The sequence below is a fragment of the Zonotrichia leucophrys genome, chromosome 5, assembly GCF_028769735.1.
Source record: "Zonotrichia leucophrys gambelii isolate GWCS_2022_RI chromosome 5, RI_Zleu_2.0, whole genome shotgun sequence".
In the NCBI taxonomy this organism is placed as follows: Eukaryota; Metazoa; Chordata; class Aves; order Passeriformes; family Passerellidae; genus Zonotrichia; species Zonotrichia leucophrys.
In genome coordinates, this window is record NC_088175.1 from 53,152,750 (window position 1) to 53,272,189 (window position 119,440).

At 38.4% G+C, this 119,440-nt stretch overlaps 3 protein-coding genes across 4 annotated transcripts; 2 read left to right on the forward strand and 1 right to left on the reverse strand.

The window, feature by feature from the left end:
* Positions 1-7,747: 7,747 nt before the first annotated feature.
* On the forward strand, positions 7,748-21,628 carry EIF3M (eukaryotic translation initiation factor 3 subunit M). Its single transcript, XM_064715644.1, has 11 exons — positions 7,748-7,902; positions 9,188-9,320; positions 10,273-10,411; positions 10,765-10,888; positions 11,309-11,403; positions 15,277-15,360; positions 16,565-16,664; positions 17,075-17,156; positions 20,146-20,289; positions 20,841-20,901; positions 21,329-21,628. Exons 1-11 carry the CDS (start codon positions 7,861-7,863, stop codon positions 21,447-21,449), a joined length of 1,125 nt encoding a protein of 374 aa, XP_064571714.1. The 5' UTR covers positions 7,748-7,860; the 3' UTR covers positions 21,450-21,628.
* Positions 21,629-21,723: 95 nt separating this feature from the next.
* Positions 21,724-71,916, reverse strand: CCDC73 (coiled-coil domain containing 73). The gene is made up of 18 exons (XM_064715643.1): positions 71,782-71,916; positions 64,394-64,465; positions 61,002-61,073; positions 60,199-60,234; positions 58,383-58,457; positions 56,582-56,620; positions 51,268-51,403; positions 49,747-49,826; positions 44,224-44,352; positions 43,811-43,870; positions 41,209-41,313; positions 36,594-36,704; positions 34,948-35,079; positions 32,155-32,190; positions 30,499-30,667; positions 28,616-30,145; positions 25,227-25,351; positions 21,724-22,600 (listed from the first exon to the last, which is right to left on the reverse strand). Exons 1-18 carry the CDS (start codon positions 71,911-71,913, stop codon positions 22,421-22,423), a joined length of 3,219 nt encoding a protein of 1,072 aa, XP_064571713.1. The 5' UTR covers positions 71,914-71,916; the 3' UTR covers positions 21,724-22,420.
* A 27,203-nt stretch (positions 71,917-99,119) lies between these two features.
* PRRG4 (proline rich and Gla domain 4) lies at positions 99,120-107,900 on the forward strand. Of its 2 annotated transcripts, none has more exons than XM_064714356.1 (6): positions 99,120-99,838; positions 100,366-100,480; positions 103,623-103,786; positions 105,144-105,192; positions 105,899-106,034; positions 107,230-107,900. In XM_064714356.1, exons 2-6 carry the CDS (start codon positions 100,375-100,377, stop codon positions 107,447-107,449), a joined length of 675 nt encoding a protein of 224 aa, XP_064570426.1. In that variant the 5' UTR covers positions 99,120-99,838; positions 100,366-100,374; the 3' UTR covers positions 107,450-107,900. The 2 variants fall into 2 exon arrangements, with proteins under 2 accessions (XP_064570426.1, XP_064570427.1); XM_064714357.1 differs by having other exon boundaries at positions 100,366-100,477.
* The last annotated feature ends 11,540 nt before the right edge of the window (positions 107,901-119,440 follow it).

Consider the following 119,440-nt stretch of genomic DNA (forward strand, 5'->3'; position numbering starts at 1 on the left):
TAAACAGAATGGCTGACATTAGAAGAGCTATTACTGAAAAGCCATATTATCTTCATTTCAGTATCCCTTTTAGGAACAATATTTATGGTTAGAGAAGATGCATAATTTATAAAAACAAGCTGGCAGGCTGCTGCAGAGCAATGGAGGAGCTGGCATCCTTAGCCCCACATCAGGGTGTCACCAGGACTGCATCAAAGCTAGAGACTCTGGAAACCTGGCATGTGGAAAGGGATAAAATCACAAAACTGGCCTGATGTCTAGAAGAACATCTTGAGGGAGCTGAATACACCCCACCCTTGTGAAACATTTGGATATCAAAGAGTTAGCAAATTCCAAGGCAATAATACTCTGGAATTTTTCTGCCAGGCTTTAATACAACAGTGTGTTTATCATTGACTTAAGTGAATTCAGTTCCTTTTTTGCCCTCCTTTCACTGCTTTTGGTTTTCATTTGCTTAATGTGCACTAAGCATCCTAAGCATACCTCCTGCTCCTCGGTGTGGATGTCACCATGGAAGTTCAGCAGATCAGTCCTCTTCCATCTGTAGGGAGAAACCACCTCAAACCCAAAACTTTTACCCTATGGAGCCCAGCTTTGTTTTGCTGCTGATCTCAGGTGGCTTCCCCAGCAGCACACCACAGCACTGCTGCAATAATCTTCATCAGCTGACAAACCTACAAAACCTTAGCAGGTTCTCATGTGTATCTCTGCATTATCACCTAGTGCCTAAGGCTCCTTCTTATAAAATTAAATGGATTTGATCAGAGAAATGAACAAAGCTTTTTTAAAACTCTGGTTTGAAGTTGCTCATTCATGAAACAGGCTTCTGTTAAGTGAATTCCGTGTTTGTGGAACATCTCATGAATATATGGTTCTTTAATAAAAACAATAAAAGTTTAAAGCTCCCCTACTTTTCTCTGCTCTTCATTATTAGAAATAAATCTTATGAAGCAGATAAAAGTATTACAATTAATCCCTCCTGAATGGAGACAGTATGTAGCATTATTTTCAATACGAGAGAAAATGGCTTTGACTGGAGTGGCAACAACTGGCAAGCTGATTTTATGGTTTTGATTTATTGAATATTAGGAAATAGACTTTTTTAATAACAATCCCATTTAAGTATTCATTAAAATGGAATTAGTACAAGCAGGGCCAGATTCTGATATCCATATTCTTGTCAGACAGCATTTTATTACAGTCAAGTCTCTCTGACATCAGTGGGATTACTTGGAAAAGGCCATTCAGCATGAGTGAGAACACAGAGCTAGACCCTACAAGGGTACAGAGGTTTTAGGGGCTCCCCCCTGACCCCCACATGCCCCACACACCCTTTGGCAATGGCTGGAGCAGTATGGAATTGTGTGCTCCAGGCATCTCCTGATCCCCCAAACAGCTGTCCCTGCCCCAGGTATGTGGGATATGGAATAGATTTCTTCACCCTCACAAAGAAAATCAGTCCCAAGTGCTGATTATTTTGATTTCTATTTATCTTGATAGTTCTTTCAATCTAAGTTTGACCCAAAGGATGCATAGCACATGAAAAAAGCATTATGTAAATGAATTTTGATTTATAAGAAAAATCAATTAGAAGGAAAAAAGTAGGGGGCCACAGTAATGAATCTCACTACTACAGGATCAAGGCTGTGTACTCCACTTCTCTTTGCACAACAGAAGAAAAGGCCATCTTGCATTTCTGTTTTGTACACTCCTGATTTAAATACACAAATAAACAAATTCCAGTAAACCCTTGAGATGCCACTGGGTAAGGAGAACTGGCTTAGTTATCAATGTTATTGCTAATTAGAATAAGCACATTGATTTTTCCCTTATGTAACCTAAAATGTCTCCAATTCTGAGTTCTAGCACCTGTCCTGTATTTCTTTATTCAGTAATCTCTATAACGAGCAGGGGAGGAGGCTGAGAAATTTGACCTTTATCCATAAAACAATGATGGATGAGCAAATTGTGAATATCCTAATATATCTTTTGTTCAAATTTACTTGGCAAAATATTTGGACAAATAATTTTTAGTATACATGCTGTAATTTCATATTTTCATTACTTTCACAGGTCATACCTGGAATATGCTTCTACTCCTCGACTGGGTGAACACAGAATTCAGTCCTGACAGCAAATACTTCACAGCCTGCTCCCTGTAGGTTCCTGCAGAATCTCACAGCAAAAAATTCATTTGTAATAGAAAAACAAATATGGTCAAATCTGATTTTTTGATGTTTTCTTAAGTACAAAAAAGGTCTATTTATTCGTTTTATTGTAATGTAATGCAATGTATTACAGTTACAGCATAATATAATATAATACAATTAATAAACAGATGACTTCCTATTGCTTAACTTTGGTTCAAAAACTGCCCAACACTAAAGGTTTCTGCTGTAGAGCTCTCAAAGGTCAGACTTGAAAGCCTAAACTTCAGGTTCTACTGAGATAAAGGCACAGTGCTTTGCAAAGTTATGCTATTATCCCTGGTTATAATCTTCACTGACTTCAGAAATAATTGCTTTCCTCAAACAAAAAGGAAGTCTGATTCTAATTTGCTATCTAGATCTACATTCTTATATTCTTTTTATAGATTTTGAACAAGTTATCACTGGAATCTTCCTTCACTCAAACATAAGTGAAAGTTTTATCTTACTTGAGATATCACAAAAATAATTTATGGCTAAGGAAACAAAACCTTTTGTCTCACAATATATTTCTTTGCGACAGCTGTGGTATTTCACTGAAAGCACAAAAGCTGTGATGGTCTGGACTGCAATCAACCATTTTTAATAGGAAATTTTTAAAGACTTTTAATAAGATCCCCTAACATAATTTATGGGGAGAGGTTTTGAAGTGAAGAGGCATTGTTTGGCAAAGTGTTCTTCCTCTAATCTCAGGAAATTTAAATAATTGAGTGTTCATTTCCTCTAAACTTAAGATTTCTCCTTAAAAATGGTTAAGAAAAACACCTGCTACACTAGCAGCAAAATAAGTGTATCAAGAGTCAAAAAAACCTCCATTTCTAAATGCTTTTCAGAGGCAAAACTCCACGTCAGAACCCAATATTATTAATAATAATAATGCAATACCAAATTTTGCTTCTTCAAGTCCAAATTTTTCATACAAATCTTGAATCAAGACAGCATGCTGGTCAGGGCAACTGCAGCTATTTATTTTAACTGATACACTTAGGGGAAGAAGTGGACAAAAGTGGAGAATTTACAGATTGCAAGAAAACCAGATGAGCACCCAAAAGTTACTATAGTTACTGAAGTTATCCAGAGTTCCTCTGGCTACAGAACTTGGCTGGGAGAATAAGGATAACAGGCTTCCCCTGAGATCTCTGATATATCTTGCAAGAAGAGGCTCCAGGGCTATTTTAGCATTATTTTTCCCTTTAGCCCCAACGAGAACTAGGGAGAAAACAGAAACATAAGTAGGAAACACACTTGGATACCTTGATAAAGCTAATCAAAGCTTCTAAATATGAAACAGATTTCGTTTGGCTGTCTGGCAATTCAGATGAAGTTTTGAATTATTTTTTTGCCTTTTCTGAGTAACTCATCTGCCGTAATTCTGACTCAAACGAAAAGCTGATTTAACTGTGTTTAGGTCGGCTAAAATATCTCTCCCGAAGGAGGAAAACAAAGAAAGGAGGAGAACCTTTGATGCAAGGAGTCCTGAAGAGCTCAGGCTCCGGTCACTGCGTGTGCAAGACCTCCAGAGGGCACTGAGCACAAAACCGGCAACTCTCATCTCTCCTGCAGAGAGAACTGGAACAATAAATTAAAAAAAAAAAAAAAAAAAAAAAAATATATATATATATATATATACACACAACAAACAACACATAAATAATGCCTAAATAAAATATAAATGCATAACAAATAAATATAAAACATATAAATAGATACATAAAAATAAATATATATAAATAATAAAATAAATAAGCAACAAACAACACATAAATAGTGCCTAAATAAAATATAAATGCATAATAAATAAATACAAAACATATAAATAGATACATAAAAATAAATAATTAAATAAATAAGCAACAAATAAACAGCACGTAAATAAAGCCTAAGTAAACTATCAATGCATAATAAATAAATAAATATATTATTTATATTATGAATAATATAAATAAATATATATAAATATATTAAAATATATAATTAAATAAATAAGCAACAAACAAACAACACAAAAATAATGCCTAAATAAAATATAAATGCATAATAAATAAATATAAAACATATAAAGGTATTAATAAATATATATAATGAAATAAATAAGCAACAAATAAACAACACATAAATAATGCCTAAGTAAACTATGAAGGCATAATAAATAAATATAAAATTAAATAAATAAGCAACAAACAACACGTAAATAATGCCTAAGTAAAACTATGAATGCATAATAAATATAAAGCATCGAAATATATATATAAATAATTACATAAAATAAACAACAAACAACACATAATTACTAAATAAACTATAAATGCATAATAAATAAATATAAAAATCTAAATATACATAAAAATATAAATAGATAAACAACAAACAACACACAAATAATTCCTAAATAAACTATAAATTAATCATGAATAAATAAATAAATAATAAGTGGGTTTCTGAGGATGAATAATTCTGCCATCCCAGGGTCAGCGCTTCCTTTCTGTATTGGAGAAGATTTTTTTCATCAATGCCTTTACGAAAGGGGATCAGCTTCTAGAGTCTAATGCTAAACCCTTATTTTCAAAAGCTGACTGCTGGTTTCTAAGAGCCTGCATTAAAAAAAATGTATTTTAAGATGTGACACCTGAAAGACTTTGTTTTCTTCAGGCACCACGTTCAAAGCACACAAGACAGAACGTCACTTCTTCAGACTCCACCTCTCCCTCTGCTTTGCCTCCAGAAACAAAACAAAACAAAACAAAACAAAACAAAACAAAACAAAACAAAACAAAACAAAACAAAACAAAACAAAACAAAACAAAACAAAACAATTTACAGTCGGTACCGGCCAAAATTCCTTTTTCCTCCAGCAGTTAAGTCTCGCTCGGGTGATAAGACCTTGCCCATGTTGTACAGACACACACAGAGCCTCGCACAGCCAGGCAGCCACGGTGACAATATAATATAATATAATATAATATAATATAATATAATATAATATAATATAATATAATATAATATAATATAATATAATATAATATAATATAATATAATATAATATAATATAATATAATATAATATAATATAATATAATATAATATAATATAAGTAGATTCTATATAACTATATAAATATATAAATATATATGTTTATATATTTACATATATATAAATATAGATACATATATAGGCACCTCTGGCTGCCCTGCCTTAACCCCATCAGGGGTCATATATAAAATTATATATATATATTATATATATATATAATTATATATATTATATACTATATAATATATATACATATATAATGCTTTATATATTAAATAGAATAGATATATATTATATATTAATATATAATAAATATAATAGATATATTATATAATATATACAGTATGTAATATATATATAATATATAATATATAATATATAATAAATATAATAGATATATTATATAATATATACAGTATGTAATATATATATAATATATAATATATTATATGCATTATGTTATATATATTATTTCTATTTATATTTACGCTTATGGTTATGTATAAATATATAAATATACATCTTTATATATTTATATATAAATGTATATAAATATATGTATATATAATAAAATTATATATATATATTTATATATATACACATATATATATATATATACACCTCTGGCTGCCGTGCCTAAAACCCATTAGGGTTATATATAATATAATAATAAAAATATTATATAATATTATATTAATATATTGATATATTGATATATTAATAGATTAATAGATTAATAGATTATTATATTAATATATTAATATATATAAACCCTATTTCTGAACTGGCTTCATGAGCTGCAGACAGGGCTATAAACAACGGCCTCGTTTCCACAGCAATGCCATCATTGCAATGGCACTGAAAGCCGTTCCTCCACTCCAGCCTCTTTGCATGGGTACTTTCACAAAACACAGACTGCCTGCCCCCTCTGTATTCCAAGGGGCCTTCCTGATGCACAAGTTCAAACCCCAGCCATCATCTATCATCTCAATTCTTCTGGGACAAATAAAGTATCATGCAACAGACCATATGTGGATATTTCAGCAGAGTTCTTTGGAGTCGTGTCGTGTCTCCTCAATGTGATGCACAGTTATTTTATTTTATTTTCATATATTCAGAATAATACATGACAAAACTTCTCTGCCTAAATAAATATAGGCACTGGGGTTGGGAGTTCCCTGTGTGACTTGGGCCATTTACACACTCAGGTAGCTCAGGCATCTGCAAAGGAATTTATTTCAAACACAGCACGGGATCTGTAGGGCACTCATTGCAGCTTGCAGGCATGCAGAATATTCCAGAATGGAAACTGGCACCAGGCAGGTGCTTTGGCACCTGAAATGTGTCCTAAACATGTGTGAAAATCTAATGCATGATGTAGCCCTATCCCCCAGGGTGATGGATCCCAGTCACCTTTAGCATCATAGGACTATGTTAAGTGGTACTAGAAGAAAGTCACCTACACTTTAAAAATGTTCCAACACTCATTCTCTGAAAATCAGATCCCCTTCGAGATCAGACACACAAAGGAGAGCCCTATCTCTGTATCTTTCCATAACTTCCAGGATGCTGACGTCTGAAATACAAACACTGGTAAGACTATCAATCAGTCAGTATCAAAATATCCTGGTTAAAAGGTAATTAATCAGCTACAGTAGGGATAATATTTTAAAAATACTGCCCAAAGTAGAATAAGCTAATTAGGCAGGATTCATATGATGGAAAAATTGAAAGTTGGAGCATTATTTAAAAGTTATACAAGCATGTGGATTGATTAAAATTAAGCAGAGTCATATCATTTAATAAAGGCAGTGTGGGCCTTTATCAGTTACATTGTGCTCAGTGCTGTGGAGACTCAGCACCCGGTGTTAAAATCCTTGCTCTAGTTATTAGACTCAATAAATGAGTTCAGTGGTGACTTGGTCAGGTTTATAAAACAAGGTTTGCGTACAGCAGCCTTTACTAACTGTGTTACTGGCTGGACAGGGTGATTTTAGAGGTGTTTTTAACCTTAACTATTATATTATTTTCTTGGCTTTCCTTGTAGGTTTTCATCACTCGGGAAGTCACCCTGTGTTCCTGGCAGAGCTGATCAGGAAACTTCTCGAGGAGAAAACACGCGGAACACACCGGGGACACCGAGGGATGGCTCCTCGGTCGCTCAATTCGAGCAAAGAAAAGGCGCCAGGCCCGCTGGGGAACTGCTGCCCTTACTGCTACCGCGTTCCACTCCCGACACCTCCACAAGGCTGTGATCGAACGGGAAAAGCAGTAACAAACAGCACTTGGGCTTTTAAACGGGGAGACAGGAAGGCGTCAGTGTGAGGGGAGTGGTGGGGGGCGGGTGTCGGTGCCGCGGCCCAGCCCGGGCAGTCCCAGGGTCCCGCCCGGTGCGGGGAAAGGCAGGCGGAGCGGGCAGGGCCGTGCCGGGCAGGGCCGAGGCGGGCAGGGAGGAGCCGTCCGGGCAGGGCCGTGCCGGGCAGGGCGGAGCGAGCAGTGCCGAGCCGGGCCCAGGGCGGTCGGAGCGCGGGGCCCGCCCGCCCGGCGCGGGAAGCGGAAGCGGCGCGGCCTGGCGCCGTGGCGGAAGCCGCTCCGCCTTTCCGGAGCGCGGCGTGCTCGGAGCCATGAGCGTCCCGGCCTTCATCGACATCACCGAGGAGGATCAGGTCAGCGTCCCCGCCGAGCGATGGGCCCCGGGCCGCGGGGCTGGGCCGAGCCGTGCCGGGGGAGCCAGCCCGGGCCGGGCCTGCCCCGCCGGGCGCTCCGAGAACTCTTCCGGGCTGTTCCCTACAGAGACCGAGCAGACGATTAGAGAAACTTGAATATAGTGGCTGAGAGATAACGCGGTGCTTGCAGTTCCCTCTTAATGTTCGGCCTCTCTGGCACTTCGTTTTCATGGCTCCTAAGCCCTTCTTTTTATTTAGGAGAAGAAAGCGGGTTCACATATGGGCATTACTTGGGTTGTGTGGAATTCTCGGTACTGCAGGCACGGGAAGGGGGAATTCTGTGTTTGAGCTGCTGCTTTGTTATGCCTTTGGCTTTGTTGCCAGTGTCGTTGAGGTACGTATGCGTACATACATGTTTATGTACACACAATGTGTGCGTGTACACATTGGAAATGTGCAAGAAATAGACACATGGCTACCAGCCTTCAGCGCAGTTTTCAGTTGCCATAATGCCTAGTACAGCTCCATCAAGTAGCTGGTGTGAAACATCCTCAGTACAGCAGTTTGTCCCGGGGCATTTAGCTTTTTCTTCTGGTTCCAAAATGATTCGACACTGTACGAGATGTAAATGTCACAGCAGCCTCCTGGTCACAAGTGCCAAAAGTTGTATGGCCTCAGATTGTTTCTGAAGGGTTATGGTTCTGCTGGTGAAGCCCTGAGTTATAATGAACAGGCGTGTTGCTGAGGGAAGGGTATTTTCTTGGTGTTGTTTAGGTCCTAACAGTGTAAGGCAGCTCATGACATTATAAGGCTGGGCTGACTGGGGCTTTCCACCTCGTAGTGGGATGTTCCTTGCCCATGGCATAGGTGTGGAACAAGATGATCTTTAAGGTTTCTTCCAACCCAAACTGTTGTATAATTAGATTAGAAACTGTTGTGAAGTTGTGAAGACAAAGTTCTGCCCTCTCTATAGTCCCTTTGTTTATACTTTTTTTCTTTTCTGGTGAACAAGCAACTAAATGGTTTTGATGTTTGCAGAGGGAGTAAAATAGTAAAACTTTATTAGAAAGTGTCTTATAAAAACTTATTAGGTCTGCAGTGCAGTACCCAGTTAAGTGACACATTGACATTGTGAGAAACAGCTCTGTGACCTGTTCAGTCACTGGCAAAACAGCAGGTTCAGTATCTGGCAGAACAAAAATCTGCAAGAAGTTTAATTGCTTTGACTTTGTTATTCACAATACAACTGTTTTGTTTTCTGTGTGTTGTCTTTCTCTTTTTTAAGGCTGCAGAACTGCGAGCTTACCTGAAATCCAAAGGAGCAGAAATCTCTGAGGAAAACGCTGAAGGTGGCCTTCATGTGGACTTGGCACAGATTATTGAAGTGTGTGATGTGTGCCTGAAGGAGGATGACAAAGGTTTGCATTTTAAGTCTCGTTGGTTTTGCTGTTTATTGCCATCAGTGCTTTCAAGCAGCAACAGTTGGCAGAGTTTAGAGATGTGTAGCACTAAAACACAAGCTGTGCATCCTCATAAAACTGGAGGTGCACATTTCCATCTTTGCCCTGGAATATTTGCATGTACTCTGCCCCTCCTTTCTCCAAACATCCAGCACTCTTTGAAGAAGTCAGAAGCTGAGCTAGACTCTGCTTGTAATGAGGGCGTAGAGACTTGTATGTAAAACAGAGCTTTTGATGCTCAGGTGTCTTTTTGGGGAAGAGATAATGTTTTCCATATGTAATGAATTTTCTTCTTTTTCTTTGCTTGACTGATAATTGGGCAGACTGAAAAGAAAACACAAAACTGATGTGGTTGTGTTTGGAAAGGATGGAACACCATGCATAAAACAGGAGCTGGGGAGGGTTTGTAATACATTTCAGTGTTCTTGAGCACATTTTCCCTGTGGTCTGGGTATCCCTGGTGAAATGTTTTACTGTGCTTGAGCACTAGGTGTTACTGTCCTCCCTGTAGAACTGTGGGCAGTTTCCTGGATGTGCAGGAGGAAGCCACTGTGTGGAACGTAGAGTTCCTCTGATTTCTCCTGTGTGTAAACAGAATTCAGAGCAAGGGTGATATCAAACACCACCTTCTGTGTTGGCCTTAGAGTGGTAACTCTTGTCTTGCATGGAGGTTTGTTGGTGTAAGCCCACCTGAGCCAAGTGCCTGGTACATTCTGATGAATATCCAGGTTGGCATCTTGGCACTTTCTTTCTTTTACAATTCTTGCTCATGCAACGTGGTAATTCTATCAAAAGCATGAATTACTATTATCAAAAGTATGAATTGCTATTATCAAAAGTATATCCAGCCCAAGGTAGCTACTGCTTGCTGCTTGCAGTTTCCACCAGCTGTATGTTTTGGTTGATGCAGATGTGGAGAGTGTGATGAACAGCGTTGTCTCTCTGCTTCTCATCCTGGAGCCTGACAAACAGGAAGCACTGATTGAAAACCTGTGTGAGAAGTTGGTGAAGTTTCGGGAAGGAGAGCGCCCGTCTCTCAGACTGCAGCTGTAAGTGTTGGGCAGGGCAAAGTGAGACAAAGAAATTCTGCCTCTGAAGAGGAAGGATTTTCTTGTATGTCCTTCAATCAAAGTGTGGGGTGTTGCAGGAAGCACTCTTTTACCTTCTGTTCACTGTTATAAAATAGAAGTACCAATTTTTTTTTTCCATGGGTGTTCCAAAGTGAAATTAATATGCATAGTTTTCAGCTTTGCTGAAAATGATTACAAAACTGGAAGCTGTTCCAGCTCATGGATGTAAGGTGCTGCCAGATGCTTTGTACCAGCCTGTGTGTTAAGAGAACACTGACATGCACTCAGGAATGTTTTTTGGAAGCTCTGTAACTCCGTTGTTTGTGCTTTAGCCTGAGCAATCTCTTCCATGGCATGGACAAGAACACTCCTGTGAGGTACACAGTGTACTGCAGCCTCCTCAAAGTGGCCTCGTCCTGTGGTGCCATCCAGTACATTCCAACTGAACTAGATCAGGTAACTGAGTGACCCTTCAAGCTGTGGCCTTTGTATGAACCATGCTGCACCTGAATATTAGTCAGAGCTGATCCAGACCATCTCTTACAAATTGCCAGAGCCTAGGGAAGTTGCCATGAAGCTGATTAGAGAGATGCAACCTCTCCTGTGAGGGAAGGCTGAGAGCATTGGGATTGTTCAGCCTGGACAAGAGAAGGCTCCAGGATGCATTTTAACTTTAAAGGGGGCTCATTAAAGAGGGAGAGCAACTTTTGACATGGGCAAATAGTGATAGGACAAGGAGCAATGGGAGCATGAGAATCAGAAAACCTTTGTGCAAGATACTTTTACTCCTTTTCTGCTTGGGAGAACATGGGGAGAATTTGTAGTGCTATTTTAATCTTTTCCTGAATGCTTCTTTTTCACTTGTATTCTGCCTAGGTCCGAAAATGGATTTCTGACTGGAATCTGGCCACAGAGAAAAAACACACTCTCCTGAGACTGCTCTATGATGTCCTGGTGGACTGCAAGAAAAGGTATGAGACAAGTCACACATACTAGACAACTCTGTTGATGTACTATAGGTGAGCTGTAGGGAAAGTATTTCTCACAGGACTTGTAAAAATTAATCTGTACTGATAATTCAATCCAGATACACTTCTGGGTTTTTAAAAAATACTTTTAAGCACTCATGCATTAAACCAGTGTTCCCAATAACATTAAAGTTAGTAGTGAATTAGCTGCAAACCAAAGACTCCCAAAATAACATTATTCCTTTCTATAAATAATCATCTTAGTGCATTGTAGCATTATGCCAACTTTATTATTTAATTGCACTTTTGACATTTTAGTGCATGGCAGTGCTATCTCTTACTTAATGATGTGGGAAGGCTTATCAATCATGGCTAACAGAATCAGTCTTTTTATGTAAACATTACCTTCAGGACAGCTTTCCACTAGTCATGGAAATTAATGTCCACAGAATACCTGCTTGGCCATTTTGAATTATTATCCTGGATCATAAGGAGCATCTTTGATCTAACAAACTTGGCAGACCACTGTCTTCTGGCATGTAGAGTAATGCAGTGTGTATGGTGCCTGCAAACTAATGCAGGTCTGAGCTGAGAGCTGTCAGCAGTTTATCTTACAGAAGTGATGCAGTGGATTGACTGCCCTGGCCAGGGCTGCAGTGCTGGGCTGCTGTCCAGTGCTTTGGGTGTAGTTCCACAGCAGCTCAAACCTACTTAACCTGTCCCTGCACTTTGGGATGGGGATGTGGGAGGTGTGTGTTGCTTCCCCCTGCCCTTCCACTCTGTTTTCTGAGATATTTTTTCAAGGTTTTTTTGATTTTCATAGGGAAGCAGCATCAAGCCCCTTCCACTGCTGACCCACAGTGTACTTGTGCATTTTCAGCATTTGCATAACCTTGCAGTGCTGCAAAAGGAAATTCTGTCCTGTAGCCTCTGTTCCTGTCCCCTCCAGCTGCCAGTACCTGTGTGTGTTGGTGCTGCTGTGGCATTTGTGTCACTGCACAGGGGCTTGGCCTGGGGACATGACCTTGCTGGGGGTTTAAAAAGGCAAGTGTGAAGTTGTCACAGGTGGAGAAGAGTTCCACCTGTCAGGACAGTTGGCTTATTGTGGCCTGGAAATGCTGCATCAGCATAGCAGGATCATAACCTCAGTTTAGGGATGACTAATCCTCATGGAGTAGTTACTCTGTGAGCTACATTACTGGGAATTCCTGTTTGTAACACTCAAATGCTTTTGCCTCAATAGTTCTGTATGGCAGATTTCAGATGGTCAGAATTAGTTCAGAAATGTTAGTCACAGATCTTTTCCATGGCTTAGTGCTTACCTTGTTTCAGAAATATTACACTGATGACATTCCTGCTCTTCCTCACTTCCCATCCTGTTGATTTATTGTGATATTTGAACTGCTTTCATTCCCAAACTTAATAGCCAACTATTTTTAGCTAGTCTTGCTATCAAATCAGGGGATTGAACTTCTAGTTTTTATTTCCACTGCTACCAGTAACCTTGCTACTAAATGGTTTTTTGCTTGCTAACCATAGGGGACTTTTTAAGACAGCAAATAAAACCTTCCACAAACCCTGTGAGACTCCTGCCCTCGGTGTCCAGGCAGTGTTTCAGGGCACTTGCACTTCTCTCCAGAAAAGAAAACAAGAAGTGACCCTGGCACCTTTGACCTGGTTCAATCTCCTGGATCAGTGGGCAGTGTTTGCAATAGTATGGGAAACTCACAGCAGCATTCCAGCTGTAGCACTCAGGAATGCTGCTCTATCCAGCAGTATGGGAAGATAAGTGGGAACTGAAAAGTACTTGATAAAAATCATACCTCAGTTATTGTTGATTTATAATCAAGGGAAAAGAACTAGATTGTTAAAGACAATTGAATTCTTTTGTTTGCTTGATTTCTGTTTTAACTTTGGTCAGTGTGGCAGAAGAGATGGTTTTCTGTAGCTAATTAGACTTACTCCCAGTGGATCTCCAGTATTGGTAATTAATAGATTGGTAGCTCCTAAAAAGAAAATGTGCAGAGGTTGTGTGGTGTCCCTTTTCCTGCAGTGACAAGTGAAAGTTTCTTGTATCAAACCTTTTCCAGCCACCTTGGTGCAGTTTAAAGCTGGGCTCTGCTGGCAGGACTCAGCAGCTTTGGCCCTGCCCAAAGTTAAATTCAAACAGGTCTGGCAAGTCTGGCCATTAATCCTTGTAGCAAAAAGCTGAGCATGTCAGGCACCTGCAGAGTAATTGTTTCATTTCATTTTGGTTCAGTTTAATATCATGTAATGTAGAGGGACTCAATTCCAGCATCTCACTAAGTCTCTGAATGCTCTGCTGTGGTTTTTTTGTTCCTTTTATCTGCCATCACTCTTAAGCTCTCACTGGCTTTTTGTCAAGTTATGCATCTAAAGTGGCAAGTGGAGCCAAGAGCACTTATTCAGGCTGTTTTACTCGAAAAAATGTTCACATTTGCACCTAAGGTGAGACACAAGCAATAGTGATCAGTATTAGTGCCTAAACAGCCTCATTTGCAGTAGGAATCTGACACTGAATACAATACAAGACTGCCATAGAATATAAAGGCTGCCATATTTGAATAAAATAGAATGTAAAGGCTGCCATATTTGAATAAAATAGAATGTAAAGGCTGCCATATTTGCTGAGGTTCACAAGAATTTAGCACACAAAGTTTGGGAGTAATTGTCTTGTAGCATTCTGTTGGTTCCTAGAAAGAGAAGTGAAAAATTCCACTCTTTCCCCACTTAAAAAAAAAAAAGGCAGGGAATTGAAAATACTGTTTGAATTTAGTTAAATGATAGTTTTCAATTTTTGCTGCTAAGGGAAAGATTAAGAGAGGAAAAAAGGTGCCAGAAAACTGTAAGACAGCTCTGAAGTGCACAAGAACAACTGCTGAAAAGCTTTCATTAAATAAGGAGTTGTGTATTAGGTTGAATAGCACATGAGCTGAGCCTCTCTGATTAAATATCTGTATGTTGCCATTCTTTTATTAAAGTGGTCCTTTGTCTCCCAGAACATTTCATTTTGGTAAGATTTCACCAGTGCTAAAATTGGAAAATTTTGTGTGCTCAGGAAAATTGTGTGTGCTTTTAGAGCACGTGGGATAATTTGGTGTAAATTTTGCATCAGCGGTTGCTGGCCTTGGTAGTGGTAAAACTGTGAAATGAAAATAAATCAAAATCTGTTAAAATGACCCAGTAACAATCTCAGAGCTGGTTTGCAATAGTTTTGCTGCTGTTTACAAGATAATCTGGGTGGACAAGGCTGTAGGTTTGCTCTGAGAAGGAGCTGTTTGTCCAGGAGCTGTCTGTCTGTCAGAGCAGTGCTGGAAGCTTCACAGCAGCCTCAGCCACTCTCACTGCTGGCTGCATAATTTCATCAATAAAATGAGCAGCTCTCACTCAGAATACTTGAAGAGAGAATCTGTGAAAGAAGAGAGCAGCTTTTATACAGTCATTTTCCTGACCATAAATATTCTTTAAGAGATGCCATTTTACATTTGAAATAAACTTTGCAGCGCTACTTATTGCGCAATGATTAAATCCAGATGTGCACTAGAGGAGCATTCTAGTGAACCATATAAAGCTGTTCCTAGCTCAGAAAGCTTTTTCCATAACCAGCAGGTAATTAATCAGTTTAAGAGAATGAAATGAAGGGTGAAGATAAACATTTTGTAGAACAAGAATTGAAAGAATACATCCAGCTAATTTGTTCTCTCCACTAGAATTAAAAGGGATCATCTACATCTTTTTCAAATGTGATTTAATTTGACCTATAACATCATAATGGAATTATTTAAATATTTGAGTGCCTTGTTTGAACTATTTTTTCAGCAATCCTGAGGTAACTTAATTTTTTTTTTTCCATAGTGACACTGCAGCAAAAGTGATGGTGGAGCTATTGGGAAGTTACACAGAGGACAATGCTTCCCAGGCTAGAGTTGATGCTCACAGGTAAGACTGACTTCCCAGTTTCCTTAAAATAACTTTTCCTCAATTGCCAAATGATTTTGATCCCCATACTATTGAGAGGTTCAAATGGCCAAGCTTTGCTGACTCAGTCAGGAGTTTGTCTCTGCAGTCTGCTGTAGGTCTGGCTGTTTGTAGGCACAGCTTTATTCCAGTGTGCAAGGGCACAGGAGAGTTCCTGGTCACTGCTGAGAGAGATCAGCTTGGGTAAGGACTTGACATCAGCTGTGCACTCAAAATCTGTACTGGAATCCTTTATTTCAGATGGTTTTACTTTTTGCCTGTTTTATTATCTGACTGTGAGCATTCTTTTCAAAGAAAGAACATTGTTGCTGTGTTCTCTATGAGCAAGTCCAAAGGATGTGAACTGCACAGAAATAAGCTTAACTGTTGAACAAGCTGGGACTAAACTGATCCATAACAGTGCATTTTCCCCACTGGCCAAAATGAGTAAATGCCTTTTGAAGTTCTAACCATCGTGGTTTTTCTTAGGAATGAGTTCTTTAGGTTGTGCCAGATGTGCACTACCATTAGTTCTGAAGGGAGTTGTTTACACTTAACCATGGAGGAAAAGCAGGATGGCTCCTTTGGAAAATGAGTGTCTGTGCCTCAGGGGGACCTTCCCTGTGAGAACTGGTGTGCCCAGGGCTGTGTCTGTGCAGAGTTAGGTTCTCTGCTGTGGCAGAGCCAGCCCAGGCTCCCGATGTGCTGCTGAGAAAAGCTTTCTTTGAGTTCCTGCTTCTAGGCTGCAGCTGCAGCTGAGAAATCCTGGGCTTTACACTGTTAGATGTTGGGGTTTTTTCTGTGTTGTGTCATGTATTCAAGTAGAATTAAATCTTCCAAAACAACTTAATTCTGTGAAATTTTAGGAGCACAGTAGAAGTACCTTTGTTCCTCCTAGGAACAAAGGCTATGCTGGAAATAAATGCATAGATGAAAACTGTAGGGTGATCTGTGGTTTGACCACCTGGCACATTTCATTTGGAATACTGGACAAACTACTTTAATGCTTCCTGTTCCTTGGTTTTCCCATCTGTAAAACGAAGTTTAAAACTGGAATGTGACATTTGTTACTTCTAATAATAATTGAAAACCCTTGTTTCCTAGAAAGCAAGGAAGGACAAATTGAGTTCTCTTATCATAAAGATGTGAACTGCTTTGAAAGCAAGCATTTTCCTTTTCTCCTCAGATGTATTGTACGAGCATTGAAGGATCCAAATACCTTTCTCTTTGATCATCTTCTTGCCTTAAAACCAGTCAAATTTTTGGAAGGAGAACTTATTCATGATGTAAGTAACTTTGTTTTTAGTGAGATGGTTTGATAACAGTAGACTGCTTTGTTTTAATGTGTCCTTGAAATCCATTAGAACAATTATCTGTGTCAGTAATCCTGAGCTGCAATGTGCTATTTCTTTTACAGTCTTTAAAATTAAAATTGCATGTGAAATGTTTCCCTTTCAAAGTTTCAGAACCTCAGTTACAAGTCCTGCCCTCGAGTTCTGTAGCAAATCTTAAGTCTGGGGAAAGGAAGTAAGCTCAGCACAGACTGCCCACATCTATTGCCAGAAGGCAGAATTTCAGCTCTTAACAGCTTCTTTTTCTGTTCAATACCCAGTTTCTGTCAGTATCTGTCCAGCCTGCAAAGAGGGAAACCAAGATAATATTTAAACTGTTCTCATGTTTGTTTTCCATCTTTTAGCTTTTGACAATTTTTGTAAGTGCTAAACTAGCGTCCTATGTCAAGTTTTATCAGAACAACAAAGACTTCATTGACTCCCTGGGTAAGTTTTCAGATAATTTCTGACTGTTTACATGGTTAAAGGTGTGGAAGCCACAGAGTAATTCAATTTGAATCCATGTATTGAAGCAAGGAAATTTCAAAACAGATCAGTTTGTAGATGATAACCTCTTGTAGACTGTGAGCTGGCCATCTAACCATGGTTTGTTCTCTGAAAACAAGCTGGTTTATGTGTTTGGAAGAGAACTGTGGTTTTACCCACTGCTTTTTTCTCTTAGAACTCCCCTCCTGAAAGGTTTAACACATTCATACACCAGGCTAGGCCAGAGATCACAACTACATTGAGGAAATCACCAGCTTGTATAAATCTCTTTTTTTTTTAATGGTGAATAACTTTGTAACAGCAAATACCTCTGAGCAGTGAGATAAAGCATGCAAATGGTGTGTGTGTGTGTGGCTGCCTGTGCTGATGCATTAGAGCCAGCAAGCCACAGTCTGTCCCAGTTAATTTGTTTCATCACATGAAGCAATGTGATGGAATGTTAATGTCAGCACCCTCTTTATTTACACACTGTGGAAAAAAGGAGTAGTAATTAACACTTTGACACTCCCCCGTTGATGTGTAATTGACTGTTTCAAAGGAGCACTGGTTCATAAGCTATTGCATGCATTAAAATTACGTTTTTTATATTCCAGCTTTTTAGGACAGGGGTCAGTGACAATGCAGAAATTGCTCAATGATGCAGATTTTTTTATTACTGCATTAAGGTTTTGACATATTGGTAATGAATAAATGTTTCCATAAAAATACGATATTTTTTTTATAACTTTGATTTTCAAATGACACTTAAACACTGCCTTGGATGTATGTGAGGAAAGCCATAGTTTTGCTAAAACAGAGTTTAGTGCAGCTTTTTAACACGTGCATTATTTTGTTTAATGGAGTGTGATGCAATTCTTAGAATAATTGCTCTCAGAGCTTTAAAATGGTGGTACTTTGGGTATTAAAATGATGGAAATACCAGTGGGATTTTTTGGTGAATATAGCAGCAAGTTTTTGGTAGCCTGTAAATGTGTCTGTATAGAAGTGTATCTTTAGTCACATGTATCTGAACATTACTTATGTTCAGAGATACATCTTATGCTTTTCTTTCTCAGGGGAAAGTGGGTTTGGGGTTTATCTTTTAGGTTCTTGTTCACAGAAGTATTTGCTGAAATTGCTGTTACACCAACATTTGAATACATTTATGGAAGATCAATTGCACATCTATGTAGCATTAATTGTATTATGTTCAGTTGTTGTGGCTTCTTGTGCCTCTCAGTGTCTGTGCTTCTCTCCATGAATTAATTCAGTGTGAACTTTCAATATATCTAAGATTGATAAAATCTCAGTAAAATCCTTAGATACCTGTGCAACTGTTTGGAAAGACAGTCTTACCTTCCACTTATGCTGATTTCTCTGTGGTGTGCCCAGAACCTCTCTGTGTCTTTGAGCAATGGACAAGCAGAGATTTGGAAATGCTGGGAACCAAGTGGCTCAGCCGTGGTTTGGATAAACAAGGGCAGTTTGGTCTAGACAACAATGCAGTTTTAAGATGAGGCATTCAAAAATTATCTATTCATAAATGAGATTTAGAGATTTAAATCGGATTTAAACCGTACTTTAGACATTTTTTAAAAAATAACTTGCCAAATTTTAAAGGCTGTTCAGAAGAGGATTGCAGTGGCAGTAGAGCATGGGCTGTAGTTGTAACCCTTCCTGGAGCAGGACCAGTCAGAAGTGGCCCAGGAAAGCTGTGCAGAGCAGGCTCCCACAGGCAGCATCAGTTTGTTACAATTTGTTGTTTTATTAATGCTGACAACTTAGGCCAGCAGTAGCATTATCTGTGTCAACTGCATCGCCCTAACATGGCCACAGTTAATCTGGCATTATCAGCAGTCTTCTTCGCAAAGTTAATCAGCATCTCATTTGCATTTGTTAATTAGGGTTAATGTGTGCTAATTGATTTTTTGATGCTTGTAGGGTTCCATTAAACCCAGTTAGGTATAGTTGCTGGTGCTCCTCATTGGTATGAATTATGGTGATCTCGTTTTTGTTGAATCAGTGCCAAATAGGGAACCTGCATCATAATTACAGCTAATTAACACAACATGATGTCCTGCACTAATGTGCTTCCCTGCTAGTGTATGGGTGTTATAAATTCCAAACTTACATATTTACTGAAGCTGTGGGGATGTTTATAATGTCATTCTAGAACATGAAGACTGACACTCATTTTTAAGAAACTTCCACTGGATCTTAGTTGGTACCTCATGGACCTTGGCACTAAGAAATGCCTTGTTTCATTTCAGTGCCTTAACTTGCTTGACCTAGATGTTTTTCCAGGAAAATGGTCTCTGATTTAGGCATGCAAGGCCTTGGCTCTGTTCCTTGTGTTGGCATTTATGCAGCCATGTAAAAGCTGTAGCCTGACCTCCGTATCCATTCAGCTGGATTTAAACAGCAAGTTTCTGAGCCACACTGGGTGCTTACATGAGCCTCATGATGCCTTTTCTGCTGTGGACAGACAGATTCAGTAGCAAAATGCTTTCTTCTGGAACCATCACTGTGAGATTCATTTTCCAGAAACCACAGGAGGATGAGTGGTGAGGCTCTAAGAAGATTTCTGGCATAACCAGCTGTGGATTCTCCATTTTGTTGCATTGCTGTTCTTCCAGGTGATGCAACTGAAAATTTCACTTGCACTCTTACCACTTCAAATTCTGTTTAGGTGATGTTTTTCTTGCTCTAAACCCCAAAATTTTGTAGATAATACATTTTTGCTAAAAACAACTGAATCTTGATGAATTCACAATGGAACTTGCCATTTTAGCAAAAGACAAAGCAGATGCAGGATTTGGTATTTCACCTCAAAAACACCGTTGACAATGCAAAGTAGAATATATTTCAATGTGAAAAAAATTTAAATTATTGGATGCATATATATTAAAAATATTAAATCATTAATTAACCTATCACCACTTTTCCTCAGGCTTGTTGCACGAACACAATATGGCCAAGATGAGGCTCCTTACTTTCATGGGAATGGCTGTAGAGAATAAAGAAATCTCATTTGACACAATGCAGCAGGAACTCCAGATCGGGGCTGATGATGTAGAAGCTTTTGTCATTGATGGTAAGAACTGTGGTTCTGCACACAGTGCTCATCAACAAGACCTTTATAATCTTCTCAGCTAATGTTAAATTTTAAGAACAATATTAATTTTGATTCCTGTGCTTTTTACAAGTTAAAGCTGCACAACTTCATGTTTAAAGCCAGGCCCAACTGTTGTGTTTTAACCAGTGTTTTTCTTCTCAGTGACAGGAACTGTATCTCCTGTAATTCTTCACAGGACTAATAAATTGTTTGCAGGTTTAATTTGTCATCTGGTTTTGTTTGCTGTCATTAAAACAGGATGTGTTTGTAGGGGAGAGAAGTTCATAAAATCTGTACAGGATATTGCTTTAATAGATTGGCACCAAACAATAGGATTTGTGCATGACCTTCGTATTGTTACAACATTTTGCTTTTCTGCCTACTAGACCATTAAAACCAACAGCAAAACAGATTGGGTGAACTGCTGAGTTCTTATGTTTGTATTGATCTCATTTTGAAGCATTTTTGTGCAGTTTAATTCCTTTGCACTATCATGAAAACGTTGCTCAAAACAGCATTGTTTTTTGCAGCTGTAAAGACAAAGATGGTGTACTGCAAAATAGATCAGACACAGAGGAAAGTCATTGTCAGGTAAGACAATTCTTCGTGGCATTTTGCAGAACTTCATGTGTTCTAATTATTTCACTTACATTTGTAGAATATTCTAACTAGAAGCAAGGTATTGTTCCTAGCAGTTGCTGCTAGTTAAATAGTTGCTATTTATCATAATTTTATTAAAGCTCACACTGAATGTGATTAGCTTATTTAATGAAAGAGTCCTACTTTCCAGGACATTTCATTTAATGACCTACTAGTGACAGGAATACTAATGACTGTTGTTGCTTTAAATATTTGGGAAGGCTACAGAATTCTCTTAACTGGTGAGGTGAAGCCCTTTCTAGAGAGAAAATTGGAATTTTCCTATTTGCTCATGAGAGTAAAGTAATGCTGTAGAAGAATGATTAGGTGAGTGTGACATCTCTAGTAACCTTCTCCCAATTTTGTTTTACTTCTCCAGCCACAGCACACATCGGACTTTTGGAAAGCAGCAGTGGCAGCAGTTGTATGACACTCTAAACACCTGGAAACAAAATTTGAATCAAGTGAAAAACAGTCTCCTCAGTCTCTCAGACACCTAAGATTTTTTTTTTTTGACCTAGTAATATTGCTATAGATGAACTTTATTCAAAACTTTGATAATTTGTGAATGTTTCCAAAAAAATGTATGCAATTGGCCTAAAGAAGCTAAATATTCTAAACTGCCACACCAAGAAAGAAAAAAAAAAAAAGAGGCAATAAAACTAACATGGGAAAATGTCTTCTGTTGATTTTCTTACATAATCAGCAACAAGAAACTGGCAATATTGGTTATGTTTCTTTTGTTCATTTTACAGCATGGGGACCTTTCTCTGCAAGAGGTGTGGGGAGGAAGGGAGGGAGGTCAGAAAAATAATCGTGCAAGTGTTTTTAAAGTAAGAGAAAATTTCCCTTAGACATAAGGGAGAAGAAATGTGACCCAACAGAAGTGAAGCTTCATGAAACCAGAGCCTGCTGCCTTATTTCTGTAGTCATACCTGATCCTTCAGTGTTGGAAGAGACCTCACTGATACAGAAACTACAACAGATAGACTTAAATCATTTGGCAGTAAAGGTGAGCAGAAGATTTTTCTGTTCTTCTGCCACTTAGAACTGCTGGAAGTATTTGTAAATGTTTGTAGAACCCATTGCATCCTGAAACAGTTGGAGGTGATTTTGCCTGAAAACTGAGTGAGTCTGTCAGAGAAAATGAATTGAACTATTTCAGCCAAAACTTCTGAGGAGCAGGAGAAGGGTACAGTTAATTATTTAATTTTACAAAACGTACATAAAAACATTAACTGATGAACTTTTTAACTTTGAGCAAAGCCAATAATAACTTGAATTTGATTGCAGAACCAGAACTAACATTAGGAGTAGGAATTGTATACATTTTGGAACATAAGAACTGTTAACATGTTCTGTAAACATGAAACTACACATATATACCATATTCTAGGAATACCTCTACAATCTGGGCTAGGGAGGTGATCTGTCTGTGCCTAAAAGCATGCTTATCTCCTGGTGCTCATCTTCACTGGCCTTCTTCATATTTTCTCTTTCTTGCTGAATGAAGTCTCTCCAAATTCAGTAATTTCCCAATTCCTCCTATTGGGTTTTGTATACTGGAGTTCCTAAGAGAGCAGCTGTCCTCATCTTTGAGTGCTTTGTCACTTCTTGCTGGAGTGACAAAAGCAGCAAATCCTTCTTTAACCTGACAGAAAACAAATGTTAGCAGTTGATAACCCAGTGAAATTCACGTACAAAGGTTCAGATTGTTGGATTCTGCTGAGCATTAAGAGAGGAAATGTTAACAGGAAAATAAATCAATTGGAGAAAACACATTTAGTTTGAAGTGTTTGCCTTGTATTTGACTTAGAAAATTTGATAATGACAATTACACTTTTATAAACCAAACCTTAACATAAGACTTGGATCAAGAGTGTGATTTAAATAAGACAAGCTTTTATTAGAATGCAGATTAGCAAAATAAATAGCTTAATTAAAGAGTTTAATGTTGCAATTGACATTTCTATTGCTAGGCAAGCATTTGATTAACAAAACCCAAAATCATGAGGTTTATAGTGTTAACTCCCTCTCCACTTCACTGTATGGATTAGAAAGCAAACATCAGTAATGCACAGTCTGTAATAGATTGGGGTTTTTTTATGTTAAAGATCTTTTTGTTCTTTTGATAGTTTTAATTACTCTTTGATATATTACTGTTAGCTACTTCACATCTATCCCAATCAAAGACAGATGGCAACACAGTAGGGAAACAGGTTTTTTGCCTGATGAGCAAAACCCTTGCATTTGAATGAGTTCTCCACCTGTAATGTGGGATTGTGTGGCTCTTGGGGGAGCAGCTCCCCTGCAGCCCTGGCTCTGTGAGCTGCAAGGTCACCTCTCAGACTCTGCTCCTGTGCAAGGATTACAAGAGGAGACCTTCCCCTCTGCTCAGTCATTTCTTAAATATTGGCCAACTGTGCCCCAGCCAGTTCTATGTCTTTATCAGACCTACCTTTATTTTAGCACATTCATTTGGTGCCAAAGCTTACCTTCGCTAGTGTATAAGCATTTCTTAAAGTTTAAAATATGAACAATGAAATGAATGCAAATTGTTCACTATTGCATTTGTAACAATGCAGGCTGAAGGTACTGGTACTTCAGGTCAGTAATGACTGGCATCTCCCTTGTGGTGAGGAAGTAACTTCTCCATTTCAGCAGTGAAAGTTTCAGCCTGTTAATTCTCTGATGTTTTTCCCCAAGGCCTCAGCAACAAACAGGTCATACTGCACTGCAGGCCACTAGTGAAAATCCCTATGGAATAAAGAGCATGTGGGGCTGAGCCTGTCCTGTGCTGAAAACTGCATCTTTAAACTGACCTGGGAGTCCTTACTCATCCTCACTGTGGTACTTAAGCATGGACAGACTGATGTTTAAAACAGTGCTTAATATTTTTACTAGAATTTTGAGTGCACTTGTACACTTTCTATAATTTTTACCCCTTTTTAGAGTATTGTACTGTGACTGAATGAGATTACCCAAATTGTAGAAGGCTTAAGTCTGCTCCAGTTGCAACCATACATGTTAGTCAAAGCAAAGGAAGCAGCTCCCAACAGCTTGTTTATCTTGGTCATTAAAATGACAAAAAGTTGAGAACAGAAGGCATTAGAATGACACCAAGACAGAAAGGAAGGAGTGCATTATTGCAGGCTGAGATTTCGTAGATTAAGGATTTGGAAAATTTAAGGTGAAACCAGCAAGGCACTGTTCTTGTCCATCTCTGCTTTTTCTTAGCTAGCAGAGCAGGAGCTTTAGTTTGGAGGTGACAAAGCAGACACAGCCACAACCAGGTAATGAAACACAGCTTTGCTTCAGCTGGAGTTACATGGTGGAGTTCACTCAGCTCCTGGTTCCACCTCTGAGAAAAAGCAAGAGACACACAGTAAATACCAGCAGTGTGTTTGGTGAAAAATGCACCTCAGTGTCATTCACAAGTAGAGCCAGGCCAGGAAAGTTGTGTAATTTCAAACATCAGTCTTGTGAATGTCAGGGATTGTGGATGGCATCAAAACCTGATTATCTGCTGGTCAGCCAACTCTGTCACCTGAGAACATTGTACACCTCATCCAGAGACAGCCCTAAATACCTGAGAGACAAAAATACCTCCAGAACCTCTTCTAAAAAGGAAAGGTCAGCTGCAGCTGTAAATTGTTGTATCACTTTTGAACCATACATTCAACATTGGGTCAAATTCTAATAGAGCTGTTCAAGCTCCAGAGTCTAACACAGATCTGAAAATGCAGTGATGAGGCATTGGGAAACAACAGGTTTTTACATGTTTGTGTAATGTTACCCTATAAAATAACACTACTCTAAATAGGGCATCACATAACTACAGTGTGTGATAAATGGATAGGCTCTAATTCACAGATGTGCTGAATTTTTATTCTTCCATGGATTCTTTTAAATGACATGGTCTTATCAAGTAATAGAGGAAACAATGTTTTATACTTTTACATTCCACTATTTTCCTTTTTGTTTTTTTCTTTAACTTCTACTTTTACTGTAAGTGATGATTTTTATTAGGGTGCACAATAGACTAGCCTCTTCCTCCCCTCCCAAACAGACTGGTTAGCATCTGTTTGATTCATATGCTGTGACTTTTTCCTGCTGCTTTCTATCAACCTTAATTGTGAAAAATGGTGTCTTGTTGCCCTTTTGATATTATTTCGGAGATTGACTCAGCCTTAAAGTATCCAGATGGGTACAGTTGTACAAATATCTGTGGAATTAGCTCACTGAGGTCTGGTCTGCAATATTTTTAATTGACTTACATGTTCTGTGGGAAAAGAAGAATCATAAAAAGCCTTTGCTGCAGCATTCCATTCTTCACTAGGCTCTCCCTGGTGGATACTGGAGGCATTCAGAGTGTTGGCAGCTCTGTTCAAACTGCTGGAACCTGATTGACAAAAAGGAAATGGTAACAACTGCAATTTAGTCTCCAGGCACTAATTGTGAATGACTAAACTGGTTTACCTCTGATCTTAAAAAATCAAATATTTTTGTTTTAAATCCCTGGATCTTTGTTGTAGGCTTTTGCCCTTCATTTTTTTTCTTTCACATGCTTCATTTATTTTTTTCTCTAAAGATGAGGTATATTTCTACTTTGATAAAAAATGTTTTCTGTCATTTTCACATATTAAGTTAATGACAGAAAAGTGATTTATAGTAAGTATATGTATTCTAAATATTCTAACTGAATATGTTTTTTCAAACACTATTACTTTAAACTGACTGTCTGACAACAATAATAAAATGCATAATTAATGCCATTATAACATGATATTCCAGGGTGACTTGTAATAAAAGAAGACATGAATTGCAAAGCTTTTCAGATGATCAGAAACCATTTTTAATGAGGAGTCTTTGTGTTAATGGCTCTGATGTTTCAGGTGGTCAGGCAATAGCCACCTACTAAAGGTAGGAAAGGCAGGTGAGCAGATGAATTACAGACAAGTCTAAGCCTCCAGTCCTTCAGAGGCTCCATGCAGCAGCAGCACATCCTGCTGCAACCAATATCAAATTCCTTGCAAGGTGAAAGCACAAGGATTCTTTCACAGTTCCTCACAATGCAAACAGGAGCTGTTCTGCCACTGCACAGATGCCTGTGGATCACTGCATTGACAGTAAAACCTTGTTTTGCTGTGAAAATGCAGCTACCTCATGGTCATGTACCAATTATTTCAGAATCCTGACATTTTCTCTTGGGAGGAACAGGAAAATGGTTATGTGTTTTTCTTTTTTAAGCATCTGCCAGGAAGATCTTTCCCATTCTCAGTTCATTCCTTCATTTACTGATGTGGAGTGTTGTGGGATCTCAGCACCTCAGGACTGAGGTGCCGAGTCACCGAGACCACCCTTGGGGGGCTCGGGAGTCCTGGAATGTTGCCAGAAGTGTCTGGTGGCTGGACTTTGATCCTACACAGGAGACGACACCTGTATGAGGACAGGAGGGTTTCACCGGGGTGAATGGTGAAGGGATTAGTTAATTAGAGAGTGAAACACAGGGTTTAGGATTTCTGTACAGGGGGGTTTAGAGAAGTAAGATGGAGGAATTTGGGCGTGTCCTGTCCTTCTTCTTCTCCTCCATCTTCTGTGGTGATGGTGGCACTTTGAGATTGGTCATTACTGAAAGTGCACTGGTTAATAAGGGTGAAAGGTATTGGGGAAAAATGATAAATATTGTACACGTAACTTTGGGTATAAAGATAGGTGACCGCCCGGGAGGGAGGGGAGTGTGCTCATGGCTGGCTGCTGAGCAGAGCTCTGTCGGGCCGAGAGAAAATCTTTTAGATAAACAATTAATAAACACTGAGACCGAGAAAAGAACTGAAGCCTCTTCTCGTCCTTTGAAACGCGGGCTGCCCCAAGGCCACCCCGGGCCTTTCCAGGCCCTCCAAACAGCCGAAAATCGGACAGAGTGTCTGCTTTCTGGGAGCCAGCACATAACTAGTAAACTGCACTGTGGTTAGCAGTAAAAAGGAATTCCCTCAGACAGATTTACTAAACTCTTTCACCAATTCTCTTCACCTCTTGCTCTCCCATATGCCTAAATGGGTTGTGCTCCAGTCAGTATATAGTACAGTATACAGGATATAATAAAAAAGATTTAAAATGTAGGTCCAGTGCTCACAGGGATTCCACTGCAGGTCTGCAAACACAACAGCCCAAACCCCAAGCACAACAATCACTGGGAGCTGCAGTGACTTGTGGGAGCCCTCACAGGGAGGCTCTGCAGCATTCCCAGAAAGGAGGGACCTATCTCAATTTGGCACATCTGGGACACAGACCAAGGCCCTCACCATGAAGGTCTGCTGGAATTCAACTGAGGAAACTCAGCTGAGGGACTGGAGTTAGCTGCCCACCAGTTCCTTTGGATGAATCTCTCTGAGTCACTTGGAGTTCCAGCACTTTGCATACAGAAAGGTTTCTGACGAAAGGAGGAGGAACTCACAGGGAAGAAATTTAGATAGCTCTGTCTGTTCTTACAGAAAAGATACATGCAGAACATCATGGAACTAGGCATTCATTTTATTGAAACAGATACCAAAATTCACATTATTAAAAGAAATAATGTGCCATCTGACATCAGGATTCTGGTACCTTGCTACCACTACTGCTGTTTTAGGCACAAAGGCATTTCTGAAACTGAACTTCCAAAAATGTGCATCAGAACATAAATATCCATGAGCAGGAGACCAAGGACAGAAACAAAATTACCTATAGAGCTAAATTCATAACAGAGCAATGTAAAGAAACCAGACTGCTGAGTTTCTGTCTGCCACTGGCTGCAAAACCAAGGATGGGAGTTCATTCTGCTCTTGGTGTGTTCAAGGGCCAAAGGTGAAAACACGGCACCAACAAAAACTCTACAGACACAAACACCCTGTGCTGTGGATCCTGCTCTTTGGGAAACACCCAGGGCTCCAGTTTTGGGCTAATCTACCAGCTCATTTTACTGCAAAATAAATCTAAAATACAGTTTTTCCACATCTCAGTAATGATTTAGAAACCCATGGAATAAAGTTCATATTTACTATTTTCTATGTGCAAAATATTGCTCAACAAATAATAACCAAGTGTCAGTAGTAGGGGATTAAAATGCTCCTTGAGCACCTCAAGCTCCATGTTTTCCAGAGCCTGTCAGAATATAAAGTCCTTTCACACACTCAGCACATTCAGATGATTTTAATGGTCCATCTAAATTAGAGATGTATAATAAAATAAAAAATAAATTTCTGTAAAATCCATTCAAAGAAGCATCTACTGGCTCAAAATCTACCCTGATTCTGATGCAAAATGAGAACACTGAATAATTTGCAAAAGCTGCTCAATGCTTTTCAGATCCATGCAGAGCCCTGATAGAATATGTTCCACATTAGGGTTAGCAATTCCTGTCAAAATTCAGTTTGTCATTGCACTGCTGTTATTTTACAAAGAGAAATGTGAGAAAAAAATATTTAATCAATGAACTGATTGACAAGCTAACAAAAGCTGTTTAGTTGCATTTATAACATAAACAGAGCAATCTCACCTTTTTATGATATAACTAAAATGTCAGGCTTACATTTTCCTACACTAAGCTTAGATATAGACATTTCACCTTCTAATAATTTTTCTAAGCACTACATGGTTCAGAACATTAATGTTTATATTTTCTTACCTTGTCCTGCTTCTCCACTGTCCCCATTTTCACTGAGATCTTGACTCTGTGTGTTTGAAATAATGTTTGTGTTTTCCACTAAGCATGGTGGTTTCTCTTTCAAAAGGGAAGGCTCCTTGGAAGCTGAAGTCCACGGAGCTTGACCTCTCATTTGATTTATTCTTGAACAAGAACTGAGAGCTAAAAAATTCAAGTATAGTCGAGTTTTCTCAGCTTTTTTATCTGAGGTTGGAAGATCAAAGGATGACCTTACACTTATGTTTACTAAATTTCCAGATGTTCTCATGGGTAAAGAGCATGGTTCTTTCAGGTGACCCTCAGGAGGCTTCATTCCTGGAACTGTTCCACTCAGTGAGTCTTTTTTCTCTTTTAACAATGTGTTATTTGTTGAAGCATTAATCTCCAGGGAATGTCCAGTTTTGATGGAGTGTATCTGAGTACCACTGCTAACATTTTTGTGTGGAATTAGTTTATCTGGACATGGCCTATCTGCTGGGGGGTTTTTGTGAGCAATTTCAAGACCATCAGCCTTTACTGGAGATTTGGCTTCAGCAATGGAAGTCCGTGTGTTTGTAGCATTCCCTGTTTGTTTAGCACTGCTTTGTTCAGGTTGAATGCTGTGCATGTCATCTGCGTTTACTCCTCTCTCAGTTTTTGGGGGGCATAAATTCAAAGCACCTAAGAGAGACTTATTATCTCTGCATTCTTTTGCAGCAGCATCATCAGCACTTGTGTTATCACAACAAACAGTTGGTGGATGTTGAGCATCAGCTGCCAGAACACCAGTGCTGTTCATGTTTCTGGCATTGTCATCATTTCTGCCTTCAGCATCTACGTGTGTCTGTTCCAGAGGAAGTTTATCTCTATGTAAACCACTCAGATTGAAGTTTTTTTCTGTTTTATGTAATCCACTGCCTACAGAATTGTCACTATTCAGCAAGCTGCATTTTTGGTATTCTGCTTGAGAATTCTCTTTAGTATAAGGTAGGATGCCAAAACTTAACTCCTTAGCTTGGTGGTTGTCTGTACTTCTGTCATGCAGAGCACTCTTCTCAGGGCAAAGAACAGCTTCAGACTCAGGCTTGGGTGCTTCAGGTGTAAGGACACTTTTGTGGTGCTGTCTGATGTCTGAGTTTGCATCTGCCTTGGCACAAGCTGATTCACCTGCAGCATTGCACAGCTCTTCCTTGCTGGTGTCAGTCTCCTGACTTCTGTTTTTCCTGTCAGCACTTACAGTCTCAGCACTGCCCAAGAAGTCCTTCCCTGTTTGTGTGGGCTGTGCTGCCAAGGGCTCAGTGCTGTCCTGTGCCTTTTGATCTGAATCTGCATTGTTTTCATCTGGCAATGTTCTGTGTGCTGCTCCTTCTGCCTCTCTGCATCCAGGGCCGTGCATTTCCCAGGTGTGTCCTTGGGTAATTAAATCAGCATCTGTGCAGAGGGTGCTCCTGGGAGAAGCCTCCCTCTGCTTTACTTCACAAGGGCTAGCAACATTAATTTCATCCTTAAAACTGTTCTCAAGAACTTGGGACCCTGTAGAGTGAGGGCATTCTCTAGTTAGTGACTGATAACCCAGAGGTTATGTAATGCTTTATTTTTACAGTTTAGAATTTCCAAAGAGGTGGACTCAGCATTGATATCAATAGTGATATCTTGTATTACACACACAAGCCTGTCAAAAAGTTACTGAAGGTAAGTATTGCACTGTGGTCACTTGCAGAATATTTATGAACTGAGAGAGCAGAGAATATATTAACATTCTGTAGATTTTAGGTATGACCATTTAATTCAGGACTTAAGCCCTCTCTTGTCATATACTACATCTGAAAACATTTAGCCTTTCTTAACAAAACTACTTATCTCTATTATCCATGGAAGGTTATTACTTTGTTCTCTCTTTAATTCCTCAGTGCTTGAAGACTGGTCCCTTGTGCTTCTTACTTCAGTTTCTTCTTCACTTCCACAATTACCATATTTTCTTATTACAGACTGCATAAACTCATGTTCTTTCTGAAAAGCCTGTATTTCACTGTCTGTTGAGTGTTCTTGACCACTCTAGCATAGGAAGGAACAAAAAACCATAGGCATTTTAGTAATTTACTATAGCCACTGATTAGGTAAAAAGTTCAGTACTGAGATTTAAAATTAATATTACATTCTGATGGAAAACAAAGACCTGAAGCATAAAAAGTGAGTGTAAACAGAGGAAAAGAAAAAAGCAGACTAATACCCTGGAAGAGTAGGAAAGAATTCAGGTCCTGCTACATTACAGTGCACAAAGTTATACATTTGACAGAATTCCTCAGTGGAAGGAATTTGAGCTGTATGTGTGGTGGTTGGATTACTCCCTGTCTCTGCTGGCCCACTCAGTGACCTGCTCAGGGATTCCATGTGCAAAAATCCTGCATGATTGCTGTTTACACCCAAACACATCAACAACATACACACAAAAACAGCACAAGCACATATAAACAACTTTTCTTTCTAGCAAAATGCCCAGGACTTTTAACTTCATTTCACAAGGCTTCTGAATTTACAATCCCTGACATTAAGTTTCTCATTCCCTCCCAAAGAGCTTTTTAACTTCGATTTGAGTCAAATTCAACAAGAATTGAAGCCTGAAAGATTTGTCTACTTAAAAGTCTAAATCACTTGTCTACTACTGCATTGTGTATTTGTGTTCAGTTTTGAAAGCTGCAGTCAGTGAACTTCTGTGGAAAATTGAGCCTAAATAGTGAAGAAAATAAAATCCCACCAAAAATAAAAGCAAAAGGAGATGCATCCTTTATCATCATCAACTGTCTGGCAGCTGAGGACAGGAGCACGTGCTGCCTCTTGCCCTAAAGATAGGATGTAAAGGAGGCAGATGTGGGAGGGAGCTTAGGCCATAAAAGATGTGGGAAATTGCTGAAGACACTTGGGTGGCTGGAGGTGTTGCAGAAGGAAGGCTGGGATGTGGGAGGGAGTTCCAAGGGCTGTGCCTGGGCACTGGGTGTGTGGGGAGGACAGAGAATATTGCAGAGTGGAGGGAGGCAGCACTGCTAAAAAATGGGGCTGTTGCAGGGCTGGCAGAGTAGGGATGTAGAACACAAATCTGCTGGAAACAGTTTCCTGCAGGTCACAGGAACAGCCTGAGGCTCCCAGCTTTCCTGGCTTGGGGGAGGGAGGAGTCGTGGGAAATAGAGGAGGGTCCTAAAATCATTCTCTTCAATTTGAAGTTTCAGTTGAAATTTCTTTCTCTTTTCCTCATGTTTTATCATTATTTTCCCTGTCACACTTGGAAATTATATATATTGCACATTTTATTTTCTAGGTTTTTAATTAAAATTGCTTCTTTTGTCTATATAGCCCTGGCATCATACTTTCAAGCTTATTGAATACAAATAGTAGAAAATTCCTTTTTCTTTCCTGAAATCTGTAATTAGCTTACAATCTTTTGTTTCCAGGAGCTCTTTTTTAGACAGAAACACCAAGCAGTACTCCATAATTGTGTACATTAGTCTTTTCTACAGAAGTAAGACAGCCACTGCAGTGGAACTTACCACATTTGTGGGTGTGGGCTGAGCTGGGGACTGCATCTGAAACAAACAGGATGAAGTGTTCATAGAAAGGCAGAAAGGTTTCATGTTTCCTTTCCAGGTTTTCAGATGGGTTGAAGAAACCTACTTTTCAATAAATTCTAATAGCTCTTTTCAATAAATTCAATTCAGCCCTTTAAAAATAGGTCCAAGATGGACAAACTAAAACACCTAAATAACAAAACTTTTAAACTTGGATTTTAATTTTTTGCCTGTGATTTAGTAAAATCTAACTAAGAAACACATATATCCCTAAATATCCTTTTCCCTCAAAAGACTATTTCATAGTATGAAATTCAAACCCTTCTGAAAACCAGATCTCTCTGTACATACACCCACAAAAGAATTCCAGCAAGCCATTGGTGGGTGTACCCCTATTCTCTAATGGTACACAGATGAATTACAAATGATATCAAACTAAATGTGAAGCATGGTGAGGTTAAACTAAATTGCAATCCAAGTCTGTAATGAGGTCTGACATTGTACCTTCCTTTTAAAAATGTCTTTTGTTTAATTACTATTCCAGAGGTGATCAATGTGAAGAAGTTTAAGTACATTTTGAATTTCATGCCCCACAAATAACCACAGGGATTTCAGATTGCACTAGGTGTAAAAATAAGTATAAGCATATTTCCTTAGAACACTTGGAACCAGAGTCAAGATCTAAATCCAAGGCAACACCTTTCCCTTTTATGTGTCACTAGAGGCTGACTCATTAGTGATACAAGGTGAAATTCCACAAATCAGGATAACCAATATGATCTGCTGCAGCTTCAGTTTCTTGGCACTGTTCCACTCAGTCCAACCTGCCCAGCTTTGGAAATCTAATGATTGTACAACACAAAGTGGTGTGGCAATTTGCCATAAGATAGTGTAAGATGTATATTTGGAAGACATCTGACTTCTTTTGCATTTATGAGCATATGCTTTAAGCTTTTCTGCTTTCAGACCCATGGGGCTATCTTAGTAAGCACCAGCACTGTTAATCATGAATGCCTAATCACTTTGATTCTGCATCCTAAACAAAATCAATATTCCATTTCCATTCAAGGAAACTGGGATTATTAAGAGACACAATTTGCATCATTCCTTGTAGAGTTCAGCTTTGGAACAACAAGTAATCCTTTCAAATCTCATTTCCCTTGCATTATTAAGCCCAGACCACAGCCATGTGTATGTGTATGTTAGCTATAAACATACTTATGTACAGGCATTGATTTTACATTCTTCCAAATCCTAAAATGTCACAGACATCTTTTCATAAAATCTTTTCTTTAAGATTTTTCCCCCTTCTGAGAAGCTGTGGCCTCAGCAACAAAGTGTAACCAATGGTTATCTGCTGCTGTAGAATGCAGCAGGTGCATCTGTGATTGGTCTCGGGTGGATGTTTGGATTTGCTGGCCACTCACGGCAGAGCTGGCTCTCACTCTGTGCTGAGACACAGACCTTTGTTATTCATTCCTTTTCTATTCTTAGCTTAGCTAGCTTCTGAGAACTTTCCTTCTATTCTTTGTAGTATAGTCATAATGTAATATATATCATAAAATAATACATCAAGCCTTCTGAACATGAGGTCAACGTTCTCGTCTCTCTCTTCACCCTGAAGACCCTTGCAAGCCCTGTAACACTAAAATATTTTTAGTGCTTGTCATTTTACTGACAATTATGGACTAGTTCTAAAATAGTTAGCTGTCTTTACAATCCTAGTATCCTTCTATTTTCTTAACACTCCAAACAAGATTGTATACATGGAAAATGAGTTTTCTGTTCTTTGAAGATAGATCATTACTTGCTTGTTAAAGTTAATGGAAAATACTCAACTGAACAACAGAACACACTCAATGCACAGAGAAGCTTTCTTATGGCTTCTGACTCTGCCCAATTTTTTCAATTCTATAGAAGACTGGAATACAAATTTGCAATCCAGTTTGATCCTGGGATAACACAGAGCTGCAGGGGATATAACAGGGATCTGTGGTATCTGAATGTGCAGCTGCAGGGTCCATGGGATGTAACAGAGCTGCTGTGTGTTCCTCCTTCTGTTCCAAAAGCCCATCTTTGTGTGCTTAACCACTTGCTGACTTCCCAAATGTGCCCTGCACCTAGAGCTGAACATGGATCTGGCTCAGCCAACAATCCAAGCTCAATTCTAGCTCAGCCTGCACTGCATAAGTCTTTTACCTCCTGCACTCACCACCTGATGAGCTTGCTGTGCCTTTGATGGCTCCTAAATGTGACATAAAGGTTGGTGTTTCTTAAACTAAAACTGAAGCACTTAGATAACCTGAGTACAGATAAGAACAACCTTCTGATCTGTCCCGTGTTTCAGATTTTAGAGAAGCTGAAATCAGTTCCTCTGAGTAGAGGTGGATCTACTTCCACACCTCCAGGGAGCTCAGATACATATGAAGCCAATTGGATCTGCCCCAGTATTTGAGAAATACCCAGGGAAAGTATGTCTGAAATGGGGTTTAGTAAAGATAGGTGCCTTAAGTTAACTGCTGTCTGTTAGGTAAAAATTTATGAATGAAGCAGTGTCTCAGGTTTCTGTGATATAAGCACCTCTCTGATGAAAGGAGAACATTCTCTGGGTACAGTAAGTTTCAGTGATACTTAGATACCATTGTCATATAAATTTTTAGGCTGAGCCATGTCAAAGGAGAATGAGTGGACATGACAGACAAGATTAGAAAAACTGTCATATCTTCAGTTCTCTGGCATTTTACAAGACACACTGCAGCTAGTAAAGACACTTACCTGCAGATTTTCCACTTGCTCAGAATGCTGATTTCCTGGAGGAGGATGATAATCTTCAAGATGTCTATGAAGTCCTTTAAGGGAATTCAGCTCATTTTTAATAGTGTGTATTTCTCTTCTCATGTTTTCCTCCTGTAATAATTGCAGTACACAGAGCACACAAACACTTTACTGCATGTTCCAATGGGTAAACCAGCATTTTTCAAAGGCATGAACAGCTTAGCAAATGAAACTTCATCCTTAAAAGAAAGTATGCTAAGGAATTTCTTTGTACAAAGTAATTGAGCTCTTTCATTCAACCAAAATTTTAACCACATTTCCATTACAGATTATAGCTTTTATTAACTAGTTTGGGATTTTTTTTTTTTACCATTTACTACCTGTAGCCATACTCCAAAAAAGTGAGATTTGTATTTGTAGCTTTCTTCCTTTTTGGCTCAAAGATAAATGAAATATTCAACATTCATTCTCCACCTACATTGTCAAGAAACCACAACAGCAAATAATTCGCTTAGCCCTTTACTTCTGTAAATAGCCTCAAGTATCCAATCCTCCTTCAGAAAATATGTAACAATTAAATTTTTGTATTTAGAACTAACTGAATGGCCCAAACTACAATTTGTAAAAAGAACTGAAGGACAATTTTACAGAAATACTTTCACTTAATTTACAAAGATTTCTGGATTTCTGGACTAGTGTTAACTTTATCCTTGATTGTTTACTTTAGGAGACAAAATTTCTAGTTAGCCATGGCAGAAATATGAAAAGGAATAACAATTATCTTGCACAGAACAGATGCAAAGGTTCCTGAGAAATAAGCAGGGCAAATTCCCATATCTGTAGAGGAAATGATGGTATAAAATTCTCCAAGGAATCAGGGAAATCAAATCTTCTCTATTCTTCTCTTCTTCTATTCTGTGGTCTCACAGTTGCAGTCATCCCCACAGTGGCTGCACTCAAAGGAGTGAGCCTTGGACAACAGGATTACAAGGACAACTTTGCATTATTTCCCTACAGTTTCCCTGGAAATCTATCTACCAAAATCAAAACTTTCTGGCAGCAAGTGCCAAGCACATAGAAATAAAAAAGACAGACTATCAAACAAATGCTGCTAAGAGTCTGGTTTCCACACATTAAGCAGAGCTTTCTTATTGAAGTGGTATTAATCTTTCCTACATCCAAACATGCATTTATTATTGCAGACAATTTTTACAGCTACAATGTTTTGCTAATTGTTTTGGATTAAATAATTGCCAAAGTATTCTTGAAAAGTAATGAGGTAATAGAAAGAATGTCAAATATAGAAGACAAACTATTGTTTAGGTGTCCACAGAGGGGAATTCACTAGGGGGACATGGCAGACACACCTTTTCTTATCCCCTTTCACCCTCAGTCCCCACTGAAGAATTCCTTTCAAATCAGAGCTGCAGGAAGAGCACTGACCTTTTGGAGCACAGAAGTCAACATAAATTTACCTTGAAAAAATATTCATTTCTAGAAGTATCTGTATCACTGGAGAAGAAATGAGTTGTTTTTATATTGCATTATTTCTGTGGTACTTTCTTGGCTTTTAGGGATTCCCTGAAATGCTTGATAACTATTCCAAAAAACTTTTAATACTAAAGCATTTAATTTAATAAACCTACATCATTTTTCCAAGTTCTTAGTGCCTTCTCATGCTCATTCTGAAGATTAAGGAACTTTTCTTCATTTTCCTTTGCCTTCTCCCTTTGCAGCTCATTATCTCTTTCAAGGGCCTGCAATAAAATTAATTATCCAAAAAATAATCAATACCACATTAATGAATTTTGATGTGTTTTATGTTGCTTGGACCCTTGCTTCTAACATGCTGCAAGTGCCATACAGATCAGTGATAATGTGCTATCTCAACAATAATTTTCATAAATTAACAGAAAGGTGCTTATAGTTTAGCTAACAGGAAACAGGGGGAGGTTATGAAAAAAGAAATGGCTATAAAAGGGTATAAAAACACTTGCCATTATTCAGTTTCACTGCATAAGTTTTAATGTGCTGAAAAAGTAATATAAAGTCCAGAGATGAGAGATATGAAATGTAGCATAATCCAGAGTCACTGTATTTAAAGAAAAAACTGCTGCACACTGACAGGAAAAAAAATATTTTTATAATCAGTTTTTCTGTCCTAAATTGTTTATTAACCTCTCTTATAAACTACACAATCTTTACATTCTAAAACATATCTACTGCAACATGAAGTATATATCTGATTATGCTTTAATTTATTTTTATTAGGTCACTGAAATAGGAGTGCATTGAAATAACAGTAATATTTAGTTTTATACCACCATAACTGTACTTGCAACAGTTTTGGGTTAACTCTTTCAGCTTTCCTGTGCTAAATTAAAGGAGTCTTGTGTAAATCAGCAGCAACTTCACACACATATCAGGTACTCTTGGAATTTTTATCCTATCATATTTTTATAGCAAACAATATGGAAGATGAGTCCCTGCATTCCATTACCTGCTAAACAGATGACACAAATATATTTCATAATCTTTAAAGCATGAGCTGTATGATCAGCTACATATTTATGATTCTGTTGAGCTTCTTTAAAAGTCCACTTGAAAAATGTTATGGAGGCAATACTCCAAACCAATTCCTTTTTACTAAATCTTTTAACCAAAGATGAGTGCACTTTTTGATTCACTTAGCACCAATTTTAAAATGTCTATGTTAATTTAGCTACACTACTAATAAAATTGTATTTTATAGGTACTAACATTAGGAAAATTCAAACTACCCTGCACTTTTGTACACATGGGAAAATTGTGCTTGAGAATATAATGGATCTTCTTTGACAGATTATGTATTTCCAAAAATGGGACAACTCAGCAATACATTGTCTGAATAACCCCACTCTGATGTAGCATCTTTCATCCAGTTGTATAAACCAGAAATTCAAGACCTCCTGCCTTTGATGAAGCTGCTCTTAACTCCAAGGATGCTTTTACTTGCACCTGAAATGCAACTTCCTTGGTGATGGATGATTATAGTTATTCACAGCACAGCTCTGAGGGCAAAATCTCAGAAGTAGCAGATGTATGGAACTGATCACATGTTAAAGCCAGTTGTACACACAGGGGAATACCTGAATTCCTTGCATTCTCAAGTATTCTGTCATCTGTTTAAGAATATTTTTTTATAAGTTATATATTCAGCTCCCTATTTTAAAAAAAAGCAAAAATGCAAAATAAGAAGCTAACATTGTATCATTCCTTGGAATATCATGGTAGTGATTGCAAAAATGCCAAACAAGAAGCTAATATTGTCTCATTTCTTAGGAATGTCATGGTAATTGTATCAAACTGAAAAACAAGTCTATTTACACCAATTTATCAGTTTTTTATCCATGTATATAAGCATAACCAAGGCATGCCTTGTAACATCCATTTCATCTAAAGTATTTATGCCTGAAGTTACCTTTGAGGACTGCACTGAAGCTCTGATGACCAGCAGTGGTTTGTGCTGTAGTTACAACAACTGAAAACAGTAATACCTTCCCAATGTCTAATACAAACAGACCCAAATCAGAGCAGGCTCTCATCAGAATTAACATAATTGCAACCAGAAATCAATTTTTGGCCTACACAGGCTGCAAAAGAGAGACTTGTCCTCCATCTATACCTTAACAAGAAGAAAACAACCATACTTGTACACATTTATGTGCAGTCTTCAAAGAGAAGATTCACAGATACCATTTACTGGTTTAGCTGGAGCTTTAAGGCATGCTATAAACTTTATCTGAGAGGGGAAACAATGGCTCAGAAATGCTATCAGAAAAAAGCACTTTAAAATACACTTGCTATTCAATAGTCCTGACACAAAGGACTAAAGGACTCCTGTATTATGCCAGTAAGGTTATATATATATATTAATTATCTCCAGCCTCTGTTTTAATCTAAAAAGCAATTCAAATGATCTTAAAAAATAAAAAGTACATTACCTTCTTTCTTTAACAAAAACCAGGATTATATGAATAGCAAGTAATCCAATATACAAATAACAGAAGCTACAGAAAAATCATGCTACTTTAGGCAATCCTACAGCCAGAGGGTTGTTCAGTTAATCTTTGTAAAAATGTTGCTTTAACTCTTAGGGAGGCTTTAGCCACTTTCTGATGGACAACATAGCTCACCTTCAACCTTATTTGTTTCATCAAAATACAGAAGTCCTATTGTGGCAGAAGGCAAACTATTCACACCTGTTAAGAGTAAAGCCTTAGGGGAAGTGCATCATTTCAAATTAGCATAGAAGCATTTATTTAGAAACAGGAGTATATATCCACACTGGAAGTTCCATTTGAAATTACTGAACTCCTAGTTCAAAACCTTGGCTTCAAAGAGTGGAACAGTTGTGGTTGTGTCCAGGCAAACAGTAGATAATAATTTTTAACAGTCCTATCAGTGGTTGTACCTGAATGGTACATCTGATGGGAATGGATATGAGCTTAACCTTCAGCGCACTGACTGCTATTGAAATGAGGAATCTGAACAGTTCTGAGCTTTTACATGCTGAAAGAGTGTCCTAAAGTGACTTTATGATGCTTGCATCCCCAGTCATCAGTTCTGTTTACACTGGATAGTAAGTTCTGCACCTTCCAGACTGGTTCTGAGAGCAAAGGGGGAGAGAAGCAGCACACAGGTTGTCTGCAGAAACTGCACTTGCTCCCCTGCATCCTTCTCACCCACTTGCAACCCTGCTTACTGAGAATTTCAGACTTTCTGTGCTGGCAGGCACTGACCCCCAAGGGAACACTGCATTTGACCTGAGGCTGTGGAGAAGGCTTCCAAAATTGAGTGACAGAATTGGGATTGTGGGTGTAGAGTTTGAATAGAAGTGTGTAATGGCACAGGCTAGAAAACTTATAGTTTAAGATTTTAGAATATAGTAATATATATAAAGGATGATGGAGGTTTTAGTGTGCAGGCTGGTCCTCCTTCTTCACCTTCTTCTCCTTGGGCTTGGGTGGTTTTGTGTAATTGGATAAAAAGTTCACAATGTGGGCTATGAATGGTTGGTTATTGGGTCAAAAGTAAAAATAATTTAGGTGTCAATTCTTAATTGGACAGTTTATCCTTAAAAGGCCTTGTAGAGAGGGAGATACAGCTTCATTTTTAGTTTGTTAGAGTGAAGTTGTGTAGAACTCACAGTTTGTGAGACTGTAGAATAAGAACCCATAAACATCTGAGTCCCAATAAGAAATACCATCTCCCACATTTAATCCTGACCTTGGCAGAAAAAGGAAACAAAGAATCCACACCCACTGTGTTGCCTGCAGCACAGACAGCAGAACAGAACTCTCCTTTGCTTTTAATTAGCTGGGGTTTTTAGTTAGATGAGGCCAGTCGTTTTTTGGAACTGTTCAGTCCAGTGACACCAGGTCCATTGTCCAGGACACCCCAAGCTACACTGCAGACACCAGACCCAACCCCAGAGAGACTGAGAAAAGCTGAAGACACATCCCCAAAAAGGACTCTGAATTACAGAAAGACTTTCTGAATTTGCCATCTCTTCCAAACAATGAGAAGTTTCCCTGCTTAATATTATTCATTTTTTCATGTTTGTGAGTACTTTGCTTGTTACAAAAACAATTTTTTTCCACTTTTCTCACAGGAAATTGATGTCTCCTGAACTGGTGGGAGGAGAGGCCACATAAAGTTGCTTCTAAAGGGACCACTTCAAAAGTTTCCTCCCAAAATTTTCCCTAAACCAAGACAGAGAGGAATTGAGGAGTGCTGCAACTCCACACTCTCCAGCGTGACTACTTCCCACCTCTAGCATAAATATGATGCCAGAAAACACACCAAGAAAGAGCTAAAGAAAATGCTCTTTCTTAGCCCTCTGCTTTAATAAAACTGAGGACAAGGTCCAGCTATGAATGAAGATCTGAAATTTGAAATGTCGCCCAGAAATGTGTACCTGTATGAAAATTACAAGAAACAAAAGTCCTAAAATAATTTGATTTCGGTATTTGAAAGCAACCCTGTTCTGGTTTTGCCCTCTAGAAATGGCTGCTGAGAATGGCAACCATGATTTACTTTGGGGAGGGAAGAGGGAAAGCACAGCCTGTGCTTCAAGGCTCGTGCTGACAGTTAAGGAGCTGAGGGAGCAATGGAAGGGAGGTCAAAAGTTCTGAAAGGCACACAGATGTCTTTAACAGCCCTGGACTTAAAAAATACATAACAGATAGTAACAGCTTGTCTAATTGAGAAAAATCTGACCTGATAGTCTTCTTTCAGTGCCTTTAATTCACTTTCCATTCTAACATTCGTTTGGGTTATTCGCTGAAGCAGCTCCTGCACACACTGTAGAGAGCTGAGAATTTCCTTATTAATACAAACAGAATAAATATAATGAGTTAGATTTTGTTTCTGGAGTTTAAACATTAGATAATTTATGTCTTTTGTATTAATTTTTTTAAAATTCTGTCAGTGTTTACAAATTCATGTCTGTAAAAAGAGGTACTTCAACCTCAGCTTTGGGGAAAACTTGTAGAGAAATCAGAACACCACCCATTTTTTTTCTGATCTTTTACCTTGGAGAAGTTAACATTACTATAAACTATTATAACATTCTTTTTCAGAAAATTTTCCTATATTTAAAATGAAACCCACTCAATCTTTATACATTCTTCAGTGCAAATCTGGATAAAATATATCAAATCCAGGCCTACTGTGATTTCTATTCAGGACAAACAGAAGAAATTTATCTTACCACATCACAGGTTAGAAAAATATGGAAAATCCAAAAGAAATTATTCCATAAATGGATCACTCTAACATGAAATTATTCTGTATCTCCTGAATTAAATCCTAATAGATGTGAACCACCACTCATTAACTTTTCATCATATGGTGCAGCTATATCATATTTTACTGTCAGGGTCTAAACTTTGGTGTTACCTTTCTCAAGACTGTATTGTTACTTCCTGAAGGGGAAGTTGTAAAAAAAGAGACACCCAAAGTGAGCTGATTTGAGTTGATGAAGATGCCATGAGTGCTGCCATGAAGTGCTGCTGGAAACTAAGTCATTTTTTATTGAACACTAGAAAACACATTTCCAAGGTTTGAAAGATGGAGTGAATGACCCAGACAAGGCAATCATCACCCCCTCAACACCACTTACAGAGTCACTAAAAGACATGCACAGGAAAAACCCTGAGTTTCAGGCAGAAAGAAATCTTAGATGTGCTCAGTTGCTTCAAAATACATTGAGAGAGGAATATACTATTAAAACAAAGTACTTTGACAAACTTGTAAAGTGCTTTCAAATTATTCTAGTTTTGGTTCTACTGGATACAAAGATACAGCTATCTAATAAAAATAAAATCAATATTTTAGTGTCTTCTCACTCCTTTTCAAGCATGTATAAACTGTATTTTTTTCACTGAAGCTTAATTTATTTTTAGTTCAATTTTACATCCAGAAGACTGAACTGCAGAGCTGTGGAATGGTTTGGCCAGTGTCATCCAACAGGTCAGTTGCAGAGTTGGCCACATCTTTTAAATCTAGGACAGTTTTCTCTCCAATAGACCAGCCTGCTTCTCTCATAGACTTTAGCACAAATCAGCTGTAATATAGATGGTATTTCCAGCCTAAATCCAAGAACCACTGAAGCCAACATTTCAGTTAGTCAAGGTGAATTATGAGTGCTCCACAACACAGAAATCCATGGCTCCAAACCCAAGCACTTGGAGCAAACATGAAGCTCATCTCTCCACGAGAGCCCTCTCCAGACTACACCAAACCCTCCATAAGTTCAAACTAAGCTACCAAGCAAAACTTAGCAATTCACACAGAACAGCAGAGAGATGCAAACCAGAATCCTTCTCTTAGATAACACAGCAAATATGCTCCACAAATTATGCTCCATTCATCTCCACAGAAATCCTTTTAGTGCATTCAGGGCTGGGAGAGTAATGAGGCCTGAGTCAGTTTCTCATTTTTTTCCATGTGTTTATTGGCAAGTATTTTTTTAAAAGCAAGCTCAAAATGGAAGCAGGCTTTTATAAATTGGAAGAGTGCTGCTGGATGAGTGCTCTGTGGGCATGGCAGCAAGATACTGCTCTTGTCCCTCCCTGGCACCAAGAATGATACACTTCTCTGACCTGTTCCTGAGTGAAAGTTCTGCAACTGCTCAAGAAAAGGAAAAAAAACAACCACCCTTTTCATGCTTAATGTTCTGTAAAGCAGTGCCTTATGTTGTTATTACAGGGAACAATTTTTTTTAGTTTTGCTACATTTGATAATTGACTCCATAGCCTTTTTTTAAAAAGGATTTTTTCTGGAATATACCTGAGTCAGCAAGAGAAGACACTCCTAACTCTGTTCAGGGATGTAAAGGTGTGGCTTAATAGTCTAAATGGAACATCATTTCCTTTGTGCACCACTGACACACTATTCCCATTTTAGCTGGTTTCAGTACCAGCAATGTTAGAATAAATTGTAGGTAACCAGAAAGCAGAACAGCATGTTATTTACTGCTTATTAATACTGAACCCACATGTAGGCAAGTGTCTCATGGGAATACCAAATTCTCCCATCTGAATTCAAGGACAAAATGTAAGACTCAGAATAAAGTGTCAAACAATGGACTTTGTTCTGGTAATACTTCTTCTAAATACTTTCTTCTAAAATCTGAAGATACCATTTTTTAGAGCAGTAAGATACCACTTAGGCCAGTATTAAACATTTCTGAAGTGTAAAAAGTGAAATTAGCTGGGTTTTTTTAGCTTAGTATAATAAGAAACCTAAGTGTGAAATATAGCACCTACATTCTTAAATTTTAAGATTTTTAAATAGTGAAGCTGTATTATCAACTCACCAGCTTTTCTTCTTTGATGTGAGCGTTTTCTTCTTGAACTTTTTCACTGACTGACATCTCCTACAAAAAAGAAACAAGCATGAAGAACAGTAAAAGGCATTTAAAATAACTATTTTCTTTAACAATATTGTTTTAATGTGATATAGTGGATCATCATGAGGTTATTTAAAGAAATGGAATTATTTTTTAATGTCTCCGTACCCATTTTTTTACTACAAAATTATATTGATATTCATAGCACATTTATTTCCCTAGAAAAGGCTATAGTGGAAACAGTTTAATTATAATGTATATGCAATATAGTAGAAAGGAATCACTAATCTGTATCCATCAGAGATCACTGCCAGGAGGTTTGCTGAATGAACAACAGAAAATATTCACCAAAACTTTAATTTGTTTAAAATCCAAAATACCATTCTGATTTTCTGTTGCAGTTCTTGAAACTGTTTTTCCTTCACTGCAAGATTGATGTTTTCTTCTCCCACCCTGTACTGAGAGGTGACCTTGGACCTTATCAAGTCTGTAGTTACTTTCTTCAGTTCCTTAACACAGGAAACACGTATAAATAGTTCATCCAGCATAGGCATTGCAATTCAAAACAGAGACAAATCTTTTCAACTATCCTGCTCATGCCCCACTTTGAAACAATGTATGGAAAAAACAGAATAAATTACAGGTACTGAAATGTGTAAGACTGACTTTACTAAACTTCAAACTTGTCACACGTGACTAAAAGTTTATTTTCACAGGTAAAATGTTATTGTGCCAATTTTCATCTCTTTGAAGTATTTACTTAATAATTTTATTATTTCCAGTTCCAAGATGTATATTAGAAGTGAAAATTGAGTTGGTATTGGTAAAACCAATGGGTTTTATGAGTTCTTTACCCATATATACAATAGGAATTACTTTTGTAACTACGGTGTACATTCTTGGGAATGAGGAGGAAAAAAAGGGAGAACACTGATTATCTGGTAAAAACAGGAACTGGCTATAAATTTGGAGGATCTCTGCTCTTCCTGAAACATTAATTACTTAATCTCAAGAGAATGCTAAATTAATTTTATATTAGAAGCTTCTACAACATGATGCCTTTGATTTTATAGTCTTTATCCTCTTTTAAATATCCTGTGAGTGGTTTTTTTTTTTTTTTTGGGGTCTTTTTTTTTTTTTTGGTGTCTGTTTTGTAACCAGTTTATTCAGAGCTCCTAGTGCAGCAAATAAACAGCAAAGGCTTTGATCTCATTAAATTACAACTTATAGTTCCTGGAGCCATAAATATTGTGCCCTGCTCTCCCCCTCCCCTCCCATCCTGGTGCAAGGTAGTCTGGTTAATGTCGCTCTCTCCTTGAGCACTCTGACGTTTACTCAGACAAACAGCAGAGGTTATGAATGCTGCTCACAGATAGCATCAAGAATTCTCCATGATGCCATAGTGGTGAACCAAGCATTCAGAGTGGTCATAGTTTTATCTAACAACTAAGTTTGGTCTGTTTAACTTTTCTTCACAAAACTGGAATTTCGGTTATCACACACAGAATTATCACAGGCTGGTGGTTTAACTGTTCTGGACAAAATCATAGAACAGTACAAAAGAAGAAAAAAAAAAGATTACATTGCAACTGAAATTCACAAAGTTTTATGGAAAATACAAGTAGAGGTAGCACTTTTAAATAAATCATTTTTTTGCTAGAGGCTTTATTTCTCACGTATTTTAGCCATAAATTTGAAATGATCTAGCAAGTCCTAAGTGTAACTGCAGAATCAATTAGAGAACTGAAAGCCAGCAATGCTTTACAATTATTCTATTCTGAAAGCTAGTTAGGTTTTGCCCATCTCTGGCAATGCAGACATATCTGAGCTGTACTGCTTTTCCTAGAATGAACCATGCAAGGCTCCTGCTCTAAGTGGCAGAAGTGCCAGCAGCTCCAGCTTTGTGCAAGTGCAAAGGTGCCCGGTGGCAGCCAGCACAGAGCAGCAGATGAACAGGACAGAGAGCCCAGCCCACAGCCTGGGTGCCACAGCAGGTGCAAAAGCCTGCCATGGATCTGATGCCAGCTGTTTCCCAAAAGTCAGGCTTTATAGTGTGCAGAAAAACCTTATATTCTCATGGGGAAAGCACAAGTCATGCCCTTGAGGCAGTAAAGATTGTATTTTCTTCTTTGTAATGGCAAGTACAACCCATCTGGAAGCAAATCTGCTAATACAAACCTATAGGCAGGAAAAACCAAACCAAACAACCAGAACACAACACAAACTCCCAAAAAAATCTCCACAAATTAAATAACCAACACTAATAGCAAAGTTTTACATGGTGAGTGAAATCACAAGGTTTGTAGGTGCAAAAAGAATTTTAAAAATTATTTTCTACCTACATACATGTGTTTTCTTGTACCCTGAAATTAATTACAATGTAACCCCAAAGTCTTTGATTTTTTTTTTTCTAGTAGCTTTGTCTCATTATTAAAATCACAAGTAGTATCTAAAAATCTAGAAAGTATGTTGAATGTGAAAAATAATTTTATCAGGTCTGGGGTGTGCTGAGAGAGAATGATAAGGATTTAAACCCATTCCCTTGAGCTGTTGCTAGTAAGCAATGCTTAAGGATATGGCTGAAAAAACACTTCATGCCAGTGTAAGTCAAGAGTGTCCCAAAATCCCAGTCCTGCTCCTTAAACCTGCTTTACTTCTCCAAGTTGGTCTAAGCTAAAGCTTCCACTTTTTTGGTTGGGGTGGTTTTTTTTGGGCTTTAGGGTTTGTGGTTTTCAGTTGGGCTTGTTATATTTTTTTTAATAAAATCTAGGTTTTTTTCAATACAAAATATTAATTCCGCTCTCCCTTGAGGCCACATAAATACATGTCCCAGCATAAAGGAATGGTGTGGGACTGGACAAGCAGCCAGCACAGGCAGATGTAACCACTTCCCAGGACTGATACCCTATGAAAAGTTAACCTGTACTCAGAATTACACCCATGTCTGTTGGCTCTCTTCCCAGATTGCTGCAACCTTCTTGTGCTCTTTTGGGTCTTGAGCAGTAGAGTTGTTTTTGAAGCAGCAGAATGACAGAAACCTTCTTCTTGGCCAGATATCAATGCAAGCATTTTCACAGTGGTTGAAAAGAATCCTACCACACTGAATATCAAAATGTTCACATCCAAAAACAAATGTTACTGAAAGGAAATTTTGCCACAGTCCATTACATTACAATTTAGGAACTGGACTTGAAGCAGGCAATTCCAAGAGAAAATTACAATCTCTCTAAATAATATTTCTTTCCTGAAATCCCAGAAGAGTAAACCTGTGCATAACAGATCTCAATTTCACTTAATTTTTCAGCTGTACATATTAAACACCTTCATAACACATTTGCAATTTCATTAAAATTGGAGATTAGTTTATTTTTACCCATAAATGTTAAACAGCATTCACTAACTTCACATTCCCATTAAGAACAAATGTGTGAGATCATGCAGGTCTGAGTGAAAGTAATGGCTGTGATAAGAGCTGACAACCAAACTAAGATTTTAGTACCATGGATAGTCATTCCCATTCCAGCACTGAGGCTACAGAGGAAAGAAGTTTGAACCCAGAAGTTGTCAGAGCTGTTAGAGGTCAGTCAAGTCTCCAAGGCAGATAAAACCAGCTTCAGAAGTTGTCCCAAATTGTGCTGTTGATATCATGACTTCTTTCAGCTATGTAGCAAGTGAAAACAGCCTGGTAATCCCTTTTCAAAATTCTTCTAAATATCCCAGTTCAGATTGTTCAGAAAAGAATGGTCAAACAGATAAAACCAGTAAGAAATTCAGAAATAAATACAATAAAGGCATTTCCTGCTGAACTGAGGAAGCTGGATTAAGTTTCAGTTGGCCCCCTATTTCTGCTTATCTAACAGTATTTTATTTAAAATTCATAACCCTTCATGACCTTAAGAATCAAGAGTAGAGCTAAAAAAAGAGTGGATCAAATAATATGTTTTACTCTAGAGTACATAAATTTCAATTTCTCTCTCACACCTATGTTACTCACAAATTTCATAACGTAAAATTTTCTTAAACATTTCTGTTTTCTTACCTCTCAAATTACTTACCCTCAGAGAATGCTAAGTAATTAATTATTCTTGGTTTCTCACCAAAGAGACAAATCCAATTTACTGTGATGCTGTAATATTTTTAAAACTCCTCACTTTTTAATTTACAATATACTACAATAAAGATATGCTGCATTTCAGGTGAAATGTTTCTGTCACGTGCTCCTGTTTCTGTCACATGCAAATTATTTCCCTTTTTTTTTAAAGAATTTCACAGTTGGAGTGCACACAATGCACAGACAAAGCTGCTCTCCGATCTTCAGAGTTATGATGATATCAGCTCTGAACAAACATGGCTTTCCTACAGAGGAAAGTTATCCCCAGTGACACCTTCCAATATTTTTCTGTTTCTCTTCCATCCATCAAATATTCCAGATAAACATATACAGTTTTTATATATAACCTATCATTTCAATTATGTAGCTAAATAAACATTTTTTATGTTTAAGACCTCATTGTGATATAGAAATTAAATTGAGAATTTTCCCAGTGTTCTGCTTCATTGTAACTGTGGATTTCAGCCTGCTTTTGTGACGGTAAGAGTTCTCAAATCTTTGATCACTTCAAAACTTGATCATTTTGACACTGAGTTTTGGCAAGTTACATTCTAGTATGTAACTAAAAAATCCAAATTGTATTCCTGATTAATTTTTACTGTGGCAATATCTCCATGTAATAAATATGAAAATTAAGTAAAGCACTAAAGAAGGTAAGAATGAAATAAACTTTTTAAAATCTCAAAATGTCCATATTTCAAGATAAACTTAAAGTCTGACTTTTAAGTGGAATCATACTCTAAAGAACCTTAACAATAAGAGGCTACATGCTCTTAAGAATAAAATAAACAACAGTAGATTCAGGGAGAATTTTCAAGTACTTTTGTACCTTCAAATTCCATTTTTCAGGCAAACAAAGGCAAACAGGTAAACATCAGTTTTTCAATCAATATAACACAAATATAAATGGTCATAGTTCCTTTTCCTCATGTACAAATTATCTTCTCCCCTTGCCCTTTTTTGTTGTCAAAAACATTCACAAACTTGGCAGAGATTCCATGGTAATTCAAAGCAATCATCTGGAAACTGGGGATTAACATTAGGCCAAGTTGAGACACTCATGCTTTTGATCCCTACATAAAATCATTACAGAATCTAAAGGAGAATAAAAGTTGAAAGGAGGAAAATAAAAAGACAAGGAGATATAAAGAAGAGATGTGGTGTGGAAAGATGTTGAGTTTACAGAACAATTCTGACTTTTGAATGCCCATTTGTTTTTCTCTTGTCAGCTCTTAAGAAACAGCTCAAAGGGGAAAGAATGTTACTTTTCCCAGTATTACCTGTGTTCAAGAGAGCAAATCAAAAATGTACTTGGCAAAGAGGAGTTTCTGAATAGAGGCAGGAGAAAAGAGCTTAGGGACAACTTCCTTGTAAACTATAGCCTGATGTCTCAGCAGCCTTGTCACAAAACTCTCCCATCTGAGGGATTCAGTTACACATTTTACATTGCACATTACACTGCTACCTTCCTCACACGTGGAGAAGGGATGGCAGCACAGCACAGGAAGAACACAGGTTATTAATAATTAGCAGGAAACAAGGAGGATGCTGTGGAGGTAATTAAAACCTCACAGGTTACAGAAAATTCTCAGAGCGGCTCCAGTTTTAACTGAGGTGTCTGTGGAAGCTAATTTAGCCACTAGTCATGGAATGAAAAACAGTTCTGCTGCTTGTCCACTACTTCTATTAATACATCAGCAGCTTTTGGAAGACCCAAAGAATCACAGAATATTCTGAGTTGGAAGGGACCCACAGGGATCATTCTCCATCCAGAAATGTGCACTGTACTTACTTCCTTCAGATTACTTATTTCAGTCTCTTGTCTTTTATTCACTGATGCTAGTTTCTTATTGTGCTGTATGGCTTCCTGCACTTTAAAAAAAAGTTAAAGCATGTTAACAAATAATTTCACATGTGAACAAGTATTTGATTTCTAACTTCAATATATGTACATATAATTCATTTTAAAAAACCTAAAACTGCAAATATGATTCAACTACTTTTTCTGTGTAGTTTGATACTATATTGGAGGATTATACCAGGATTATACAGACACAACCTGTTGTCTGTACCTCAAACAATGAGTTAAGACTTTTCTGTATGTTGGCCTGCCTCTTTTAACTGTAATTTAATTTTTAGTGTTCTATGATGTCATTTTAGTAGGACTTTTAATCTTGATTTTTATTTTTTAAAGATTTTCTTGTAACTTTCTGATGAGTTTAGTTATTTTCAGACTAACACAGAACATAATGGGGCACAGAACAAATTAATACCTGAGTTAACAGATATACAGGGTTATGTGCACATAGGCCATGGAAGACAGAAAAAAAGCAGAGGCTAGCAGAGCAAAAAATTCTATGAATGACTTCTATTCCTGCTGAAAGGGGAGGGAATTTTCTCTCAAAATTTATACAGGTGAAGATATCACTAGGAAATTGCTTGAAATTCCACAATGAAAAGCTGAAGATATTTACTGGTTCCTGTACTTTTTCAGACAGCTCTATTCAATCTTTGTATTTTCATCCTCTCAGGTTCCCCTTCATCCTTTTCTGGTTTCTGATTTCTCTTTTTTCACCCCTAACCTTTCTTCTTTATTTTCCTCAATATTTTCTGTCACCACACTTGAACACAAGAACTGCAGACACCCAGAATGTCCTCTGCTTTTCTGCTAGAGATGGTCCATGGGGAATGATGGACAAGAGCCTTACAGCACCATAAGCAATTTTGCAGTTTTGAATGAGAATATGTGCTTAAAAAATTAACATACTGATGAATGTAACAGCTATCTTCTGATACAACTTAGGAATACCCCCAGAACAACAAGCAGGCCAAAATGAGTAAAACTCTCTTTCAGCAAAAGTGCTCACTCTCTGCTTTGAAGTACAATCAGCAGGACATTGGTTAGCCAATAATGTTCTAGATTTAAAATTTAAAAAACTGAACACAAGTAACTTGAGGTACTGAAATATCACAGATATACATAGAATATGTTATCACTTTATTGAAACTAGATTTGAAAAAAAAATTTGTTTCAGGCAGAAACCTGAAAATTTTAGTGAGATTCAGTAATTGAAAAGTTTTTTTGGTGTTTTGGGGGTGGTTTTTTTGTTTGATAGTTTCTCAATATAATTCCCTGTGTGATCACACTTACAACTGTAGCAGTGGATCAGCAAAGAGCACTGAGGAACCTCCCAAGATATTTGATGCTTGGCATAGAGTAGCTGCCATTTTTCTGAGTTTTCAGGCGTCTCCAACTGGGTGCTGTCAAAGCACAGCAAAAGCAAGGGCTGGAAGGCATTTAAGACATACATACCACTGTGCTCTAGCTTGCCATGAACACCTTTCACAATCCCAAAACGAGATGCAATAGTAGCATAACACCTCTCAACTTCATTCAGTTTCTTATGATGCTCCTCTTTTGCTGTTAAGTGCATCTGCAATTTTTGATCCTGTTGGCAACACAAATGAAGCACCCATTTAATGACAGTAAGTAGCTCTCCAGCTGCTTTTGAATATAACAGCATAAATGCAAAATCATTCCCAGAATCTTTCAGTTGTCTGTTTCATATCTAATGACCTTTCCCATCTCCACATAGCAGGAAGAGAGACAGAATCATCATGATAATCAAAGGATTTGAGCATCTGAGATTTGAGTAGAGGCTGAGGGACGTGTGCCAGCTCAGCCTGGAGAGGAGCTGATAAATGTGTATATTCCAGGGGAGGTGTGTGTGTGAAAGGAATAAAGAAACCACAGCCAGGCTCCTTTTAGTGACAGACTCCTTTTCACTGACACAAAGTGAAAGACAAGAAATTTCACTTAAACTTGAGGGGAAAGACATTGTAAGGGTGGGCAAACACTGGAACAGATTGCACAGGCAGGCTGCAGAATCTATCCAAGGAGGTACTAAAAACCAACAGCCATGGCTCTGTGACACCGGCTCCACTGACCCTGCTCTGAGCCACCTCAAGAGACTCCTGACAGCTTCACCCATTCCAGTCATGGGCTTGTAAAAAATGGCACAGCCAAGGGCGATTAGGAGAGAGTTTGTGCATTTGACACACCAAAATAAAAGAATTTCAACACACTTGCTAAAAATCACAAGTGCATCAACTACTTCTAGAATAGAGGTGACTTGGATTTGGACTAGTGAGGCTAATGCAGATTAACACCCCATGCTTCCCAGAAAAATATAAATAACTTTTCAGTGAGTAATTCTTATTTCCTCAGTGTCAACTAACTGTTCTAGTATCATAAAATATGATGAAATCACTTTGTATAGTTGTAGGGGAAGTTTCTAACAACTTTTGTAAGCATCTAACACTTCATTTTACTTCTATTCACATGTTGGCCTAAGTAACACCACAAAGAAACCCATGTGGTAATTAAGTGCAATATATTTAATGAATTTTACCCATCTCTCTCATTTTGTGGAAACTGTTCAGCGACAATTTTTTTGTTATCCTTATAACAGTAAGATTTTTGTGTTCTTCTTTATAGTGTATTTTTGATAACAGTTTTGTAGGTACTATCTGGTGAATTTTGAAATTAATTTTTCTGAAGAGAATGGGGTAAGTTAATTCCTCAGAAAGGATAACGATTTGTTAAGATATCTAATCTATTTCTAATCTACAGAGCAACACAGCAATTAAAATGAACTGGGCCAAATTCATTCCTGTGTGTAAATTCAAGTTACACCAGGATGCATCTGGCCCAGACTGTTTGGCTTTGGCAAGGCTCCATTTCCACACAGTAACAAATGCAATACATGTCCAGGCATCAGAGGATAATAAAAGCTGATAGTAATCAAATGAAATGACCACCATAAGACTAGCAAAACAGGATATACAATACAAATTTCTCATGTTTTATAAGGTATGAAATTAAACACACTACAGCAAATGGAAAGTCATAATGGAAGCACTGGTAAAGAAACACCACCACTTACAGACATCACTGCGAGGAATGTAGGTTGAAAATGTTCTTATACTTTGTTTTTCCTAATCATAAATTAACTGTTGAAGATCTGTGCTTAACTAATGCTAGGAGGGGAATTTTCTAACAAAAACATTAAAAGGAAAGATTTTCTTTGTTTTTCCTGGTAGTTCCCTCAGGTATATTTATTCTAAGAGATTGATGAACAGGGAGACAGCCCTAATTTGAGACTTGAACAGCTTGTGGCAAAATCTGAGGGGTTTTGTAGTTTTTAATATGGATTTTTTTCTTAGTGTTATCCCAATTCCTTTCTTTAGTCAGCAAGATAGTGATAGTCTCTCCTCTCTCAAAAAGTTGAAATATGCTTTGGTACTTCATGGGGCTGGTCTGCTCCACCTGCAGGAGTTTTATTAAGAGCTTAACACTTGCCTAAATATGATTTTTGATGGCAGGCTGCTCTCCAGGCTTAATGCACAGAGAAGTAAAAGCCTGAGTATGTGATTCGTCTCCTCCCAGTGAAAAGGTTGTAAAACATTCTTCCATAGAAGCCAATCAAGAAACACCAGGAGACACTGCAGGATAGGGAGTGGATGACCCTGGAGCTGGAGTGAGACCCACAGAATCTTGGTTCTTCTTCCTTATGTCTGATACTGCAAGAACAGGAATTATTGCCCTGCCCTCCACCAGTAATAAAGATAAGCTGGGATGGGGAGTGGAATTGATTGTGGCCATATGGCTTGTTGAGGCACAATGATTTCTTGGTGGAACTAGACCCGAGAAATAGCTCAGGGTCAAGTGGGTGACTGGAGAAACACAGAGGGAATGGCTCATATCTCAAAGATATTCTAGAAATGGAGTCATGAGTCAGAGGTACTCAGTGAAGCAGAAGGTGGTAACTGGGAGGTGAAAGTGTCAGAGAAACAAAGAAGATGTAATGGCATGGAGACCAAAGGCAAGATCACATGAAAATTATGCTAAGGGCTACCAACTGTAGATCTTCAAAATGGGAATCTTTTTTCACAACAGTTTCTCCAGTTCTCACCGTTTTTCTACTTAAAAATAATTGGCTTGAATTTATACTGTATCACTGCTTCCTTCCTGTGTTTCTAAACAACATAGTATGATTACAGGCAAACTCCTAAAATATGCAGAAAGGGAACAAAAACATCCTATCTTAGATTATTATGAACAAACCAACTTTTTTTTTTGCAATAATTCCTTTTTCATTCAACAACTACACTTGTATTAGAAAACTAAATGGTGGCAGGGAAGTTCTCAGGAAATGCCTGCAGTGTTGTTAAAATATCCCTGACACATTTTGGCCTGTGCCAGCAGCTCCTGGGCACAGTTCAGGTGGGAACACAGTTCCCTGTCTGCTGGGAACCATGTGGATTATCTGGATCTAAATTCCCTCTTTTCTGTGGTGGGGTTTAATCAACCTAGACCATCTGACTGCAGCTTCACTCATTGATTTCACAGCCATTTCGTTTCCAATAAAAACAGTAAGGGAAGACAAGAACAGATGCCACGTGCAGAGAGTCCTGGCATTCTCCAACACCTGACCATTTTCCTCCAGTTACTTCCTAATTCAGCAGCAGGAAAACAAATGCAATACAGAGCTCACACTCAAGAGTATTCTATCAGCTGAATTGGCTTTGTAGTAATCCCTCCTGACTGCATGAGTGCTACTGTCCATATGCAGTGAGGTGTAAAACAATTGCACTGCATGCAATAATCAACACTTTAATTGGGGGGGAAAGACAATCATAAAGTTAAACAAATAATAAAACACAAAAAAATTCTCTATACTGCCTTTCAGTACAAAACAAAACCTTCCACTATTTCAAAATTATAGCATATATGGTGAGAATTACATCAGCACTACAATTTTTGCATAAACTTAACTTAATAAACTGCATCCTAAAACATGGTGTTTATGTCAAGTATTGACATTGCATATACCATTCTAAAAGAACAGAATGAAAGGAACAAAACCAGAACAAACAGCTGCATCAGTAAGGCACACCCAGTCCCCAGCACACACAGAAGCTTCTTCACTGACTGGCAGGGTTTCTAAGGTTCTCAGATATAACCTGAGCAGCACATCTGCTTACTCTCAAAATATACACCAGAGAATGAGCCAATCTGTCTTTAACAAAATTGAAATGGCTCTCAGATAAATGACTGGTTCAGAATTTCATCCATTTGATTTTTAAACACTTTGCCATTGGTGATGACCAAGAGTCTACATGGGCAGCTACTCCTTTGATCCCTTGCATGTGCCACTTATTTCAGTGCAACCACTCAGGGAGCAAAGTTGGTAGAATTTGACCTGGTCTAAAACTGCATTAGCCCACTACTACAAAAGATTACAGGAAAAAATTCACTTTTGTTTACCTTGTGGGGTATTTTGTTTCCATGATTTCATATCAGAGCATTTTCCCTAAATAAGTCCCAACTGTACATGTTTTGTTTAGTGCTACATGCAAAAGAGGATTTCCAGCATCCTGCCCCACTCAATAGCATTTTAGATTACCATACTCTGTATCAAAGCAAATGCTTTCAAAATATTCAAATGATCAATTAATGAAAAGTTTAGGAATATAAAAAATATATTTCTTTAAGCAGCATAGATGCATTTCCAGCTTAAAGAAAAGGTGTTGTCCTTTAAATATTCTCACTCAGATGGAAGACTGAGCTTGTAAGTTATGAAAGAAAGATAATATGTAAAATGACCTAAATGCAAGTCCAGTTATTCTGTATATTTTCAACACATTTTTAGATCAGCTGCATTTTAGGAATAAATACAAGTTAAAAGTGAAGTAAGACAAAACACATTTTATGTTGCCTTTGATCTTTAACTTGTAGCCTTATCTCCCAGGTCAGAGGGCACATTATTCAATTTCACCATATTTTGTGTTAAACCACTGTAGCGTTGAAGATGACTTTCAGTACAAATGTCATGGTACTTAAAGCTAAACTGGACTCTAGTTTTTTGAGCTTCTTAATTAAAATCACAGTTTGTAATGGTCTGACAATATTATCTTTATTCTTTCCAGTTGAGCAGCAGCAGAATTTTCACAGCATTTATTCAATCAAGCCTAGCAATGTTTCTGTGGCTCACTCTTTCACTTCCTAAAACAGACAACAGGGTTCAGAGCCACTATGCTGTCACTCTGGGTAAATTTATTCCCTGTGTCAAAGGGAGTGAGAGCTGCACTGGATGAAATCTAAACTCTTCAGGGAACCTGATGTTAAGAACTAATTCTGAGGAGTAAAAAAAGAGTGAGAAGAAAACCACCAGTTTTTCTTAAAAAACAAAACCAAAACTTCTAGGAATTCTCTACTACTTTTTGATATGTAATGCCAGATCCTGTCAGAGTAATAAAATTACATTATTTAAATGACAGTCTATTAAAAAATCTTTCATCTATAAAGAGAACAAATGTACCAATTCTACTTTAATTCAGTGAGGAAAAAATACCACATGCTGAACAGTAGCTATCACACTATAAAAATCTAAAACCATTGCATTTGTAAGATTTTCAGATTTGAAGCTGATACCTCTTTGTGTTACTTGTAATAATTATCATATATCATTTAAGTATTAAAGCCAGTTAGTAGTGGATTATATCCCAAGCATATATTTTCATTAAAGCTCTTCCTTCTTTTTGCACTTTCATTATTTTCTTACCATTTCATTCAGTTTCTTTTGTAAAGTGTATTTTGAAATCTGTAAAACAACAGAGAGTTATTCATTAAGTGGTATTTACATTTTTTCTGACAAGAACCTGCATAATTAAGCATTGCTATACCAATGACTTAATTGCATTTGTTATTAATCCATCCAATACAGTAATGGTGGTTTTGAATTACTGATGGCAAAATTTCATGTGTTATTAGATTCACTTTACTTCATAATGTTACTTCAATATTTAAATTATGTAAAATCACTTTACACTGATTTGTTACTAGAGGAGTTTTGAAAAAGTGCACAAATCCTTGTGTTTTCTGACAGGCATCATGAAAACAACATGCAAAGGGACCACAGTCTGTAAACAAGACCCTTAGAAATAAATAGAGAAGAAGATAAAGATAGAAATCAAAGTATTCCCTCAACTCCTACAGGAATAGAAGTGCGTTCCCTGTTGGAAAAAATAACAAAAATATCTTAGTAGGTATTTTAAATGGTAACATATAAAGATATAACGTAACAATCTCACATGCTTTAATAATATAAGGCTGCCATTAGAAGATATCAACACTACTTAATACCCCACTGACAGAGTAACTTTGATTTGCATACAAAAAACCCCCAAGGTATTGTCAAAGAATCCAGAGTGTACAAAGCTTAAACAGAAGATATTATTTCTAGGAAAAAACCTAGAGAATAATCATTTCAAGGCAGGGTTCTGACTCTACAGAGAAGAATACAGAACTGAATTAAAAATTCTTCCCTCTTGTATTAGGCTCATTGTGAGCACATTGTGACCTCCTGCTTCCTCAAGCCACAGTGGAATTTCCTAGATCTGAACTGTACTGTGACACAGATGCTTGATCTGTGAACACTCAACGTTTAAGATTATTTTTTTTTAATTTGTGGTTTGTCTTACAAAAGAAAGGCCAGTGGCATCTTTCATTACTCTTGCTGTCCACATATTATGTTCAGCAGACCATGCAGGGATGGATATTCTACATCATCTGTGCTATGCCAAGGTTTGAGCAAGGCAACAAAATCCTTGCAGCTATTGCTCAGAAGGCCAGCCATGAGAATCAATTTCTTTTGCTCCTAAAATACATTCAGTGTTAAGTAAGAGACAAAAAAACCCAGTCTGCTACCAAGTAAATGCATTCCATTATAAGAGAATGTTAATAGGAACCATCACAAGTTTCAAAATCATAGCAATAATCCATTACAGCCATTTTGTTTTCAACATCAATTTCATTCCACTCCGTTGTGGGTAGAAAAATCATTAGTTCCTGGTAACACCTGAAATCTGGCAATGCATTACAATGCTGCTGATCTATTTTCAGTATATTTGCCTTGGTCTTAAGCCATGGATGAAGTGTAAGTACAGAAACCTCCCAGTGAAACAGAGGAAACCACTGAGCACTGCAACAGGGAGGCCCAGGGTGAATACTTAGTTCTGTTTACGAGTCCAAAACCAGGGATTCCAGACAGGTGTGAAGCAACAAAACAAGAATGAAGGAAGAGGAAGACTGTGGAAATGAAAAGAAAACATATTTCACACACTGTTTGGACTTTTGAGTTGTCTTCTGGAGGAAAAGAACATCAGCTGGAAGGTTAACTTAAAGCAGCAGTGACACTGAAGACTAGAACAGAAACTCAGTGTCACAAAGTGAGGTGTCCTAGGAAGATTAAGCAATAAGGCCTTAAAGATCCTCTTAAAACCAACAATTTTCTTACTAGTAAAAAACTAAAACCAAAACTCCTGTATTCAAAGAAATGTGGTTTTACAAAAGCAAAACTTTACCTGTAAGGCTTTTAATGTTTCTTTCAGTCCATCAATTTCTTTTTCTTTTGTTTCTACAGCAAGTTGGTATTTTCCCTTTCAACAAAAGCTGTACTTCAGGATTTGGGCAGAGTAAATGCATTTACAATAAGAATTTATCAAAAAGAATGTTACAAAAATAAAGGGTAACTCCGCTACGACAGAACAATCCATTAGTGAATAATTCAGCTAAATAATTTTAACATGCAGACAAATATTGCTATGAAAAGAAAAGTGAAAACACAATAGAGTATTTTCACCACTTCTGACTATTCATCAAGTCTTCAAATTGGCTGTTCTGGGAGAGAAAAGCCTGACAAAGGCCGAATACGTTATTTAGAACCAAGAAAGTAAATTTTAAAACAAAAGGCATCAGGTAAATCCATTTTTTATCTGCAGGATCTTCAGAGAAACAACCTGCTCATTTTTCTCAGTCCACAAAGAGTGAACTGGAAGCTGCTATTGCTAGAGTCACTAAATACATGCAAGTACATTATATATATATATATATATATATATATGCAAATGTGTGTGTGTGTGAATACATACATAGACAAACATAAAATTTGCACATGAGAAAGCCAAAGGACTTCAGTAGAATTAAATCTGGTAAAAATCACTGGCTGCAGCCAATCCAATGCAGACCAGAATCTAAATACCAGAGAATATGCCAGAAAACACAAATACATCCAATTCAACCACCCCTGCCTGTTGCAGTGATTCCCAACACAGTGCTGACTGTGCAATCCTCCAAAACCACCCTGATCACTCACAGTACATAGCATCTAAATTGGTGCAAAAATTGGTTTCTCAACCCTGTCCTGAGCTTAATTGACTCTTTCAGTCACTTTGGTATAAAGTACTGAAAGTACTACTCAATTAAATGGAAATAGAAGTAAAAATTAATCAGCATAAAATTTAATTCTGAACCTATCATTGAAAATAAAAATCAGAGAGTGATAAGTGGGTAAGTGTGGACAAATTAATTGTCTTAATGAAAAAAAATCCAAACTCCTAGTCAAGAAAATTACTCAACCAGAAAACATAAAATAAATAGCAATAAATAGCAATGCAGCAAATAATAAAGTTTTTTTATATATATTTCAAGCCATTTAACCAGTTTGCAAATTCCTGTGTCAGTTCTTATGCCAAATCCAGCATATTCATCTGCTCTAAACCACTGGGAAATTTAAATGAAACAACAGAGGCAGACAACCACTGACTTCACTGTTTAAAACAGGTTCATTGTACACCAAATGTAAATCCTTCATTCTGAGGAGGAATTGGGCATTCAGCCTGGTATAAAAACTCACATAGCAAACAAAATCCATATAAATTCAGGCTAAAATTTCATCTTATTTCAGTTTAGGTCAAGTACCTTTGGAAACCTTTAGTACCTTTAGTTCAGCTAAATCAATAAAATCCCTATTAAAATCTGATCACTCTAAGGCAGCTAAAAATGCTGTTTTTCAGTACTACTTGTAAAGGCCAATTATCCCAATTTATCCCAACCCTCTAGAATAAAGTAAATTTTGTATAAATGCAATATGGAACAATCAAAGAACACTCTTTCCTCAACTGACTTTTAGCATAAGCAGTGACACTTCACAAGTCTATAAACAAAAAAAACAGAAATACAAAAGTTACAAAGACATTTCTTTTGCAAAGGTCATAGCAAAAAACATAATGTAATTGCAATATACTTAGTTTATACTTAGGATATGTTTGGTATGTTTTATATCATTATCATTTGCTTGTGCTCTTCTTTGGATGACAAACAACAAAAAATTTAGAGTACCTTTTCTTCTTCCATGGCAAACATCCTTGCCTGTAACTTGGTTGTCAGTCACATAAAAAAACCAAAACAAAAAAATCAGAACAGCACATGGCAATAATTTTATTCATGCAATTCAACAAGACAATATAGTTATATTAACCTGCACAGTACAATTCCTGGGGTTTTCTACCTATAAGAACTGCACAACTCTACAGTTCTACAAGAAGTCTGTGAATCTCAAATTTATTTTTCAAGGGAGAAACGTAATTGCTGGTCAGTTTCTTTTTTGTGTGACACAATTGTGATGCAGTATTAATGACAAATTCTTCATCACCATGGGCAACAGTTTCAGCTCCTATGAACATTCTCTGCAAGGTCTCTCAGCTCTTGTGTTTGCTCACTGCAATATGGAGAATAAAACACAAGAGTGAAACACACTTTGAAATGTTGGGCAGGATAATTTGTGTGGCAGATCTTTTACCATGGTTTATGAATCTACCCTTGCAGAGGTCACGCTAAACTAGAGGGGAAAAACCAAACAAAGCAAAACAAAATAAGGAAAGTATTAGAAGAAGCATTATCTTCTCCAGGAGGTTTTTGAAATATAAAAATGAAAAATGCCAGGAGGAGGGGCACCTGGAAAGAACTACAAAAATACAAACATAATGGTGTGGCCAGAAGAAAGGAAATGAGCTCTGTCCTGAGCTGGATATTCTAACATTTTATATGCAATAGAAAAATATTTTCATACTAACTGATAACTTGCTATGATGCCACTGTATTTTAAAATCCCACAGTGAAAGCCAAAGGCTTTATTTTGTTACCTGTTTTTTAAAAGCTGCCATAGCTTCTTTGTTTTGTTGTTGCAGCGTGTCGGTCTGATGCTGCAGAGTTTCCTGCTCATGTGAAATAACAACAGTGTGAGTAAAGCATTATCTTAGAGCAAATCATATATCAAGTATTTCAAGAAAAGGCTGGCTTATTATGATATTTATTTAACAATAAATATGTAATATTTATTGTTAAATATTTCTAGAATGACACAACTGACTAAAAAACCCCGAAGACTGAAAAAAGAAGCATTTTTTAAACTGGTAATTGTCTTTTTGGTAGCAGCTTCTCTTTCATTCTTAACAGGTAACAATTCTCCCCTCTGGAATACAGACCTTTTACTAGGACTTCTGTGAGCAACTCCTACCCATCCCATCAGCCTGCAGAAACAATCCACATCCACTACCAGCTCAGGACAGAACCTTGACACTGCTCCAGGTAGTTACCACAGAATTTTAATACCCATTAAAAACAGAATCCCATTGAAAATTAACTGTCTGTTATTCTGTTCATAGTTAGATTTCAGTCATTTAACAAGCTACCTGAAAGAGCTGAAGGAAGCCAGAAATAACCAAGTGTAAGGCAATAGTATGAGACTTCTATCACCCTCCAGCCTGGCACTACTCTCATCCACAAAAACAAGAAAATGAGTGAAGATGTACTTTTTGGTATTATTATTTCATATTATAATCTCATAGGCTAATACTACACTCTACAAGATGGAAATCTCCAACATCTTTAAGCATCATGCTTCTCTAGAAGACACTTCACCTTTACCATGGAAGGTATGCATGGAAGACCAGGTTTTTTTCAGTTCTAAAAACTGAAATATTAGGTAAAAATACTTAAGTGGCTCTGTCCTTGAACAGCTATCTCAAAATATAGATGAGTGTTTAGCTTAGAAATATGAGTGTGTAGCAGGAAACACACGAATCCACTAATGACTGCACAATAATCAATATAAATTGAGACAATTAAAAAGAATGAATGGGAGAAAATAAATTGAAAATCTGTTTCACACACAAAGAGTCAAATTTCTTCTTCTGCCTTAATAAAAATTGAGTTTTTAAACATAAAGTCCCTTCCAAAATTGCTGTTTTCTCCAGCAAGCTGGTGTTGCTTTCATATTGTACAAGCAAGAGCTTGAACAGAAGAGCCTTTTGGGAGAGAGAAGAATCCATGGAGATCAAGTGTTCCATGTCCATTTGCTTAACTCATCACGAGTAGAGGAGGTTTTGTTTTGTGTGCACCAAACAATGCACAGCACATAAATGAGGGTTCAGAAGCACACAGAAGTGCTGAGGAATGTTTTCCTGAGGTTGGCCCTGTGTCCAAGGACAGCTTCTCCAGGGGGTGACAGGCATGTGAAGCACCAAGGCAGGAAAGTACTGCAGGCACAAAAATCAGCTACTCCCACTGCAGTACTTCTGCTCACCACAGGAATAAAGTTTTATATCCACAGCACTGCCAAATGAAGATGGCACTACAAAATACAGGAATTCAAGGCAATATCATGGAATAAATTATGTAGGTATAAGTCTGGTTTCAGTAAGCAATCATCCTTTATATAACTTTATCATAGATGTAATGGAAAAAAACCCCAATTCTGAACTCTTTATAACATACTACTTTTTTGTACTGTATATTCAAGTGAGGTATTTTATTTTCAAAATGACAGGGCAGTGTCTACAAATATTCATTTTCTAACAAGCCTCACACACAGACTATCAGATAAAATGATTCTATTATCTCTGTCAGAAATTCAGGCTTGGAAGAAATTTTCCAGATATACCATGTTTGTGTGATGCAGTAAGACTGAAGAAAAATGCAGAGGTTTTTTTTAAATATGAAAAAAATCAGCTTTGATATTTTAATATTATACTGGATGAGTATACCACTAGATTTAAAGGAATATATTCTCCAGTTATTCTGTTTTCCCGGCTTGAGAGTATTTCTTTTAAGAGCAGGCACAGTATATTTATAAAATGTAGATAAGTTGTAATATGACTTAGCTGAAATAATGTCTTCATTTCAAAATAGTTAGCTAAATTTAAGGTAAAATAAAATGAATGACAGAAATGTTGACTGGAAGGGAAATTCAGGAAGGAAATGGTAAAACAGAACCTTTGATAAACCAGAGGAAGATGTCTACTTATTGAACTACTGCTGTGGTCAGTATGATTCTGCATTCAGAAACAATCAGGTCACAAATTCAATTTAAATGTCATACTTAGAGTTTTCATCTTACTGGAGTCTCCAGGATTGGATATTCATATTAGCTCATTCCTTTGAAGTTCCAGAAAATGTGCTCACATGAAGTTCCCAAAATCTACCACTCATTGATCAGCTTTGCCATGTGCCAATGTTCAGTGCAAAGTACAGGAACAGAGTTCACCTCACTACCTGTAAGTCCCATCCTTTTATGAGTGGTAAATTAAATTGCTGTTAAGGTCTTAGAATGGGTGGAAATCCTCCCTTTTGAACCCAGAATATTAAGCACTGCAAAGCTAGGTTAAGAAAAGCAAAGAAGGGTTACAAATTGAAAGCACTCTTGCTTTTACAAATAGAAAATGTTTCCTGTTTCTGTGTGCACATATATATCTTTCAAGAAAGAAAAGCACAGAGTTGGGATTATTAATTTAAGATGGTTAGGATGAACTCCAAGATGAAATAGCCTTCCTTTACAACTAAGATGTTAAATATCCCAAGATCAAGGATAGAGCTGAAATTATTGTTTTTTCTGGGGTTGTAAAATATACGGAGTGAAGCCTTTTATCTTGTGCCCTAGTGACAGGGGTCATGGGTTTGATTGTATTAAAGAAGGGAATGCATTTCCTAGCAAAGCATAACCTCAGGAGCCCTAACTCTGAGAAGAATGTCAGACTTGTGTTGCTGAATACTTCATTCTCAACATTTAAAAGCTGACAGACTGAGTATGGATAACATACAAGTTCATGTTCAAAAATAACTTTTTGGAAAAATCTCCACTTCCAAAAGATTGCAAGTGGAGTCGTTTGCTGCACTGATATTTGCATAATACAGAGAAGCTGCTACACATCTTCCCCCACACTGACGTGCCAACATGCCTCAGATTAGCTCAATGTCTTCCTGCTTCAGCATTTCCATCTCTTTTGACTGAAGATTGCCAAGTCATGCCAAATATTATTATATTTTCTTGTTAAAAACATTGCTAAGCTGGGCACAATCCAAGTCAAAATAAAAGCTACAGATGTTCATGACTAAGTAATAAGCTACTGGCTAGAACATTCTACTACTGAAATAAAAATAGCTCTAAAAGGAGGAATTGTAACAAATCAAAATTTATATTAACACATTAAAATTAAATCTCAGCAGGTAAAACACTACAAGCACACAGGAAAGTTACCTTCTGCCATTCCAGCTCCTGTTTCTCTATAACAATTTTGTTTATTTGGTCTTCATAATTATTTTCTGTTTCCTAGTTAAAAACAAACATTAAAAAAGTCAAAACACTGAAATGAAGGAAAGTTCAGTGAGATGCAAAAGTGCTTCAAGAATCCATTGTAGTCAATGATACAGATAATCATAATTAATTACTCAGAATGTTTGGGGCAACTTAAATATTCAGCTCAAAGCATCTGAATCTTTATTCTTTGTGACATCTCCTAGGACAACTGAAAAGTTTTTGTCAGTGATTACTTCTGTTATTATGGAAAAAGAGAAATATTTATCATTATCTTCTGTGCCAAGAAGCCTTCTGTCCTGCCAAAATAAACTGAAACAGTAATCAACACATATTTCTGAAAAGATGAGCTACCAGAAAATCTGAGAAGACCATTACTAAAGTCCAGAGTTTCCCCCATGATCCACAGGGAGGTGTTACAGATTCTGCTCTTGCAGAAGCATTTTGTCAAGAACCAAACTATTACTTTTGATAACAAATGAGAGTTATCTTCTGATTGTTGTAATCTTCGCTGCAGCGTTGTTCTCGCTCTCTCTGCTGGGGCTCTTCTCCATTCTCTGCCACACAGTCCTTTCTCTCTTCTCAGGGGCTCCTCTTGGGCTCTCGACCCACCCCTATTTATTTCAGTTACCTTCACGAGCTACAGCTGCTGCCCAACTAAGGACCCTGCAGCTGCAGCTCATTTGGAGCAACTCAGACCCACACAGGTCTTACAATACAACATATATTCAGGCCCCCACATTTCCCCCCTTTTCTTTTAACAATTATACAATTACAATATGCATGCAGTCCCAGCTCTCAGGCTGCCACAGCTCTCGGCTGTCTTTAGATACATACATAGAATATATACATATCCCTATACAGTCCCAGCTCTCTGGCTGCCACAGCTCTCGGCTGTCCTTAGATGTTCCATAGCTCTTTCCTTAAGCTCTCCAGCTTCTGCTGCTACAGCTCCTTAATTCCAAGGCCATATTTATTCTACAGTCCCAGCTCTCAGGCTGCCACAGCTCTCGGCTGTCCGGGGGATTCCATACCTTCTTTCAATGTTTGGTTGTGTGTTCTTCATCACGTCGGGGTCACCAGTTGTTGTAATCTTCGCTGCAGTGTTGTTCTTGCTTCTCTGCTGGGGCTCTTCTCCATTCTCTGCAGCACAGTCCTTCCTGTCTTCTCAGGGGCTCCTCCTGGGCTCTTGACCCACCCCTATTTATTTCAGTTACCTTCACGAGCTACAGCTGCTGCCCAACTAAGGACCCTGCAGCTGCAGCTCGTTTGGAGCAACTGGGACCCACACAGATCCCACAATACAACATATATTCAGGCTCCCACATCTGATAATCACAGTTGCTAAATATGTATGTAAATTTTCCTGAAACACTCTGGTATTCAAGTTAATTTTTCCCTTTGGAGTCCAATTTTTATGAGCACTGGCCTTCCTTCACAAACCCAGTACTCAAAAAAAGGAAGAAAAAAGGTTTCCTTATGAACAGTCACGACTTCCTGCAAGAACAATATTCAGGTTTTTGATGCATGTCATAAGCAACTCAGCACTGTCCTGTTTTTTGCACATAGTCAAAATAATGAATATCCTCCAAGGGCCTGGAGAGCTGCCCTAATGTGCCACTGAACTTCCAAAGGCTGCTTTCCTGCCTTTGCTCCACACACTGATGGCCAGCTTGGGAAAGCCACCACTATAAGGTAAGCCTGACTTCTCCTTGATGAATCCTTGCACTAATAACATTTACTGAGGGCCAGCAAGGGCCAAGCTCACTGTATAAGGGTAAAAGAATACTCCCAATACTTGAATGGTGCATTTTGATATATTATGTGCAAATTTTATGCTGTTTTTAAGTTCAACTTCACTGTAGTTTAAATCTCGCCATCTTAATTGTTGGAAAAATTTAAGTACTCTTGAAGTGACTCACACCTCAAAAATTGAGGACCTTACAAAACAGTCACAACTTGGGGAAAAAAAGGCCATGGATCTCTCTCTCTAATAAAAAATAAAAGAAGTCATCAAAAGGTTCATTCTCTTAATACTGGATTTTAAGTACTTTTAATTTAATTTTAATTTTAATTCTACTGAATTGCAATACCATGAACGACTATTATTTGCCATAAGACCAAAAAGATCCCACCTCTGGATGAAGCAGCACCTTTCCTGACACACTGAAAGGACAAATGGAGGCTCTTTCTCCTGCCCAAGTGAAGAAGATGACACAAAATTTTTTTTGCTATAAAATATACTACAATTTTTCTGAAGCCCAATATGTGTAAGGGTTCTAAGTTTCTGATTCAAGGATATTTAAAACACTTCAACAATTGATGCAAGACTGTTTTGAAGATTTTACAACCCTTTCTTACTTAGTATAATATTTAATTCATAGTCCCACTACTTATCAACAAAACCAAAAGAGCAAAATATGTCCCAAGTGATTCAAAATAGTTTTTTGACATTGACATCTTTTATAGTGTTTTAGGGTCAAAACTGACTTTCTTGATTAGCAGCCAGTTTACAAGCACATGTGTGTAGAGAAGCACACTTCTTCCCACAGGAGGCTGCTCCCAAACATTTCAAGATTCTTTCAGAGATTCTAAATATATGCCTCAGCTGTCATGTGAATTTTACATATAAAATACTGAACAGGCATTAAAACTGAAATTTGCTCACAGAGAACCAGAGAAAAGTCCTTTAGCTTTCACTTCTCTGATATACACTGGTAGAATACAGATGGAGAAGAGACCTAAAGATTTCATATGACATGGTAAAAAAAAAAATAAAAAAGAGAACTTAAAATATTATCAGTGATTTCCAGTTCTGCTTTAATAAATAGTGCTGCATAGTTGCAATTTTGGGGTTTTTTTTCTGGTACTATTCTATAAGTACTTAAGGAAAATATATCCCCTAATTTCCCTTGAGTGACAAAACCAAATGAGAAGCTTTTAAGAAGTTGTGATCCTCTATCCTTTCTGTTATTAAGCAACAAATGCTATGAAAATTATATATTATTAGCAAAAGTCTTTCTCAAAATGTTAAGAAAATGGCCTTAAATTCCATTTTAAGTGAAGCCTTTTGCTGTGAACACTTAAGAGGGTAAGAAGCAAAGTTCTAAGTGAACAACACTCCTCCAACTTACTCCCAAATTATAAAGGTGTATCTGGAAGTTATCAAAAATGTCCATGTATGTAAGCATGGCTGAGAAAATAAACATCATAAATACTTAAACTGAGAATGACAATTACATGATAAAAATGTTCTCACGTGAAATCGCCAACAGTTATAAACCTTATCCATCATTTTTACATCTTCCAAAGGACATTTATAGTTTACCCATTTTGAATTGAAAGCTTCTAAAACTTGTGTGAAGCACTTTTTTTTTTTAGAAGTTCTATCAGCTGTTTAATAAAACAAAAATGTTTTTGTTATACTTAGGAGAACAATATTGTATATAACTCTGATGAGGGATCAAAAACCCACCAAACCTTCAAAGTGTTCATTTTTTATTCGATGCCTTAGGACTACATGGATTTAAGTGTTTTTATAAAAAAAGACTACCATAACAATAAAAGAGGAGTAATTTGATGGTTTATTTACTCGTTATAACCTTTAGAAAGTGTCAAGCCTTCTTTAAAGTGTTTGCTTCAGGCTGTAGTTTTACAAGATGGGCTGTGGATTGGTCAAGCCCCCTCGATTCTTGACCCTGAACGGATTTAGGAACAGAGTACAGCTGGCTCATGTCCAAGCAGCCAAAACTGCTGCTAGGTACTTTTATTATCTTTTTTAAACTTACACTCTCCCTCCTACAAAATTGCACATCCAATTTTCATGCAGGTCAAACAGTACTCACAGAAACTACAATTTCTGATTCTTTCACACTATAATTAGAAATTCCTTCATGAATGAAGCAGACCAGTACATTAGTAGATCTCATGGATATTGTTCTTAAGCTTTGCTTCCAGGACAAATGTTAATAGGAGAGAAGATATTTATAGAAGCATTATTCTACCTTTAGTTTCTGATAAAACATTGTTGAATTTTCATAGTTATGAAAAATAATAGCAACCTATATAGATTCCTATTTGGAATCTATTCTCAAAAACTTTCCATTTTCACATGCAGAGACACAAAAATTTGTACCAACCACTATTTTCCCTCTGTAAATTTCATTGGTCTGCCCTTGACTGCACTGCATGGTTAAAATGACTCTATATTTAATCTCTTCTATCAAAATATATTCCTGGAAAGGTCTGCATTGATACTTAGAACACTCTCCAACTGCAAGCAATCAGCTCCTAATCAAAAGCCACATTATTCACAAACAGAGAAATTGTGCTCTAACACACTGCTTGCTGACTCAAACAACAATACCAAGGATGTCACAATCAAGAAATCTGAAATTCAGTGCTGTTTATTCTCTCAAACCCACATGCTTGCTTTTTTCCCCAATACTCAGCTGTCCTTGTGTCTGTCATTTCACTAAAATAATTCCCTAATTTACACTTAGGTATGAAATCCAGTGAAAAGGCTGTTTTAGGAAGAAAAGGCACTCAGGTGACTCCAGAGCAAGACTGACAGACATGGAAGTAACTGAAGGAATATCCAGCACAAAAGGATCAGTGCTGGATGAGTGGGAAAGCAAACTGGAAAAAACAGAAGGGTTGTGAAGTAACCCCTGTGGGGCAGGGGAAAGAGAAATATAATTTTTTGTGGCTTTTAATTACTTGCATATTCATATTATGTCAATTCCTACAGAGAACAAAGACCCTGTGAATAGCCACAAGAACTGCATCAAGTATAATCATTCAAGCAATTAAACTTTAGGAACAAACTTGCACAGCTATCAAGGATTGGGATTTCCTCTGGAAGATGGAACAGATGAACAGTCCCTTACTCTGAGCAACTCTTCTGAATTATTTTTGAGAGTTTACCTACAATATCATGACATTGAGTAAGGATTGCAACAAATCTCTCAAAATATTTTTGTATTTAAGAGTTTGCTTTTTATTAGCTTCACACAGATAATTTGACCCACAAATTTATTAATCTGAATTTGTGCTGCAGCTTAACCAAGCATTCCAGGTGCTTTAATAAATTCAAAATACACAACAGGTCCTGTCCCAAAGAGTCTCCTGTTGAAGTGACAAGCAAGACCAAGAATGGGAAGAAAAACAGAAGCAAATAGATGTAAAATAATCTCATCTGAGGCCAAGGCAGAGGTCAAAGACAAAGCTGAGAGTAAAATCCGTGGCACTGGCTCTAGTGCCTCCCTCAGGTTATCAGTCTACTGAACCTCACAAGCAACCTGGGAAGGAAGTGGAAGAAATAGTAAGAAACCAGCAGAATTTTCACTTTTACTCCACTTTCTGATGGAGCAGATGACACAGATTTTGTGTTTCATTCATGGCCATGGAAAAATTAGCATGTTAGTGCAAGACAAGCACTGTAATTCTCTAAGTCATCTCTGTATTTTGGTTTATGCACTACCTTTCTCTCAGGGCTGATTAAAAATTTACAAAATAAGCTCATGCTTGAGCTTGCAAGAAATTCACAGCTAAAATGGGGATAGGGTTTTTTAGGGGTATTTTAAAGCAAAAACATCCATACAAAATTCTACTTTAAAAGATAAAAATGAATGCCACTAGGCATAAGCCACACTACTCAATAACCCTTGCTTCTTCAGAATACCTATGTTTTATATTCCAAGCTTCAAACATACCAAGCAAGGAACCCTGAACTATCAAAACCAATCAAAAATGCATTCAAGGACACTCCAAGATTTCAATCTGGCTGTCTGTAAAATGCTTACTTTTTTACTTAAATTTCTAAATAAACAGGTAGATATATACATATTTTTTAGGGTAAAGGAAAGCACAGCTACTTTAGAAACTTAGGACCATGTCTTAACTATGAAATTGGCTCTTAGCATTTGCATCAACTTTGAAACTACAAACAATTTCAAGGCAAAAAATTACTCACCCTTCTGAGACAACTTCTACAAAATCACAGCCACAAACTCTCGTAGTATAGCAGACACAAAGCAAGCATAAAAACCCAAAGGAAAATGCCAAATTATGAAATCCCATGGCACCCCATGAACACTTTAGGCTCTGACCATTGTGCATTAAAAGTGCAACATTGAGTTAACCATGTAAATTCAGCTAAGCAGTCTTATAAGCAAAAGATACTCTGATCATTATATAATAATAATAATAATAATAATAACTATTTGATATAATAATATGTCTAATAATAAAGTTAAACTATTCAGTCTTTACTTTTAATACTAAAATAGTTTGACTAGACTAAACATGACCATTGTAACACAGGTCTGGGATCACACCATGGGGGCTTTAACAGTACTACACCAATAAAGAACCTTCATGCAGCCCTTCTCTCTTTCTTTTTTTTTTTTTCCTTTTTAATGGCAGTCATTCTTTTGTTTATGGCTTTTAAAGAGAGGATTATAGCATTTCACTTAGATCAAAATAAGCATAAATCAAGCATGTCATCAATACTAATATTTTAAAACTAATAATACACATCTTTTGAGCAGGTCAAATGCATCAGATGAAGAAAAAATACACTTTAGGTCTTTCAATACACATAACAGTTCAGAAACCCTAAGGGGAGAAATAGACAGAAATGTTTACGTACACACAACTGAAAAAGTAACCACAGAAAAATACAAGTGACAAATTAACTACAAGAAAAAACAGCTGCCTTTACCAGCACAGAAGCAATTTTACCTTGGTACTACTACAAGATAATTTCAAAAACAAAACACCCCCACCCCTAATACCCAATACACTATTTATTGTAGGGGTCTAGCTCCATAGACTTAGCAATGTAAAAGTGGTGAAACACAGTGGTTTTAATCTAGCTCTTTGCCCACAAAATACACAAGCAAAGAACCAAAATCACCAATTTTCTGGCAAATGGCAAATCAATTATGAAACGAGAAAGACTTGGGGACTTGGAAAACACTTGGATTCCTTCTTTTCCTTTTGTATCAAAGACTGCTCTTAAAGAGAAGAATTATAATGAAAGACAATAATTTAATGTAGCTTTTCTCAATAGCCTGATTATCAACTCTAGCAACTTCTTATGTTGTTACAGAAAAACCAAATTCATTCCCATCCAAACCTGCTGCCTTTGTGCTGTCTACAGGAAAATCTGTAATACACCCAATACATTTTTACACAAAACCCTGGTTGGTGAATCACTTAAAATGCAGCATGAGGTCTAGCCACACTCATGCAGGATTTTCTAGGATTACCTACAGAGAGACAGAAATAAGGCAAAGAAAGACCAAAGCCAATGTAAACAAATTTACCCTTCTGATCCGCAGCTCTTCTATTGCCTCCAATAAACTCGTTTTAAAGTCTAACAGTCGAATGGAAAGCAAAGTCTCTGATGGACTTGGAAGAGCAGATTCAAGTGCCTGTGTTTTAAAGTCTTCATCCATTCTTTGAGCTCCTTTCTGCAAAATAAAGACAGGCATTTCCTCTCCAGTTTATCTGTAAGAGAATACTCAAACTGCACAACTTTCAAATATGGAGGCAGAATCTTTTTGCAAAGAGCAAAACTACTACTTATAGATACTATGTAATTAGCAATATTTTTATTTTAAAGTAATGTGCACTACTGTAGAAACAAAGCAAACATTTATCAGTAATTCCCAATATTCCTTTGCTTCTCCTCTCTGTATCTTGGCTTGGTTTAAGTTTTAAGCAAAAACTTTGATGAGCAGACAGAAGCAGTAGAGTTTTTTTTCCCCAGAGTTACTGTCCTGCACTGACATGAAGGTGCTGCAACACACATCATGCCATGAAAAAGTTGCTGCCTACATTCAAGATCACAAGACAGGCCCAATTTTAAAAGAGATCTTTGGTCTGAAATCAAGGACTTAAGGTAATGCTTGCAGTCTGTGCATCTGAATTTTATCAAGGTGTCTTTCTCATTCTCTTCCTACGAATCCTATATCAAAATGTTGTACTCTGAGCCAGCTGCATCAACTGCTGTCAAGCAAGGAATTACACAAACAGGAGCCCCAGGTGTCTCTGTAAGGACAAAGCAAATTTGTTAGAGACACCAGAGGTGACCACAACACTCAGCACTTTATTCACAAAAATGTAACAACCACAGGTATTTCCCCTGTTTTTCCCAGATGATATTTTCCAATCCTTGAGACTGAGTTGCCAGCAGTGCACTGGAAGACCCGACGCTATCCCTGCCAGACACACCCCTCGTGTTTCTGCACCAAGAATTACGGAGGCAGGGGCAGAGCACAGGAGTTATGGCTGACCTGGCTGCTGCCACAGAGCCCTTAGCAAGGGATTCCTGCAGGAAGAGCAGAGACCTGGTCTGTATCATGGGGCCATAACAACTACAAATCAGGGCTCACCACTTTTTCTTCTGTTGTCTAAATAAAACTCTAACATAGATCACATTTAAGCTGCTTGGTCATGGATAAGAGATTGACTCCTTGTTTAGCTGCCCCACCACAAAAGTTATTCTGTTAGTAAAGCAATGGTTTTGCTAAAACCAAAACAATCAGGTTCATTTTTGTCTTTCATTTTAAAACATATGACTAATTCTGAGCTGTTCAATATGAAGTATATAAATTCTTTTGTCAGTGTCAAAATGTGTGTGTTTGAAGGACTTCTGAAGAGGCAGCAAATAAAGCCCGAATAAGAAACATGTACAAACATGTAGCACTTCAGGCAACAAATCTGTTGTGTCAATGTGCCAGCATGAATCAGGCATTGTGCAGGCAATCTGCAGACGTTGTACACTGAGGCTGTTTGGAGTTTTTTAAAAGCAATACATTAGGATAAAAAAACTACTATTTCTACTTTAGCCTAAGAACTTAGAATAAAATAAGTCCGACTCTCTCAAAAGCACATTAAAAAAATTTGTTTCTTTCACTCAAGTTTTCAAAATTGTTTTCTTACTGATACATGCTGTACCACTACATGAAGAAATACCACAAACGTCTGATATCAAGTACTGGGAGATGATCATAACTACAAATCTAATAAAAATGCCAATATTATGCACAATAAACTAAGCACAGAGCCATTTGATTTCACTGTTCATCATGCTAAGGGTAAGATTTTTACAAACAAATGTTAAAACATGACACATGGTCTAATTATATTGCTGTCAACTAATGTTCGAGGCTTGGAGTTGGTGAAATCCTACAGTGATGAACTGTTACAAGACTGTGCTGTTATCAAATGAAGAAGCTGGTAGCCCGTGTTAATGAGAGAAAAAATAAGGGATAAACTTGATTTAGAAAAAGGATTCACCCTACAAGGACAGGAGCAGTTGAAGAAGTGCACTTCAGTTACAAAATTATTCTTATTTAGGCCAACCAGCAGAAGAGTGTACATTAACTGATACACGTGGGGCTGGTGCTTTTCCTTCCCGTCACAGAAGCAATCTGAGAATTATTTTCCCAAGGGGATACTTTCAAACCAATGCTATACTCCAAGGAACAGCAGCAAAGGGGCCTCAGGCATGCAGGGCTTTCTCTCAGCTCAGTGATCTCAGCAGGACCACTCGACAAACAAGACTTTCCCTCCCTAAAGCGGTGAGAGGGGATAAACGCTGTGCGAGCGAAGCTCACTGAGCCCTCAGCCAGCCCTGCACGGTGACAGCGCTGTTTTCTCACGGGCAATTTGCACTCAGGCTGCTCTGCCAGGACTGCCACAAACGCTCCCCAGCCTGCTCAGGAACCTGCGAGGTGCAGGGGCTCACACACCCCTCTGCCTCCTCAGGAACCTGCGAGGTGCAGGGGCTCACACACCCCTCTGCCCTCCTCAGGAACCTGCGAGGTGCAGGGGGTTACACTGCTCTGCCCTCCTCAGGAACCTGCGAGGTGCAGGGGCTCACACACCCCTCTGCCCTCCTCAGGAAGCTGCGAGGTGCAGGGGTCCACACACCCCTCTGCCCTCCTCTGAAACCTGCGAGGTGCAGGAGGTTACACACACACACCCCTCTGCCCTCCTGAGGAACCTGCGAGGTGCAGGGACTCACACTGCTCTGCCTCTTCAGGAACCTGCGAGGTGCAGGGGCTCACACTGCTCTGCCCTCCTCAGGAACCTGCGAGGTGCAGGGGGCTCACACCGCTCTGCCCTCAGGAACCTGCGAGGTGCAGGGCTCACACACCCCTCTGCCTCCTCAGGAACCTGCGAGGTGCAGGGGCTCACACACCCCCCTCTGCCCTCTCAGGAACCTGCGAGGTGCAGGGCTCACACTGCTCTGCCCTCCTCAGGAAGCTGCGAGGTGCAGGGGGTTACACACACACCCCTCTGCCCTCCTCAGGAACCTGCGAGGTGCAGGGCTCACACTGCTCTGCCCTCTCAGGAACCTGCGAGGTGCAGGGCTCACACTGCTCTGCCCTCCTCAGGAACCTGCGAGGTGCAGGGCTCACACTGCTCTGCCCCCTCAGGAACCTGCGAGGTGCAGGGGTGTCACACACCCCTCTGCCCTCTCAGGAACCTGCGAGGTGCAGGGGTCACACACCCCTCTGCCCTCCTCAGGAACCTGCGAGGTGCAGGGGCTCACACACCCCTCTGCCCTCCTCAGGAACCTGCGAGGTGCAGGGCTCACACTGCTCTGCCCTGCTCAGGAACCTGCGAGGTGCAGGGGCTCACACTGCTCTGTCCTCCTCGGGAACCTGCGAGGTGCAGGGTGTTACACACACCCCTCTGCCCTCTCAGGAACCTGCGAGGTGCAGGGGGTTACAGACCCCTCTGCCCTCTTGGAGCTGCCCTGCGGTCCCTTCCACCTCCGAGAGCTCAAAGAACTCTCCACCTGCCCACGAGTTTACACTGCGCCTGGCTAGGAACAAAAATATACAAAATATAAAGTTTAAAAAGAATTTAAATTATCCTTCATATTAATGATTAATTGATAAATTTAATTAATTCTTATTAATTTCATATTAATAAAATACCTACTTTTGATATTACACATTAATACAACAATCCAGAGCTACCGTAAAGATACAGGATAAATAATAAATGCCCTTCACCACAGAAAATACAAAAAAAAAAATCTTGTATCAAATCAAAGTTATTTCCAAATAATGCATTTTTACTTTAGTGACTGGTATTTGTCAGAATACCCATAAAATAATTTTTTAAAAATCTAAAGCATACATGGATAACATTTTAAAAGTGAAAGACTAAAGTTCCTATTTTGAAGCATTTACTACATTTGCTTTCCTATTACTCGTTTTACATTTAACAAAATAAGGACAAAAATTACTTTTTAAAAAGCACATTAAAAAAATCAATTTTAACATAATTTTAAGTGCCATAAAGGGCTTTATATCTTTGAAAAGCACTTATTAAAAATTACATCTTAAATACCCTACACTAGAAAGTAAGTTAGCCTATAAGCCTGATAGGGGTCAGGGTAATAACACAGAATGAACAAATTACACTGTCATTCCACTTAAATTATTTAAGTTATTTAATTTGACCTGTAGATAGTCTCTTGTCTTCTCATCATGCCTGACTTTTAAGTGGGAGGTCTTCATTCATGATGATCCTTTAATGGAAGCAAAGCTTTCTCCATTTAACCCATGGTGTTATCAATCATGTACAGGGATAAATGAGGCTGTAAGATTTTGCCAGTATCACAAATGACACTGTGACCCGAGGCCAACATCTTTATTTGCTTCTCCAGTGATTCACTTCAGCAGATATTAACCAATTTTATAATCCATGAAAGGCAAAATTAAAGGACACCATCCATAAAACAGAATAATTCCTATCAGCAACAAAGTGATGTCTGTATTATCTTATAAATTATATGGCCATACAGTGTGGTAATGTAATGAAGTAAAGATGGTAATAATCAAATGCCTAGGGCAAATGCTAATATGCATTTAATCACACAGCATGAAGCCATTTGTCACTACAGTTGAATGCATGTGTACATAAAATACATGAGTCACGTCCTTATTGTTATAGTATAACAGCATCAATTTCACACTATCACTTTCCCACAATAACAACTGCAGGCTTTGATATTAACTAAAACATTCAAACGCCAGAAGTGGCACCGAGAGCAATAGCTTACAAAAACTGCTTGGAAACACCTTCCCCCTACTCTCTAACTCAACACATTGCAACAGTGCATGTGTGCAGGATTTGAGAGGATTTCTCTACAAAACCCCCTTCGGGTGCATTTTTGCAACAGTTTCTTTGTAGAAACAGGGTCATTTATGGCATTTCAGTATAGGCTGGCCCAGTTTTTGAGATGGTTTCTACCTTAATAAATAATACTTGATTTTATTTGTTTGTTTATCAGTACTTACCTACACACAGGGAGACAAAATATCTGCTCCAACATAACCTAAGATGTTTGCAAATGCTGCCTCCAGAAAAATTACACTGAAGCATAAGTATTAAATTCTGTGCTTGGTGAAACTCAGGAATGAAAATATTAATGGACAAAGTTTACCTGCTTAAGTGTAATAACTTCTTATTAAAAGGATGGCCATAAAAGTATGTCTGTCCCCACCAGATGCAGACACAAAAGTGACAAGAATCAGCAGTACCACCTCTGTGCTTCAGATGCAGCCTGCAAAAAGAAACATTTCTATGACTATTTGTGAAAAACAGTACAGAAGTTTATGCAACTGAAATGAATTCATCAGGCACAGAGCATACCTAATACACCTACATAAACAGGTGTATCCAGTTAAATCCAGTTTAGGATTTAAATCTAAATATGCTGAGTTACTCTGTGGTCAAGGTGTCAGTGCTGCTGTGGAACCATCAAGTGAGGTTACTGGGTAACAAGCATAATCCAGATTTTTGTCATGTTCAACTGAAGAGTATAAAACACTGTTTTGCTTTTAAATGAAATTATTTTTAAAACTATTGATGCAAAAAATGGCACAGCATGACTGAATTTTATACAATATATAATTATTATAAGTAAATAAATCATCCCCCTACACCAGATAAGGTACCCCTTGTGATCATTTAAGACAGAAATACATTTAGGGGCTCTGCCTGTTTGATAAACAACAAAACACTAAGTCTTACACACATTCTCATTTTCAAGGAAATGTCTTTTTGATACTGTTCACACCCCTTCTAGAATCCATTGTTATATCAAAACCCCCAAAATGAGATAAATCCTTAAGTTCTGTTACAATTTTCTGAAGTTATAGCTCAAATGTAAGTTTAGGAAGTGGAAAACAAGCAGCCAGGTGTACCAAAGGAGCATAAAAGCCCAGACTCCATCACTCTGCTAGGAAGAGCTCACCAGAAGGAACTGGGAAAACAAAAAAACATGTTCATTGTTTTCCAGATTCCACACATCATGTCTGTCTCACATAAGGCAGGTTGGATTCCTGAATGATAAAAAACCCTGCTGGCACCCAGTGTCATCAAATGTGGACTGTGAAACAACTGGGTAAAGACAACTACAGAAAAGACAACTGGATTAAGACACATTTTTTTAAGAACCATTGCTAAGAACGTGTATGTAAAGGTTGAGGTAGCCTAACATGTATTTTACTAGGTCTTAAATTTCTTGGGCTCCATTTGATTTTAAAAAATAATGATTAATTTTGAAGGCAGCTTTCTCCCTCTAACTATTGGTGCTTTTTATTTCCTACTTAAAATCCAGAACTTTTCTGTAGGTAAGGTTATTTATTTTGAAAATTCTACAGACTGAAAAATATTTAATGCAGTTATGTTTGACCTTGCCTGAAGTTTGATCCTTCAATTTAGGGATCGCTAGACAAATGTTATTTTTCATTTTCTCCTCCATCCCACATCTTCCTACAAGAATTATACCATCTTTGTGGGGAGAAGCAGCAAAATTTGTGTGCAGCAGCCATCACCCCAAGCCTGTGGGATCTCAGCACCTCAGGACTGAGGTGCCGAGTCACCGAGACCACCCTTGGGGGGCTCGGGAGTCCTGGAATGTTGCCAGAAGTGTCTGGTGGCTGCACTTTGATCCTACACAGGAGACGACACCTGTATGAGGATAGGAGGGTTTCACCGGGGTGAATGGTGAAGGGATCGGTTAATTAGAGAGTGAAACACAGGGTTTAGGATTTCTGTACAGGGGGGTTTAGAGAAGTAAGATGGAGGAATTGGGGCGTGTCCTGTCCTTCTTCTTCTTCTTCTTCTCCTCCATCTTCTGTGGTGATGGTGGCACTTTGGGATTGGTCATTACTAAAAGTGCACCGGGCAATAAGGGTGAAAGGTATTGGGGAAAAATGATAAATATTGTACACGTAACTTTGGGTATAAAGATAGGTGACTGTCCGGAGGGGAGGGGAGTGTGCTCATGGCTGGCTGCTGAGCAGAGCTCTGTCGGGCCGAGAGAAAATCTTTTAGATAAACAATTAATAAACACCGAGACCGAGAAAAGAACTGAAGCCTCTTCTGGTCCTTTGATACGCGGGCTGCCCCAAGGCCACCCCGGGCCTTTCCAGGCCCTCCAAACAGCCGAAAACCGGACACAAGCCAACCAGCTCCCTGGGTTTGCCCGGAATCCATCTGGATAAACCCAGAGCCCACCTGAGCCGTGAAAGAGCCACCAGCCAGGACTGGGGGGTGATTTTGGGATGATTTTGGATGCAAAGGGCTAAAAGTGGAATCATGAGGGGCACAGCCCAGATCAGGGGGTGCACACATCCTCTTCAGTGAGCTGGGCTGGCTTCAGTCCCTGGTTTGTTTCTTTTGGGTATTAGTTGAGAGTGGCTCCATTCACACATACCAATGAAAACAAGCTAAACTTCCACAGGAGTGCAGGTTCTCAGAAAGGCAGTGATACCTCTAGCAATTCCAGAAATTACAGCTCTGTATTCAACACAGGGCTATTTAACAAATAGTCTTCCTTCCTAAAAGGGGATCTGCTGTCAAACTTCTATTTTAAAGATGCCCTTCTACAGTTTTATTAAAAATATCATTGTATTTACTCATTGTCATCTGCAATTATCATGATCTACAAATCATTATAGAATCATACGAGACAAAAAAAATTCCTTCACAGTCCTCAAAAACTTTAGAAGCTAATCACTTTTCAAAATATCCCCAGACTTCTCAGTGTTCAAAAATACACTGCCAATCTTACAAGACAATTTACTGTAAAAGCTAAGACCAATGCACAAGTGTTGTGATGTTCATTTAGAAACAACTGTGCTCTTCTTAAAAACAGAACATCAAGGTGGACTCTTTAAAAAGACTTAAAACCAGAGGACAATAAAAACCTAGTGTTTTTATTTCTGTAGTCAGATGCTATTAAATCAAAAATCATTTGAAAGAGGGATGAGGGAAACTTGTGGCTTTTGAAAACAGAGGATTATATGATCTTTTTTAATTTTACAGTAAATCAGGTGGCATTGTCAATGCAAAGTTCTTATTTTAAAGGACTGCTTTGCACTAATTTCATTATAAATTTTATACTAATGTTCTGTAGAACCATCTGTTATTCATACATTATATAAGCACACACAAGGTAAGAACACTTGTCCCAAGTTGTGTAAAAGGTCTTTCTACCTCACTGTCTCATCAATACCAAACAAAAATCCAAGTAAAACTCTCTTCTACTGGACTAAAGTGAACAGTAATTCTCTTCCTTGACTTTGCAACGAGGGGATTTTTAAATCTGTCCCAAGCACAAATCTGGATTGTGTGTTGCTTTTTCTGCTGTAAGGATCAAGTACAACACAACCAGCAGTGTGCAATTTGTGCTGGGACAACACCTTTGGAAACCAGTTTGTTTCTCCAGGGATTTTCTGGAAAACATTCTCCAGAATGTTCTTTTACTGGTGCATTAATACTACTGTGCTGCACCCACTCTCAAAAAGCAGGTGTATTTACCTTTTCCATTTTCTTCCCTGTATACTGAGTTTTATATTTTTATTAGCTTACCATAACTACACAGGACAGAATCACCCAGAGGGCTTGTGACAGAAATCCTGGAACAGACATGGTATAAAACACAAAGTAAAGAAAGCAAAGGTGGTGCTGTTTGCCACTCCAGCAGCTGAAGACCTAAAATAACAGATTATACTCCATCCAAGAGATATCCTACAATTCAGCACATCTTATTCCAGGAAAAGATTTGTGAACAGGCTCGTGCTTCTTGTTTTCCAAAGATAAAACAGCCCTAGTCACATCAAACTGTCCTTATCTCTGGTACTAGCAGTTTCTGGCCTAAAATCAACAGCATTTGTTTAACTTTTAGATAAGTGGCAAGATTTTAAGTGTGGAAGCTGTACACTTGTTCTCAAGTTACCTTCCTCAAAGCCTAGCAAAGTGTCGTGTCCTTTTGGGGTGGGAAACCAACAATGGCCCCAGAAGAGAGCAAAACAATTGTCCTGAAAAAGCTGCTTTGGAATCTTTGCTGAGAGAAGATTCTGAAACAATCTGCTGGATGCCAGAATGCTTTTCAAAGCTTCAGATTTTAACAGAACTGTGGGAAAAGCACTGAACAAAGAACTCTCAGCTGCCAGAACCCTCAGATTTTCTTTGTCAAGAAGCAATGGGCCTTGGTTGGTTGTTTTGCTTTTCTTGATTCCCTAGAAGGTTTTAAGTGGATTTTTAACTTTTTTTTCTTTTTTTTTTTTCTCCTCCACATTTCCAGCTCTGTTTCAACATGTGAATTAAGACAAAAAAAAAAAACATCACTCACAAAACCCAGGAAAGCTGAACAACACATTCCTGAGAAGAGCAAACTGATGACCCAGAAAGCATATGGGAAAGTCCCTCTGAGAGCCCTTTTTTATTCAACCTGCAATACTTCATGTTGATGTGATAACAGGGGCTCCAAGAAATTATTGCACGACTCCAAATCAGCTTCTGTGATCATAATGCAGTAAAGATGACTCCCATCAAATACAGAGCAAATGGAATTGAAGGGTGAAGTTCTAAAGAATTTTTTCAGTTGGTCTGTGGTAGCTGCCTGTTGAATTCTGGATGCAATTTAAAAAACTGGAGCTTACATTGCTTGGGATTTTTGCCCCCACTACAAGAGGTTGCCTTCAGCAATCTGAATTCTTTTGATGAAAACATATAATCTTTCAGAAGCTGGCCAGCATGTTCCAAAACCAAGTGATTAAGTTTTCATATCATATAATTTGGTTAGTGGAACCAACATAGATCTATATTATCAGGATCCTTACTTTCTGTAATCAAAACTAATTGCTGTATTTGTTTTTTTATAGGGCATTACTACAGTAAAACCACAAATAACAACTGAAGATTTTTTTCAACCACAAGTAAATTATATTTAGTAATATTAGTATATTATTATATATAAACATTATAATATTTAGTAATAGTAATATTATATTTAAATATTTCATATATTTCTATATTTTGCTAGTAATAAACTAGCAAAAGAGATCTTTACTCCTTTCAGCTCAAATTAAAAGAGGAAACCATAAACAGAAAACAAAAACTGTTTTCTGCTTCCAGCATGTTTGTCTGTGGGATTAAATTCTCCTCCCTGGCCTTTCCACCCTAATATTTTTAGTATTTAGGCAGCATCCTCTTAGGTATTAGTATAGAGACATGAAGGGATTGACAGAAGTCAGGTTTAGCCGAATTTTACGGGCACAGGATGAAACCAGGGGTGTTTTAGCGAGCCGAAAAGCAGTTTGTGTCCGTTCCAAACACCATGCTGCCACCTAGTCGACATCCACCTGAACTGTGCTGTCCTGGGTGCGCTGCAGCGACAGCCACGGCACGGAATAAAAATCGAACTGTTCTCCAAAAAAAAAATCAGTGCAAGACGAAGCCACTGAGAGCTCCATCTAAATTCCCTGTCCGGCAGCAGAGTGCCCTCTGCAAAAAGAGTGTTTGTGTTCAAGGAGCATTCCTGCTGCTGCATGTTTGTAGTGACAGGGGGTGCAATACCTCTACCAAGTGTAAACAATTAAATGATTAGTACCACGGAGTAAGAGATCAGTTCAATATAATATAATATAATATAATATAATATAATATAATATAATATAATATAATATATAATATGTAATATATACTATACTATAATAAACTATACTATACCACGATGATATACCACGATGATATACCACGATGATATACCACGATGATATACCACGATGATATACCACAATGATATACCACGATGATATACCACGATATAAGCAATTAACAGATTTGTGCTGTGTCAGCAAGTTCAGGCACTACTGATATTTAACCTGTTTCAAACATTTTGAGGGTATCTACTTGATATCCAAAAAAAACTGATTTCCTTGAAGGCTGTCTTGTTTCCTTTTTTTTATCTTCTCTCTTCCTTTACATGTGTCTGACAAGTATTACTGTTTCCTCCACAAACCATTCCTCAACACAATTTATACCAACATTGCTATTGGTATTTCTGTGGTATTGGTATTTCTGTGGTATTGGTATTTCTGTGGTATTGGTATTTCTGTGGTATCCGTATGATAAAGCTTCAGAAGGAATTATGTTGTTATCTCAGTGGGGCATAATGTATGAATATTATTTCTTTGCTGCCTGGGCATTATAGATAATGTCAATATTAGTGACAAAAAAATCGACTCTCATCATGGGAAAAATGTCCTAATTTTTTGTGTCTGCAGGTTAGAGCAAGGATGTCCCCGCAGCACCAGGTTTGGAACAGCTCCCGCAGGAGGCCAGGAATGGCAGGAGAAGGCAAGGAGCAGCCTTGCACCAGAACACAACTTTTTTGTGTCCTCTCCATGCCACAGATCCCCCAAACCCTAGAATATCAGAGAGCAGGCAGGAATCCTCCTCCCTCTTTGGGTGCCCAACCTGATACACCATCAACAGGTACAGAAGGCAGGATGCATGAACTTTCTGTAAGAATGCATTAGAAGACCATTATTACATTTCATTGTGAGACAAACTTGAATGCAAAAGGCAGAAGAAAGAAAAAAAACCAGCAACACTTTGAGGATAACACAAATATCCTGAATGTGGTACTTTCAGAGCTCTCATTCAGGTTAACCTTGAAATATACGAATGAGATCTCACTAGAAATCCTCAGTCCATGTGGATGTCTTCTCTATTCGTTCTAATTCTTACGTGAATGACAAATTAAAACTTCCTTAATTTTGCTACTCAAAGCTCTAGCGTTGTCTACACATTTAGTTTGCGGTTTTTTTAGAGAAAACAAATAAATATTGCCTCGGCACTGACCGACTGTCCCAGGTGTTCAGGTATTTTCTCACAGAATGAAATTGATATATACCCCATATGCCCGGGTAAGCCTGGCTAAATTCAAGCAGTATTTCCACACTCTGGATGGGGCATGGCATAAACAATCCCTATAAAAAGCAAGACATTAATCCCTATATATTAAAATCAAGGAAAGCCACCGCTCTCTGCTCTCTTCGGGGCAGGCCCAAGATATTTAAAGCGCTGCGGCCGCCCAGGCCCAGCTTGAAAACGGCTTTTTTTTTTTCAAAAAAAGACCAAAAAAACCTACAAAAGAAGACATAAAACTACACACACCTTGTTTTCTCCAGTTCCAGGTGGGATGGTTGTTCTCCAGCAGTACCAGCACCAAGCCCTTGCCCCGCACTGCGGGCAGCAGCCGCAGCTGCAGCGGAACCTCCGCGCTGCCCTCAGGGCCCGGCGGGGCACGGCACAGGCAGCGCGGCGGCTCCGTGTGACACCGATTTCACCTCGTTCCAGGAAAATCAGAGCAGCACGCCTCACCCTGCCCCGTCTAGGCTCGAATCTCCCGGGCAGAGCCGGAATTCCAAACCCCCGCCCCTTTCCCAAGGCCGGGGGTAGCCGCGCTTGGTGCCCCGAGGGAGCGCAAGCAGCGGGACGGGCACCGTGAGGGGCTCGGGATGGGCACGCTCACAAAGCATCGAAGTTAAAATCCCTCAAATCCTCACTCTGCCCTCAAATCCCCCGCTCTGCCCTCTGCTGACACCACGGCAATGCCTTTTAAAGTGTACGGAAGCCAGGACACCGCTTGGTTCTCAAGTCATACCGGACACTTTTTTCTCATCTCACACGTCCCACTACACAGTTGTGAAGAGATGAGTATTTTGCCGCAAGTTTGTTTTACGTTTTCCCAGACATTTGTTGGTTTGTTTTGGGATTCAGGTTTTTTGACATAATACATGAAATTTGCCTATTTGACGCTGTTTAAGCCATGACAATGTTGTTCAATTTGATGGCGGGTTAAAATGCACACAACACTGAGAAGGTGATTTGAGTTTTGGGCGGAAAACAGCCCAACTTTGCTGGAATACAGGTGGTAAAGAAAATGCTTTGTAACAAAATCAACATTTCCAAAACACTCTAGCTGTAAGAGACATATTTTTAATGGGTTATCTGAAAGAACATTATTAAAATGATAAGCAGAATGATGATGATGCTCAGAACTGTACTCTTAGTCCAAATAATTTGTCATTAAAGCTTTGTATTCTTGGCTGAGCAGCATCATCAACACAGAATACCAAAGGAATATTCTCAGAATGGTTTGTTGAACTCTGCTTTGCAACATTCACAGAAAATGCTAAGAGAATTAAAACTGAAAATATTATATCCAGCTTTTTTAAATAACACTATATATTGAAACACCACAATAATTTAAAGCTTCATTCAGAACAATTTCCAAATTGTATGCTGCTAGTTGTTACCATAGTGTCAGCTTATGACTTTACCAGCTAAATAGCTCTCAAACTATGCAAAAATTGAGAATAACTTAATATTCATCACTATAAACTTAACATTCATGATTATAATTATCAACATACCATTAATAAATCAACACTGAAAAGCTGCAAGCAAGAAGGCCTAGACATAGGAGGAAAAAAGAGGATACAAAGTACTACAAGTCAGGCAAGGCATAAGAGAAGTATAATGTGAAAATAAGAGCTATAATGAAAAGTTATGCAGGGACTTATCAAGAATTTATATTTAACATGGAATGCAAGGTGAAATTTTCTAATAAATGCTTGTTAGGATCCATTAATTTTGCTCGATGGAACTTGAAAGAACCAAAAATAAGTAGGATAAAGAACATGAGAAATAAATAGGTTTCCAGCAATTATTTCATTTCCTGGACAATAGAGAATAGAGCTGACTTGCAAAAATACATATGCTGTTTTAAAGAAAACAAAACTCAAATTTGAAAGCAATACAGGAAACCTTTTTACTTCTTTTCCTCTCTGTGCTAAAATTCAAATATAAATGTACAAAAAGTTGGGTTTTATTTAAGAAGGTTTTTTTGTTGTTGTTTTTTTTTTAAGATGGTATTTCACTGGATTATTGTAATCAACAACACAAAAGCATCATTTCCCCAAGTTTTATGTTGGCAGTATCTTTCAGTAAAATCCACAGCAAATAAATATGCATATTTCATGTCACAAATAAATCACACTTTATGGAAAGATAACACAGTCACTGTGGAATGAATTGCCTTTTTCCCCCTGAAATCCTGAGATTTATTTGGCAGAGCCTGAAATAATCATTTGCCACAACCATACCTGGAAACAAACCATTTTCCACAGCACAGGTCAGAAAAGCATTCCTCTGCAGAAGGCTTGAAATGGTGATCTGGATCTCCCAGACAGGGATGGAATTTGGACTGTCACCAGCAACACGAGACTTATTCCTGCCAAGGCCACAGCTGGAGCAGAGGGCTGAAATTCACAAAAGAAAACACATATTGGCTGCAGCAGCCGCTGGAAATTGTGATGTTTGTGACTCAGCACAGCACTCCAATCCTCAAAATACACTTGGCACTGTAAGGAGATCAACACACCAAGCAAACCTTCGTCATCCCTCTAATGGTTTTCATCACGAATTCTAAATATTAATCATGAAAGTGTATGGTAACAAAGAAAAAAAAAATCCCTTTTTGAGGAAAAAACAAGTTGATTTTAAAGTCTTCAGATGTCATCTCAAATCTGTGTCCATCTTTACTGTAAATAACTGGTTTAGATCATATCCCCATTTTTTAATCAGAATGTATACTTGATAGTGAAACATGCCAACCAAATGCTATGTTTCAATAAATTTCTCTCTCAGCAAAATGTTAATGCAAAATTTAACCAAAATTCAATTAATTTATACTTAAACCAAACAGTATCATTGTTGAGATACTTCATACAACACTAACATGAGATTTATTTAGCAATTTTGGAGTCCATCAAATCCTATTTCTAGGAAGTAGTATTTACAGTTATAACAGTTTATGCTGCATTAGTTGAGTTTGCTTGTTTGTTTTAAAGTTCCTTATGTACAAACATAACTCTGGGGTAATTTGAACATAGTTGACCAAAGAAAACATTAACTTAGTATTTTCACTTGAAGTTATTTTTAAATTAGAGAATGGAAGTACAAATTCTTACAGCTAATACAACTGGTACATTTTTTTTAGTTTAGTAACAACCAGATACAATTATAAACTTTATATATTAATATTTCCACATTCTTGAAGTTATGCTGCAATAGGAGTTTCCCCATATAACTGAGGAAAAGAAAAAACCTACTGAGATGTTATTTAATGCTGAGCTTGCCTTAATGTGTTATACAGGCATTTAGAGATGATGAAGATATCCAAGTGAGAAAATGGAAACAGTCCTATTTGGCTTGCATTTACAAAACTCTATTTTATTATTCCATTAATAATGGAATATTTTCCATTAATAATAATAATAATAATTCATAATAATTTTTCTGTATGTCTTTAATATGATCAGACCAGGCATCTGAAAGGAAAATTCCATTACAGATGGACTACAGGAAGTTCTTCAGCCTTTCACCTTTTTTGTGTTGAGCTCTCAGAACCCCAACAGAGCTCTTGTCCCAAAAACTTTTGCTGTGTTCTTCCAAATTATTAAGTACTGCATTTAGACTGTTGCTTCTTAATTCAGCATCAGTTTTTTGGTGATGGTTTTTGACTAAGTAAAATGAGCTTATGAGAAAAATATCTGTAGAAGAAAATACTGAAATACTGAAAATACTTTCCATTTGAAATACTGTGAATGAGATCTACCACAAATATTAAAGAACTTATCACTGGGATTCATTTTTGAAAATAATTCATATAGCTGCATACAAATACCAAAATGATAACAGAGAAAAACCAGGAATACAATCCCTGAAAGAAACACTGCTCCTCTCCTGTTGGAGACAATGGCTTTTATAGATAATAAAAGATAACAACTGTGACATTGTGTTGCACATGATATGGAAGAAAAATAAAATAAAATATTCCCTTCATGAAGAGAATAAATACTTATCTCTTCCTCCCATGTTAAACGTGTCCTTAGGTCTTCCTGCACTGTTTTTGTTACTTTTCCTCAAACTGAGGGGTGGGGAAAGGAATGCAAAGGGGGAATTTTGTTGATTTCCATCATCCCTATGCACCAAAAACATGTTTATGGACTCTTATCTTTGATTTATAAATCAAATTTCAGTTTCTATGGACTCAGTTGCTCCCAAGAAGCTTCGTGTGTTAGCTCTCCTTAGGGCAGCTGTATTTTCAGAGCTTCTTGCTCTGGACATCTCCCCATTTTCTGAATTACTCCATCACATTCACATCAACCATCCAAGCAGTAATAAAGCTCCATTGTTCTGCCTGTTGCAGAAGCATTCCTGATCAAGAAATCAATTAAATGTATACTTACCCTGTAGCTTTTTGCTATCAATGATGCTATTCACAAGCTGTGTACACAATGAGCTGCTTCACTGAACCCTGCTCGCCATCAAAAAAAGATTAACCCCCCCCAAAATGCCTGCTACAAGTGACAAGTTTCAAAACTAATTTTTTTTGATGAGAACTGTCTCCTTAAAGGAACATTTACATCACCTCGTGGTTTTCTTACATTAAGGACATAAACTGCTGTCACACTCTCACTTGTGCAGGAAGAGTCATTTAATAAATAAAGAAATAAAGCTGCTTATGTGGGTCAAAAATCTGTCTTAAGAACATAATTCTGAACATCTATCTCTCAACTGTCCAATTCCTTAAAATATCTATCCAATATCTGTCCAATTCCTTAAAAAAATCTCTCTCTCCCATGTCCAATTCCTTAAAATAACATCTTGACCTGTTTTTCAGTTATAAAACTCTGTTTTTCAGTTATAAATATTCCTAGAACTACAAAATGGTATCAGATTTTTAATAAATTAAATAAACACAAGAAAATACATTTCTGCTGTATTTAGTTCAAATAAAAAGGATGGCTTTTTGATCACATAAAACCCCACAAATGCTACAAAGGCATATAAAGCCCGTCACAATACTTCCTTAATATTTTTCTGGCATTTTTTAAAGATTAGGTGTGGGTTTTTAAAAATATTTATTGTTATTATAAACAATAATATATTGTTTTATACATTTAATATTATATTTTAAATATATATTCTTATATATATTGTTATATATGTTAATATATATTTAACAATATATATTGTTAAATATATATTGTTATATATTTAAATATATTTAAATTTTATAAACAAAATTTCTTCTTTTTCTGTTAAAAAAAATACTAAACTAGCAAACACCATCAAAGTCAAGGGATGATATTCCTGGAAATAGCAACAGCTCTAAAATTAGAATTTAATGAAATCTGAAATACTTAAAAGGACTTCAGTCTCTTCTAATTTTGTTTTTCATAATTGTGTTGCACAAAATAAGCTGGTGTAAGAGATTAGGGGGAGGGGAAGAATCAGAGACTCTTTGGCTGACTGGATGCGTTACATTAATTTCTTAATATGTGAAGGAGTGGATTACCCCTCTAACAGCAAGGGGAAATTAGTTCCTTTATTTCTTCATTAGGACTGTGGGAGGGAAATTAATTTTCTACTCTGGTTTTCAAAATTAATTGAATATATCTTTATTAAAGTGATAAATATGTACACATAGTTTTTGGTTGAAAGAATTCTCTAAATTAATCCTAAACAGACGTTTTCGTAGCAGTTTGGTAGCACGTGGTCATTTTATATTGTTTCACTTTCTGATGTCGTAAAAATCCCTGAAAAAACCAGATCACCCTGTGTGTAATAAAGATATTTATAGAAGAAAATAATCTGAAAAGAGTCTTTTATTATAAAGAGTAATTTTATAATCTTCCTGGCTTCCTACTCTGTATCATTTTTGTTCCTATGTTCTTGCGGGTTTCATCGTGCACTTCAGTGTCTATTCTTTCCAACACATAGATGTATTCATAAAAAAAGGTTTAGATTGCTTTTACAGGAAACCAGAGTTTTTAAAAGCATCACCCACCTAGCTTGAAGTTGAGGCAAAGTGCCTTGAGGTGCCTTCCTGTGTGTGTTGGTTCTTGAAGGAATTTACAGAGCTTCCAAAATTTGCTCACTTTACTTCCTACACCTGCAGTTTTTATATCTGTTTGTATTGTAAATGTATTTCTTGTGGTGTGCTTACACCATGGCATCATAATTTTCTTTTATTTATACTCTTTTGTGCAAAATCAACCTCAAAGTGACCTTATGCCAGTAGTACTGTTACTTAGCCTTCCCTTGCATAATTGATATAATCATTTTTGGAACATCTTTCTTATACAAAAAAGTAAACCATAAGCTTTTTTCTAGAGAACTTGGACAGTTCAGCTTTGGGAAAAAAAAAACAAATTACTGATGACAATGGGAATTCCACCACAGCAGAATCTAAGAGCTTATAAAGGAAAGTCAAATTTGCCCTGCCTTTAAAACCATCACATCCTTCATGTACTTGTGGCCTAGAGGCTGAAAAGAGCAAGAAAATTCCTAACAGAATCCTAAAACTTAATTATTCTTGCGTGCCCTAAAAGCATTTAACAGAGAACAGGATTTCTCATCCCTTGTTCAATGACAATTAAAAGTGTGTCCTACTGCATGGGGCCTCTGTCTCCCTACACAAATAAATAAACATGCCCAAAACTCTGTCAACACACAGGTTATTTAAATTTCATTTTTTATTTTCAAACTCAAACTGTCAACTTTTCAACTTCTACCATCTTTTACATGATTTACTGTATTATTCTTTTCTTAGAAAGGAATCTAAGAAACAAATCAGAAGACTTTCATTTCTGAAATTGAACTGCAGTCACTACAAACCCAAACTCTTGGTATGAAAAGAAAAAGTAGGATACAGTAAATAATTAAACAATGTGGGGAAATTCAGCTGATGTCCTCACTAGAAGTTAACAGGAAGCACTTGTTTGTTTAGTAAAACAAACAACATCTTAATTATGGACACAGAGTATAGGGATTAAATATGCAAGATTTATGTTGAACAAAAGCAAGACTGTCACAAAAACATTCACACACCATGATTCAACCTTCCTGTTTAACCCATTCCACTGGAATAGCTCAGCTCTTTGACAACTGCCAATCACAAACTTGCAAAATGCACCTGGGAAAAAGAGGCAGAACAAGTGATTCACTTGTTTATGCAATTTACTGCTTGATCACTAGCTTGTTAAGGAAAAATACTGAGAGCATCATCATTAGTAGGTTAATAATAATTGACAAAATAAAATACATCTTTGTCCAGAGAAACAATGTAATATTAATGCATAGAGATGAAAAACATTTCAATTCTAGCTCCTTTTTAGGGGAGCATGATCAAACCCAACAAAAGGAAGTCTGGATAAAAATTAAATAGCAGACAAAATCTCAAATACCTGAGGAAATGAGACAATGGTGAAATAATCAAAGAAAGCATCACCAAAACCCCTGTTCCTTAGAGAAGAAAAGATTCTGGTGTGTGAGCCACACCACAATTAAGATGGCCCCTTCTTTCATGGAAACTCCTTCCAATGTGAAAGATTGGAGCCTCTCCCAATTATTTATTGCTGTTTTAATTGCCTCATGCATTTATGGGGGAGGCTTTTGAAGGCCCTGCCATCCTCCATGTCACACAAATCCCTTCTGCAACAGGCACAGCAAAACCCACCATATTAAGTCTCTTGTTCCAAGACATCTTTTTAAATTTAAAAAAAAAATAAAATTGCTCTCCAAGATCCAGAAGCAAGGGAACTCCAGAAGACTTTTCATGTTCAACTCTGCAATCTCCAGACAAAAAGAAAAAGAAAGAAAATTAAATAAAGGATTTTATAGTTAGCATCCTCAAACCATCCTGAGCCAGGGCTCAGGAACCTTCTCCAACACACACCAATAGCTTTGTATGAATGTGACAACATGAATAACACAGATTATGTTCCCAAGAACATAAGCATTAGAGCTTGGCATCCACTGTGAAACTGTGAAATATTTTGCCTTTGATAGAAATGCCAAGAAATGTACAAACACCTGAGATGCAGTCACTAAAACTAAACTAAATTCTAAAACTAGCTAAATTTTGCTGGAAACAAGGAGGGATCCATAAAGCAAAGAGAGACAGACTTTGTACCACTACTCCTTGCTGGAACACTCTCCACAGGGAGACTGCTGAACTAAATTTTCTGCATATTTTCTTAGGCAGAGAGGCTATTTAGACAGCTTTTCATCACTGATCTTAATAACATTTTTCAGAAAAACTTCTGTCTAGTCTACAAGTGTTTTTAGAACCAGATTTTACAACACAGCAAAGAATGACTTCATCCTCAACAGAGCTGGCTTTGCCTCACACGTGTGGAATTCTCTCATTTGGACTAAAACCACCAAAACTTTTGTTTGATTACTTCTTCAAAATCAGTAATACTCACTTTACTCTTTATATGGGTGTCATGTCCTTGGTCGTTTTCCAGAAACTGTAATCAATACAAATCAATATTAAAAAAAAACAGTGCAATATGCAGGAAAAAGTACATGAAAAACAGTAAAAATGTGATCTATTATCAACCCTAATAACCATTCTATGTGCTTAGATAAAAGCACCTCTCTCTGTTAGAGTTGTCTTCTATGCACCACTGCAAATGTGTAATCTTGAAAATTCAACTTATCTAACAAAAACTTTAAAATCCCTCTTTCACTGTAAGTCCTCAAGCAACTCTCCCACAATCACAACCAAATCCGCACCAAACAGAAACTTCCTGTATCACAGCAACAAACACAAAGTTTACAAATAGATCACCACAGTAAGTGCCAAGCGTGATGAAAACATCAATATCTTCTGCATTAGTGCCCATCAGAAGCTGCACTGCTGCTGCAGCTGAGCAGGATTAAAACACACCCAAAGCTGCCAATATGCTGCTACATCACTTCACCTGCAAACAACCCACAAGCTCCATTTTGTTTGGAAATGAAACCTTTCCAAGACACAGCTTTGTCTACCCTGCTTTGATAACAGATCCTCAGCAGGGACGTTCCAAATTTTAAATGAAAATGCTGCAGGAGAAAGCTGAGAGGCCACCACGCAGCTCCCTCTGCTGAGAGCCAGGAAAGGAAACTTGTGAAATCCAAGATCTCAGCTCTACAGAGAAATGGGTTATTGAGACAAATCAGGGAACACAACAGAAACAGCTAAGGAGCTAAATAAAAATCCCAGAGCTGAGAAAGTCGAGATCAAGAGGAAACATCAGGGCTTGGGCTCTGCTGGCAGCCAGTGTCACAGGAGCAGGGGATGGTGCCTCCCACCCCTGGCAGCGACACTGCTGCCAGCTTTGAAATCTCCAAGGACAGAGACCCCAAAGCCTCTCTGGGCACCCTGTGCCAGGGCCCACATGTGGAGTCTTAATTTCTTTTTGCCAGGGTCAGGATGGAATGTGTGAGATGGTATTTCTTATTGGGACTCAGATATTAATGAGTTCTTATTCTACAGCCTCACAAACTGTGAGTTCTACAGAATTTTACTCTAACAAACTAAAAATGTACCTGTATCTCTCTCTCTAAAAGACCTTTAAGGATAAACTGTCCAATTAAGAAATGACACCTAAATTATTTTTACTTTTAACCCAATAACCAACCACCCGTGGCCCACAATGTGGACTTTTTTATCCAGTTACACAAAACCACCCAAACCCATGGAGGAGAAAGTGAAGAAGGACCAGCCTCCACCCCAAAACTCCATCTTGCTTTATATACATTACTGTATTCTAAACCCTTAAACTCTGAAGTTTTCCCCCTTGTGATATCACACACTTCTATTCAAACTGCACACCTATTACAGTGACCTTAGACGGTCACTGTGGTGAGAGAAGGACGAGAATCTTGTTTCTTGATCGGAAGGCTTGATTTATTTATATATGATATATAATACATTATAACTATACTAAAAAGAATAAGAAGAGAAGTTGCAGAGAGCTGCTAAGCTAAGAATAGAATAGAAGGAATGAATAACAAAGTTCTGTGTCTAGGGAATCTGTCTTTGAGCTGTTCTTGTGATTGGCCTTTAATAGTATACATAGAAGATAAGCCAATCACAGAGACACCTGCTACATTTCACAACAACCGACAACAACTGCTTACATTTTTCTTCTGGGGCTCTGCCTCCCAGAAGATAGACAAATGTGAAAGAAAAGATTTCTATGAAAAAATGTCTGCGACACACACCCACAGTCCCAGTTCTGTCATTCCCTTTTGGAAGCTTTCTCCACAGCCTCAGGTGAAATGCAGTGATCTCTTGGGGGTCACTGCCTGCCAGCACAGAAATTCTCAGTAACCAGAGTTCCAACATCCAGTGAAAAAAAGGAAAAAAAAAAGAGCTTGCTTACCTTCAAAAGGAGCCTCCTGTGTTTCAGTTTGTACCAGCGGCCTCTGGTCCTGTCACTGGGCAGAGAGCCTGGCTCCAGCTCCTTCATCTCCTCCCCTCATCCATGAGGCCAAGAGCTTTTGTCCCTGCCCAGTGACCTTAAATACCAAACCCAACTGGGCTCCTTTCACCAATCAAAAAGTAGCTGACCAAAACACAACAAAACTGTACCAAGAAAAGCCAGAAGCAGACTTTCATCCTGCTGATACCAGGTGATTTTTTTTTTTAACCCTGTACTTGGATTTACCCTATATTTGTGTGCTCCCATATATTTGGGAGCGCGTAGTTCCCAAGGAACCTTATGGTGACAGTTCTCCAGAAACCATTTTGTGGGATGCTCACATCAGGACATCTATGTAGAAGTCTCACAACCTAATAGTCTTTCTCATGGCAAAAAAAAAAAAAAAAAAAAAGAAATTTGGTCTTATTAAACTTGCTGCATCTAAAAAAATTTTGAGCAAGTGACCATTTCTAATGGCAGAATTGCAATCCTGTTAGAGGAGCAGCATTCTCAGCGCCTGCAGTGGGAGCTGCCAGCACTGGGCCCATTACTGAAATCAGAGTGAGGATTTGTGTCCCCTTCAGCACTGGTGACATTTCTATTCCCTCTCAAATAAATACAAAGGTTTATCTGTCACCCCTGTAAGCATTTCTAATTGAAAAACTTTGCCATAAAGGTTAGAATATTATGACAGGAGCCAACTTTATTATTTGAATGTATAATTACTTTTGTTATTTATGTGTTATTACAAGTGTTTATGATTATTTCTGACCACTACAAATTATCTCACAACCTAGTGGATAATAAACAAATACTGAAATTATGTGCACGCTTTCCTATCCTAAAATATTTTTCAAAAACCATGCATGAAACTTCACAACTGACATTGACATGAACCTGCCCCTAAAATCCTATAAATTTTACTACTAAAACCCTATTTTTTGCCATGGTTGTTGCTTTTCCCCCTACACTGCCATAGGATATTTGTGCCAGAATTTTACTTTTTCAATTGGAAAATCACTAGCAGTCTTCTGCAGGAGAAAAGCAGCTAAATTCAATTTTTAATCGTAAAGAAGCTCATGATGAACACTTAAAAGGATTCTATCATGTCTTGTGGGGATGAAGCAATAGCTAAAAATGAAATTATTTGTGTATCTGAATTTGAGGCATATTTAAAAGTACTACTATAACATCATTTAAAAAGTAATGTTGGTTCCAATAAAGATTTACTTGATGATAGATTTGTCAAAGACCATATATATATATAAAACTTATTATATATTTTATTAGATATACTCATATCTCATATACTACTTATTATATCTTTTATTATATATGCTATATATAATAAACTACATATAGTTTATAACTGTTTTATATATTATATACAGGATATATTCTATATAATATATAGAATAAATTATATATCTTTTACTATATATAACAAGTTAATATATAATAACTTATTGTGTATAAGTTTTTATATATATATATATATATACTTAGTCTATCTTTTATTAGATCAACCAATTGAACTGAAAAACCAGGCATTTCTACAGGAAGTTGTAAAGGACACCAGGGAGTACCCAAAAAAGAAGTTTTTTCAAATATGGCCTGATCTAGGAAAACCCTTCCCTCCTGCATGTACTGTTGGAATGGGATACCAAATTTCTCCAAGATACTGATATGGTTCACTTGATTCTTGACATGCTTATTCCTAAATATGACAGTCAAAGCCCTTTGATGTTAACTGTAGAAAATTTATAATTAAAATCTGTTACATTCAATTACCTCTAGAAAAAAGTCATTACTCCCAAATCAAGCTGCCCAGACAGACATTTAGTTAACAAAAATAAGAACTTAAAGTATTTTTGTGTAAAGGACAAATCTATACCGTGTGATTCAGGATATCAAATAATAAACCATTGGAAAGAACAGATCAGATACACACAATTCCACATATCCTTGATAAGAGGATTTGTGATTCTTAATTACACATTTAGGTTTTTCATTATCAGATCAACTGATAAAAACTGCATGAGAAACTGAACAGTAAGAAACTTATTACTTGAATTATGATAGGACATATTTACATCCAAAGTCCTCTTCATCAAAAATCAGTAAAGCATATTATTCTTTGCTATGCTGAAATGAATACCTGAGTAGTAAAAATGAATACACCACTATTTATTTGCAGCAAAATAATCAGTATATTCAAAATCAAATGATCAGTGCATCAACATAGATTGGTACCATCTTCCTTTTGTGAGGGATACACAGTCCTGGTTCAATTCAACAGCACCATATTTAATTTCTCCAACAATATTTTACCAACCAAGCGAAGTTCTAAAATACAGGTAAATAAATGTAGTAGCTAGTATGGCAAATATTTTAGAAACATTAATTGTATATTTACCCAATGTTAAAAGCAAGTGATGTAAATCAATTTCCTATTTTCCACCTCTCCAAATATTTTTAATTATGTATCTATTATACTGTATGCTAGTATTTATCTGAAAATGTTGATGAAAGTAATATCTTAATTGATGGCTCCATCCTTCTGAGCATCTTCGTTACACAGCTTGCTAATCAAAGCTATTTTACCTGAAAAAATACTTCACAAATAGCAAGTTATATGCAAAAGGTACTTACTGCTCTGCCATGCTAAAAACTGCATATACACGGGAAATATTCTATTTAACCTCAGCACTGCTTTTTACTTGTCATTTCCTTTTCTACGATCTCACAGCAAACCAGAGCTCAGGCACGCTTCTAGCCATTACCTACTGCAAAAGTTCTCACACATCCATGTACCTGCACAGCCAACCCTGAGTGAGGATTCACTGCCAAAATCACAGAGCTGCAAACTCAGTCTGAGCTCAGAGGGACACACAGGAGAAAGTTACAATCTCTGCCAAGGCAAAAGACTGCACTGTCTTGTTTAACCAATGTGAACTGTCCTGTTTAACCAATGTATAACAACTTTTTTTTTTTTGTTACATCTCAGTTATAAATAAGCAATGCTGGTTTTCAAAAACCTCCACAAGCACCCATGCACACACAGGCAGAAGACACATTTTTTTTGCTAGAAGCTGCACAGTCAGGAGCGTTTGGGTAACCACTGGTGAGTGTTAAAGCTCTGAGGGCCTCTCCCAGCAGAGTTCTGCTGCTGCAATCGCTCCTCCACCTTCAGAGCAGGGGTGAGAGCCAGCAGAGAGGTTGCATGGGGCTGATCCATCAGTCTCAGTCTTTAACACCTGGAGCCTTCTCCTCTGATAGGGGCAGGGCCAGGGGAAGGATTCACATCCACTCCCTGCAAGGCATACATGAGCAATTCCAAAAATCTCATCCCCCCTCTATTAACAGTGATAGACAAAGCTGCCAGAACACAATGGAGATTACCTGCTACTTGAACAGCAGAGTTTCCTCACACAAAGCTGTTGTTGCCACACAAAACAAGTTCCCACATTGGCATGCAGGTGTTTTACTTCCACTCAAATGCACCACAGAGCCCTTGTACATTCATGCCCTTGCACTGGAGCTGTCAGCAGCAATTTCACAGCTGGCTCCACCCTCTGAAACACTCAGGTAGGAACTCAGCATGAGGGTTGAGCAAAGGGACATGGGATCAAGCTGTAAGGCCCTTTACAGAGTAATGCTATTTTCTCCTGCCTTCCAACAAGTAGCAGCCAAGTATTCTTATCTCCTTGGTATTATCTAGATAATAAACAATCTGTACTGTTTTCTTCTAAAATATTCTTATCTTAGTTCTCCACTGTGTTATAAGCACCTACACAATCAGAATATAGAATTTTCTGTTGAGAGTTCCACCAGCTAAAAAGCATTAGAGTCATCCCAGCTTCTAAGTTACATGTTCGTCAAGTACCTCTGAACGGCAGCGTGTTGATGTCATAAAGTAAATATTTAACTACAGTCATCATTCCTCCAAACAGTTCCCCTTATTTCACACATCAGAAGGTTCTGTTTTTCTCCAGGGAGTTTCTGATCACTTCCACTAGTGTTATCCAATACTCTCTCACTCTACTCTTTCCTGTTTCTGTATATACAAGACACTCCAGCACTTAAATAAAGAACACAATCCAAAGTCACTACTGGAGACACGCAAGCAGAGACACAAATCACTGCCAGCCCCTGGATTTCCTGGTAGCAAAACCATAACACTCACGTGTCCCCAGAGTTTCTTTGGTGTACAGCTTTTAACCCAACCCAGCCTATCCCAAAATTTTTCACATAGTTCATATTCCTAGCACGCAGTATTACACAAATCCTTCCAGCACATGGGAAGCCGAGAAGGAGAAGGCAAAAGAGCCCCAGATCCATTGCTGTGGGAAGGAGAGTGATGGGAGCTCCTGAATGGGTGTGTGCTGGTGCAAACCAGCCTCCTGCATTTCAGGGAGCCACTTCTGCCCCTTTCAAGCCCCTAAGGTTAAGGTTTAGCGGCACTGATCCAAAACAAACAAACCAAAACCAACAGAAAAAGGAACAAAACCATTGTTTTCACAAGTGTAAGGTACTGCTGGTCCTTCCAGCTGCCAGGCTCGGAGAGTTTGGTGGAGACAAGGCTCTGTGATGGCCAAATGCTTGCTGATAGGTACAAGCTTGCTTAACGGGGCACACCCTGCCCCGCTCCGGCTCAGCTACAGCCGCTGCTGTGCCATCAGCGCTTTCCTCCGGGGAAAACCCCCCGCCAGCTTCTCAGCACCGCCGGGAACCGCGGGCACAAAGCCAGGCTCGGCAGAAGAAGGGGATTGCAGGAGCGGAAAGGACCCGCTGCCTGTGCGGGGTCAGGCAGGTGTCTGGAAACAAAGCCCAAGGCAAACCCCTCCTGCAGCCATCCCGGCGCCCCCCATGACCCCTCTGTGCCCACGCTCCAGGGGCGTTCCTGCCCCGCCCCGGGGCGGCCCCGGCCGGGCTCGGGCAGCGCGGGCGGGGGCGGAGCCGGTGCGGCCCCGGGACTGCGCCGCGCCCTTCCCGGGAGGGGCTGGTCCGCGCGTGATCCACATTGCCGGGAAAAGGCTGATCTACACAGCCAGGGAAAGGCTGATCCACACTTGATCCACATTGCCGGGAAAAGGCTGATCTACACAGCCAGGGAAAGGCTGATCCACACCTGACCCACACCGCCAGGGGAAGGCTGATCCGCACAGTCAGAGAAGAGTTGATCTACACCTGATTCACACAGCCAGGAAGAGGCTGATCCACACCTGATCCTCACTGCCGGGAGAGGCTGTCCCACATCTGATCTACACAGCCCAGGGAAAAGGCTGTCCCAGCTCCTGACCCACACAGCCAGGAAGAGGCTGATCCACACCTGATCCTCACTGCCGGGAGAGGCTGATCCACACCTGATCCACACAGCCAGAGAAGGGCTGGTCTACACCTGATCCGCACAGCCCGGGAGAGGCTGTCCCACAGCTGATCTACATAGCCCAGGGAAAGGCTGTCCCAGGACTCGATCCACACAGCCAGGAAGAGGCTGATCCACATCTGACCCACACAGCCAGGGAAAGGCTGTCCCACACCTGTTCCGCACAGCCGAGGAAAGGCTGTCCCAGCTCCTGACCCACACAGCCAGGAAGAGGCTGATCCTCACCTGATTCGCACAGCCAGGGGAAGGCTGTCCCACACCCGATCCGCACAGCCAGGGAAAGGCTGTCCCACACCCGATCCGCACAGCCAGGGAAAGGCTGTCCCGCCGGGACAGGTAGGGCAGCGCTGGCTGCTCCTTCTCTCCCGGGCGCTCCCCGGGACCCGGTCCCGCTCTTTCCCAGGGCCCCAGCCCTGCCGTGGCCCCAGTGCCCCAGGGTGGCGATGCTGTTTTTACCCGTGTAAAGTTAAACTCCGGGCAGAGTTACGGGTTTATTTCACCCCTCTGACAAAACGGGCTTTGTACCTGTTCCCGTCGGGGGGATTTTGTTACCTCCTACAAAAGGCAGCACTGCCGGTGTCGGAGCCCACCTTGCGGGGCCCTTCCCCGGGGGCCGCTGGAGGGGAGAGCAGGAGGCGGCCCGAGCGGTGACATGAGCGGTGTTACACAACCCGAGCTCCGCGAGAGACAGGCAGGACCTGTTCGGGTCGGTGCCTCTCGCAGGAGCCGCCAGCCCCCAGTGCGTGTAGGGGCTTGCGCTGGATGATTTCAGATCAGGATTCGCTCAGGGCTCGCTCAGCGCTGACACTTCAGAGGATTGCGCTGTCGCTGCTGCTTAACTCACGTTAGTTTCTGTCTGGCAGATCCCGGCCATGCTCGCCGCGTTGGTGGTGCTGTGTCAGCTGCGTGTGGCGGTGCTCGCCTTTCCTCCCTGCCCTGGCAGATCAAAGGACTCGGAGAAACCGGAATGGAAAAGTGGTAACTCAGTTTTAAGTGACTTTATGCTTTCCAAAATTGTTTCTAAGTTGGCTTTGCTGGCTTCTTTAATTGTTTGGTTATTGTTGTTTTGGTTGTTGTTGTTTTGTTTTTTTATGGTTTAGTTGGTTTTTGGGGTTTTTTTTGTTGTTGTTTTTTTTGGTTTTTTTTACTTTATGACAAAATTATGCTGCTTTATGCCTGATTTCAGATTATTTTAATACCTCTTGCTGAAATGAGCGATAATTGACTTTGGTGTTCATATCAAGTATTTATCAGACCTTGTCGTAAGTGCAGATTGGGACAATTGAAGTTTTTCCAGCCCGCTGGCATTATTGTGGTTGATACAACCAGAATCCTTTAGGTAACATCGAAATTCGAAAAGTTTGAAGCCTGTGTTAAGACAGCATTGTTTTGGTACTCTCTCAGCACATCACAGTTGTATTTGCATATCTGAAACTGCTTTATGTTTGAAAGGGTTGATTTGGTTGTTTTTTGAAATTGCTATTTGCTCTCAATGCCAGGCCCCCTTAGAACACCTGGAAAGAGAAGCATAGTGCTGCTTCTGCAGTTCTTCCCTGTGGAGGGAGGGAGACAAGTAAAAAACAAATAAATTCCCCTCAGAGACTCAAGCACTACAAAGCAAAGGCTGGTTAGCATTTTAAGGGCTTCAAAAATAAATTTCTGCCTTAGCTGTCCAGTCTTCTCAGTGGACAAGGAGTGCTGAAACCTTAAGACAGATTTTAAAAAGTCATCACATGGAGCAGGAGGCTCCTTCAGGGCAGTATGAGGAGCAGAAACCATGGCTAGCAGAAAAGTGCTTGTGACAAATTATTTGTTAAAATCCATCTTGCTCTGGGCATAAAACATCAGGCTGCCCCTTTCCTGTGAGCTCCTGTGAGCTCTCCCTCCTCACAATAGGCCCAGACCATTCCTCCTTTAAAGACAGAGTTGGAAAGAGAAGTATCCAATTAATATCAATAATATTAATATTATAATATCCAATAATAGTAATACCAATAAAATATTGAATTTTTATGTTTATATATATATATATATATACACATATATAAAATCCAATAATTTAGCAAGAACAGTTGCCAAAGGTATGGGATACCTGCATTGAGAGGTCGCCCTTCAGCATTTTCTGAGCATCTTTTACCTGCAGAGCTGCTTCACTGAGAGTATTGTGTGGTTGCATTTTTAATTAAATAATGAAATGCTGGGCACCCTAAAACTGCCTGGATCATTTTCTCAAAACAAGGACTGCAGAACTGCATTCAGGTCCCTCACATTTGGGGCTCAGTTCAAATCCATCTGTTTCATTTTTCAAACACTGTTTTAATCACCAGGTAGCAGTAAGTTGGAGATGGAGATATGTGACAAAGTGAAAAAAGTGCAGATAAATGGATAAAAATTCTTAAAAAGAAAAAGTGGGCCATGTATCCCTGGGAATTGAGGCTCCTGGCAGTTTGATTATGCATTCCATTTTAAACAAAATGCATCAGTTCTCTAAGATAATTCAAAGGACAGCTAATACTACTTGCATGGTAAAGAGTGAAACACTACTGAGCAAAACTGAAGATCTCTGCTTCAGAAGAACGAAGTTACTTTTGTAATTTGCACTGAACCAAGAATATTGATAATATTTTTTTTTCCCCATGTAATTATTTTCCCTTTCCACTTGTGGGTTTGAGGGAGTTTTGATTTTGGCTTTTGTTTTTGTTTGTTTGGGGGTTTTGTTTGTTTTGTTTTTGTTAAGTCTTTTTCTCTGCTTACTCTTTAGGTATAGTATAAATATTTTAAGCTTAGATTTTCTCACAATTGCTTTAGAATAACAAAACCAAATGCACGTGCACATGTGTAGCTCCTTCAGTACACAGTGTAACAGTGTGCAAATGATATAAATATATGCTGTCATATTCCTTAAATATTCTACCATATTAAAGCCATAAACAGCCAATATGTAAGTTATGCTGCACTTTTCCCAGTTTTCAGAGAGCAGAGTGTTATGAGAGAGCACTGCAAGATCTAACAGTGACTCTTAGGGTGAAAATTCCAGAGCAATGTGATAATCTTGCCAAACAGGCTAACAAGAGCACAAAGCTAATTTGTAGCTGAATAACTTTATCCTGAATCTCATCTCCTTTTTCAGCCATCCAGCTTGGTGTGTAACAATGATGTTTCTGCATTACACTTGCAAAAATAATCCTCCAGTCATTTTGCTCAACCAAATAGCCTGAATTTCGTGGACATAGATTAGGCTTCCACTAGAAATTTGGTTTTGCCCTTTTTTTCCCTTTTTTTTTAAATAAGAAACTGTAGCAAGAGCAGGCTAAAACTTGACTATGGAAAATGCCTAGTGAGGAAATACATTCCTGTATTCCAAAGCCTTCTATAATTTCACTCCCTATTCTGGAATCTCACCTCACCACTTAATCCATGAGGCCTCATGGAACACAAAAGAAGAGAATCTCTTCTTTTCAGAAATCTTCAGAAATGCATGTTGTCAGTATAACTCATATCATGGCCAAATTTAAAACAAATAAACTTGGCAATAAGGCACCTTTACATAAAGTTTGGTGCCACGATTGTGAAAGGAGAACAATTGTAGAATGACTAGGAGTCTGCTGATGTGATTTAAAAACTAAATTCTGTAACTAAAACCTGTGACTCACAGATACCAGAATATTGATAAATGTATATTTGGTTTTTTCCTTCCCCCACCCTTTTCTCCTTCCCCCACTAGGTCAGGGTGTTGCTTATTTTAATTTTGCTTTATGTGATTATTTCTTTGTTCTTAAGAGCTCCAGTAAAAACTGCTGCTCACATCCCACCAGGGGTCACACCAAAACTGGACCAACAGTTCTCATGACAATCAAATTCTCTTGGCCCGGATAAGGAATAGCTGAGATGGCTTTTGAGAAAGGCAAATACATTTATTTTACGTTACATAGTTAGAAAATATAGTAGTGAAGAAGAAATTTTAGGAGGAGACATTGGTCTTTCCCTTGTATGTAGCTGAGAGATGCTAGGGGAAGAAATTATCCCAACGTGCGCCTTTAAAATCTTTACCATTCTTTAAAAATAACAAATTTAGCCTTCCTAACTTGTTTTAAATCAACTTTTTTTGTTTTTTCATCAGTGTTCACATCTGCAAGGGAGGCCAATTTATTCATTGGACGACATCTTCTGAACAACAGATTTGATTTTGAAGCATTCACAGCCGATAACCTGGAAAGGGAATGCAATGAAGAACTGTGCAATTATGAAGAAGCAAGAGAAATTTTTGAAGACCCTGATAAAACGGTAGCAGTTCAAATTGAATTTAATTTAATGAGGGAGGTTATTGGCAAAATAACTGTATTTTTATACAGAAATTATTGCAACATAAATTATTGTACACAAATACTGTAACTCCTCTAACACATCACTGAGAGATGACTGCTTATTTTGTTCTAAAAGCAGATATCCCAATTACATGGGGTTCTTGCTTTAGGTACACAGTGAATGCACCTGAATATGTTGAATAATGTCTTAATATATGAATAATGCCTTAATACATCAGTGTTGTCTTAATATATGAATATTGTCTTAAAGACATTAGATGTTGCCTTTAATTCTGCCAACAAATAGAAATGAAGCTTCAGAAGTCCCACTTGTGGCCATTCCTAGATTTTTCAGACTTCTGGATTTTTTAGTAACTTCTCAGCATCCAGTTTAAATGTTTCACATTATTAATTATAAATGTATTAATTGACTGACTGCCTCCTTGTGTCGTGCTCAGAAGTGTTTTGTAAGAGGCCAATAATATATATATAAATATATATAATATATATATAATATATATATAATAAATATAGCAAATAATTTTATAATTATAATATATTATTATATAATTTATATATACTGTTTCTATATATTATAAACCTGGTTTACTAATATACATATATACATATATACATATAAAAAGAAACAATGAGAAACCTTTCAGCTCAGTAAAGGAATGTGAGGATTGTCTGAAGACTGGTTGTTGCACAAGCAGCAAGAATCTTTTTGTGATTCTAGGCGTGCTCTGCACAAAGAATGAGGAATTCACCCCTGTTCTAAAGGTGGAAGTGTTAGATTGCCATTGCTAACAATTTCCTAAGAAAAAGGTCAAATTTGCTAAAATGAAATCTTGCTGGAGTCTTTTGCTTGGTAGCAAAAGTGAAAATTATAACTCAACACATTTAATGCCTGATGGTCATAAAACATTAAATTTCTTCTCTTAAATGGATCCCACTATTTTTCCTAGCTGATGTGAATTCAAATGTTGGAATTTTAAGAATTTAGCTTTGCCTCAAATACTGTTTTGTAGGGATTTGAAAAAAAAATAATTGTAAGCATTTTTTGGTGTCAGAATATACCCTAATTTCTATTGTAATCTGGCAGAAATATGAGGTAACACTACAGTTAAATGCACTTTTTTCTTTTACCAGCTGGGATCTGAGAAATTTTAATGCAAAGTTGTAGAAGAAAAATACCATGGGATGAGTAAATACAAATCCCTCAGCAGGAGTTATTTCTGTTTATGCCACTGCTAAATTCTGCCCAAGGTACCAAATTAAATATAACCTGTAACTTATTTATCTCATATAAATCTGATTCTTTTTGGGTTTTATAGATGGTTTTTTGGAGAGACTATTCAACTAAAGGCCCTAACATAAAATTAGGTAAGTCATCTTTTTATTTTTTTATTATATTGCAATATTTTCTGGTTGTTATAATAGTACATTCTTAATAGATCATGCAATCAGCTAAGGAAATCAGAAATTATCTTTCTACTGAAGATTACTGTGAACTGTACAAATATATTTAATTTCCTGATATGATAAAACTGATGCATCTTAAAGTGGGATCCAATATAGGTCTGTAGGCAATTTCCTTGACCATTCCTTTATTAGACAATTGGTAAACTTGGCAGTGATTCTGTGGCTGCTCCTGTGGTTTGGTTTTGTCTCCTCCCTATTTCTTCAATAGTAATATATAACAGCCTGACTTAGGCTCAGAGTAGTCTGATGCCTGATAATTTTATTAGATTTAATAATTAATTAATTATTTAATTTTATTTAATAAAAAATGGTCAGTTGGATCTGATCAAGGTCACAAGTACATAAAGGAATATTTGGAAGTCTTTGGAAGACAGGCATCTCAACAGTTTCCTGTAGAGAAAAGGGGGCACCAACTCCCTTTTGTTTTAAGTTGACTGTGAATGATTCTCTTGGGTTGTGTTGCTCAGATTTAAAGCTTCTTACAGCAAGTCAGACATTTGTGGAAGGAGCAGCCTGACAGCAGTGCTAAAGTCGTATTTTACAGTGAACACTGCAGGCTGGGTGGATGGAAAGGACAGAATGAAAATCACCCATGTTTTCTCTCCAGGTGATGAGGCACTGCAGAAGATTAATGTCACAGGGCTGCTCATCAGCCTGGTTGCTGCTGGAGTGCTGTTGGTTATAATTGCACTGATTGTCTTCTACTGCTGCAAGAGCAGATGCAAATCAAGGCAGCCACCAGGGTAAGGAATTGCACTGCTTAAAAACCCCAAACACGCACAAAACAAACTCTTGCTTAAGAGTGGCGTTTAAAAATCACTGTGGGTTGGTCTAACTATTGTGTTCTCAGAAAATGCAGTGGAAGTTCGAGTTCTTATTTGCCTAGAAGTAAAGTTAAGTGAGCACCAGCAGTAGTTAATAACACAAAAACATAAAACAATATTGCACTCCCAAACCTTTGGGTTTGCCTTTTTTTTAAATTGTGTGTGTGTGTTCTTCATTTCAAAATATTCTTACTAAGATGATGGAATAATTGGCCTGCAGTGGGAAGTCTAACATGTTCTGTTGGTGCTTTCAAATAAGCTGTATGCTCTCATGGCATGTGCTCTGCCTCAGATGTCAAGTAGTTGTGGTAGTAGATGACGAAGCAGTGTGGAGGAAATGCTTTTTTACCAAGTCTCTACTCCTGAATGCTCCTTTGTCCTAATCTTGAAAGGAATATAAAAGGATTCTGTGCTTCCTCTTCCCTATAAATGTCACATCATTGAGCTGTTCTTACCCTGTGGTTTGGAGAGAGTATTCTGGTCTTTGTGATCACTGAAAGCATGGTTTTTCTCTTGTGGGGTTTTTTTGGGTTGTTTGGGGTTTTGTTTATTTTGTGTTAAAGACTTAATTGTGACATTCACATTCCCTGAAAAATCCCTTCATCCCGGATTTCTCTCCTGGGAAGTTGAGAAGCCTCAGAGAAAAAGAAAAACAAGAATTATCTCATTTGCTTCCCCTGTGTTGTGCTCACATGTGGAATGTGTTTGGGGATTGTTTACTCACAGGTGATTGTTCCATTGGATTCTGCTGTGAGTTGTTTTCACTCTTTGGCCAATCAGGGCTGAGCTGTGTTGGGGCTCTGGAGAGAGTTGCGAGTTTTCATTATTTATATTAGCTTTTTATTATGCTAGCTTATATATTATATAGCTTATATTTATTATGTATTAGCTTTTTAGCATTCTGTAAGTATCCTTTCGGTATTCTCTAGCATAGTTTAGCATAGCATTCTCTAATATAACATAGTATCATAAAATAATAGATTAGCCTTCTGAGAACATGGAGCCACGTTCATCATTCTTCCCTTCATTGGGCCATCCCACAAACACAATACTTCATCTTCTTGCTTCCCTTTAAAGCAGAACTTTCCACTCACCTGCTGTTGCCTTTGTTTAGGTACATGGGGTATGTGAGGAGCAGAAGAAGGAATTCAGCCAACATCTTCAGGAGGCACGAGGAGTTCTCCTTGAGCCCCCTTCCCGGGGACCCGGAGCTGCCCACCTACGAGCAGGCAGTGGCCTCTGATGGCCAGCACGCCGTGCCCCCACCCCCTTACCCAGGGCCCCCCAGGCACCCCCGGCTCTTCAGAAAGTCCATGTCCCTCCCTGGCCCCTAGGCAGCACCTGCTGCTGGGCTCGGGGCGGGATGCTGGAACGTAACATGCTTTTGAAAAAAGTGCGCGCTTTCCTTGCATATTGCAAGATGATTTACAGAAATGTGAAAGATCTTCTGGACGACGAGGGAGGAGCGAAGTTCCCGTTTGGGAAAAGAAGGCACCTGGCACAAAGGCTGCAGGACTGTTCTTTGCACAAAGGCACTGTGCCAAGAGGAGAGAATGCAGAAAGAGCAAGTCTTGCACTGCTGCCCTCTTCCTTATGAGCCATCCCATCAAACTGTTGATGTTTCATTAATAGTTTCATCTTCTTTTTCTTCAGAAAGAACAGTATTTTAATTGCTCATATTGACACTAGCTATTTTTTGTGACTTAATATTTTAAACCACCATAGGAAGTCTACTTTGTTGTTTGACATATTCACTTCTTTGCTAGGTGAATTTTTTATTCATTCTTGTAATGGACTTGAGTGCAAAAATTATTTCATGGCTTGATCTGTCAAAAAATATATATAAATATATATATAAATATATATATATCTAAATATATATGTAAAAAATTATATAAATATATATATTTATAGTACTGCTAGTGGATTACACTGGTTTGGTTTAGACATTGCTGGTCACACAACTTAATTGGTTGTATTTTTATGATGATAATTTTGCATCAAAATGAAGCATTCATTATGTGGCACACTGCCAATTCAGGCAAAGCACAATTGCATCAAATTGTTTTGATGTTGAACAGGTCAAAGAGAAGAAATAGAATACTGTGGGCCAGTGCATGTTGAGCAAAAAGCCAGAGATTTGTCCCTTTTTAAAAAGATACTCAGGTTTCACAGCTAATGTTTCTTTCATGGTTTAAAGACTGAAATGTAGAGAGAAACACTTAACTTTCAAACCAAAGCCCAACCTACCCCCTAGAAGCACTTTAATAAATGTGTCTTCCACTAAAGGGATGATAAAATGATTCCTTTAAGTAGAATGAAACATCATATTAGCTCAAAAATCAAGAGTCAAGAACTCCTGGGAGTTATTGGTTCTCTGTGTCAAGACACTTTCTGTCTCTACAGCTGTAGCCACCGTGAATTTTACATCTTCTTTTTCCCTTCCTCATTGAGTCAATGCTGACAACAGCAAATTCTATTTCAATTTGGTGCCTACAATCCACTTTATAAGTTAAAGGATTAAGGGTTGAAATGAATATGAAATATTTCACTGAATCTTATTGTTTTTAACATACTGGAAGCTACAGTGTTGTTGAGCGCGATGCAGAAAATTGAGATTTTCAATCTGTAAATGTCTTTGTAATGATGGAAGCACTTCAAGTCTTGGAATGTAAAGGGGGCACACTGACAGTGCTGCACAATGAAGTCTTGCCCTTTGAAAAACAAATACAAGGCAGTTGGTAGCAGTGCCATTGCTGTTCCTGTTCACAAAGCTTCACCATCCAATTTGGCTTTTGGTGAGTCACAAATCTCTCTCCACCTCCTTTTTTTTGTTGAGAGATGGGGGAATCCCCATGTTGGGATGTTTCAATTCCCTTTTGCCCTACTTGTGAAAGCATTTGGAAGTTCTTGAAGTTCTGTAAGACTGAAATAAATGAATTGTGTGAGGTCACTGTTGATTATCAAAAAACAAGATTACGACAAGCTATGCAATCATAAGTTTGCAAAAACATTCTCCCATATTTCCCTTTCATTTAGCTAACAATTTTTCAATTTTTTTAATGTGCATTTTGAGCTCTAGGGCACACTTTTACCTAATTTTTTCCTGGGACTCAAAAATTACAAACTTATGGAACTGACAGGAGCACTGCAAAGGAAAGGGATTTCACAGGGCTTGTGACCATTCAGAGATTCTGTAATGTTGCTACAGACATCTGGCAAAGGCAAATTTTAAACACACTACAGAAATCGTACAGAATCCCATTCAATCACTGGAAATTTGATTTTTCTACTGTTCCTACAAATTATTTGCAGCTGATTCCATCAAATGCAAGAAAAATCTCATCCTTCATAATTAATAAAAAAAACTTAAGAGGGTGTAACTGTTAAACATCAATGGTGTAGTGCTCTGGGCAGTAAAGTGCCCTTTCAGTAGAGGAAAACACTCAAATTTACTCAAGGAGTCTGCACCTTAGACCCTGAGAATGTGCAGGACTGACATTCAAACACTGGTTGCACACGGCGTGATAATTTGGGAGACACATCCTGCCTTTTGCAAAGAAGGAACAAAGTTTGAAATTGAGTTGGATACAGTGTAAACTTACCTGTCCTTGTAGAGGGACAGAATTCCTTTGAATGCCACTTGTCTGGGTTGAGTTTGTTTTCCTTCTTTCATGCACTGACTCCTGGCCCCCTCTTACCTTGTATCTGGTTTCTCTTTAGAAATCATAATTCAGCAGGGTTAACAGAGGCAAAATCAAGAGACAGACTATAGGGAGTTATGAATTTAGATTAAAATTCAAATTCATTTATTTTGCCACGCTTGCAAATTTTACATGTAGCTTCTTTTGAAAATGGAGTTGCTATTAGAATACATAAAGCAGCAAATGACCCTGACAGAGACCAGGCTTAGATTGGATATTGGGAAAAATTCCTTTGCTGTGAGGGTGGTGCTGCACAGGCTGCCCTGTGAAGAAGCTGTGGCTGCCCCTGGATCCCTGGAAAAGCTCCAGGCCAGGTGGGATGGGGCTTGGAGCAACCTGGTCCTGTGGAAGGTGTCCCTGCCCATGGCAGGCTGTCTGGAACTGGATGATCTTTAAGGTCTTTTCCAATCCAAAGCATTTTGTGATTAAGGAGGAAGAGGAGGAGGAAGATTTTTGAGGAGCAAAGCAGCAGCAAGTTAACTTGTATAGAGATTTAAACTGTCAGTGTTTTGATTTTGGTGTTTCTTTGCAGGACCTTTAGGAAAGACAGTGGATTTTAAGTGATTTAACAGAGATCTACTATGACTGTTGGAAACAGAACTGTCTAAAGAAAACACTGGTAAACACAAATATTCTGTTTTAAACGTGTCACTCTAAGTGCTGTTAGCCATTGCCTTGAACAATTTTCCAGAATAACATTTTCAGCATCACAGAAGATTACAGCATGCAACCTTTTACAAAACAAGACAGTTCATTAATTAGGGCAAATTATAAGGGTCAGGAAAGTGATCTCTGGCTGTGTCAGTTGAAAAATAAATCACTGAACCTGTTTACTGCTGCAATAAGAAAGCCTGCTCTATGTTCTATCAATTATGCATTTATAGGGCAGGGGGTTGTTGGGGTTTTTGTGAATTCATTGGAACAGCAAAACCAAAGTACCACGTGGAAGTGCATTTCCTCACCACAGCTGATGAAAATGTGAGCTCTGAAGCATTTGATTCTGGTCCTCTCAAGGTTTTTATTGGCTGCAGCTGAACTGGGATTGGAGCAAGAAAATGAGATAACTGATCACTTCAGGTAATAAAAAGTATAATGCTCTGCCAAATTCTTTACCACAATGCTGTTGCCAAACCCAGTTCAGAGTATTCTATTGTTATAATGATGCCCACTTCTATTAACTGGAATGTTTCAGTCTGATCTGCCCTTAAAAGTTATATTTGAAATCTGAAAAGCATAGCAAAATTCCTTATCATTCCTCAGATTATCAGCTGTGAATAAGATTAATTTATTACCTGCAGCTTAGCAACACTATTTCTAGCTTTAAATAAACCATCAAAGTAATAAAAAAACCCAAAAACAAGCAACAAACCAAACTTTTCTATCCACAGTCTGTCCTGCCAACAGAAGTTTTACTGCTGCTATCCTTGCTTGTTCCACGTGGTATAGAGAACAGGAAGGAAATTCTGGGTTTAAAAGCCATTTTCAAACACTTCAAGCATGGCCTTTCCATACTGTAAACACCTTTCAATTAATTCCTGTCACTACAAATTTATCACTATCATTTCCACAACAAAGAACTTGTACGTGTTTTCCTCTCAAAAATCTTAAGCACATCTTCTCAAATAACCTGCTCTGTATTTAGCTATTTTTGACTATTTCCAGTAATTTCTGAACTGTATAAACAATTACTTAATTTTATGAACATGTTTCCTTCTACTTGTCTGTCAGAACATTTTGAATGCACTTGTCACTGGCTATATTTAATTCTAACTTTGATTTCAAGTGCTGTCATATTTTGGGTGATGGGTAGCAATATTTTAAGCTCTGCTAGTCTCTATATTATTTTGTAAAACAATTTCCAGATAAATGTTTATATAAATTAAGCACGGCAAAAGAGAAAAAGCTAATTTAGTCTATGATTAAAAAATGAAAAAAACCTCTGACAACCCTTTTGATTTCTTTTAAATTGAGTTGGTAACAACTCTTCTGAAAGCACCTAAAGGGGGCTTAGAGGAAAATGGAGACAAACTTATTAGCAGGGCCTGTTGTGACAGGATGAGTGGTAATGGTTTTAAACTGAAAGGGATTTAGACTACATATAAGGAAGGGTTTTTTTACCATGAGGATGGTGAAACATTGGCACTGGTTGCCCAGAGAAGTTTAGGATCCATCCCAGTTTATATGGGGCTCCATCCATGAAGATGTTCCTGCCCATGGCAGGGGGTTGGAATTAGATTACCTTTGAAGTTCCCTTCCAACCCAAACCATTTTAGATGGTTCTTGGATGATTCCTCATGCCATAGAGAACTTATTGCTACAGAAAAAGGGCTATGGTTTGTTTTCTTTAACACTGGCAGTTTCTGCTCTGGACAAAATCTTCCTGCTCCACTGCTCCAGTTTAGCCGAGCATCTGAGGTTCATGAACTGCAGGCACTGAAGATGAACTCTTCAAGACTTAACCAGGTGTTAACCCTTCCATCTTCCTTGACTTTTGTCAGGCCTTGGGTGAGCAGATTCAACACGATGGTATGACCAAAAAATACCCCTTTCCTAAGGGTAGTGAAGTGAGATCCCCCCAGTGAGGAGCAGAACAAAAGCAAGGCAGGAAGCAGGAGTTCCTCATGTGGTAATGGCAATTTCAATCTGAAGTGGAGGCACACATGATGCAGTGTGTGTGGAATTCCTCAGAGAGGCAGGAGGGCAGCTAGACAGAGCAAATATGGAGCACAGTGAATTTCATTAAATTAAGCCACTTTTGATTTACCCTCTGGAAAAAAATTCAGAGCTGTGTTTTTTCTTCCAACCATACAAGAGGAGCTGAGACTACCCAAATCTCCTATATTTGAACATCCAATGAAGTTTTTAACCAGACAACTGAACTGATATTTGAAATACAGCTGATGGGATAGATGCTTCATTCTCATTAAGTGTCTTGGGACAACAATTCCATCTTTCACTCCATTTATATAAATTAATCATGGCAAAAGAGAAAATACTAATTTAGCCTATGATTAAAAAATGAAAAAACCTCTGACAACCCTTTGGTTTTCTTTTAAATGGAGTAGGTAACACTTTCTTCCATGCTATAGTTGGTAACACTAGGTGCTTTTCCATGGAACCCAGACTACTGAAGCACTGAAGCAGTAAAGGCCATCAGATGCAGGCATGCATCCCATTCTGGGAGTTCCACACTCTAAAGGGAGCAGACAGACTTCAAAGCACCTGAAAAAATATTTCAATCTAGAAAGTGGTGCAGTTAAACATAAGTTTTGAAATTTTAATTTCTGAAGCAGTGCCTACTTCATTTAAGAAACAAGAAACACCTCTGATTGCTCAGTAGGGCTCAAGCTTGAATTTAATTTCTCTAAAGATCAGCAAGTATTGAATATATAAACATCCAACATTTCACATTAAACACCCACCATTGATATCATACAAAGGAAAATATCTTCTAGTAAGAGTTAAAATAAAACACTCTATTAAAAATATGAGTTTGTTCAAGATCAAAGGTTTTGTTTAGGTTTTTTTGGTTTTCCTGTGTGCAATGTCATTGCACATTTCTCCCACTTACCTTATACCCATTCTGGTCCTTATTGAATCCTTTCATAAATCACCCAGTGAAAACATAGACAGCTTTCTCAGGACTGGGTGATTTGAGGCAACACAAGTGCAGTGGTGGCACCTTGGAAGGAGTGGAAGCACATGGCCAGGAGGAGGATTGGGAAAAAGAAGGAAACAAGATCTTCTCCTCATTGCTGCAATGAGCTTTGCACCAGCTTCATCATCTTTTGTCATGTTAGAAGTCAAGCTTTCATAGACCAACTTTAGCTCAATAAAATGAATTCTGAAGATTTTGCTTCATTTGTTTGTACACATACTCAAGTTTTCAAATAAATGCACAGAGCAATGTAAGTGAAGAAATTCAAAGGAGAGCATTTGCTGTGAGGTTCCAAGACAGAGTGTGCTCTTTGAAAGGCAGCACTCTCTTCCCTATTCACACATATCTTAATGCCTAGCTTCATGTTTAAAGAGACCACATGCCAAATTAAATGCAGAATCTAATCTGTTAAAGCAACTGCAATTTTCTGCTTTGGTCAGAATCACAATTACAACAACAAACAACGCAGCCAGTGATTAATAACAAGCCTAACCAAAACTCATGTTATTACTGCCTATCTGATCTACTCACTCATTCCTGCTCATGCAGGATACCACAGGCTGGCAACAGCCACAGCCTGCACAAAGGTGCTGCATCCAGCATGTGCAGCTGTCCAACAGTGCTCAACAGAAACATGTGCTGCAGAAATCTCATTTTGTGCACTTTTCACAATGTGTTGATACATCAGACCCAATTCAGCTTTGGCCTGAACTTCTTCAAACTTCATCTGATTAGATACATTCAAGTCACTTGATTGTTTTATGTTTGAAACATTAGTTTTTGAAAAAGAATGTCCTCAAGTCTCCAAAACACTGTTTCCAAACAATTGTGAAGATTCATTCTCTCAGCACGAGGATATTCATTAAATTAATTTCTAAAGCTTTTGTTGACACATAGTTAGCCAGTGAAAGCTAAGCACTAAGGTGTTTGTGTATGTTAGAAAACTATTTATGATACTGTGATAGTTCTAAAATAAAATACTATTATGTGCTGAAATACAATCCTTTTTGTCCACTTGCAACAACCAAGCTGTAATCTCAGACTTGCACCATTAACTGCACGTTCTGCCCTTAACTCATTTCTTCCATCAATAACAGGTGAAGCTGCTGAGCCAGCATGTGCATCTGACTATTCTTCCATGATTCTCTTCAGTCCACCAAAAATTGCCCTAAAGCACAATAAGAATTTTGCTGCAAAGCCCAGTTTACAGGTTTAGCTGAAAGCCTCTTAAAGGAAGAGAAAAAATATTTTGGCACGGAAACGCAACGGAAGAGCCAGAACAAGCCCAAAACCAGGCATCATCTGTTGTGGAAAAGCAAAGTACAGGAGCAATGCTCTCTGTGAAAGGAGGCACTGGGGATAGAGAGACATTGGAAAAACAGCATAGAGCCAGGTTTGTTGTACCTGCAGTGAAAAGGAAGTCAAAAGCACAGGCACCTTGTGCTGCCAGCCTGGTGCTCTGACACTCATGACACCATTAAAGCTGTACCATACCACGTTGTTCTTCTGCAGAGCCAGGTATGGAGGGGCTTGACAGCTGGCCTGCAAGCAAAGCTGAGTTAATGGAAGAAATAACAATTGATGATTTTCCAGTGCATCCACAGCAAGGAAGAAGACAAGGCTGTCAGCATGGAAACAGATTAGAAAAGATACATGGAAATGTTTGTAAGCTAGACTACATGCATAAGTAGATGTTTATACATGTCTTATTAAATTTCTGTAGAACTTTTGCCAATTATATTGATGCTAATTGCTTTGCACCAATGAAAATAGTAAGTTATTGTGATGTAGTTAATGACTTAAGATCACGTTTTGTTAAGAGTATATAAGCTGGAGAACACAAATAAAAACTTTTTATCTTGGACCCTGATCTCATGTGTGTCATGTCTGACCTAATGGTGACAGCCAGTCTTGTACATCCCATCCTTCAGTGGTGCAGGTGACCCTCCTGAAGGACAGGCTGCCATCCAGAGGGACCTGGACAAGCTCCAGAGGTGGCCCATGGAAATCTCCTGTGCTTTAGCAAGGCCAAGGCTGGTGCTGCACCTGGGCCAGGGCAGCCCCTGGTACCAGTCCAGGCTGGGGATGAGCAGATCCAGAGCAGCCCTGGCGAGAAGGACTTGGGGTGCAGGTGGGTGAGAGGCTGGACATGGGCCAGCAGTGCAGCTGGAGCCCAGAGAGCCAATGCCAGCCTGGGCTGCACCCAAAGCTGATCCCAAAGGGGATCCTGCCCCTCTGCTCTGCTCAGATCCCACCTGGAGCTCTGCACCCAGCACAGCAAGGACAGGGAGCTGCTGCAGTGAGCCCAGAGCACAGCACCAGGATTAGAGGGATGGAGCACCTCTCATACCAGGACACGCTGAGGGAATTGGGGTTGCTCAGCCTGGAGAGGAGAAGGCTTTGGGGTGACCCAGCTGTGCCCTCCAGTGCCTGAAAGGAGCCTGCCAGAGCAGTGGAGAGGGACTTTTACAAGGGCATGCAGTGACAGAACAAGGGGGAGCTTTGCAGTGAACAAGAGTAGCTTTCTATTAGATTTAGGGGGAAATTCCTTGCTGTGTGAGTGGGGAGGCCCTGGCACAGGCTGCCCAGAGCAGCTGTGGCTGCCCCATCCCTGGAAGTGTTTAAAGCCAGGTTGGATGTAGCTCTGAGCAGCCTGGGATAGCAGAATGAGCCCCTGCCCATGGCAAGGGAGATGGAACTGGACCATCTTTGAGATTCCTTCCAACCCAGGCCATTCTATGATTCTATGTTATACAATATAAAAAACAATCACACTCAAACACTGGCTTACATTTCTTCTGGTAACATATGTAATAATTCTAGCACACTGTGCAACAAAGAAGCTAATAAATAAATATAACAGTTACAAATAAATACATTGATGCCAATCATGAACTGGAGCATGATTTTTGGCCCTGGATCTGTGATTGCTATATTGCTTTAATTATGATAAAATCACAGAAAAGTGCCAACTATTCCTTAGCTTGATCCTGCATCTCATTTGGTCTATGTTCACTCTAAACATGTAACCAGACCTCAAAAAGCAATATTGCCATTCAGCCTTGTGCAACAGTGAATGATTTAAGGAGAAGCAGGAAATTTTCCTTAAGGGGCAGTGTGTGTGAGCTCACACAGTTCTCCAACAGAGCTGGCTTGATTCTGGCTGAAGTGTCACACAGGCAGAGGAGCCCAGCACTGTCTGCAGAGTGCACTCCTGGACTCCAGAGATTCCCATGTGGAATATACTACCAGCCAAGACAACATCTCACCACGAGATGCAAAACTCCCCTGTCATCTCCTCCTGGCTGCTCACTACAGCTGAGCCAGCTGACTCAGCTCAGCAACATTACAGAAAAATCACCTCTGGCAGAAAAAGGTGAAGGTGAAAAAGGGAAGCCAGTGGAGTGAATTCATTACTCACCCTGTGGCCAGAGCCCATCACTAGAAGTGAGAGGGTAAAGAAGGGAAGCAGGGACAGCCAGGCTTTCTTCTTTTGAGTTGTCAGCAAGCAGCTGAGGCAGCCCAGCCCTGCTGCCACGCCACATCTGGAGGCAGCAGCACATGGAGATCATTCCCCAGACCTTAAGCAGATGATTCCCATTAAAGTGTAACCTTAAGTACTTATATCTGTCTCCTAGCTATCAAATGATAATTTTGATTCTATAAAGGATTTATTTTTTCCAAGTGGAGACTCATTGTTTAGGGAAAGAAATGAGAAACAAAAAAAAAATCAGTAGTACTCCAAGCTGGTACACTGCACAGATTGTGTTACAGTGCTTCAACTTAAGATTTTGGTCTTACGTAGAGAGAAAAATTGTATTATGTTTCAGCAAGATATTTTTATTATATTAAATTCTTGACTTCAGAGAGAAGCACATACAATATCACTACTGGCCACAGGCACTAAGTTATGCACTACAGTTCAGAAGGCATTTTAGCCCACTAAAGCTCAGTTCCTAAACAGTAAGTAACAGCTGCATTTGAAACAAAACCAGTCCTTATTAAGACAAGATTCCAAGTTTCAGAATCATTAACACACCTAACATGACTACTAAATACAAATTTTAATATGTATGCTTTAATCCTAACATTAAAAAAAAGTTTAATTAACATGATTTATCAATGGACACTTTCTATCCCTGAACAGATCCTTCAGAAAAGCTGCCTGTAAGATTCCTGAGTACCAGGATCCTGTGAAAGCACTTACTCTCAACATACTATTTTGTTGTCCTAGAGAAAAGTGTTACAAAATACCATTTGTTACAAAAAGATAAAATGCACAAGCTTGGAGGAAGATTTCCTAGACAGAGGACAGCAACGAGCAGCAGGGGTCAGTTTAATGAGAAAGCCATGGAAGTCTCCCTGGCTGATCTCAGGACAAGATTGACTTCATACACAGGAAAAGCAAATCACTGGATAAACTGACTTTATCTGATGGTTGTGGACATCAGTGATTAAGCTTTTAGTCTACTCCACCTTTATTAAAACCATGTAAAAGAAATTAAACTTAACAACAGCTGTCACAAATTCTGTTTCACTCAACTTCACTATCTGAATGCCAGCAAAAAGGATCTACTCCAGCAATGCTCAGGGAAGCACAGTGTCTGTGGTTCATTTAGTGGTATGAAGGCACTGTCTGTATTTCCCTGCCTGCAAATCTGGACGGGTTCTTGTTTGTGATTTCTCGTGTAACATGATTTTACAGCCATGTACTCACCCCCACATTCACTTTAGAGCAGTTCTGTAATGGAAATAAACAACATAATGGCACTCTTTACAGTTCATGTTGCCATTACTTGAAGAAAAAACCAAACAAGACACTAGCAGTTTTACAATTTATTAACACATCCTTCCAAATTTAGGACAAGAAACTCCACAGCAACACGTTCACTCTAGAAAACCAGACACTACAAGTAGATGGAAAAGGCACTTCCTATCAGTTCCATGTATCACCCTGCTCTCAGCCCCACTTGAGGGAAGCAATGTGCTCTAAGTGTAATAATATAATGGCGATTAGTGGAGATCCTGCAGGGAAATAAAAAACTGTGGGTCCTTCCCCACTGGAAACGGCACTTTCAGCAGCATCAGCAGCGCAAACGCTGCACTATTAGCATACAACTGGAGTCATTTGCTGCCATCAGGCCTCGTTCATATGTAAACCAGCAACCCTCCCAAGTCTCCCACCCCCCTCACGGCTCCTCCAGCTGCAAGCAACACAGGTGCTAACTTATGCAAACACGAGGAAAACTCACTCTGCTGGTTTCTGGCTTTGGGGAGCTGCTGCTTCTCCCTCCAGCCTCTGCCCTGGCCTCTGGGTGACTTCACTCCTCTCCTCAGTGCTGATGACTTTCACACTTACCTTTCTTTCCCCCCCATCCATGGCTGCATTTCTTCCTGCTGCTGCTTCTTGAAATGAGGCATGAGAAAAGCAGAACCTCAGCTTTTCCTCCTGAAGTCTCATGCTTTTCTTCTTTCTCATTTAATACAGATCACTCCGTCTTTTCATTCCAATGTTGAGGTTTTTTGCAGCTTTTTTTTTTTTTTAACATCTAATCTGATTGGCTGTAGCCAAATTTCTAAATGCATTTCAGTACAGAATTCATTTCAGTCTGTGGTTCAGAATTGCCTGGAGTGCTACAAACTGAATCTTCAAAAGACTTACTCGCTCATTAGCATACACCTTCCTCTTCTGAGCAGTGCCTTCAGGTGCAGTCACCCTCTTTCCAAGAGCATGTTCCTCATCTTTACCTCTGAGGCACATTCCTCCTGCTCATCTCGGCCTGCCTATCTTCAATCTGCAGGGAAAGCAAGACACCGCAGTTCACTCATCATCCTGATGTCTCCTTCGCAGCTACCCTGCTCTGTGCAGATGGTGCCCGTCTCCCTTATTCTTTGTTTTAACAACCATTCAGCAAAAGACACAGGAATTTACCATCTACAAACCAGGTGGCTTAGGCTGCTCT

Coding starts and splice junctions, on each gene's coding strand:
- EIF3M (XM_064715644.1), top strand. CDS start 7,861: ATGAGCGTCCCGGCCTTCATCGACATCACCGAGGAGGATCAG. Junction 10,889..11,308: donor TTCCAACTGAACTAGATCAG/GTAACTGAGTGA, acceptor TATTCTGCCTAG/GTCCGAAAATGGATTTCTGA. Junction 16,665..17,074: donor AAGGAGAACTTATTCATGAT/GTAAGTAACTTT, acceptor TCCATCTTTTAG/CTTTTGACAATTTTTGTAAG.
- CCDC73 (XM_064715643.1), bottom strand. CDS start 71,913: ATGGATGAAGACTTTAAAACACAGGCACTTGAATCTGCTCTTCCAAGT. Junction 61,074..64,393: donor AGGAGCTGGAATGGCAGAAG/GTAACTTTCCTG, acceptor TCACATGAGCAG/GAAACTCTGCAGCATCAGAC. Junction 56,621..58,382: donor AAACATTAAAAGCCTTACAG/GTAAAGTTTTGC, acceptor GTTGTTTTACAG/ATTTCAAAATACACTTTACA.
- PRRG4 (XM_064714356.1), top strand. CDS start 100,375: ATGCTCGCCGCGTTGGTGGTGCTGTGTCAGCTGCGTGTGGCGGTGCTC. Junction 100,481..103,622: donor GAAACCGGAATGGAAAAGTG/GTAACTCAGTTT, acceptor TTTTTTCATCAG/TGTTCACATCTGCAAGGGAG. Junction 103,787..105,143: donor TTGAAGACCCTGATAAAACG/GTAGCAGTTCAA, acceptor TGGGTTTTATAG/ATGGTTTTTTGGAGAGACTA.